This window comes from Chaetodon trifascialis, chromosome 5 (assembly GCF_039877785.1).
Source record: "Chaetodon trifascialis isolate fChaTrf1 chromosome 5, fChaTrf1.hap1, whole genome shotgun sequence".
NCBI classification, from domain to species: domain Eukaryota; kingdom Metazoa; phylum Chordata; class Actinopteri; order Chaetodontiformes; family Chaetodontidae; genus Chaetodon; species Chaetodon trifascialis.
In genome coordinates this window covers 9,413,068-9,553,117 of record NC_092060.1, presented here as the reverse complement: position 1 = coordinate 9,553,117, position 140,050 = coordinate 9,413,068, and the positions used below count along the sequence as shown (strand labels likewise).

Below are 140,050 nucleotides of genomic sequence, written 5' to 3'. Positions count from 1 at the left end.
GACTGGCATGATACCAGCTAATATAGTGAGGAAAAAGCCTGAAGTTGTGGTCGCTGTGACAGAATTCATTTTTAAAGTCTCTTCCTCTGTTTTTAAATATCCTGATTCAGGCGTCACCTTTTGAATTTGACTTAATCTAACAGGACCATGAGGACGCTGACCTCATGTCCTCTGTATTATTGATGGGATTTCCAGGGTTTTAGTACTCTTGGGGGGTTTATAGCCCACAATTAAAAACAAATGTTGGTCATGTTATAGTCTTATTCCATTGTGTTTAGATATACTCACTTCAGCCTTCTTGACTTTTAGACCAACAAAAAATAAATGTCTGAAGAGCTGGACCTGAGTGTCAATGTCATTGCTTATACCATATTTATCACCATGTCTGCTAATAATAATTTGACAAACGATGTACCAGCCTAAAACATAATGTCAGAAAAGGTTCCTAATTCAAATCAAGGTATATCCAATGAAAGAAAATAGTAATTTTGCAGTGCACTGGGGGACTTGGCCCCATGACCTCAGTATTTATTTTACATTTACTCTTTAGCACACAGTATGACAGCAGCTCATATTTCTGTTTAATCACAGAGGTGAACTGTACATTTCCAGTTGTTGCTGTTGAGTCCAAACAGCCACTAGATGGCACAGAACATTTAACTCCCATTCATTATGTTCTGTGCACTGCTACATCCCTGAGCACAGTGAATGCCTGGAATGAAACATCTTCACATCAATGAATTAAATGTTCTTTTTCCAGTGACAGAGCAGTGACTAAACTTTTGACATAACACATGGACATGTGACACATTTCTGTTTTGGGTTTTTTTTTTTTATCTCTTAGCAGCTTTTCACATTGTTCTCTGCCAGCTGTATAATTGTTTTTTCTTTCTCTAAATCAATGAAAAGTCGAGTGCAAATTGCAGCATTACAGGGAATATACAGGAACACTGTTTTAAAATTACACTTTCTCTCACTCAATCATACTTTAAGTCGTTTGATTACTAGTCATCATCAGATCTTGATTACTGCTCTTATTGGGCCACTTCTCAACCACAAAACACATTTGTATCTGCATGAAGACATTCTGCTGTTGTTTGGTGAACAGTATGAAAGTCGATCAGTCAGACAGTTTGGTTTGATGAGTTTACCTGTTACGTTTCTACACCTGTGCTGGAGGAGAGGCCAGCTGCAGATGCATCTTCTTATGTGTATGAGCTCTTGTGAGGATCACTTGACTTTTGTGCTTGAAAATACAAATGTACACCATGTGAGTCATACTCAGTCGTAACTACAAGGGAAAAAGTCAATTAATTATGCTAAAACTAAGAGCTGATTTGTTCTACTTGGTTTTCTCTTTGACAGAACATCTGGAACTGCATCAGTTCTAGAACAAATGTTTCCAAACTCACTGACCTGCTGGCATTTGGATAAAAAAAGCACATTAAAGATGAAATGAGAAACATTTTAGCATAATGTTTCCTGGATGTATATAGATTTATATATCTATATTTTGGGGGCAGCAGAACAAGATGTAAACACAAAACTGACATATTCTGACTTTGTAAAGTAATTGTTGTGGTTAATACGTTAGCAATAGTTGCCTGTTGGCACATTCAGCACACACAGGGAAACGCTGGCATTCTTTTGGAACTGTGTGTTTGTCCACCTGATGAATTTAACTCCAATATTTCTCTGCTTTTAGCTCTGTTTTGATCTCCACCAGCTCCTGAGGGAAACATCTGTCTCCTTACATGCCAAATGCCAAATTCTCTGTGGGTTCGTCACTAAGAGTGACTCCTTCACATTACATGCAGTCACTTGATCCAGTGCTGTCAGCACTATATTGATAACAGCAGCTTTAATGATCTGTATCAAACACAGAAGGGACTGAACAGTGCATCCTCTCCTTAGGTCCAACATTTACTGCCCCTTTAAATGGGTCTATAATTAACTTGTCCAGAGAAACATATCAAAGCTTGGTAGAGTCCTCATTATGCAGTTTATTTCTTAGTCTGCAATGGCAGGAAGCCAGCACTGGTCTTCAGCCTTACATGTGATGAGCTGTGACACAGAACTGGTGAGCTAACTTACCAGCTGTTGTTTTCCGTGGACCCAGGGAAGGGAAGGGAAGGGAAGGGGGGAGGGGAGGCTTTCAGCTTTGTATCATCTACAAGTCTTTTTCTGCTAAAGAAAGCTGTTTTTTGTTTTTGAGTGCACTGATATTAAGCCGCAATGCTGGGCAAGAAGCAAATGACCTATAAACTGTAAGTGGCATTATTAGGTGCGTGTTCATACTGTAAAGTGACGTTTTACATTCGCATCCTCTGAATTTTAGGATGCATCTTGTTCACGGGCTTCAAATCTGGTGCTGCCTTTCATGGTAATGCCCAGACCACCTGAGATTGGCAGTTTCTGAAACTGTATTTCCTGCTAATTCAGTCAGCATCTGCACTTGTTCTTCCCTATGCAAGCTTATCAGATTAGCCCTCTATCTAGCCTGCATGCTTTTAGCTAAATGCAGCAAGCAGCTTATCTGACGGTTGTTCTTGGCCAGCAAATAGTATAATTTAATCACTATATCATGACACAGAGCTTCCAGAAGTCTCAGCAACATTGCATTACAGCTTTTCTGCTGAGATGCTTTTGAATGCAGCAGGCTGGAGACTTATATGACACAAAAGAAGGCCATGCACACGTATGGTCTGTCTGCTGCTTGTGCCATACAGTCTTTAGCTGAGTACATCGGAGGCCAGTTCATGGAATGAACTTACACCACGAAGCAGGGATTTGTGTAACATGTTTAATTGTGTTTCTTCAAAACAGTGCATTGGATAAGTACTAATAAATGAAACATTAGTTCAAAAAATATCTTTATCAGCATGTTGACTGGAACAACTTGAGAGGATGACAAACAGTTCAAGTTGAAATAATGTTCAGTTTGTACCATATTTTCAGATGACTTCAACGTGGCATCGACACTAAGTACACAATACGCAACACTCATTTCCACAAGTCTGTTTCATTCAGGCAATACTGCAGAAAAACACCTGCAGACCAGTGCATTCAAAGTTCTGCACTTTTGTTAAAATATTAGTACAAGTCGAGGGTCTGTTAGTGTTTGATTATGAGATGGATTAATTAAAGTGTTTATCTTAAATTCTTACATCATGGGAGAGCATTGGAATGAGTCCTTTGGTGCAGCTTTAGTTTATGTAAAGAAGCCATTTAAGGTTGTGTACATACTGTATGTTGTGGTCTATATGCATCTGTTTAAATTATTGCTGTCTTTGTGTGGCTTATCTAGTACACTAATATTGCTTTAATTGGTGCTCCTATTATTGAATATTATTATTGAGGGTTTCATCAAGATCAGACTCTAGAAATCATTGCTCCACATCACCAGTGCAAAGACACACCAGCAGGAAACAGGAGAACTTCCAGGCTCTTACATTTATGTGTGCAAATGTTACAACACAACAAATGACGGGAATCATGCTCATCCTTCTTCGCTGGGAAGATCAGTAACCCCAACAACGGCTTGCATTTGTGCTAGAAACTACAATACAAATTAGAATGTTTTATCCTATGAACTACCAGGGGCCTACATGTTAATCATCTTGGCCCATGGCATTTCAAAACTGGGTTATGACACCATTCAGATACACACACGCATGGGAAGTGTGCCAAAAAGAATACATAAAAAAGATCATGGTAAACTAAAAACGTGCCCCCAGGTGTTTTTATGTGTGACACATGCAGTATCAGACACAAATGTGACTTTAGTGTAGCTGTAATAAAACAATGGGATGAATCTTTAATTGCACAATGCGTCTCTTAAAGCTGGATTGGAGTTATCCCTGACAGGTTACAGGATACTGGTGGTGAGTTCAGGGTTAGCTCAGGAGGTGCCTTCAAGCTCTTCCAAAGCACAATAATACAGTACATTTGAAGACATGATCAGATGTGGGAATGAAGTCCAGTTCTGTTGTGTTTTCATCAATAAAATCCAGATACTGACGCTCACTCAGTGACTCCCCCTAAACAGGCAACATTTAGCCCGAAGGATCCTCATCTATGAGGACAGATGAGTGATGACAAAAAATAACATGGAGGGTAGACCTACATTTGTCTCTTGAGAGCGGCTCATGAAATGAAACTATTACTCATTTTGCTCTGAATCTCAGAGCACGAGAACTCTGGAACACAAAACAAGGCCGTCCATTGATCTTTCACTGTAAAATCAATCAAATCAGACCCTAAAGTAAGTGCACATCTGCCCTTTGGGGCATGTTGTTCAGAAACCCATCTGAGTCTAATCATGTGAAGTCACAGCATGTTGCTCCCTCTAGTGGTTCCTGTCCTTCAAAATGTTAGATGTAAAATGTTTGTACAGGGTGAAGCCATGGACAGGACATAACAACATACACATAAGTCTGCTCTGATATCATTCTTCACAAACACCACCAGACATCTGCCATGTTGTTAAGAGCAATCACAAGATGTCCTCAATCTCTTACTTGTCTTTTTTATGACTAAATTTCATTCCTCATTTCCTTTACTGACTCATTAGAATTGCTCTTGCCACCAAGTGTGTGAGCAGATGATCATCCATGGCCTGAAACATACTTGAATGACTTTGTCACTCAGTGAATAATAGTTCAGGTTGGTACATTCTTCTGTGGTCCTGCTTGACTGAAATGAAAATTTATAAGGAGAAACTTAAGTAAAGACTTCCACAAAGGTTGCAAAACACATGATGTCTTCGCAATTAATTAGATTTAACTTTTCGGACATTATTGGATTAGTGCTGACTGGAAAGGGACGTGTATAGCATGTAGGCATATATTATATCATTGTCTAAAGTCACTTACGATGCTGGATTTCAGGATATTTAAAATGCTCTCTTGCCACTATATATATAAAATAGACAGGTTTCAAAGTCACACTGTTATGAGGATGATGACTTGCTGTATGTTTCCTAAAAACAAGGTTACATCCAGTGCACTTTGTGTCTTTAAATCCCATATGGTGATTGTATAAAGGAGGCTTTGCTTTGTCAGCAGGAAACACAGAATTAAAACGGCTCTATAGTGAAGCAGAATTTGAACGTTGAGTTTAAAAAAAAAGCAAAGGGGAGAAAACTGAAAATGTCATCTCAATTGTCCGTTTTGCAATTTTGGACATTTTTGCCAGCATGATTATTCAGTTCATATGAAGTAAATCTAGTCAGTGGTTGATGACAGTTGGACGCCTCCGGTTCATTCTCCGGTTCATTTCTGTCTCACTGTTATAATCCGGTGGCTTTTCAGACTCAATCATGTGTAGTGCTATGCAAAATGGAAAAAGTGTCCTGAGCCCTGAGTCCTTTTTTCAGTACCTTAGAGCCTATTGAAAATCAACAACTCGAGCAGCCAGTCAGCCATACCAGAGACACAGCTGACGAATTAAACCCTCATCATTATGTTAATTCATATACCTGAATGTTAAAAAGCAGGACAGCTTTCTCTGCTGTAACATCCAGCTGTCCTCACATGGACCGTTCAAAATAAAAGGGGTCAGGCGAGCCACTAGAGGGAGCGTTATGCCATGATTTACTTCAAGAAGTGCTGTAAAACTGCAATGAATGCCCCATTTTACCCAACCATCTGCACTATCTGGCTTTTGAGAAAAGCTGTTGTGATGATGTTGATCTATTTAAACCCAGCTGAAATGACATTGATGAATTGAGAGCTCGATCTGAGGGTGCGGCTGAACTTTCACAAACCTGCACTATGTCAGCTTTCAGAATGGCAGAGTGAGCCTGCAGAGCATCTTTAACCAGCTGTCTGTCATCCACAACAGCATGTTTGTTTAAAAAAAATAAAATCCCACAGAAAACCCACAACCTGGTGCTGGCAGCTCCATCAATCATCCTCACATTTAGAGCAGCAGAGTTGTACCAGACACACTCTGATCATCAATCTGCTGTTGGCAGGGTCCTCATTAGTACACGGATGTTCTGTGTTTTTATGATGAGGTATGTCTCGTACACTGTTGTGAGAGACGGAGAGAGGGAGCGAGGGAGAGTGAGGCCAACAGGGAGGCAATAACGGCAAAATCAATTTCACACATGACTGCGTTTAGGAGAGGTGAGTGGCAGCGGGCATCTTGATCTGTCCATCAGCCTGGCTGTTTCACGCCGATGTGGCAGCATCATGTTAGACTAACCGATCGACGTGGGCCAGCAACCATGGCTACATGGATGATATGACTATTAGAGCAAGAAACTAGGCACCCACTCCATACTGAATCCCAACACGCCCCATATCCATCAGACAGATATCTGTGTCTGCAGAGGTGTTCAGTGGAGCTGCGCTCATCCACTGACTGTTTCAACTCCTTTGTACTGGAGAAGAAAATTAGGCCATGAGCAAATATATTAGTCAAGCATGACTTTGTGATTCCTTTCTCAAAATATTCTAAGGATAATATCTTGCAAACACACTACGGAAGATTTGTAAACTACATCTGTTGAGGTGTCGCAGGGGCCAGTTATTTACCTAAACTGTAATTTTCTAATGGCCTCTACTCAGAAGTCCTTTGCACTAGTAAGTCATGTGAAATGTCACTTTGTCCCAAGAAAGGACTCAATGACAGTAAATCCCCTGCTCCATCTCTACCGGTCAGTACCGAACAGTAACAGGAGACAGCAGAGAGGGCAATTTTCTGACGTCATGCTGGGTGATATTTAGGTAATGACGTCCTTCACACATTCAGAGATTCAGTTATCAGCAGTATCTTTCATTACCTCTGAGGGTCACCAGGGTGCAAACCTACACAGGGTCCTGATCACAGCGGGCTATTTTTACGATACCAGGAGAGAACTGAATGCAGTGGGTGGAAAAAAGTTTGATTCACAGCAGAAATGTGTCTGTGTCACAGGATACAGTCAGGTAAATGCCTGTTGGCTTTTTGCCAATAGTTACATGAGAACATCAACACCTCTACCATGCTTGTACGCTAAATATGACACTAGAGCCAGCAGCCAGCAGCCAGTTAGCTTAGCTTAGCGTAAAGACTGAAAACATGGGGAAACAGCCAGTCTGCTAGCTGACTTCCTGGAGTTAGTGAAGTTAATTAGTGAAATTTAAAGGTGCAGGTGAGTGAATTTTGTTAGCTTTGAAAAGAGCCAGGCTATCTTTAGCCGTTATGCTAAGCTAACGTCTGACTGCAGCCTGATATTTTGTGCTCTCATCATGAATGCAAAAACAATGTGTCGCAGAAAGAGCAGAGCAGCTCTGTGTCTGTGCTACAGACTTTTACAAGGATTTTTTTCTTGCTGGTAATATAGTGCAGCTACAGGAAATCCCATTACCCTAACTCTAGCTGGCACAATTATAAGCAGCTGAATGAAAGACTGACAGCTGCACATCAAATTACTCTGGGGCTGCAGGAGACATGAAACGCTTTCTTTTGTTCAACCTTCACATGTTTCCAGTGTAATACAAGACAATACCCTGGTTTAACATCATGAAATGCAGTGAAATAATGTCATATGCGTTAAAAGTGAAAGGGTATTGAAACTAAAGCAGGCTCATTCTCAATCACATCTGTCTGAAAGAATTTAAGGAGGTGAATGACAGCAGTCAGATCCAGAGTCTCTCCCCTGGAGCAGTTGTTGAACAATTGAGTCACATTCCTTTATTACACACACCAAAATATCCCTAAACTTACAACCACCTCACTATTTTATTGTTGCAGTGATCTATGAATGAATGGCTTTACTTTCTGTCCACCCTATTTGTTCATGCAACGACTGTATTTTAATCACTTGCAGAATCTTTGTCTACTACTTGGCAACCCATTATGGCAGGAAAGAAGCTTAAATCCTACTGTTACATGAATTAATAACTTGTCTTTATTACTTTCTGCCCGACTGATCCCTAAATTTCATCTTCAGTATTTCCAGATTAGTTAATCCATCTTGTATAAGGAAGATGCTTTGCAAGTTGGTACTGTACAAGAGAGGATTTCAGGGCTGATCAGTTCGTGGCCAAAGCTCCACTCAGCCTGGTTTGAGGACTGTCATTCTGACCAAAACCTATCTATTTCATTTCAGTCTGAGCATTATTTGGCCAGGATTCAGGAACAATAGGTTTTCAGGCTAAAGTGGATGTCCCTGAAAACCACTACCAGAGTCCCTTTGTTCTCTCAAATAATTAAACTTTGCATTATCTAGCCTGCTGGCACCAAAGCAACAAGTCTTAATATTCAAACGGAAGTACACTGTAATCATTAAATATAAATCCATTTATCCTAATAAATGTATATATTTACACAGCATCGGTGCAGTTCATTTCAGGACGGTGGGATGCGCATCCGAACATTTTGCCAGGTGCAGGGTACAAAAATAGGAAAATGAAAAAATCCCATGCTTTATCCTGACTGCAGGCCAAAAGAGATCATGAGGCAGTTGAAGCCAATGAAGACCTTTACAGTCAGACGCAGCACGATATAAAGAGGACAGTAGCATATTCCAGTGTGCAGGTGTTCTTTCTTCTGTTGAGTCAGATATTTCTAATTTGGTTGATTTGTTCCCATGCTTGCTGCTCGAGGACCTTAGGAGGAAAAAATAAATGTATTCTGAGTGTGTTCTCCAGGATATGGAAGTGCTTGGCGAGCACTTTTTGTTTATCTGTTTGGCAAGAACAATAGTTTCCTCTTATTCTTTGCAAACTCCCATAATTCCATATTTGCTTCCCATCTGTTAGAAGAAACACATGTGTTGCCAGAGCAAAGTCTAGCCACCTTTAGCCACCATTGTGTCCTTCGATAAGTAAACCACCCAGTAGACCATGTTAAAAGCCCCAAAGGACACCGGGAACAGGATCCGTGCATACTTGTCAATTTTGCTGGTTCCACCCATACCAGCGGTGGTGGGTTGAGAGCACGGCGTCTGCTTTAGCTCCAGTTTGTTCCCCATCATCTGGATGCGCTCCAGCTTGGGCCCCAGCAGTTGCTGCAGAGACGATGAGTTGGTGTTCTGCTTGCACGGCGTTCCCGCCATCACGTCTGGAGTGGAAGCTGCAGCCTGAGGCGTACTCTTCACCAGCTGGGCAGAGGAGGAGGCCACGCTGAGCAGGCTCTCAGATTTGGGGCTAGAGCGGGAGAGGGTGGAGGAGCTGCCGTTGGCTCCGCTGGCTAAAGGTCGCAGGGGTCTCGCTCTACCCACTCCCGAAATGTTGGTGGTGGACTGGGCTCTCTGGTGACTCCGGGAATCTTGGTGGGAGATATAATTCATCCGCTTTCGCAGGTTACCGTTGGTGTCAGGATTCTGATGAGACACAGAAATAAAACAATGAGGGCTTTGTAAAGCTGCACTGATATGGAAGTTAACAATCATGTTCAGGAATGAGGTGATGCTTTCAAATTTTATTCATGTTGCACGTAGTCACGTTCTTCGAGTTCTTTCCTCACTCTGTGACATATCAGCATGTTTACCACACCGCCATTGCAGGCAACCAAATGAAACGCATTGTTACCTTGAAGAAAGTTATAGAGTTTGAACATTGTGGGTACATTTGGGTCCATGTAAGTCAACTCAACAAAATATAGAACATAGGTCTAGTGGCTTTTAGATATTTTAATTTTAAATGTTACACATTGGGAGTTTCTCTATGTGTAGTACTTAACCAAGAAAGTGACCAGTCAGTCAGTGTTAGCTAGTATTGGTTTGTTGCCTAATAATTAGGAAACTGACTGCTCACTAAACCCTCCCCTGAACAGTGATGATCCAATCAGCAGCTGTGATTTGGCGTGGCAGACTTTGAAGTTTACAGTGGTCTTGCTTTTTTATCCTTTCCTCAACCAAACATGCGATGGTTTCTCTGCTACAGCTACAAACGTTAGCATGTTGGGTTTTAATGGATCCATCAAGGGCCCACGGGACTTAGCAAACAGTCAGCTACACTGCAGATACTGTATACTATCTGTATGTTTGAGGTCACTAGAAACAATGTCTATGTTGTCCATCAAAGGACACTGGCAAGTGCAAGTATATATATATATTTGTTAAAATGTGGAGCCACATTTGAGAGAAAACAACATGAGGATCTCTAGTGTGAATAATGCTCACCTTCCTCCTGTCTGCTCCACATTGAAGGGGTTAGTGGGTAGGGTAACACTCACTTGCTTTTCTCTCTGAGAAGCGGACTGGCCATCATAAACCTTGTCATACTGATCTGATTACAGTCCCCTGGCACAGATGGCCTTCATCTGGGAGCAGACGATACAGTGTGTGCAATACAGATGTCACTTACCAAGGATTTCACTCATTTCACACAAGCTTAAGACAGAAAGTAGGTAGCACTTCATCGGGGCGGTAATGCAGTGTAGCGTCAAAGGAGCTTATCCTTTGAGAGTTGATGTTTTCAAGCAGGGAGAGTGTGATGCTGGTACTAAGGCATTTGCGGGAATAATCCACCCCCCCCCCACCCCCCCAAAAAACTCAAGGATCCAGTGTTATTGTATCCCATGTGCAGTAGAGGAAGTGTGTGTGGAAAGCGGATGTTTGCTTTTCATCTTGGATGAGGTGAAAGGCGAAGAAGCCGGAGCCATCAACACACCCTGACCCTCTTCCCAAGCCCTTTGGTAGCGCCAGCAGGGCCCGCTCTCGAGGAAAAGAGTATTAATTTTTCCCCACAGCGCCAGAGCCCTTCTGAAACCTATACAGATGTACCAGGGCTGCGTTGCCATGGCAACCCGCTAATCCACTGAAGTGTCGTTGTCACTATACTGCATTCAAGCATGATTACGCCACACTGGGATTTGGACTGGAGGGGCCAACTTAAAGTAGTTAGTGTAAAACTGACATATGCATTGCTGGGTTATGTCAGCTTCAATGATAAGTTAACAGTAGACCGATATATTTCATTTTATCTCTTTAGAAGAACATAAAGTGGAAGACTTATACACTTCTCCCTTCTTTTCAAAGCCATCCCATCTATGAAACAGTGTTTATACAGCACCATAAATGCATTACTACAGTTACATGAACCACCATTTGTCATATATGACAGAGAGCTCGAAAATAGCGTCATGGCATATTCATGAATTCTGATCCAATCCATATGTCAGCTGCCATGGTGTCAATGTAATTTGTTTCAACTGGTGATACAGAAATGGGAGATTATGCCGATTTATTCATGTAGCATTTCATAATAAAGGTTCCACACCACATGGAGAAACACCTTGTGATTTACCATAAAAATCTGTGTTGTGAAACTGTCCGCAGCTGCTGTTTTTTTCTCACTTTTACAGATTTTCCGTCATGTCTAAACCAGAGTCAACACATTTGATGCTAAATTGCAATCGGGGGTAACACATATGGAATATTTGACGTGTGAAATTTTATTGTCCGCTTTCTTTACCACATTTGAGAGCCAGTTATTTCAATATCAAGCTGTGACTGACATAGCATTTATCTGTGTGATCAGGTGGAAGACACAGGGAGAATTCATGTTTGTGGAGAAATTGTTTGCTACATAAACATCAGTTGTGGGTGATAAAAGAAAGCTAAAACATTGAGAAAACATCAGTTTATCAAAGTCTAGCGCCCTGTTTGTTGTCTGTTAAACTAAGCTATATTTTCAATTATAGAACAAAAGACTTCTTTTGAGTCTTGTATGTTCATATTTGTGGTAAAACTTTCATAATCTCTTGTATCAGTTCAACAGCTACATACAAGCAGGATTTGGTGGTATATGGAAGTCTAAACTCACATCCTGGGATCAGATTTCTGCTGTTTTCCCCTCATTTTGCATTGTCACAGCTCTTATGAGCAGGAGCACAGCTGGCAATCCTCAGGCAGGCCCACTCCTGGCCATTCAAAAGTTTGGGCTAAAGGCCAGATACAGTAAGCACATAATAGGGGACATGCTGTGTAAGTGCTCCTTGAAGTTAAGGGCTATCAGACTATTTGCTACAGCCTCTCTGAGGGAAACAAAAATCACCTGCAGCACTTCTTCTGTGTCCTTGACCTTGACAGGCGTGGTTTGGGGCACCGGGGGGCATTTGCCTGGCTTCTTTTTGGCCCGCTCAATCTGCGCATTGGTGAAGTAGTTTACGGCGGCGAATTCAATGAGGGCAGAGAAGACGAAGGCGAAGCAGACAGCGATGAACCAGTCCATCGCGGTGGCGTATGAGACCTTGGGAAGGGAGTGGCGAGCGCTGATACTGAGTGTCGTCATGGTCAGGACAGTGGTGATGCCTTCAACAGTATCAAAAACAGAACAATGTCAAACATTTGAGCCCGAACCTTCGAGAGAGAGAGAGTTGAGACAAGCTTTTTCATGTCTGTGATGGAGGTCACTGCGGTGCCATTAATTAAAAAAACAAAAAAAAAAGAAAGAAAGAAGAAGAAGAAGAAGGAACATATTTAATTAAATTTCAATGTTATCATTACTGAACTTTTCATTACCATCAGCTGGGTTTTAAGATGAATGACATTTATTCTGCCAAAACCAAACACCCTCTCTAGCAATATTAATAAAAGTGAAGTATACTTTGTGTATCTGCTTGGGATTTGGATGCAAAAGTATTTTGGTTCTTCCTTGGCCCATATTTCACCCGTCCATTAAGTTTCATGCAAAGTGGGCCAGCAGTTTTTTTCACAATCCTCCTGACAAACAGACAAACCAACCACCTGAACCAAAACATGACCTCCTTGACGTAATTAAGACCAGTTTTCCCCACAGGTAAGCATGTATTTCATCAAACACCATCTCATCGCTGATCAGGATGAAACACTCTGCAAGAAATATTCTTTATGTCATTGCCGAATAAATGGTAATAAAGATAATTTGCACAGTGCTCAATAGCCCATGTGCATGATGCTGCTCCTCATCAGCATATTTCATTAACTGAATGCAGAGACATAATGAACCAAATACACTTGGCTCTCTGAAAATAGAGACACGTACAAAAAGAACTAAGTTATTTAAAGCTGCATTTATTGATTTTCTGGCCACTTGGGGGCAGCATATGCTAGGAGGCAGGTGCTCCACTATGTGGCTAGCTTTGTCTGTCTGCTGTTCGATGCTGGGCATGTCGGTGAAACAGCTGTCTGCTCAGCACCACCAACACACAGACAACGTTAGCAACTAGTTAGTGAAAAAGTGCATTTTCAGCCACTAAATAGATGTTTCACTCAGAAATTAAAATGGGAGTGAACAGTGGACTAAAAGTAAACTAAAACCTCACTGTTCGCACAAAGTGAGGTTGATGAGAGTTGTGAGGGTGAACCAAAGCAGTGACACTGTAGGCCTTGAAATCAAAACACCACAAGCAACCCCTTTAACATTAGTAATTAATAATAATAATAATAATAATAATAATAATAATAATAATAATAATAATAATAATAATAATAATGATAATAATAATAATAGCTACTGCATTTTACAGTTGAAAGGTTAGTCAGGGCTAACTAACAAACTGACCTGTACAAATTCCAGTGGGACCCGTTCCTTCAGTTCACATTCACTTGCATTCAGTCAAATGTACTTATAGGAGAGAAAACTGCTCCACAAGTTCAGGTTTAGCTCAACCAGCAGGATTATTTCTGCCTGCAGATAAGCTCTACTTCCATATAATGTTTATATAGCTACAAATCAGATGTGCATCAAAAGATATGACACCACCACAAGCTTACAGTTGCCTAAAGTATATTTCCCACTCCACAGCAGCATCTGTGAGCTCTCCAAATGTGGGAACAATATAAATAAAGGGAGTTTACACAACACCAGGGCAAAGGTTGAACCGAGACCTCGCTGCACTGAGGGAAATGCCATAAAAATAGAAAGAGACACCGATCTGACCAGTACGCAAGGCCACGTGTGGCTCCTGCAGTAACAGAAGGTTACAGTATAAGCTCATCACTCGTCCTTCATATTATTAACCAATAGCAATAATGTGATTTGGAGAAAATCCCCTTCACGATAGAGACCTGGAACAATCTGTGCTGCAGAGTCCTTGCCCAACATAAATTCATCCTCCATGCCCGGACGTGACCGCCATATAATTACCTGTCAATCAAAACCAGCTGGGTGACATTGATAGGTGAACTGCAGCTTGAGGGCACAGACGGCGGATATTAACCTCTCATATAAACTGTTCTCAACATAAGCAAAAGCTGAGACAGTCATACTGCAACTCTGCGTATGTAAAAGCTTCCACATTTTTTTTTTCTTGTTCTCAACTGTCTCAATAAAAGCAATTGCTGAGAAATGCCACTTACTGTGAAAATAATGGTGAAGCCTGTTTGTGTAAACAGTGCAGCACTGCACTGTATGTGCGTGATATTTGCATCTGAGTATTTGCATTTTTGTGGAGATTTTCATAGACAGTAATTTCATATTAACTGAGGCACCTTTTTTTCCTGAAACACTACAGATGAACTACCCTTCACTCAAATAGATCTTTACACCAGCTGTTTCATTTTCACCTCCAGTGACAGGATTGCAGCCTGCAGGAGATATTTTGATACTATAGCTGCACCAGAAAATAGAAAAATGCAGAATGCCAGTTACACTTTAACGGATGCACACAGATCAGAATTCTCCAAAGTCTCAGTTTCAGGAAATACACGTGATATTTCTTAGAGAGTTAGACAAGACGATTGATATGAATCTCATGTCTGTACATAAAGACTGAGAGCAGCGAGAAACAGCTGAATCCAAAGTACAGAAATACATTAAGCAGCACCTCTGAATCAGACCAGTACTTCTGAGTGAAATAGTTTGCCCACGTGCACATAACCTCCTCTACCATTAATGGCTACACCTGCACACACAGTCACATGACATGCCAAAACCCACAGGAACCAATGGCTTGATGGTTGGAATGAGCTTGTTGAAAGGTCTGTTTTACTCTGTCTCCTCTATCTGAAGTCAAGAAGCTTTATCTCTAATGGTCCTTACGCTGTTTGTCTCCCTGACAAACTGCTTCTGTCACGCTCATAGCGGGACACCGTGGCTCAGTCACTGAGCCAGGAAGTCAAGACAGAGTGTGGCTGCAAGGAGGAAGAGGAGAAACCCAAACACAGACCACCCTCCCCCCTTTACCACCCCAGCCCCACCCACCTCTGACACACACACACATTAAAACACAGCGGACAGCAGCAGAAATCCGCCGCCTCAGAAGTTCAACTGATCCAACAATAGCTGTGCCGCTGTGACGCCTCTGTCATGATGGAGAGTTTGGAGGGAGGAGGGGGCAGTGCAGCTGGACTGTCAGATCCATTGGTCACTGCAGGAGCAGCATTGATCCCCCAGTGCTTTAATACACTGCACAACACCAAGAGACATTTCCACTGACGGCCACACAGTGTTTTTCTGCTCAGCAAGAAGTCCAAACGCAAACTGTACACCCAACAGCAGGAACACACTGTCAAAGGCACACTGAGTGGAGACAGCTAACACTGCAGTGTGTGTGTGTGTGTGTGTGTGTGTGTGTGTGTGTGTGTGTGTGTGTGTGTGTGTGTGTGTGTGTGATGCTGGCAGCAAAACTATTAGGGAGGTTGGTTGTTTGGTCACCATTAGCGATACAATATGCTGTCAGAGTTTGCCTGAAGGCTGCGACCAGTCAACAACTAGAATTATAATTAAAGGCGAAGTGCGTTAATGTTAGACATCAAAGTAGTTTACAGGTCTTGGGGAGTACTACTGTATGTGTGAAAAAAAAGTTGCATAGATACTTTTGTGGCTTTTGTGATTACTTGAAGTTGGAAAATGCAAAACATCTGAGAGTGTGGAGTTAGAAAGAGGTGAGTTTACCAAACCTCTGCAGCCAGCTCCTCATCTGCTTGAGGCTACATCAGAATGACCAGAATCTCCTACCAAACTGTCAAGTTGCATGTTGGCAGCAGAAGATTAGCACCGCAATGGAGCTAAATAAACTTTTTTTTCTTTCCTATTACCTACATTAGGGATTAGAAATCATGCACCACTTATTAATTGTAACTAATGCTCAATGCTTTACAGATCAGTTATCAGTCATCAATAAAAGCAACTTCTGGGTATATGTGTTGTGAAAAAAAAACAAACCCTTTGACTGTTTTCATCCTTTCTACTCTGTAATAATGTAGTTCTTAATGTTAGGAAGCCATGAAAAACTGCTTAATGGTTGTTAATAAATAGATTTTAGCCCAGGTCCTCTACAGCCCTTTTTCAGTGTGTAAGAGCTCAAACAGTCAAAGGGATTTTTCATAACCTAACAACCCAAAGTTGCCCTTATTAATTGCTTATAGCTGATCTATGAAGCATTAGTTAATGACACATTGAACCATTAGTGAAACCTTATAATTGCTTCTAATCATTAAATCCCCTTTAAAAGGTTCCCTTAGTAGAAAGTGTGGTGCATTTTCACTTTACAGACACCACAGGCAAAACCAACAATATTCAGTATTTGATGGTCATATTTCACCAACAGAGCCCTGTCATTCTGTAACTCCACAGACTTCTGGCATCATGAACAGTCGATATGTCACACAGCTGTCCCAAGAATCATTAATCACCACCAACACTCGTGTTTCTCTGTCTCTCTCATTAGTCATGGTGATGAGTTAAAATTACTTCTTGAAAATGAGGCTCCAAAACATAATCTATCAGAACTACTTACAAAAGGGAGGACGCGTGTCAGCGCCATTATCATTGAATGACTTTCCATCAACATAAGAGGAGGATCGAGGTCGACAAACTACCACACTGAGACCTCCCTTAATAATAAAACAACACCTCGCAGCGCTGCTCTGTGGTTTCAGCAGCTGTCTGTCGCCCTGCCTCTCTGTGGACACACGCTAATCAATCTCTTCTAGGACAGACACCCAGACGTTTTACCAGGGGAGCCACAGAGAGCGCTACTGGGTCACCAAAAACTGACTGTGAGTGATAACGTAGAAATGATGAATAATGCAACAACCTTTGAAATTTGTGCTAAAATATCAGATCATGTCATCACGTCACAATCTTCATCAGTTGTACCTGATTTTAACTGTAACAGTAGTATTGAACAACAACTCTACAATAAAGAATGACTGATTAAGTCTTTATATTATTAGTTGTAAACTGGAAATCCCTGGTTTGAAGCAAAACATCTCCAAAGTAATGTAACAACAATGCAGTGCAGGAAGATGGAGGAAGACATCTCATCATGTCTGTGAGCTGCCTACATGCACGCTTTCTTTTGTCAATGTCCATTTTACTTGCTTTTGTTTTGGAACTCTCCACAACAACAGATTTTGAGGTCATTGGAGAATTTTTTTTCCAAAGGGTAAACAACAATCCCTCTGGTTGATCCAGCGAGGAGGTATGTGAGTAAATCATTCATTAGTTTGGAACAGAAGGTCCAATTGAATTTTCTGATTTGAGCAAAAAATGAAAAAACAAAACAAAAACACAAGTGCGATTACACAGAGAAACAAGCACTTCCTCCTGACTGTCTTCGAACATTGCATACCTTGAAGTATCGCAAGATGTACACTGAGGCCTTCAAGGTACCTTTTCAGTAGGGAATTCCATTCATTACACTAACCACTGTTGGACAACTTACTTGAAACCTGCAATAAATGATAGCTCAAAATTAAGAAAGTAATTAAAGTACTTTATTATTTACTCAGGAGCCAAACTAATGCATTATGTTACTTGTTGATTCACTTTAGTCTTACAGCACAGCTCCATCAAAGGCTCTTTTAACTAACCCTCTGCAGAAGAAGCCATTGTGGTTGAACAAGCAGGCAGCGCTACATACAATTTACTGAACATCAGCTCGCTTAGCTGCGGCGATGGCGCAGAAATCCCAAGCTCAGCTACACAGTTCAACACCGTCCAACTCTGAACAACACCAGCTTGGTGACTCCTGAAAGAATAACGTTAGCAAGCCAGCTAAGATGTCACAACAAGTGATTAAGACAACTTTCAAATTATATTGCATTTGTCATTTGGCAGAGGCTAGCCGCCTCCACACACCTCGAGCCCCTCAGCCAAGCCAACACATCCAGGACCAATGAGCATAGAACCCAAGCTGATCAACACTCCACCAAACTCTGTCAAAGTAATTGAGCATTACCATGATTCTCCACTGTACTGTACAATAATCACTGAATTTCAATTTAGACAAAAAGTAGATTAGTGACGAATAAACCGTACTTTTGTTATATCCTCCTGATTACCAGTATTTCAAATTTGTCCAAGCGCATTTTAACGAAGAGAAAAAGTAAGAGCATAATACTTTTTATTGAGCAAATTTTGGCTTGACATATATAAGTCTCTTAACAACACATTAAAACATTGTCTGAATTATTTTAACTGTATTTTAGCATCGTATTTAAGTGTTAAAAAATGTCCTAGAAAAAATATTTAAACTTAAAAAAAACCTTTAAAAAAATGTGATTGGGCAATTTTTTTCCCTGGTTGTCAGGAGGATACACCGATTTTTAAATTGTACAAATGATGATAAATGTAAAATTTCGTAAAACTAAACCTGATTTTAGTAGCATATAGACTTTTGAAAATATCTTCATTTACTGTGTCAATGAGGAATCAGGTTTACAAAATGCTCTTGGTTAGATGGTATTCTTTATGGAAAATTAAAAATCTGTAGATACCTAAAATCAAAGCTTGCACAACTACTTTTAACAGCCTCGCAGGCAGCTTTTCCACAGCAAGCTTTTATAGCTGTTTCAACCCATTTAGAGAGCTATTTATAATACATCCTGAGAAGATTTCATATCATCCACTATCTGATGAGCCAAACCAATTTTTCTAGACCCAAATTTCTGCTGTATGCTTGAGGCATCTTTACTTAGTAGATGCCTCAAAATGATTTTTCCTCATGCCGCCAGCTGTTCATTCTCGTATTTTAAACCAGTTTTAAAACTAATACCAGTGAATTTGCATTGCATGTTGCAATCTTAAGGTGAAAATTGTCTGTATTTCTCATACTCACCTCACACTGTGGCATCACCTTGTTATGCAGAGTGGAGAGAGACTCCAGCTCTGATTGCTCTGTTGGCATGCAGGCATCAAATAAATAAACAGAAAGCAGAGAGTCTGTGCAGGATGAGGGATGTGTGAGGTCTACATACCGAAGACTGTGCGCGCCGGGACTGATTCTTTATTTATCCAGAAGGACACTTGGGAGAGGATTACTGTCATTATGCAGGGGATATACGTCTGAATCATGAAGTAGCCCATTTTACGTTTCAAGTGGAAGTAGACCGTCATCACCACATATTCACCTGGAGAATCAACGGAAATGAATTAGTTTGATTAACAAAGAATTTCAAGTTGCAGGCTGACAGATTTCAGTTAATGCAGCGTTAGACAGATGTCACATTGGATTCTGTTTGATCATTTTTTCGTACTCTATATTTTAGTAGCTCCATCCATTCTCACCAGAATGGACACAAGCCACCTGTTGCAACTTTGTGCTGCTAAAATCTTTTTTGGATGCTTCAGTATTTATGTGAGCCCTGTGAAATGCCTCAGCTCATGATGTTTACAGTGTTTGATTTCACGAAGCTTGAGTCAAAGCTCCAAATCCTTCCAATATCTACCACCAGTGGCTGTATTTTTATCCTGTCTTTCATGTGGACAATACACTATAGACCTGGCTTATCTTCCAGCTTTGACATAGTACAATGCACCTTGACAGCTGAACATCTTTTCTTTCAGTAAAAAAAGAACAGATTTTTGTACTCTTTTGTAAAAGAAACAAGTTTGTTCACATCTGTCCCTGCAAACATTTTTCTGAGAAGCATTCAATAAAAAACAGGGGACAGATCAAAACGCTGAAAGGCTGAGTGAGTCTCACCTGTGATGGATTTAATCGTCTCAGTGGAGACCGTCTGGCCAATAAGATCATACTGAACAAGGCTGGAGGACTCTGGAGGGACCTCGACCGAATGCTGAGGCCCTTTGGTCCAAGTATAGATCATCTCTGTTTTAGGGTAGGCATCTGTAGACAGACAGCAAAGCCACCTCAATATCAGTCACTTACTGAGCCTTATGAACAGCAAAGAAGATTATTAGCTCTGAAGTGTGTGTGTGTGTGTGTGTGTGTGTGTGTGTGTGTGTGTGTGTGTGTGTGTGTGTGTGTGTGTGTGTGTGTGTGTGTGTGCATATACACATGTTGTCCATACAGACAGAAATACAAAAAAAAAAATCCCTAGACATCGATAGAAAATAGCACAAAATAGTAGACTAACACACCTTTCCAGGTCATCGCTGAACGCAACGCGCATGTTGGAATAATTCATAGAGATGAAGAGAAAACCTGACGTAGAAACTCAGTGACAGCAAGCGTCTGTGTGTTTTGGCCTTGATGGTGGACGTTACCAAGAACCTCTCAGAGCTGAACCTCAAGCTCCAGCAGCTTCTCAGCTCTCTGCCTTCAAATGTGAAATTAAAGCTGTGGCAAGTGCAACTGGAAAGAGGAAACACTGCATTTTCCTGCTCTGCAAGAACAAAAGCTGCTACGACATCTGAATATGCTGCTGCGTGTGAAAACTCCTTCAGGCATTTGGTGAGAGGTTTCAGGACCTGAAAAGTAAACGAACTGAACATATTTGCTGGCTGGAACCAGCTGATGTGTCTGACAACCAGCAACATGAAACCATTGAGCTGCAGCAACGACGAGCTCAAAGGTACAACGACCTCCCTCTGGTCCAGTTCTATAAGCTGTATGTTTGTCCAGAGGACTTTCCCATTCTGAGACATGCAGTGAAGTTTGCGTCTCTGCCTCTGAAAACCTACGACTGTGAGCAGCTCTTTTCAAAACCGAGCCTTCAAAAGATGGTTCCACTCAAGACTGACGGACCTAGAAACCAGCTGTAATCATCATCTTGATCACTAACATCTGAAATCAGACGCCTCGCCACAGAGAAGCAGTTCGAGCCATGGCATTGAGGTTAGCATGATATAAGTGCTCAGTAATTTAGCATGGCCCTCATAGGATGTTTGGAAAGGAGAAAGGTTCCTCACCCCAGCTCTAGAATGGCATCATGTTTAAGTTGTGCTGATGATAGTTCAGAGTTTTTATACATTACAACTGTTCAACCTGGCTATTCACACCTGACACCACCTCTTTTCTATGTCTTAACTAAAATGCAAGAGCAATAAGCGTAATAAAGCAGGTACTATAGGGGGTGAAAAGACATTTGTCATTCTTTCTATTGTCAATCTAACTTCTCACATATTTACATTTTCACTTAAATCTGCGCCAGTTGATTCTTTGGCTAAATTTGAATATTATTCTTTACTCATTACTCTTCATTGTTTCTCTGAGAATTGTATTCCTGGCAAGGAGAAAAGTCTCTGAAGCAGCATCACAGGGTATTAAAACTCTCCACTGACTAATTAATTTTTTAGGACTACCAGCCCTGAGAGGCAGCTAGACCCCTCGCTTCCATTCAAAAGGCAGGAAACTCCAGAGTAATTAATCGACTCTTCTGCAAGAAACATGAGGAGAATCTTTCATCATATGTCAGTGAAGTGATTAGCTCTGATATTTGCTAATAAAAATACAACAACATACTATCCACTCTTTCAGATCTACTGCGTTTTTAGATCCGCCAAAACTAATGTGGTGGGATTCAAAGTTCATAGAGGTCCAGTCTGTCAAATTTCACTCACTGATGCATCATGTTGACATCAGGTCTCCTTCAGAAGTTGTAGAGTTCAAATAATTCCTCCACTGCATCTGACTACGGGATACTTTAAATCATAAGAGGTCCTTTAATTTCCCAATATTGCTTCTGCAGAGTGTTTTGCTGTATGTGTCCTGGCAAGATTGGCCACAACAAAATGCCAGTTGTCTGTGCCTGCCACTCCCTATGGGACTCCACATCGGCAGGATACCAACTGCGCTGCCAAAATGAGATGACTCTGGTGTGTCATGGAGTGGAACGCAATGCCTGTGCACACAAGTCCAGATGGAGAAACAGAAAAGAGAGAGACGGAGAGAGAAAGAGAGATGGAGAAAAAATGAAGGCAGGGCAGACAGAGAGAAAATGAGCACGCAGCACGCGCACACACACACACACACACACACACACACACACACACACACACACACACACACACACACACACACACACACACACACACCAGCTATGGAAAATAGCTGCATAGGTCTGTGCTATCCTGAGGCAGAGGAAAGGATTCTGACCTTTCCTTCGCTTCAGGCCACATCAGATCCATGGTCGCTTCCTCCTGACTGGAGGCTAGCCGCAGCAGAGCAGGATGGTGAAAGGAGGAGGATGAGGAGGGGGAGACAGATGACAATAACTGAGAAATGGGAATTTGTCCTCTGCAATGTCACCACACTGAGTAATTGACGGCGGATCGGGCGAGTGCAAAGTCAAACTCGCTGTCTTTTCCTTTCTTTTCTCTTGCAGATGTAATCTTCAAATTGCTGCTCTCCTCCGATAAGACAGAGCTGCTCTATTTGAGAAACTCCTTTATTTGAGATAAGTCATTTCTGCTGACCAGTAGGCCCAATATAAACACTGATGCTGAGCCAGGGTTTCATTGTTCACAATGAAGAATGAAATACTTCATTATTTAGTCTTGGCATTCAGTCGCTTTGTGTCTCACAAAGTGCTCGGCTCCTCGGCACTCTTTTCAGCACAGAATCCATTTCAGCGCCAAGCAGAGAGCAGTCATGTGATCAAGCTTTTTTTTTGTTACTCTTTAGACAAAGCTGAGGCACAAAAAGATGTGTGACAGTCTTCCTTACCTTCCCAAACTCCTAAAAACTTAATTTAAAAGACACTACATGTAGCATCTGTAAATATTAAACACATCTTCAAATCAAATCATGAAACTCTGGCTGCTAAAAACAAGCTGAGGTCCAGAGGCGTTAAAGGAATAGTTCAACATTTGCTTTCATGCTGAGAATTGGATGAGAAAATTGATACCACTCTTGTGTCATTAAATAGGAAGCCACTGCCTGAGCTGGTTAGCTTAGCTTAGCACAAACAAGGTGGAAACAGTGAGACTCTTGTTGATTTACATGTCAATTAGTGAGTTTTAGAGGTGGTGGGAGGGCTGATTTTGTTACCTTTCAGCAGAGCCAGGTTAGCTGTTTCGCCTGTCTCCAGGCTTTATGCTAAAATAAACTAAGCTGCTGCCTGTGCTGACATGAGTGTAGTCGTCTCCTGAAACTCTCAGCAAGAAGACAAAGAACTACTCCTTTAAGAATTCTGCGTTCCCTCTCACTGAAGTCCCTCCATTTGAATTAGAACAACAGTGAAAGCTGAAATTCTGTTAAACTGAAATAAAATTACATTTCTGCCGAAACAACCTGCTGTGTTTTACTTGCAAACAGCAATGCCTTCTGTTTAGTGATGTAAAGTGATCCAGTGGGTCTCCTGTGAAATGACAGCGAGGGGGGGCACAAAATGCAAAATAAAGTGTGGAGGCCGGTAGAGCCTGCCAGTCTTCTCAGCAATGGGTCTATTTGTTTACAGCTACTCTAATCGTGATTCACTCACAAAGGGGTAACAGTGATTCTTTGATGAAATATTACACGACCAACACGATTAGCTGTCGTTTTACACTGTAAATTGTCTCTTTTGCATGTCTTTTGCGAGGTAATGTGATAGTATTTGGGGCAACATATGTATTACTGGCCTGTCAGAGCAAATCAATCGACATCTGGTAGTTGGTTACCTTCTTCACCTGCTCTGTTAAAAGCGAGCGAACAATTAAAGAGACTAGATTTAGACCTTAGTCTTACTGGTTGCTTAGATTAGATTAGGTTAAATTTCACATTCTGTAAAGGCCACATTGTTCTCCATCTCTGTTTCTATCTCTATCTATCTATCTATCTTATTCACACACACACACACACACACACACACACACACACACACACACACACACACACACACACACACACACACACACAGGACTTACAGCTTCCAAACTTGAGAGGACACGCGTGTCCATCCATGGGGAAGTCGACAAGCTTCATGGGACACTCGGCACTGATAGTCAACCTGTTGCAGTCCAGAGAAGAGATGCTCAGCGAAGGAACGAATACACACACAACACACAAACAACAAGTGTGAGAATGAGGGAGAGGAACAGCAGAGTTGAGCATAGGAAGGTAAGTGGGTTTCACTTCACAGCATTCCTGATGAAGAAGAAGCCAACTGGTGATAGCTGTTAACATTTCGTGGAGTGCTAATTGTTAGCATGCACTGCTGTAAACTAGCAGTTGTGAAATAACAAAGCTGATACGTCTGACATGAATACATATCAGTGATGTGATGGAAGTTTAACACTTGGACTTAAGCCAACCTGCGGTCGCTAAAAAGACAATTGAGCAGTTATTATTGAATTTAAGATGTGAAAGTTTGGCAGCCTCTGCACTGCCTCCACACAGCTCTGCACTGTTGACACTGTGAGCCGCTGGGTTTGATTTCACAGCAAATATGCTTGATTGCTTTAAATCAAACAAAGTCTGTCTTCTCTCCTCTCCAAGTGTTTTTTAATTAGCACAAACAGCGAAATATTGAATGTGAATTTTGTGAAGACTCCATCCCCCATAACAAATTAGCATGTGAAAATAATAGGAAGCAGTTAATAACCCTCTTTGGTCAAGGTTAGGCTGAAAGGTTAGCTTTGAGTATAATTCATCAGGTGTGTAATGTTGATGGCTTGTGTGTGGTGATGGAGTATACCACAGTACCTCATGGTGTAAAGAATGGTGCCATTCTTCATGATGCGGAAAAGCTTGTTGGGCGCCGTCATGTTGTGAGCGACTGACTTCTTGCCATTCCTGAAGAAGGTGTCTGGTGTCCACACTTTAGTCACCATCAGGTTGTTCAGCCTCAAAATCTCTATCGGGCCCTCATACATCAACCTCCGATCCACCCACGTCTGCCGAAAGAACACGTCCATTGTGTACTCCTTAGAAAGAAAGAAAACATATAAGGCTGGTAGGTTGGTAGGTGGGATGATATTACATCATGATTATCTGCATTCATCTGAAGCAAAGTTGTTTTCCACCCAGATATAAAGTAGCAGGGCTCAGCTTGAACGGATCTTCCCCTGGCTAGAGCATGACATCTGCAAATGGGTCTCGTCTACATCTTGATCTAAGCTGTGTGAACTTCAGGTGCATGTAAGTATTAGGAGTTTTAACACAACAAACCCATATGTTTAACTTCATTTAAAGTGTGAGTACATACCATTTCAACATCTGAGACAGGCCCAAAACTTGTCACATAAATATCAGTCTTGACCTCAGTCACAGGACCTGTAGAGCCAGTGAAACAGACGGCAAATGTCACATTTAGGCTTTCCGGTTTAAAATCCTTCCATGTCACAGCCCATCCTTACACAGACACCAGTCTTATTCACACTTGTGAATAAACTCTTTATAGGCCTTGAGCCCATCAAACCCTGAACACATGCAATAGTTTATCTCAGCCAGAGCCTTTGATAAGTGAAAAAAGCTGAAAAGATGTAAAAACATAATCTTTTTTTTTCTCTCTCTCTCTCTCTCTCTCTCTCTCGGTGGATGAATGTGGAAGCAGCCCCGTTTTTAAGTGCAGGGATAAGCAAAGCTGCAGTGTGCATGGCTATCTGTTGACAGGCTGCCTTTGCACGGTGAACCAATGAGCTGTCTCCGTCAGAAGGACGCTCGTTCTTAACGTGTTGTGGTTTTCAGACTTGGTGCACAGATGCACAGAAAACCAAATCCGTACTTTTAACACTTGAACTCTGCATTAAGCGTTTGTCCCGCAACATACACACCATTATATAACTGCATTCGCCTAAACATGCGAGCTTAGAGGCCCCTCTCCACACTGCACAGCTCCAGCTCCAGGCTTACAGGATAAAGGCTGAAACTCGATGTCACATCGCGTGTGTTGGGAAACACTTGACCATGAAGCAGCATGTTTCACACACTACGAGTCTGTCACACACACAGAGGGAAAGAAAACACCTGATGTGATGTTGCCATTGTGACTTGTGCACATCTACTGTTTGTCCTGGAGGTAGCATCATCATCATCATCATCATCATCACCATCATCATCGTCGTCATCCCTCCTGTGCTGCTTCTCCATGAGCTTTCTCTCTTTTTTGTCCTGTTAAAGGATTTTTGGGGGGGAGTTTTGAGGGCTTAAACATCGCAAAGCTCAGCTTTTAAAACCAGTCTGACTTATAGGATGTCATTGGCGCGTAATAGTGAGTTTGCAGTTATGATATTGCGCTTTATGGTGTGTTTCAACCTAAAAAAAAAAAAAAAAAAAAAGTTTTAAAAACTAAAGTTCCATCTTCTCTTCTTTGTTAGTGTTTCAGGGGTGATATAATTAGTATGACTAAAACTGACTTGACTTATATGGCGGATTTGATGCTTAATAGTGACTTTACAGCTACCTTAATGCGCTTATTGGTGTGTTTTAACCTCCTATGGCAGAAAAAAAAGTACAATAAAAACGAAAAGTCCCTCTTTTAATTGTAAGACTTTCAACGTTTCGGGGGTGTCGTGTGATTATTATTGCTAGTTTTCACGTGGGAAAATGCTCGACAGTGCACAAGAATCGCATTTATTTCCTACATACCCCCGAATCCAGGTCGCAGCCTGTTGTCATAGCCGTCCAGAAGTCGGTCTAAAATGCGCGTAAAATTCTCCGGATAGATCCTTTCATCCTTCTTTGTCTGTCCAGAGATTTTCTTTACACTGGAAAGCAGAAACAAAAAGAATCAGGATACCACAACTTCAGGCGAGCGGCAGCTTTCAGCACCGCGGACAGAGACACTGTGGAACTCACCAAGTCGCCAAACAGAAAAAGTAGAAGAGGGTCCGAATAAACGCGGGGCGCATCGCTGTCACCGTCTCCTTCTTCTTGGCAGAAACCATCTTTGCATGCCATACTTCAAGCCTCTTCACATGTCACCACGCCAGATGTCTGTGTCCCGGGGAAAGGAAGGAGGGAGACGCGGCGGCACAGAAGGCAGAGCGGCGCAGAGAGGGACCAAGTTGAGCCTCTCTGCCGCTCCTGCAGTCTCTCCGCCAGACGCACCACATACACACACACATACACACACACACTCCTTCACCCTGAGCCCCGGTCACCTCTCGTCCAGATCCGAGCTGCTGCTGCTGCTCCTGCTAATGCTGCTGCTGGTGGTGGTGGTGCGGGCATCCAGAGAGAGAAACAGTCCTCCCTCTCTCTCCTTCACCCTCTGCTTCACTGTCTCAGCGTCTTTCTGTCCCTCCCTCTCCTGCTCTTTCCCTCTCTCCTCTCTGTCTCCGTTTGCTTTCTCCTTCTCTCCTCTCGCACACACCTGCTTTGGTCAGGACACAGATTAGACGTGCACTGCTTTGAAATGACTTCAACAGAGTCACATCTCTGACTTCCTCTTCCATCAAAACTGGGGAGAGGAGGACGCACAACGGGCAGGCCTGTTCGTCCCATCTGAACATTTGGTGTTTCCTGACAGCTTGACCTCACTCTGCCTTTTAAAATCACACATGAGGAAACACTTTGCGACAGTCACATTTTTGGCTTTAAAGACTTATTTTAAGACTTGTTTTCCTATATGAGCTCCTGCATGCCCTTTGACCCCAGCATCCATCAGTGTCCATCACTCCCGCTGCTTTGTGATACACGCAGCCTAGCCTACATGTTGAACTAGTTTCAGGAATGCATTGGTGGGCGCCCGTATTAAGATTCAAATGGGTCAGTCTTGTCGCAATACGCAATCACACACACGCACACACACACACACACACACACACACACACACACACACACACACACACACACACACACACACACACACACACACACACACACAAAGGCACACAGGTACTGTAGAGGAACTGGGACAAGCCACATGCTGCTTCACAGATTTCTCTGCACCTGGGACAAGCACAAGACCTTCACTCTGTGTGTGTGTGTGTGTGTGTGTGTGTGTGTGTGTGTGTGTGTGTGTGTGTGTGTGTGTGTGTGTGGCTCTGAAGGTGAAGTGCGGGTAAATCTCGCAGGATAAACAAGATGTCTGGGTTCCACCACACTGGCTTTCCTGATTAGTTTTGAAGTGCATACAGTATACACACACACGCACACACACACACACACACACACACACACACACACACACACACACACACCGGGCTGAAGCAGAAACCACTTAGTGTGAGGGGAAGGTGAGGAAACATTACGCTGATACGTTACATGTGAGCTGAAGTCATGTAGTGTAGTCTTATTACGCAGCTCCCAATCCCCTGCACAGCCGCCCACCCCAGTCCTCCCACAATACACTAGAGCAAGGCGGCTCTGTGGGGGATGAGTAATGTGCGTGCTCTTTGTGGGGGCAGGCTTGTATCCAAGTGATTTTTTTTTTCCTTGTGTCTTTTCTTTTTTAGACATTTGATCGCAATTTGCTCTTTTAATGGAAGCACTTTCGGCATACTGTAGAAAAATGTTGTAATGATATTCATTCAACGGCAGTGTAATGCCTGGAAATGTCAGAAGTACAGTTTTAGGAAAAGTCACGTCTGCTTTATTATGCCACATTGACCTTTCCCTGTAAGTGTGTCCTGTGTTTGAATTACAGTACATGATGTATCATTGTGTTAACATTTGTGGCCTGAAGACACACTGAGCATGGAGCACTAAAGAATAATCGAGGTTTCTAATTAAATTTCTCTTATGGTATTCTTTTGTGGCTTTAGTATGAGTTTGAGTTTGTGTGTGTGTGTGTGTGTGTGTGTGTGTGTGTGTGTGTGTGTGTGTGTTTGTCTCTGATACAGTTTGTCCTGAAATGCCTTGAACAGGTTCTTCTGCTTTGTAAGCTAGATGCCCTGCAGTAGAAATAACTGCTATGATAACCTAGTTTTTTATCAGTGTGAGCGCATGAGTGTGTGTTGTGTTAGTGTGTGTTTGTTGGTGCGTGTGTGTGTGTGTGAAGGAGAAGTAGAAGAGGTGAGGCATTGCTCTGCGATGGCTGGTGTAAATGTGTGTGTGTTGTTAAGGGGTTGAAGGGCATAGCAGTCGAGGGCCATTACATTACCTCCTGTAGGATCTGCCTGATGACAGCCTTCAGAGAGTCCCAAACTGACGACACACACACACACACACACACACACACACACACACACACACACACACACACACACACACACACCTACAGCTGTTGCAGCAGAGCTTGTTAGCTGGAGCTCAACGCACATGAAAGACTGCTGCTGTTACTGTGTGACAGTTATAGCGAGACCTCATTAACTTTGCACAGCAGTTAAATAAGCCTTGTTATCAATCTTTTGTTCATCAGTAAAGTGGAAAGCAACATTTACTCAAGTACAATTAATAGGTGTTCTTACTTTGTTTGAATATTTAATGTCCATAAGATAGTTACATCAAAAGTATCCCTTTCTTTCACAGCATGTGTACAGCTGTGTTACTATTTACATTAAGATTTTGCATAAAGACATGTCGTGACATAAAATATGATCTGTTCTCTGATCTGAACTCTGTCACTAAAGCACTAAGTACAACAATATGAATGTCATCCAGGAGAGACTGTCTGGAAATGGCATTATTATCCCATATTTAAATCACATACAGCCGTCCCTCCACACATGTTCATATTTCTATTTTAAACCATTATAAAAACTCCTGCTTTCTATTGTGGTCTGTGCTGAACCACAGCAAAGTTTTTCTTTCCATTATAACCCAGTCCTAACACCTCCAAAGCAATTTTTCTGCACACCAATAATTGGAAAAGGAGTTGCTATAAAATGATGAATAATTTTTTATTAGCATCACAAGCCCCCTGAAATTATTTTTATTATCGCTATAAATCATCATATTATCATTATTGTCAGTTTGGTGCGCTCTCAACCAGCTCTGCTAGAGAAGGACCACAGTGTGCATGTTCTATATGCCCAAAAACATGGAGGCACAAGGAAGCCCAAAGGGGTTTTATGGCCTATATGCCCAGGTTCATAAGAATGGGGCACCATCTTTGAAAGTGGTATCTAGCCCTCTTTAATACCTCCATGGTTCACACAGCCTGTGCGGCTTGAGCAGCATGTTCGCAGAGCAGCAGCAGGTTCGGTCCTCCGTCTGTTGGATGCAGGATCATGCACAGCATTTTGTGTAGGTCAGCACAGTTTTGGCAGTGCCCACAGCCCAACACACAATCTGTAGGAGCATATCTGTTCCATCAGATGCACACGGCCGGATGACTGAAAAACACTGCTGAAAAACCTCCTGTGGAAACATGCCGTAACTGAACTTCTCTGGACTTCAGCTTGATGCTCCTCTGTGTTCACAAGCTACTCACTAACACCATCTATCTGTTTCTTAGTGCTGGACAGGTAACGTACCTTTTTTTTTTTTTGCTGAAACAACTGCCTGTAGCTCCTGGAAACAAGGATGATGAGAGTGTAGACAGCCAAAGAGAAAGTTGTGGGCCCTAAAAACAAAACAAGAGCCGAGGGGAACTTGGTGATAGTTCTCTGTGGGTTTGTTGATGTATGTTAATCTAAATGTATTGAATAGTGCAGTTTTAAGTTCCATTCAGTTCAGCAAAGTTTAGTTAAACTGTGTTAAGATAAGTTAGCTTAAGTTCTGACAGGTGGCTTTTAGACGCTTAAAGAAAACCACACAGCTCAAATCTGCAGCTCATATTGTCTCTGCACATCCATTGTTTCCCTGTCTGACATCGCCTGAATAGCACTAACAGGAGAATCACTGTCAAAAGACTCTCACTTCTGACAGCATTTATAAAAATGTTGGTGTTATTTGTTTTCTCTGCAACAAGCACAGCCTCACTGTTTCCAGGCTGTGCTACCGTGCAAAGAGAGCCATAATGTCCAGGTAGGGAGAAAGCAGCTCTTTTGCGCTGAGGGTTACGATTGATGAGGCTCATTGTAGAAGTGCAGGAAGCTAATGAGTCAGAACCACGAGTCAAGCTGTCTGGAAATCACACTCCCCAAAAAAAGCCCAACGCGACAGCTTCAACACCAAACAAATGCAGAGGAAGAGAGGCACAGACTGAAAATGAGACACCTGAGAGAAGAGCTTATGCCTCTGCTTTACCTCAGCAGTCACTCATTTATTTCCTTAACATGCGTTTCAGAGTAACCATGCACAAATTACAAACTGAAAGTGAATGTCAGCAAACATAGAGAATAGGAATGTGTGGGTTTTAAAACAGAACTGTGGCACCAGGAAAGAGCATGAGAAGTGAATGTTTCTCTTCCTTCATTGATGAACTCCTACTTACTTATTATACCATTAAGGGCATACTAAGCCCTAAATCCCCTCAATCATCACTGATGACATATTGGAAGTGAATGGTGGTATATTTATCTGCAGAGACCCTGCCCTCTGCCTCTATTATTATCTTCTTATTTTGATGTGTTCAAGACATTTCAGGGCTGCAACCTTTGGGCAGTGGGTGTGTGGCTCCCAGCTAATAACAGCTGGACAGGTGAGGTTGGGACTATAAAAAAGGTAGTGACTCAGCACCAAACACCAAACAGTTACTGACAGTTAATGGATAGAATAACTTAAAGGTGGAAAGAAATCACTTCCTCTTCAATCCTCCTTAAACGGCAAACAGTTCTTACCACTTCAGGGACCAGACTAATGAACTAATGAACCCTTTTCAATACCACACGAGACCACGTTTGATCCTGATAACAGCTACCACTAAACATGGCTCTGGGTCAGAAAGGTAGACCTGTAGGATCCCGCTGTTCATGCTGACATCAGTGTTTTGTGCAGCTTCCTTGATGTTTAAAGCAGCATTCATTGATTTTTTTGGCCACTGGGTGCAGCAGAACAAGCTGTAAACACGCTATTGACATGTTTTATTATTCATGCAGAACGTGTTCGTTAACAATCTCGTAACTCCTGAGGGCAGTGTGTGGCTCTCTAACAGCTAAATGCTCCATATGTTCACCAGCTAATTGCTAACTTTGTCTGTCTGCTGTTTACAGCTGAGCAGGTAGCTTACAGTGGGTTTATCAGAGCATCTTTACCGAAAACAAGAGCTGGTGAAATGAAATCAGTGAGAGTTGCAGGTTGTAACACCAAAACAATGAGCTTTGAGCGACACCTATCCCATTACACGTCAATAGATGCATTGTTACTAGAAAGTATAGCACAGCTTCAACACAAATATCCTCAGTTGTATGATGTCATCTGAAGGTTCCTTGAATGATTCCAGGGTGATTTATGTGACAGGAAGCGTGATCTTCTTATAAGTACTGATTCCCCTGGGAAAAAATGATCAACCTGAATGGATGAACCTGATCTGCTTTGGCATCAAAGCATCTATCCAATGTACGCCACAGATGCCCTTGAAGATAAATTCTAATAATTCTAATGATTCCCAGACTTTACATCTAGCACCATCACCAGGTCTTGAATTCAGTTTGTCCAATACTTCAATTTCTAACTGAGACTGAGATTTCCACCTACTCTTGTGGACGAAGAGCTGCTGATGCATTCAACTCTTTATGGAGCAGCATCCATATATGCAAATAAATGAGGATCTTCTTCTTCAAGGGCATGTTTTCTATTTTTCCACAACTTACAGTGCATATTCCGACTGCTTTTGAACAACAACAACAACAACAACAATAATAATAATAATATTTTACTCTGCCTACTGTAGTTTCACTCTTTTGATAAAGTAATTTCCACCTTCAGAGCAGCTCTGCCCATGAACCTCCAAACTACTAGTTAATCCACTGCCCTCACGTTAAACTCACATTCATCAAGGGCGCATTTATCTGCCGAGGCTGAAAGCTCAGGAAAACCCAGCTCGACTGGATACATGCTCAGGCAAACATGAGACTGTCCATCAGCGGGAAGACAAGGATGTTGTTTTGTAACTAACCATGACCTCTGACCTTCCTCAAGAGGCGTAGGTGGAGCCAAAAAGAGAATCTCCCCTCAGGGTTCAAACAGCATTAAAAAAAGACACCTTCACTGACATACAAGTCTATAAAAATAACATCAAATTCCACTCATCCACATTCAGAGGAAAAAATATTGACATGTATTCTTTCCTTCGGGGTTCTGGTTACCACCTCATAGTCCACATCGCTGCTGGCCAGTTCCTACTTCTGTTAAGATTTTTTGGAAACAAAGGGAAGGTGTGACACGACAGCAGATGAAAAGTCTTGACATAGACGCTGCAGTCAGACTGATGTATGAACATTTGTCCTCTGAAGCTCTCCACTTGCCGAGAGGATTAGAAATGCTATTTTAAGGCGCTGAAGAGTTCTTCAAGAACAGGATATCTTTAGAGAAGTGTTCAGAAAACAATGGCTTAATATCTTAAGTTTTATGAAGCACTTTTTCTTCAGTGCTATTACTGCCCACAGCCATGGAAAATGAAGCCGTTCTATCCAAAGGCAAAGGAGGCATCATCATGAACCATTATCCACTTATGAATCTGATTTGGAGGCATTTATGCTCTGCAGTGCCCTAGTGGCCTCTCATCTACTTTGGTAAGCCTGCCCACCCATTATATGTAAGTACTTGACAACACTTGAGTGCCTTGTAATGTACAGATGGTAAATTTCCATCTTTCTAGACAATTCTGTCACTCTTACATCAAGTTTAGGTCTGAGCTATTGAGCAACTGGAAACGAACCAAAGAGGTGAGCGCTGAGCTCATCTTCATTTTGAAGTGCACCTCAGAACTGCTTCCTGCAGGGCAGGATTTTATCTTTAATTTATTTTTCTCCCCGTCCGTCTTCAGTCAAATCAATAAAGTGTCCACAATAAGAGCCGTCCACTAGATTACCTTAATGTCCCACAGCCCTCTTTTGTCTGATGTCCTGGCTTCTAAGTATAGGCACTTGCCCTAATTTAAAGGGATAGTTTGGTTTTGGGGGAATTGTGCTATTTTTCCATCTGGAGTGAAACTCATGCATGCCTCTTTTGTGTTTCTGCATGAGGGTACAGTATGCTGAACAGTTAGATCAGCCTGTCTCAGTGTAAATACTCTGCAATGCATAGGGTTTAATGCTTTTCTCTTACTAGTGTAGAATAACTGCTATGGCAGCAGGGTTGTAGTATGTAAACACCATGCTTAAAAAAAAATATTTTTTTCTTTTACCACATATAAGTTGAACCCGCCACCCCTTTCTGGAGGAGAATAAAAGCCTACTCTCATGAGTGAAGCTGCTACTGATGCTACAGGAGACGTCTTGTGTTTACTGAGTAATAATTAGAGTGTAGCCCATCTTGGGAACATTTTGGGAAGCACAGTAATTGGCTTTGTTTCTGAGAGTGAGAGAAGACTGATGACATCATGTCTGTGAGTTTAGTACAAAGCTGGAAGGCTATCTTAGCCTAGCATGATGACTGGAAGCAGGGCGAAACAGCTGGCCTGTTATTCTCTGAAGTTCAAACATCTGCCCACCAACGACACAACCTGTGTGTTCAGACAGAACCTGGGGGGGATTTTAAAGGAAATGTGATTCCAAACAAATGAGTTACAATTTATGCTTCTTCTGTGGCTTAATGAGTCTTTTGGTGGAGGATTGGAGGATTTTTTGGTGAGATCAGTCAGAGGACATACACCTATACACACAGTTGGTGTGTCCATTCCTAGCTAGCTTTGAGCTATAGAGTGAGAGCAGCTGTCTGAACACACCCTAAAACTCACTGAAGTGCTGTAGTTTGACTTTTCAGTGGGAGTTATATCAACAACAGCATACTGTACCCATTTCCCCATTTCTTCTGACCAGCATCTCTGGCCAGCGTGTGTTGCTGGATATGGTCCTCGAACACAAGTTTTGCTTTTGGTCCTTGTATAATTATAAGGTTACAAACCTGGCAACCTCACTGTGAAATCAAGTCACAGCACCTGGCTGTTGTTCAGCAATAGTGACTGCATGTAACTCCCATCCATCCATCCATTTTCTATACCCAACTATCCCTTTTCGGGGTTGCAGGGGGGCTGGAGCCTATCGCAGCTGTCAGCGGGTGAGAGGCAGGGTACACCCTGAACTGGTCGCCAGTCGATCGCAGGGCAACATATATAGATAGACAACCATTCACACTCTCACACCTAAGGACAATTTAGGGTCACCAATTCACCTAATGACCATGTTTTTGGTCTGTGGGAGGAGGCCGGAGTACCCGGAGAGAACCCATGCATGCACGGCAAGAACAAACTTCACACAGAAAGGCCCCGCCCGACCCGGGGATCGAACCAGCGACTGGTGTAACTCCCTCCTACACCAAAGATTGTCTGTTTGTGTGTGGATTAAACGAACAAGATAGAACTTGTTATTTAATTAGTGATCTTTAGAGGTGTTGGTAAGTGTATTTTTTTTTACCAGGAACCAGGCTAGCTGCGTCCCCTTGCTTCAGGCTCATTGCCACCTGGCTGTAGCTCTCTACTGAACACACAGACATGAGAGCCGTATTGATCTTCTCATCTCACTCTTGGAAAAAAAAAAAAAAAAAAGAAGCAAATAAGCATGTTTGCCAATGCAGAACTAATCCTTGTAATTAAATTGATAAATCCTTTGGGAAGCTAACAAATATCCAATGATTCAAACTGCAAGATAAAACCAAAACTAAATATTTAATATGGCAAAGTAACATCAACAGCAGCAACAGTCAGCTTGAAAAAGGAATAAGGCTGCATTCACCACTTCATCTGAACATGTTTAAGAATGTCTCCTTCTGAGCTGCAGCTTTCAATATCTTTTGCCCAGTTATGTTTTTGACCAAGGGGCCCCCAGTAAGAAAATATGACTGGATCATTGCTCATAGATTATTGATCTGGGTGAGAGACTCTATGAATCTGAATATAAACCTTAAAGAGATCTAGTTTCTCTAAACCTCATGCATTTAGATGGACATGCAGTAAAATTGTTCCCAAAAAATGGCTAAAACCGTTTTTAATGTGTAACATGCTTAAACTAACTTTTCTGAAAATAACTTTGAAAAAGTTATTGGATATATTTAATCTTATCACCAAGACAGACACGTGAACATCCAGCATCGAGTGTGCAGGAGCACAGCTGTTGTAGGCGGTGGGCTTTTTTTTTTTTTTCTTAACACAGGCAGAAATGAGGCGTTCACACATTTATAGATCATTTCTGGTGATGATTTTGAATCCGTCTGTAGGGGACGTGACCAGTGGGAAATGCAAGAAGAGGCGTAAATGTTGGTGGGAGAATATTTGCCCTGCAGCAAATGGTGCGTACGTGCTTGTGTGATTGTGTGACTTTTTGTGCACATGTGCATATGCAAGTATGGATTTCATGAATAAATTACTGCTCTGCAAATAGTCTTTGCATTAAAAATTATAAAAGTAAAGAAACAACAATTGGACCCAGATGCAAAGAGGAAAATAACTTGAAAGACACCTAAAATGGATATTAATAAGCTATTTACCAATGAAGATTATAGTGAAACAAGTCAGAACTGGATAATGAAACAAAAACAAGCTTATCTGTCAATGTTCTTCTACTTTTTTGTTGACGTGAAACTTAAACAGCTAATTGTTGTTTTGAATTCCTTTAATGACATTTAAATCTCTATGCAGCCAGAAATGGCCTCGGGCTGAGGCTCACAGCGTTGCCTGGTGGAAGACATGTTGAAAACATGGCCCCAGTTTGCTTCTGCTCCGCTTCCTCAGTCTTCTTCACAGCAGCCTGGGCCCCCCACCAGCAGCAGCAGATGCAGCCACAACACTTTACTGAGCCATTTTGCTGAGCCATTGCAAATGCGACAGAAAGAGGGTGACACCAGATAACCTTGGCATCTTTGACACACAACACGCAACCACACAAGGACAAACTTGGCATGTCACAACTGTGTCATCATTTTAATCTCTTCAGGCAGAAGAAGACCTGGGGTGGAGTGTGGATGCCAATTTTGTTGTGTGTTTCGTTAGTCACATTAAGGGCACACCTAAAAGTTAAAAAACACAAGCAAATATAGCAAGTGCTACCAAGAGGAATCAGTAACATTGTCACACTGTGCACAATATACTAGATCATTACATAATTTACCATGTCCTTGCAGAACGTCCCTTTATAAAAGGACATTTATACCTTAGCAGATCTTGTGATTAGAAACACAAAGCAGACTGTTCCAGTGCCCTCCAGGCATTTCAGCAACAGTGGCCTGGAGCAGACATATTATCCAGCCGTTAGAGACTTCATCAGGGGGAAAAAGAGTGCTCCCAACCCAGAGGATTAGGCTAATGAATGCAGTTTCTGTAAAAGAAAGTTTCCACTTTAAGCCAGCACCTGTTTCAATGTTTTTCTTATTAAGAGGAGGAGAACAACTTGACATTGTTATTGTTGTAAACCAGATTTACATGACAGACGGCAACATGATTCAGCATCTTCATGATACAAAAACTGCTCTGAATGTGAGATTTTTTGGTGAGCAATTTAAATTCACTTGCATACCTGGCTCTGAAGGAGACAGTCATGAATAAATATGCATGTGTATTTGCATGCACAGGGATGCCCTTTTGACTCTGTTACAAAAGGAAAATAGCTAATTATACATTACATGTGTTATATTTACAATCACACAAGATATGGAAAAATTCAGTCATCACCTTGCTATTAGTCTAGACATAAACAGCACATCATTAAAAAAAAAGATATGAAGTCAGTGTTTATTTAATATTTGTGTTTTTAAGCTGCACTAATCAATATTTTTATATTAACAATGGATCAAATGACTATTCCTAATATGAAAGGAGCCACTTGTGGTGACAAGCCCACCAACTACCACCTACTACCACACAAATGTAATGTTGCATTGATTTTATTGATTTTGGGAACTGTTGCAATGGTGGAATATGTTCACGTTTCACAGCGAAAATGGGATTTTGATCCATTGGAGCCCTCAGTTTCCTGGCCTGATTGCTGGGAAGATCTTGCTTCATTTCACCTCTCTATTGAGGCAGGCACTGTATAAATAGGCACACTGGAAATAGACCTTCACTCTCAGAGGAGCCTCTCAGGAGAGGGCCTGGACCAATAGCCAGATTTCCAACACTGAGATATAGGCCAGGACATTACAGACATCTGGACTGTAATAATGTTCTGTGGAATCCCTTTAACATTTTGAGAGGAAGTAGTTGTAAACAGTTGTTCTAAGTCTTTTGAGTTGGTATATCTGACACATTAAAGTTTGATGAACTGAAAGGATGTCAAAAATAATGTTTCCTCCTGCAGCCAAAACATTTATTCATTTACTATCCATTTACTCTCCTATGCCTCATTTACCGTGTGCCATGACGTCCGTAGCAGCTATCGTCAACAGTGTGCGCTGGTCTTTTTTGACTTGTTCTTCTCAACTCCTGTTCTCAATAATGTTGTCGCAATTATGTTGTACATGAATGGACATGTTTTCCCCAAAGACTTTCCCGTTACTCACAAGATGTTAATTGAAGATGATCTCACCATGTCTTTCCTGTCTAATATCTGATGACTGTGCAGCTTCTGGGAATAAGTTGTGAAAAAGGAAGCTTGCCATTTATTTTTGATCTGATTGTCTTATTATCAGCGTCTACTTTTTTTTTCTATCTAATCTGCTTTATCTATTATCTACAATATGATCTTCGTTTCAGAGTTATTATTGAATGTATACTGAATTAGCAAATAATTCCTGACTTGTTCCTTGTTTACTGCTCAAAATTTTGTATATCATGTTACTGAATTTTACTTTTGTTTTGCAGCATTTTTAGTATAGAAATTCAAAATTGAACCATATTGGGCAAGCAGACCAGATATTGTTCAATACTTGCCTCTTTATGATCATCAATGAGAGATTTTCTGGGCTACTTGTGTTGAGCAGAACAAGCTGTAAATGTCAACATATTATCATTTTATATTAAGAGGCAAATGGCAAACGTGCACACAGTTTCAGATTCAGTAGACAGAGCAAAATTCATTTGGACTCAGGCAGGGCGATATTCTCCTTTTAGCTCTACTTTTGGTCTCCACCAACTCTTGAGGGAAATATTTTGCTATCACCAGCTAACATAACATCCACACTGTTCATCTGCTCACTAGCTGCTAGCTTTGTGTGTGTCACTGGTGCTGGGGTAGCGTGCCGTGGTTTTTTGACAGCAGCTGAGTGTTGCTGCTGGAAACAGTGCTACTGAGAGCCACGAGAGACAATGAAAACATTAAAGTCGTGGGTCGTGTCACTAAAACGATGAGCTGAAAGATGCTAAATCACTCTGTAGAGCAGAAGTGGACTGCAGAGTGGGATGAAAACTCTCTGTGGTTTCATATTACACATAGTCATCTGGTCTATTGCCAATGTAAAATATTGATGATTGCAGCTTTAAAAAAAATGCTAGGTCAACCCAGTCAAGACGTAAAGATATCTAGCATAATGAAGCACATTGGCTACATCAGACTTTTTATCAATGAAGGAGAATAAAGATCAACTAAATTATATCCCCAACAGTCATAGCAAGATATTTCACTCTGTGCCAGGTATCAGTTTTGATTAATCGTGGTCCACTCAGAGCGTATGGATATTTTGACTGCTAAAATGCACTGGTAGATAGGCTTGGAATTAGCTAAATGCACTCATATGTCCAGTATTTAACAACAAATGTCCCTGGATGTCAAATACTTGATGAGTCCAATAGTCCAGAAACTTGATGAGACACTGACCACATCTGCTGTGAGTCATTATGTCAAATTTGCACCTGTATTTTTGCCACTGTTAGATCATGGCATGTGGACTGATCATCATGTCAGATTCATTTACAACGGTCCAGTAACACTGTGCACGCACACACACACACACACACACACACACACACACACACACACACACACACACACACACACACAAACACAGAAGGTGCACCTTTCAAAGTGCTGATTCTGTTTGTGATACTGGCAAAGCAAATGCACAGCCTCTGCCAAATAATAAAATTGATTTGACAATGAATGAGGTTTTGCAGTGAATGGTGGATCTATTGTGTCATGCTGGCAGAAAGAGAGAGAGAGAGACAGAGAGAAAAAAAACACAGGGAAGTCTCAGAGGAGGGAAATGGCTGCCGAAAGGAATCTAACCCAAATATCCTTCATTTTCCGTCCCTTGAGTGGCACAGCACTTCAAGGGAAACTGATTTGCATGCAATTGTCTTCTGATTAAAACCTAATCTATTTTACACCTCAGTGATGAGACAGTTTTTGTTTTAAGGCCTCTTTTAGCCTGAGGACTTTCAGCACCAGTCCATACATTCGAGGGATGACAGCCAGTAGCGCTCCACCTGATATAGCCAGAGATGCTCATGAACCGTTCAGCCAAGCGTACGCTCTGAAACTGGGGGTGGCTATAGCTCAGGTGTATAGAGTGGTCTGTTAGTCTTTTCAGGCTCAGTGGTTTGATATCCAGCTCTGCATGTCAAACTGTCTTTCTGCAACACACTGAACCCCAAATTACTTCTTAAATATAAATCATGGGACCTTTATTTATATATATATATATATACACACACACAGAACTTAACTCTGGACACATGAGCGATGCAGCTAAATTAAGCTAAATATCCAGAGGACTGCTAATTACAACACCACATTATCAAAGTCAATCACATTATCTCTTTCATCCCATTGGAAGAAAAACAAAAAGCAAAGTGTCAATGAGAGCATTAAAGACTATTATTATCCTCCCAGAGTAAATGATTCCTGATTTGGGGCGATTACTGGGTTTAAATGAAGTAAATTTGTGGGCCAAGGTGAAAGAGCTCATTATCCCTCGTCATTAGTGGTTTAGTCCAAGAGGTGGATCCCATAATTCTCAGCAGTCACAATGGCAATTAACTTTCCTGGGGTACAATTCATGTGCTCATGTAAAACATTTGGAGTTGAAATACTTTCCTAAGTCAAGATGCTAATTGGAGGGAACAGTTTGGCAGGGACATCAACTAAGAGTATATTCTCGCAGCATATTGTAGGTCACAGAATGAAATACCTTCACGAGGAAGAGTGGTTCAAGTCTATTTAATTTCACCAGTTAAAGCTTTAAGATGTCCTGTTGCTGCCAAACTGTCAGCAGAGTTGGACAGCATTTTCTCCAGACAAGAGCAGGCGTCTGTCTGCAAACGAGTTTTTAATTATATGAGGATTAATTCTGCTGGGATAAAAGCCGACAGGCGCGGACCTATCCCCCAATTATTCAGTTGTACATTCCCACAGACACAATGTTTACAAGTACCTAAATTTGCAAATGGAAATGTAAACAAGAAAGTATTAATTCATTAGGGCTTATGGGACTAACAGAAATACAATATTCATAGATAGATTGAAATAAGCTGAATGTGGAATATTTGGATGTCAGGTTTCTTCAGCAGCATGTTAAACAGATAAATTGTGACTTTTCTCTGAGTAATATGATTCAGTAGTGATTCAACTCAAAGCCAGTTGAAACACAACTGGAAAGATGTCCAAGCACACAGAAAATGAGGTGTTTTTGTTTTTGGTTTGATTTTCAAAGATGCAGACATTGATTTATTTAGCCACTAGGGGCCAGAAAAACTCCAAAACAAGCTCACACACACACACACACACACACACACACACACACACACACACACACACACACTCACACAGCCCTCGTGTTATCAGCTTAGCATTAGCCACGGTGACTGCACTCAGTACTCCAGAAGTCCTGCCGCCAGTGTGAAGCCACAGGTTCACACACCCTCCAACTCTGAGAGCAGAATCCACGTGATTCTTGAGCTAATTACTAGTAGCTAATGTCAGCAAGCCAGATAAGGAGACACAATGTAGATAAGACAACAACAACTGGCTCTCTAGCTTATTAGTTGATAACCGCTAACTTTGTCATGTGATGTTAGGAAGGTTAGTGCACAGTTGGTGCAGTATATGAGGGTTTTTTTATTTATTTATTTTTTTTACTGATAACAGCTGTTGGTACTAGGAATATGGTTGATGAGAGGGCTGAGACTGAATCAAAGCAATGAGCTGAAAGAAGATTAAGTGCTACATAGACGTGCAGATATAGTTGATAATTCACAGACACCTTGATTTGACGTGATCACTGCTGATGAACATGCAGGTCATAGGTGGTCAGAATCATGTGTGTGGATGCTTTTCTGTTCATTTTGTATGTCCCTTGGAAATTTAACATGTGTTGTCTTTGTTGTCTGTAGGCAGATGCCTCCTTTCTAAACACTGATATCAGGATGACCAGGTCTGAACCTCCAGATGATTAAACTCTCACTGTCTGGTCTGGTAGCTCTAATTATTGAGCTTTCAGTTCATTTTAGGCAGTGGTGTCACCTCCTCCATAAATTCAGAGCAAATCTATGAGAATCATCTGGAAATGATCTTACATTTCACTTCATTACTGTCTGAATAGTGACAGTCACCACAAGGCTTTCAGGCTATTTGTGAAACCACACATTTGCTGTACATGCCATTAAAAACATTTTTAACTGTTGTTCCTTGCTCCACTAAGTCCTCTCCCTTCTCTTCATTTCTACCTCAGCTGTCTCATTTCCACCAATCACCAGTACAACAAGCAATAATGGGGTTTAATTTCAAATGCTGCCCAATGGCCTGCCTGGAGAGGAGCTCTCGTCTTGGCAAGATTTCAATTTAATCTTCCCATCCAGGTTTACTGCATTGAGCGTGTCTATAAAAATAGATTTTGTTCATATAAACTTAACTTTAGACTATGTCCTCTTTAAAGACTATTTTTATGAGCAGAGGAAAATGAAAATGTTAATGCTATTAGACCTTTCATAGGACCGTCTTTTCATGAAAAACGAGTATGAACTAAACTGGCTCTGCTGATAGACAGACATTTGGGGGATTTGAATAATGTCTCAATTTCTGTGCTTTATGTCAAGCTGCAGATTCACTCATTCCCCAGTAAATAATTATTCAGTGTAAACTGACATTAGACATGCTTCTGAGTGTCCTATATTTAGAAAATGTCTTTCCAAATTCCCAATTGGCAGTGCAATAATTCATTCAATTAAATAGATTGTCTTTCAGAACAGGAAAGGATCATCATAATACCAAATATAATCAATTGAGCATATTCATTATATTTTGAGGCTTTGCCACAGCACTGCAATATTTTTCAGTTTTCAGTATTGACATGATTATTATTTGAAATGCTTGACAAAAATATATGTACAAGTCCAAAAGTGAAGACAAAGACTTTTCTTTGGACTTCTGAGCTTCAGTTCTTTGGTACCAGGCCAAAGTTAGTGACAGCGCAATTCCCACTACAGCGCTGGTGAGGAACTGTACTGTAAGAGGATGTTGTATGCTATTAGAGTTGATGCATTGCTAATAAAATCAAATGAGAGCACTTAAACAGATGTGCCTCTGCCATGGACACATGACAGGTTGTCACAAGTCACACCAGGATAATGCACTTCTCATAATACTTCAGAAATCAAATGTTATTGCTTTGGTGCCATGTTGGTATTCACAGCAGGACAGTGACAGCATGGCAGTGGTTCAGATTTACATTTTAATGACAGAGCTTGTGACTGAGAGCTCTGCAGTTTGATCTTAAATATTACAACTGAGCCTTTAACTAATCAATGCACTCCAACCAGTGTGCACTCCAGTGACTTACTAGCAATGTCAATAATCCGTATATGCACAATGCAAATATATTTGCATTTGCAGGTATTACCCTGTAATACTGTCTTGTCTTGAATTTATTAAGCTAGGAACGAAGTATCCAGTAACATCACTTGAAGTTCGAAAACATGATCAATATTTAATCAGGATATATTATTTATGCTTTTTTTAATCTGTGCAGTGCATCTACTGTATTAATAAACTTTGGTTCATCATTTGGAAATTATGTCTATTGATTCTGGGAAGAAAGCAATATAATTTAGTGAGCAAGGTTGCACAGACACGTACAACAGCCTCACTTTCTAAAATGCTGTCTCAGTTTGCAGCCCGGCAGCACAGTCATATGGACCTGAGCTCAGCCTGCATCTCACAGCTGCCTGACAGAGTAACAGCTCCAACTTTGCTCTAATATTTGTTTCATGACAGCAGGTCAGTGCTGCTTTTTGGACTCAGCGACCCAAACTCACTGCAAGACATGAGGAAGAGAATCAGCTTTTGAGAACCTGTCCACCTCACATTTATCATTAGACTCCACATTAATATGCTCAAGAAGGCTTTCTTTTCAGACTTTTTTCTCTGTCTGGTAATTATGAGTGTGCATCTTTTTTCAGATGTTTGTGTTCATTGAAGTGGCAGGGTTAATTATGTTTAAAGAAACACTGCTGATATCATTATGCATAGAGGGCTGTTCACCTCTTACATAATACCAAATATCCACTGTCTTTGGGCTACAACGTGGAGGAGGCGGAGGCAATCTGTAATGCTCAAACAACCCATGCAACGCTGCAAGAAACCAGCTGCACAGCATCTTCATAATGCAGCACGCAATCTTATCTGCATTGTGAGACCTTGATACAGTATGCAGATCAACTTTCTGTGCAACTGCACCAAAGGATTGGCTTCAGTAACATTGCTTTAAAGAAACCTGTGAATAGTCACATCATGAATTTTGTGAAGACATGACAAGAATTTAAGGAAAGCTGGAAAAGTTCAACAAATCTTTGTGCTAGGACTTGCTTTAGGTTCACTGTTCCACCCCTGACAAGCATCATACTGTTCCTTCAAATCTGAATAAAACACCATTCCCCTTTCCCTACACAAAGTGCCCTTTTCTGCTGGGAGAGCCAACACTCGCCCATGTGTTTGCATTGCTTTAACCTGACAATCTGACACTGGGATTTCCTACAAGCAAGTGTAGTGTGTGGGCTGCTTTGTTGAGCTGAGATGTGCAGGGTCATGTGTGGATGCGTGGGAGGAAATATACAGTACTGAGTTCTAAGTATATTCACTGGTACACACAATGAACTAAAAGCAGTGCTGGCAGCCAAGTCGACTCAACTCAGGAAGAAATTATCACTGATGTATACATGCACTGTTCACTACAAATACAAATATGCCTATATATCTTTCAGCAAGATCTCATAGAGTCCTGAAATCTGGGTTTCTCTACTTGAGGTGGCAATCCAACACAGTTAGGAAACACTGAGCTCTGCCTAAGACACACTGTGTGTGATCTGTCTGTGCCATCTAGTGGAGAATGACTATGACTGGCCCACTGAAAGATGCCTTCCTGTGAATGCCAAATGTAATGTCAAACCAAAGCAGAATAACAAAGTCACTCATTGTTTCTAGTCAAGACTAGATCTCTTCTACTCTCTATTCATCTACTGAACTCTGCTTTTATCATACAGAAAAGGGCCTAAATAGAACATGAACAAGGAGACAGTGAATGCAACTGTTACCATGACAACAGTACGCAAACGGAACAGCCCAGGTTAAAGAGCAAGAAAATTACGAGAATAACGATAGTTGTTGAATGCGTGAGCAGCATTATCTGACGGTATGTTGATTTCATTTCTACACAGAATTGAACAAACGTGTAGTTTTGCTTTATGCTAACCTGTACAGGAGCTAGACCCAGTTTGTTTATCATGAGAGACACAAACTGTGGTTATCCTATGAGGTAATGTACTTTGACAAGCTAACAGTTAGCTTAGCGTTACTGTCAGAATAAAGTGTAAATTTGTTAGCTATGTTAGTTAGCATGTCTGTGCTCATTCAACGCGTGAGATGATGCTAAACTGACGTTACACGGAAGCTCATTTGTGGAAAGACAAATATTCAGTAAAAACTGTTTTTACATCTTGTCATAACCAGCTATCTTTCGTCGACAACTAGAAATTACTTTTCAAAACAGAATTAGCTGGCATGCAAAGTAGTTAGTTAGTAAAAGAGTAAATACGGTCATCTGAACCGCCCTGCTAGAAAAACCAGCATAGACCAGCAAAGCTATCCACCAGCAAAACCAGCATGGGGTATGCTGGTTAAATGACAGATAACCAATTTACAGAGTAACGTTAAAATGACGAGATTCAAAATTGACGGATTGTTTGGCGAGGGTTTTGGGGGATATAAAAGAGAAGAGTGACAAGACAGCTAAGAGGGTCCAAGCATTATATAGAATAAAATAATTAAAATAATTGCCTAAATCAAAATCTCGGCAACCTGTAAACTGCACCTAAATTGAACACTGAGCCAGAGTGGCGCCACATGCCGGAAGTAACCTCAGAGATGTCGTCACCACAGCCCAGTAAATATTTGTTACAATGCCATGCCTCACACATAAGACACGATGCAAATAGTTAGTGATTGATGATGAGTTTGTACCATTATTAACAATGTTTTCAACAGAAGAACCAGAGATTTCTTCAGGCAACAGTATTGTTTCAGAGATGGATGTTGCTGCAAAATCACACAAACCAGGTACAGTGTGCAGAGAGACAGACCTGTGAAATAGAAAGTGCAAACAATGGAACTGTAGAAAACTATATGAACAGTTGTTTACAACATTACATTGTGTGTAGACATGAAGAGGAGGGAGACTCGACAGAGCCCGTTCAAAGTGCCAGAGGGTAACAGCATTTTTCAACTGAGCATCAATGAAAAGGAGCAACGAAAACAGGTTGGTGTGTGTGTTTGTGCACAGACATGCATGATACTTGTGTGGCACAGTGTGAAAGACCCAAAAAATCAACTGCCATGTTAAAGTCTTGGCTGCTGTTCTCCTTCTTGCACAGGAGATGCGTGAATTCTTGGCATTGTCAATTGACAAGAAGACATCCCACACTTCAAGAATGATGGCCAAGCTGAAGAAAGAGCTAGCAGAACAAGTAGAGGAGGTGGACATGGAGGAGGAAGAAAAGGAGAAGATGAAGAATGTAAAACAAATCAAGAGTCGGACAGTTCTTCAAACCCCTGGCAGACATGAGCTGAAGATTGCCATGATGAAACGAGGTGAGTGGAGAGAGTAGAGTCAAAGCCTGTCAAATTTTGTAAAGGTGTTACTTTTTTGCACTCCATGGCTGACCTGCTAATGTAAATGTTAAGTATTGTCTGTCCTGTGTCCCCAGAAAATATTACAAAGGACAGCAAACATGACTTAATCTCCATGGAGCGGCAGAAGGCAGTGTTGGAGGTGAAGTAAACAAGTTCAGGAGTCAGTTTCGCAGTCCACTGTGATGCTTTTTGAATGTTTGTTAGACTAGCATAATAGATTGGACCAGATCTGTCCCTTGTCATACCAGCTGAATTACTCCACTGTTTAGGGATTGCACTGGTCTTGCCCTCTTGCTTCATTTGCTCTTACTCTCCCTCACTCAGTTATCTCTGATGACAAAGAGGTCCGAGATTTTGAGGATGGACAAGGCCATTTCAAAAGAGGAGGAACAGCTGAAACAGCTCGAAAAGGTCATTGAGAGAGACAACCTCAACTTTGAAGAGTTCCTCAGGGAGAATGAGAAGAAGTCTGTGGAGGCCAGATCATGGTCAGTGTCACGTTGTGACATGTTGCTTACTTTGTCGTGTTGACTAAAAATTAAATTGAGTTTCTTGAATTTGTGTTTTACTTTTAAATTACTTCTAGACACAGACTTGCTTTTGCCCTAACAAGAGGACACACGTGACCTTAAAAAGTTACACTGCGAATGGCTGTCTTGTCTCTCTTGTCAGTTTTGAACGTGAGGCGAAGTCCAAACAGGAGAAGAATGCTGAGGTCAAGAAGCTGACTGCTGAAGTGGGAACCATAAAGAGGTAGCACTCTGATCGTGTTTGAGTGTGCATGTTACCAATGTGTTAGTGCATAAAAGTCTCGTAGCTGTAAATAATGGTAAATACATCTGTCGTGCCATGTGGATTTCAATCTGTCTTTTTCATAGCGAACTTGTTAAGTTTGAAGAAATCCTGATAGACTACAAGAGATACAAGGAGCTCCTGTTCAAGTTGTCTCCTCCAGAGTGGCAGGAAGCCCAGAAGACCAAGGCTTTGAAAACGAAATTCCCATCTGACAAAGAACCTCAGGACAAACAAAAGAAGGAGCGTGAGGAGTCAGGTAGTAGAAATGACAAGTACTTGGTGTCATTTAAAACAATGTGAATCAACATCAGATAGATTATGTGGACCGGGGTGATACTGGTCAGTGTCCTGATGTTGTTGTTTTTCCATCAAACTGAAACATGGTCAAAGGACGTTTGGAGAGCAAGGTTTACAATCCAGGTAGAGAGCTTCCTCCTATCAGAGAGACCAGGCTATCCTCAGCCCACAGCAGTGCTCTGTAAGGAAACACCAAGACACCCACTCCACTCCTATCCTCTATTCACTTCTCACGTTCATACACGCTGATGCAGTTGTAAAATATCATGCAGTGAATTCGTTTGAAATCCTGTTAACATACTGCTCCAAAAACTTTGTCTTTCTTTGGAGTGTTAGGACCGCAAAGAGTGACAGTGACAGCTCAGAATATGAGGTCAGAATCCCCAAATTGAAAATGTAGCTCTCTGACTGTTCTTTTTTGCAGTGCTCACGGTGCTCCTGTCTTGCCCACTTTGTTTGTCACTTCTGCAGGACGAGCCGGAGCTGTACTTCACTGATCCCCAGCAGCTACTGGATCTGGTGACAGAGCTGACAGAGCAGAACTTGTCCCTTATTCAGAACTCTACAAGGGTGGAGGAGACACTGGAAGAGCTCCGACAGTCCATGGAGACAACCAGAAAGAAAATGTAAGCATCATGGGTCAAGGGTCAGCACTCTGTGAGGGAATGAGCAGACTCTCCTGAAATCTGCAGGTTCTTTACTTAAAACATCTTCCTACTCTCTGCTCTGTTATCTGACCTGACCGCGCTGTGATCACAGGAATAAAAGCAGATCAAACTATTGGGTATTTAAGTGTTTTGCATTCATTCTCGGTCGCTCTGGGTTGAAAGCTTGTGCTGAATAATCAATTCATAGAATGAAAACTAAAATATAAAAGCTGCCATCTTTCCTGTGCTCGATAGGCAGGTCCATTAGGTGCTTACTGAAATGTTTTGACTTGGAATTTCAGACCTATTTTTACCCTTGTTTTTTCCTGTACACTACTTACTCCCTTATCCTGTCCTCATCCATCGAATACTGAATCATTTTTTTCTTTTTCAAAGTGAAAAGGATGAAGAGCAGCTAACACTGCAGATACGCGACTTGAACCAGAGAATCGACAGTGAGAAGGCAAGAGCCGCCAAACTCAAACAGATGGTTCAGCTCCACGTCTCATTAAACACAGAAGACCAGGTGAGGAAGCAGAATGTGCCTGACTACGTCCAAGATCTGAGTGGTAACAACACCTAGAAATCATGCCTGATAGCATTCAGTTTTAAGCAGTAGATATCTTGTCTCTACACCTTCCTCCTTTTGCTGGCAGGATGCTATGTTGGACGCTCTAGGCGAGAAGGTGGCAGAGGTCCATCGCTACTGCGTGGATGACAGGATGACCAACCTCAGCACCTTGGAGAAGCTGACCAATATTGAGAATCGTATGTCTTTGCTGCTGCAGGGCCTTGAAAGCATCCCTGAGGAAAGCTTAGAGATGATTAGGAAGATCAAGGACAGTGAGAGGAGAAGCAGGTATGTCTCAGTGACTGTACTTTGCTCACTTTCTCTGGACTGCAAGAAAAAACAGAGTTCTTCTAACCCTCTCTTCCTACATCATGTCACAGACAACGTGAGGAAAAAGTGAGAGAGCAGAGAGAGAAACAGAAGGAAAGGATGAGGAGGTACATGGAGAGATCCCTGGCCGACTCCAAGAAAACAGTAAGTCATTTGCTCATTATTATTTTTTTTACATTCTCTTTTAATGCATGGGAACATCAACAGACACTCACAGTGTAACCTGGTTCAGTCGCACACTTGAAAATGAATACCTGTCTTGCAGAATGAAACTGAATTGTAATTTATTTTTTAAAAAGAGAGAGAGACAAACAAACCAGGCGTGATGCTTCAACTTCTGTCTCTTTCAGAGTGGGAGAAAGCTCATGCCGAGATGCATACCCGTTCCCCAGAAAGTCAGAGTCAGCAAAGTGGACAGCGGCCCTGATGAAGATGAGATCCATGAATACCTCTTCACCTTGGAGGACACAGAGTAAAAAAGAGAGAGAAGAAAAACTAAATGTACAACAGCTGAGGAGTGAAAATATGTTGCACCACATTCAGGACATAAAATGAAATATAGTTAATAAATGAGCATCAGCTGGATGTTAACACAAACATAGCATTATGGTGTGTGTTAAAAGGCCGTGCCAAAGATGTGTGTGTGTGTGTGTGTGTGTGTGTGTGTGTGTGTGTGTGTGTGTGTGTGTGTGTGTGTGTGTGTGTGTGTGTGTGTGTGTGTGAAAGAACTGTGCAAACACAATAAAGTGTGGTTGCATGAAGAGCTGAGTCCCTGGCTGAGTGTTACTGTTCAATATTAGCATAATGTGCATTCATTTATCAAACAAACTGCCGACAAACTTATTCATTACAGTTAATACATGCATCCATATTATCCGGTCTTCCTAATACTGTCCCTACCTTATGTACTGACAAAACCTGGTCACATTTATCCAAAATGACAAGAAAACGACAGTAGGTGGTGGTGTTGAACATTTCCGCGAGCCCTTGTCATCTATCGGACAGGAAGGAGGATGAGGAAGTGGCTGCAGCAGGACATGTAGTCACCTATACTGGAGCACCAGCAGCTGTCAGCAGATTACTAGCTAGGCAGCTAGATAAAAGGAGCATTTGACAATGCGATGGGTAACTGCTGGGCATACTGTGTTGGGCTCTTCAGGAGAGAAGCCAACAGGATCCAGAGAGGAGGCGGGTAAGTGAAACTAAACTAACTAGCATGAGAGCATCATCAGAAGCAGCGCTAATGCTAATGTTAGCTCACAGTAGGTTAGCCGATAAATGGCAGCAGTGTGTGTGTGTGTGTGTGTGTGTGTGTGTGTGTGTGTGTGTGTGTGTGTGTGTGTGTGTGTGTGTGTGTGTGTGTGTGTGTGTGTGTGTGTGTGTGTGTGTGTGTGTGTGTGTGTTTGTTCTGAACTTTTGACAGCTCTTTGTGTTAGCCTGGTATTAATGTTGTAGTCGAGAGATACGGGTCATTGAGTAAGCTTCTGGTTACACTATTGTGGGGTCTAACCTGTAGCCAAACAGACCCCACCCCTATTGTGAGCAGCCTGGACGTGTAGTTGAGCTCGTCTAATTGAATGAGAGAACTCCATTAAACCAGTCTGACTGTGACTGTGGGCTAATGTTCGGACCTTTCCGCTCAGTCCCCCGATACATTATGTTTCAGCTGCCTGTTTCTTGCTTTTTTTGCGGGCCGTTATGTCACCAAATTGAAGGTGAATAATTGATGTTTTTAGTCTGACTGTGCCTTGTGCTCGCTGTCCGCCAGCAGCAAGCTGTCCCACACCCATCCATCACTGGACATTGGAAATTGACAGCCTGCAGTAATAAAAAGTAATAAAATAAAACCATATTTTACTGACTGCGTACACTCTGCTTCTGCTTTTGAATTATGGGATTTAACACTTTGGACTAATAGTCCTCACCATCAGGTGCTACAGACCGTTCTTCATTTTCAGAGTTACTATGATCAGAAACAGGAGGTCCTTTTTAATATGTTACTGACAGGAAAGTACATTGATCATTTTGTCTGTGTAATTGAGCAGCATTTAGCTTCCATGCTAAAGTTTTAGCACATGTCATGTTACTGTGCTTACTGAGGTTGATTTTTGAGACTTTTTTATGAGCAACGTGTTCATTCACTGTGCAGTGATTTTAATCTGGACATAGCAGTTGATGTCTGTGCTCACAGCCACTAGATTTTGACTACAATGCCGATATATGATGAGTGCTATACACTGTGTGTGTGTGTGTGTGTGTGTGTGTGTGTGTGTGTGTGTGTGTGTGTGTGTGTGTGTGTGTGTGTGTGTGTGTGTGTGTCTAACATGATCGGCCTTTAACAGGTTTCACATTATTGCCTGTGTGTTCATGCTCTCTTGATTATTCCCACAGATCAAAATACTTCAGAAGCAGTACCACAGGGGAACATTATACAATAGAGGTAAGAGTCGTACATTTGCTAGTATAGCTTCCTTTGTTTTAATTCTGATGATTCAGTGTAATGTTACATGTCTAATTGTGACTTTTAAATTTGCAGTTTGAGAACCTGGTAGAGAGCGATGAGGTAAGTCTGCTCATCTTTCTGATCTTGTCTTTATGAGCTTTTAGTAAATAAGTTTGAGTTTTCTCTCCGCTCTCATTAATCCTCTACTGCTTCATACCAATCCCACAGGAATGGTTTGATCGTTTTCTAAGACATAGTCTAATTAAAAGCTGCATTATGCTCATTCTCCCAGGATACTTTTTACTGACAGACTCCCATCAGGTTTTCCTCTGATAGCCGTCCTCCACTGATGGATAGAAAATGATGGGTGCACCGCTGTGCACCCATCACTGTGATGCACTGAGTAGTCAGGAAGTAACTAGATTAGTGTCTGCAGTGTCCCAGACTGGTAGCACTTGACTCAAACAGTGCTCATATTGCTCTGTGGTAAACTGTTGTTTGTTACATTGCAGGCTGAGAGTCCACAGCCCTGTCCGAGGTAAGAGACCTGCTGTGAATCTAAAAACACAAGTGTTCTCTTACCAAAAAACCCGTTTGTAACATTTAGTTTTTTAATTAGGCCCATCAGTGAAGATGAGATGAAGCACCTCAGAGAGCACCGCTACACTGCCATCTCAGACAAGCAGCTGCTGATCGACCAGAAGCTCCAAGTGGAGGTGAGAGCCTCTTCACAGGGATCTGTCTTTGGTAGATCAGCAGCCTCCGTTCTCTCATTTTATGTTTGAGACCTAGTTTTGCTTATTTTTCATTTGCTGCATTGTTTTTTCTGTTTTGTAATTTTCTGTTCTGTGTCTTTTGTGTTTGTTTCATTTTGTTATTTCTGCTTCAGTTAGAGGCACAAGAGGAGAAGTTAAGGCTAGAAGAGGAGGCTAGAAATGCCGCCCAGCGTGAGGCCGCCAGGTTGGCACGTGAACGCAAATTGAAGGAGGTGAGGCGGCACTGAGCGCTCCCTTCTGCCAGTTTGACTAAAACAGCTCCTCCTCTAACCTGCTGGACCTGTGCAGAGGCTTCTCAGCATTTCAAGTCCTCAGCCGTCTGCGTCTTTAAGGGCCACAGTGACATTTCCTCTGTTTCCTGTCTCCTTTGTGTCCTCATTGACCTGTCCTTGTTATCCAGCCAGTGAAATTGTTGTCTCTTTCAGTGCTTTATTGACCTGATAAACAGTCTGTTAGCATGTTACCATCCTCAGTCATCATTTAGACACATCATAGCTGCAATGGAACAATGCTAACCAGAACTATTTCAGTTACTTTGTAGTAAAGAGACGAAAGATGGCACATTTATTTGAGTTGGGCACTTCAGGGTGGAATAATATTCAGTAGATGATGCATAAAATATAGCAAATATAAAGTGCAAATAGATATAAAACTGGCAATGAACCTCATTCATAAGTTCAAGCAGTGAAATGAGGGAAAGACAAGGCCTGTGCTGTAAATAATCCCCTTATTTTGCCTGGCTTTTACACTCATTGCATCCCCACATCATGTATAGAAAGATGTGGACTGTTGGAATATAACAGTATGGCATGTTTTGCCTTATCATGGCTTTATACTTCCTGTACAGTTTCAGGGAAAGGCCTACTGCAGGAAAAATGGCTTTTCATGTCAGTTTTATAATGACTCTGCTGGGATTGATATTTCTTTGCTTTTCATTCAACATCCCACTGCTTCTCTGGTGCTGCTTAGTCTGATAACACTTCAGCTGCTAACTGTTCATTTAATTCATGTGTTCTGTATATTAATCATGGCCCTTTTACTTGATCTGTGGTTGTTATTGTCAGCAGCTGTCTGTCCAGAGGAAACGGGGCAAAGCAGATGGCTCCGGAGGTGAAACTCAGCAAAGAAAGTGAGTGACTTCAGTTCATTAGACAACAGCTCTGTTGTTAAGATGAGGACAAGCTGCAGTCATGAGGTTCTGTGCAGGTTTCAGTGGGCGTTCCAAAGCAGACGTACTTTGCAGACAGTCATCCTGGTTGTGTTTAAAGGGATTCTACATATTTCTTTTCTTATGCTCTCAACAGTGGTGAGCACACAGTTTTCCCCTGCAGCCAGGCAGTGTGTAGGCTGCAGAGCAGCTATAATAACACTACAACACATCCAGTCTTAGAAGTCAGTGCGTTACTAAGTCTTACTGTGCTACGAGCACACAAAGCTGAGCACAGTATCAGCGCTGGTCTCATCCAAATGAACAACAGGTATCATTAAAAACCATAGCCATGAAGGATTCAGGCCCCCTGAGTGATGACTGATTGCTCTTACAGTTCTCTTCTTGTTGTGGCCTGTTCCAGACAAACCTCTGGGGAGGATTTTGACATCTACCTCCAGAATGTAAAAGCCCAGTCGGAGGCTTTCAGGAGCAACAGTAAGTGAACCGCCTCGCCTTAGTTATGGGAGCTCTACTGATGGGTGAGGGGAGGGGGGTGTGGCCCTCACATATTATCAAGAGATTTCTGGGTATTTCTGCCATAATGATATTCTTGATGATATGGTGAAATACAGAAAAATATTTTATTATTAATTTTAAGAACATACAACTGCAAGAAAATGAGTGTATGAGTGTGAGTGAGCATAGTTGTGTATGTCATGTTTTCAGTTCTCAGTCTGCTGCATCTCCCTCTTTGTTTCCAGGACTGCCTTCTGACACCAACGTGGTGACTCCCAACACAGAGTGCAGCTGGGACTTCACCACCAAGACCCGCTCCACCAACGATGACGGGACCTCACTGGATCTCGAGTGGGAGGACGAGGAGGGTGAGAGTTAAAACTTTGCTCGAATTGGAAAGCTTTCGATTGCCGAGTAGTTGATTTTACAACTTGTTGCAGATCACTGATCTGCCAAACGTTCTTGTAACGTCCTGACTGAAGTTTGATTGACGTTCGGTCACACAGGGTCAGACCTTGTTCTGCAGAGCACCTGTTATTGCTCAGCCAAGATTGATCCTGTTTTTCAGCGACACTGCAGCAAATAGGTGGAAGACAAGGTGGAGCGTGCAGGATGTCTCATTTGTATCAACCCTCCTCTAAAACCTCATCCAAATATGTAAATAACAGGTGTGAAACAAGTCAGTAGTCATCATTCAGGCATTCATATGTACATCCAGCAGCTTTCACAATTAGGCTGCTTAGTCCTTTTAAAGGAAGCCCCTCATGTATAGTTATGGACCACTGCTGTAGACTCTACCTATATCTTGTTGGGCCTTGTGGACTCCTCTCCAAACACATCGTTTATGGTTGTTACCATAAAGTTCAATTTTTGGTCTCATCACTCCAAATGACTTTGATCCAACTTGACCATGTTGCCCATTTTTGTTCAAGCGCCTCCTTGTTGTGCATCTTGAAACAGCTGCATGGCTTTTTTTGCAGGTCCTTTGGCAATTCTTTCGCTTTCCCCAGAGCTCAGTACCCAGCAAAGTCAGTGCAGCTCTGGATGAAATGTGCAGAGGTCTCTCAAGAGCTGAGAAATTCAGTGACTATTTATACACAGACACAAATTACAATGAGACACATCACAGGTGTGGAAACGTACCCTTGATAGCCATTTAAACCTGTGTTTGTCATCTTGTGTGTATATTATCAGGCCAAGAATTCAAGGGGATGTAGAGCTTTGATCAATGCTGTTGCCGATATGATTTAAAAAGGGAACTCACGATTGTGTGATAATGGATCGCTTCACCTGACCACTATCCCTAAATTAAAAAAAGTCTTCTGCATGATCAGACATATTTTTCAAATAAATGGCCAATGTGTGCATATATACAGTCAGTTCTGCTCTGAACATATATAGCACTGAGGCAAAGTTCCATAAAAGACATAAAAATGCAATATGCTGTGTTTTAAACTTGGTTTGGAGAGTCTTGACAGACACGGGTTACTCGGATGACTGCCTGCAGCAGTTTTTGACTGCACTGACTTCTGCTGTCAGAATGAAAGCTCATGTCCTTGCGTCACAGGAATCAATCGTGCCCTCCCAGCCTGGGAGAGGTCTCGGACGGAGGAGGACATCCTGCGCGCAGCCCTGAGGCCCGGCAGCAAGCAGATGAACAGTGGCCCCCCCTCGGCCTCTGAGGACTCCAATGCGCTGGAGTGGGAGAATGATTTTGTGAGTACCCATCCAGAGGACAATGCAGACACTGAATTCGAAGGCTTTGTCAATCCTGTCCTAGACACCCCTTCTGAGGACGCCTCGGACTGTGGCCTCAGGTTGGACGGCCAGGACAGATAGTGTCCAGCACCAAAGGAGACGTTTGTTGTGTCCTCTTCATATCAAAGCTCACCAGCTTTTTGCCTCATGAAATGGAAATGTACTCACTTATTCTTCATATTCTTCAATATGAGACTGATGCTGCGGGAATATGTTGTGTCTCTACACTAAACCACAGTGTAGTGACCGTTTTATCAAATACTCATTTTTTCAGTGCCTTCATTTGCCAACTTAGCCGACCATTTTCTGCATTGTAACTGAAGTTGATCAGTTCCCATCCGCTGACACGTCGTTCAGTTAGTGCTCACTCTCAGCGCCCAGGTGATGAAACAGAAGCTGCTCTGAACGGAAACTTGATTATCAAAGCAGATGGCTGCTTTAGGAGCCCTGTATCATACTCACTGATGGAAATGTACATATTTCACAGCTTTGGGGAGAACCGGTGCTGGAGTATAACTTATGAAGTCACGCTGTACTTTTTAAATCCCAGTGGGGAAAACTTGCCCTCTGCGTTCGACCCGTCCTCACTGTTTAGCAGCCGTTGACAGCCACGGTGCGATGCCTGGGGACCAGCTGCAGCTCTGAGGCCAGTGCCTTGGTCAGCGGCAACACCAAGAGTGTTCCTGCATGATTTTATTGTGTGGAAAAAACCCACACAAACACACACATACACACAAAAAGGCCAACTTTGTCTCAGCTTCAGTTTTATAAAATTACTGCATGATGGCAGAAAAAGAATTGAGTTCCATATGAAAGTTGCTGAGTCAGTGTAATAATACAGCCACTGATTCCACGTTCGAGCCCAGGCTCAGGATCTGGGGTGGCGATGGGGCGTTATCATCAAAACTTCTTCTGAATCTTGAATTGGCTGCACAACAAACTGTTTGATTGGCAGTCATCTTCGACAATAATGGGGTATGCCTGCGCTCGTTTTGTGATATGCTGCATGCGCCCTCTGACGAGAACGCTGAGCTCAGTTCCACTCCAGTCATGAGTGGAGTGTTTTTTTTACTGAATGGCCAAACACGATGCAGAGTAATGTTGCCGGTACATTCATTTAACTTAAAACAACTTCGTATCTGATGAAGGGTCAACAGCTCTGAGGAAGCCTCAAGCATGGAAACGCTTTCACTGTCATTCTGCAGGAATATGTTCAATCTTAAGTTTCTAAATATACACATTTCCATTGGTGAACATGAGACGTCTTATATAACAACATAATGAAGCACATACAATGAAACTTGGTGGACCGTAGGACACTTGGGTTTGAAACAGGTCTTTTTCTTCTTTTTCTGACACTTCATTGGAAGATGTTTTTATATCAAAAACAATAGCACAGAACAGCAGCATCATTGCCAGGCACCATGACATCCACATTGATCAGCGAAGCATACAGCATAAAGAAGGTGAATGAGCCGGGATGAGCAGAGTCAAACATGCACTGCTTCTTTACCCCAACAAATATATTATCTGAGCAGGCTGCCGGCATCTAACCTGAATATCATTTTCTTCAACTGGTTCTCTGCTTGACTGAAAATACCGAACTATTAAATGAATTAAAAATCTGCACATTTAAGAAGCTGCAACCAGCAATAATTTGGTGACACTAATTCTGCTGATTAAGCTGTGGATATGAATAATTGCTCTGAAATACTTTGGAATAACTGAGAAAACTGAAATATTCAAAGTAGGTGGAGGTTAACGGGAGACAATCACTGAAAACAAAAATTGCTCCATTTAGCAGCTTCAAAAAAAGGCATGGCTGATTTCTGATTGGTTGCTGGCATGTAGTGTTCGGCATGTTTTCAGGAGGCAAATCATTTTTATTTAGTCTGATATGAAACCAAAAACATTCAGAAATCAGAATCTGATCGCTGCTGGTATCTTGTGGCGTCTGGATGAAAAAAGAAAAGTCACCAAAAAATGCAAACATGACTCTGTGGTACAACCTTTGTCATGTTCCTGTGATTGATCCAGCGCTGCTGTGCACATCATCCTGGTTCCATTTTCACATCCATCGGGTACGATTGAGCACGAGTGGAAGACGATAGTGTGTAACACTGATTATTTAATCTGTTTGAATCAGAAGCAGTTCACTGTTTGCACTCCAGCGTGTGGGTCTTTGGTGTTAGCAGCTCGTAGACTTGCGTGAAGAAGAAACTGATCTGACAACTGTGCACTACTGTAGACGTGTGTAGACGAGGCACGGGGTGATTTGCAGAGTGTGTAATTTAAGGAGTTTTGTTTTGAGCACATTTGAATGTTAATGTTTTGCTGTGATTACACAAACTCTCATTCAATCACTGTAACTTTCTGTAAAAAAAAACAAAAAAACAAATTGTACCTTAACATTCCTTGTCACACTGAGCCTAAGAGAAAAAAAATAAAATGTAGAAACATGTATTGGACATCACATACACTCACTGCAGTGACCAATGAACATGGGGTACCACGCACGGCTGGGAGTTTTAAATATCATCTGAATCAGTCTTGTGAGCTGTTGCTGGAAGTGAAATGTGTCTGCAAGCGCTGACATTTTCAAGGCGACATGTCCTGCGGACAGACTGTTTGAGATTTTCTCATGCACACGCCTGAAGTACGAGACTTGAGGGTTACAAACCAAAGCAAGCAGTGGCTTTAGACGACCGCAGGCAGCGCCGCATCCAGGTCAAAGTCGATGTACAGCACGATACAAATCATAAATATACAATCCAGATTCAAAATGCAGATCTGAGCTTTGGATGTTCTACAAAGGTGAAATGTCTCTTTAAAAAAAGAGTGTGTTCATTTTACAGCTCAGTGGGTTCAACATGGCACCACTGTGGTTCAGGGATTTAGTCCTTTTTTAGGAATCCATACTTAATATTGACACGGTTAATAATACGAGCTCATCCACCAAAGCCAGTTTACACTATACAGCCAATCATTTTTGATAAAAGTCTGTGTCTTGTTGTTGATGTTAGTTCATTGATATGACGCCCAAAATCCTGACTTATTTGCAGACAAACAACCAGTAAACCTCCTCACTTTATGTTGAATGTATTTAGCTCCTTAAAGGCATACTGCGCAGTTGAATTTTGGGTTTGGGAAAAGGTGTTCTTTGCTGCTGTCAGGTAAATCAAAGCCGGACTGATGATGCAAAGAATAAATGAGAGTTGCTGAAAAGTAGCCAGCATTTTCAGTATATAGGATACATATACAGTTTATAAAGAGCTCATTTTAAACTAACTGACAACAACATCATGGCTTTCACAACACACGGGTCTCAGCTCATGTCGTACAGACTCGTTTTCAAAGCTTTTTGCTGGAACCAGCAGCACACGACCAGCAGCAGACTGCATTAAAATGATCTTTTCTTCTTCAGTCTTGGTGGAGGACTCTTCAGGTCACTCACAATCTTCCTCTGTCTGACTTTGGAAGCGTCACTGCTTCAAGATGTAGGAATGGGCTGTTGATAATCTAATAAATTTTCCAAAACAAAAAGTCCCCTTTGCTGCTCTGTGTTTAAAATACTACAGTGATTCAACTTCCTGCCAGTTCATGAAAGAGTTGCTCATTAGCTGTTCAGAACACTGTGCATGGTGCAGCTCTGCAGCCAACAGGAAGTGATGCATTCCACATTTCTGGTTTTTGAAGTGAGTAGAGGAAGACTTTTTTGTTTTAGAGAATAAGCTGCGATGGGCACCATCAGAGTCAAAGAAAAGAATGTCACTTAAAACTTAATGCTTTTTATTTAAAATGCATCCTCTGTCACCCACTGACTGTGCAAATCCAGATGATAATTTACCTGTTTGACCACTGGTCAATCAAACCTAGTGATCTCTGGGATGTGCAGTACCACCAGTAAACACCACACTGATGATGGTTTAGCAATAAAAATTCTGAAGTTGAACATAGTCAAACCTACCCAATTTGTTGAATGATGCTCTCTTGTCCTATTGTGAGCATTAACAACTCCCTTTAAGGGTTGTAAAATATGTAGTAATGCCAACTGTGGTAATGTAATAACTCAAGTTACATTACATGTTTGACACACTGGTTACAGATATGGTGAATCGTGCCATTTATGACGTAATAATGACCAGTTGATACAACGGTGTGCTGTTTTTGAAGTGTACACACTGTCCACTGTCGTCACTAATCTGTCCCTTGATGGTGGTCACTGGAAGGGAGGGAGAACTAAATTGTGCACACGTATACTTGAACATAAACTCTATAAGAGTGAAATTTACTGCAGTTGAAATTTTCCTTTACCAGTTTGCACCTACAGAGACTGAATAGCTTCACAAGATGATTTGTGCTTCATTTGATGCTCAGACTTCTCTGGAAATAAAAGCTGTCTTTGCATACTTGCGTTGTCTTGGCATATTTTCCCATTAAATGAGAACTGGTAGTGGAAATGGTCATTTTTCTACATAAATGAGTAAAATATTTCATTGCTTAATACCAGGGTTTGGATTTTTGCATGACAGACTTTGCATCATTTCCAGAATTGGCTCTCCGTCACTACACCACTGTTCACTGTGAATATTTAATTAGATCAGTGTAAACTGTGAGCTGCATTGCGGCAACAATGTAGCATCAGGGTTGTCACAGCCTCTTCTGTGCTTTTGTTGTAAAAATAGCATCTAATCAATTCTTCGACTGGTTATATTTGAACTCAACATTTCTGCCTGTGTTCAGGGGCTACTGTGATGTGTAACAGGGAAAGTAATGGAGAGATATTGTGGAGATGTAAAGGGAGTGTGATCATAGTTTTAGCAGATATCTGTTTCTATGGGCTAATGTATACAGCACATACATCAATGTAGGATTTCTTTTATTGATAGAGTATTTTGCAGATTATTTAAAACAGGATGTAATGTTTCCTGTTTCCTTGCAGCACTGCAGCACTGTGGCTTTTACTTGACCCAGCAAAGGTCAAGTAAATCAATGTTTGCAGTTATGAGCAACTCCATCCATTATCTATACAGCCTATCCCTTTTGGGGTTGCGGGGGGCTACAATGGGCGAGAGGCGGGGTACACCCTGAGCCGGTCGCCAGCCGATTGCATTCACACTCACACTTCACACCTACGGACAATTTAGAGTCATCAATTAACCTAATGAACATGTTTTTGGTTTGTGGGAGGAAGCCGGAGTACCCGGTCACAAACTGACCCGGGGATCGAACCGGCAGCCTTCTTGCTGTGAGGCACGCACACTACCTGCTGCGCCACCGTGCAGCCCCGTTATGAACAACTCCATAAACAGAAACCATTGTTTGTTTGTTTTATTTCCATCAAAGTGCAGCCTGACATGCAGCAAACAGAAAATTCAACACAGGTTTGAAAAGCATGTAGAGTTGTAAATTCCAGTCCTACAAAAGTTTGTAAATTGCATGAGTAGCCATGTAGTAATGTTGCAGTACACATAAATGCATACAGTAAGATTCAATGGGCACCTCACATCTCACAAACTATATTTAAATGAAGCAATGGCTTATGAAAACAGATTAAACTGAAAATCAACCAGAATGTTCACATTTTCAAGACAGGAAATGCATTATCTTGCTTAAAATTTTCTTCATGATGACTTTGTAATCTATAAATGGGGGTTTGGTTTAGGCACTTTACCACTCAGGTTACATCTCTGCCTGCATTATGGGATGGGAGAGGCAAACCCTTCAAGAAGGGAATCAAGAGAATAAAGTTGAATCAATGGTGCCAGTAAATTGGGTGTAGGTTGCCCACTAGTGGTTCAACATGGACACTGCATTACATTTGGTATCTGAAGCCTGAATGAAGAATCCCAGAATTATCCTGCGAAGGACTAGCGGCTCGTGTACGGAAATGGGTGTGGAATAGTAATTATTAGCTTGTTTAATTAAAGTTAAACGGATTAACAACGCGGGGACTGCTGAGGCTTCGAACAAGTGACTACAAAAGACAACAATACACAACAGACCGCAGCGCTCCAGACTGAGTGGAGCCAGAGACTTGAGAGACGTCCCATCCAAAGCCGCAGCGCGACCACCGTAAGAACTCCAACTTCACTCACTGAGGCATCAAAAACGTGTCGGGACGACCAGTAATGATGTTTATTGAGTTGCAGGTTCAGCTGCTGGTGTTATATTTGACGTTTATGATCCTGATGATGTAGCTGTTACTTTCAATGGTGGAAAAAGTTTATTCACTGGGAACATTTTCTTTTATGTGCGCAAGGAAAACGAATAAATGTTTTTGAAAAGTCAGCCAATGAACGCACCGCCTTTACAACAGAATATAAAATAGTTGTTATGGCTTATATTATGGTCGCATGTTTTAGGCGATAAGTGTCCAAATCCTCCTCTGCTATAACGCCAAACCGAGCACTAGTTTGTCAGACAAGCGGAGTGATCTGCACTCCGCCTCTCCAGTCTACTTGTATCCAGGATCTGGAGGACATGGCACGGGGAGACGGAGGGAAGAAGCGGTGGAAAACGACAGAAAATCTTTAACAAAGCAGGAACTGCCTCCTAAACGTTACAAGAAAACTCAGGTCTTCGGCTTGCGTGCATTGTTAGAAGGTATGTGGCCAAACGAGTATCTAATTGTCTAATTTAAAGAGTAGAAGTGAACTCCAGTGAGCTACATCAGCAGGGCACTCCGGGCAGAGGCTCGCCACTTTCCCTCGGAGGGCTGGGCTAACCACTAGCATAGCTTAGCCTCAGTTGTGAGAAGTTCAAAAAGTTTCTGGAATGGAGGAAGAGGAGGAAGGGTGAAGTAGCTTCGGCTAACCGTTAAGAGGTAGAAAACGATCGCATGTGAAGCTGTATTTTGAAGAGAAAGCAAAGGTCTAAAGCGCTAAACTCTCAAACTAGGTAGCGATAGTTGTTATGAGGCTTTTACAGGTTTAAGCTAAAGAAGTAGTGTTGTGTTAAAGTTGGCTAAGCTAGGTAGCAAATTCTCGAGGGTACTTTCATTAGCTTGCTACATACCAGGGTTAGCTAATGCTACTGAAGTAATGTATTGTTTGCTATGACTGTGCGTCTTTTCGTTGTAAAGTGAAATTAGAGCAGCGCTAAAAACAATTTTTACTACTGTTTGGATATTCATGTGATGTCAGATGCGTCTTTCTGAATCCCTTTTCTCTCTTTCTCTTGGTGGGGGGTGCCTAACGTTACTAACTTAGTCACCCAGTCGTTCTTCCATATTGTCTGTTGCCTGTACTTCATACTCATGAAGCATTTCAGACATATGTCACACTATCTAGCTCAGGGTGATTCTTATGTTTTCCGGTTTGTATGGTTGGTTGGTGGTTTGTAGACGTCGTTTAAGCGAGAATGACGGCGTTTATTCATTAATTGAACTCGGAAGAGACCAACTGTGATAAACAGCTACTACTGCAGGACAGTTCAAGTGTGATTTCGGCTGATTTTTGTTGTTTGCCTCCTCCAGTGTGCGTCTTTTCAGATGTGTGTGGAGTGGTTTGGGCTTTTGGAAAGGGCTCCAGAGGAGTATTGATTGTCAGTGAGAGTTTTTTATCCCGTGGTTTCCAAACAGTCTCCTGGCATGTTATCTTCGGTTGGACGTACCCTGTGCCTTGAAATGTAAATTGATTGATTGATTGATTTTTTTTTTTTTTTTTTAATTGCCTCTCGTCTGAACAATAGTCATATATGAATAACTATTGCATTTTTCAGTATACAACATGTATAGGTTGTGCGCTTTGTTGTTAATTTAGATTCTCCATATGATCAGGAATTATGAGAAACCATTGATCATTTTTTTAAGACAGACCACAAACCATCTTTCATTGCCAATAAAGTTGATGATTATTTTCCCAATTAATCAAGTAATTATTTGGTCTAAAGAGACTGATGTAAAATAATAGATGATGTCCTCAGATGTTTTGTTTTGTCCACAACACAAAGATATTCAGTTTATTATCATACCGGAATGATGGATGAGAAAATATTCTCTTTCAACAAGCTGGAATCAGAGAATTTTTACCTTTTTTTTCTGAAAAAATTACTCAAGTCGAATCAATTATCAAAATGTCAGGCTATGTGGAATCAGCTCCTGGAACACAGTCTGCTGAATGTCAGAAAATCTCAGAGTATTTACAGGCTGAATGATTTTTGTGTATGTGTACATGATCTACTTTAGTGGGTTTCCCTCCACCTTCATGTGCATGTAGAACAATGAGCAGTGGAAGTGGGTGCAGTGCTGTTGGACAGCTGTGTGCTGGAAGGGAGGGATCGGGCAGAGATGGGATGAGGGAGGAAGCAGCTCTTTGTGGTCACATCCTTTCTGACTAAAGCCGGTTTCACAAGCCCCCAAACAGCTGCCGCAGGCTCCATGTGTTTGTCTGCTTGCTGGGGCTGCATGATTTGGACAGAAGTGTTACATATCTCAGCATGGTTTGTTTAATTAGTGTATGTATATGTCAGGAAGACTGTTTGAACACTCAGTCTCTCTACATTAGTAGATGGAGTAGTTTGTGGGTTCAACCATTGGAGACATCCTGAACCCACATACATTTTTAAGATGATGATTCAGTGTTGCGTCCTTTGAGACAGATGGTTGTGCAATGCAGAAATGGTGTAGTAAATAAGAGAAGCAGAGTTTCTTAAAGCAATTTTCTTAATGTATTTATATTTTCTTACTAATTTGACTTTGAATTTTATTGACGCTCACATTAGTCACTTTCTGTCTGGTGGAAGACAAACTAGACTTTGATTTAAAATATATCATTTGCTACTCGCATCTCTGCTGGCATCGTCACTTTTTCATTTTTTTTCTTTCTTTTTTCGCGACAGCCATATTCTCAAACAAAGGAAGTGATAATGTTGCTTCAGCACACACCCAAAGCATAATTTTACCCGCTTCTGTCTGGTAGACCAACTTACCAGCTTTACATGTTGGTTTTTTGGCTCCAAGGGTGTCTCTCCTCGTGTGTGTCTTTTAATATGCATGACTGTCTTCAAGTTATAAATACAGCACCCATCAGATAATTGCATCATCCGAATTTCAGCAAGACTGAGTCTCTTCATGGAAATGATGTGTCAGTTCAAAAAGGGGACAAAGGGCTTTTTGATCATCCTGTTGAGTGAGAATAGTGTTTTACATGCTGTTCTGAGATTAAAAACATTTTCATTTTGATAGTATTTACAAATGTTCAGAACACTTGCTTGTTTATCTGTATATGCAATGCCAAACAAATGACTGTGTTGCAGATCTTTACATGTATCTGCTCTCTTCTGTTTTGCTGAAGGCTGCTGGAGCTCAACACTGACCGTGCATTGGTTGGACAACTCAATCCAGAGAGGAGCTGGGAGTTGTTGAGAAGTTGTCTCATCCGTATTTCTTAACCTGTCAGCTTGCACCAGTGAGAACTGCTGCACTGTGTCAATTCGGCAGAGGTCCTGATCTCCTGCAGCCTGCACCCCCCCCCCCCCCCCCCATCAGTGGTGGTGACCCAAGTCCGGACAGCTTGCTGCAGGGTCCTTCCTGAGCAGCAGCAGCTGCGTCCTGCTTGCTGACTCCCCTCCCTCCCCTGCTTCCTGTCCTTGGTCAGACAAGGCTAAACCCTCCTCTCCCCTACCCCACCCCTCATCGCTGCTGGCCTCTCATACTCTCACACACACACACACTCACATTCACACACTCAAGAGGTTTCTCTTGTTGACCACGCGTTCACACACTGTTTCAGACTACTAACGCTGATTGGAGATCATCAGCAGGGGGCTTGTAGTTCCTTTGTCCCCCTGGAGTGACCAGCCGCTGCCACAGAAGTCCTCCCTTTTACCTACACTACAGCCTCCAGCATGACCTCCATGTCCAGTCTCTTCTCTTTCACAAGCCCAGCAGTCAAACGCCTGCTTGGCTGGAAGCAGGGAGACGAGGAGGAGAAATGGGCAGAAAAGGCAGTGGATGCACTGGTGAAAAAGCTGAAGAAGAAGAAGGGTGCCATGGAGGACCTAGAGAAAGCTCTGAGCTGCCCCGGGCAGCCCAGCAAGTGTGTTACCATTCCAAGATCACTGGACGGCCGGCTACAAGTTTCCCACAGGAAAGGTCTGCCTCATGTAATCTACTGCAGAGTGTGGCGCTGGCCAGACCTCCAGTCCCACCATGAGCTCAAGCCCCTGGAGGTATGCGAGTACCCGTTTGGGTCCAAACAGAAGGAGGTCTGCATCAACCCATATCACTACAAGCGAGTGGAGAGTCCTGGTAGGTACTCGTGAATAGGGTTTGGCACATACTCTTGAATAACTGTCTCAATAAATTATGCTTAAATTTACATCTCCAGATATGTAATTATGTTTCCAAATTAGCTTTAAAATTTGGTTTAAAAAAGGTGTTCTGTAAGTCACAATTGTACCAAATCTGTTCATTTGTAACACGCACACAACTGGAAAAACAGCATCAGTGCCCTTTTAGAAAAGAAAAAGAAAAAAGAAAAAAAAAAACTACTGGATAGCAGCAAATATGAGATTAGACCGGAGTGGAGCTGTGCACATCCCTTAGCTAGAGCTCCGAGTAAGAGATGGAGCTGGTAAACAATTCCACAAAGGTCAGGAGGCTGTCATCACACGGGCCTGATCCACCCACCCCCTCCATTTCACAGAAAATCAATATCACTAGCTCTTTTGGAGTCTTATTAGATTATATGCTTCAGGCACTCCAGATGGGGTGTGGCATCAGAGAGTGGCTTACTAAATGCATAAACCACTCAGACTAAACTCCCAGCACATTCTCTCCCCCCCCCCCCCCCCCCGCCTGCCTGCCTGTCTGCCTGTCTGTCTGTCTGTCTGTCTGTCTGTCTGTCTGTCTGTCAGTCAGTCAGTCACACACCACACCACACCACATACACTCAGAGATGACCCTGAGGGGACACCCTTTCTGACATTAGGTTGATTTGGGATTGCCAGCTCTGTATTGACCAGTTCATAGATACAGATCACATGTCTGTCAAGAGAGACTTCACATCATATCATTTAAAGCAAAGCTCACTGGGTAGTTTGAAGGGACAGCCTTGGAGCCATGATGCGTAGAGTCAGTTAGGAAATAAAAATCAAGGCTGGGACCATTACACTATCACACTATTCTATTGACAAAGTTGAAAATGAAAATAGATATGAATGACCTCTGTGGTTATATCTTTACCAAGGTCTAAAGTGTCTTTTGAGGAATGCAAGATTGTTGGTGTTGAGCAGTGTTTCATGTTAAACCTTTTCAAGACATGGGTTGGAATTGTGTTTGTGTTTGTTTTGTTTAACAAAACAACCAACTGCTACTTTGTAAGATATTGGCTGTATATAAAACTTGTTTCAAAATTAGATGAAGTAGAATTATAAGAATAAGTCCCTCATATCAACATGTGTTGGCATTACAATGTTTTGTTTGTGTATATTTGAGCTTGAACAATGAACTGATCAGAAAATTAAATGACAACTTGTTTGATACTTGTTTAATGATTTAAATCATTTATCAAGCAAAAACATCAAACATTGCTGCCAAGAAAATAACTGGTAGTTGCAGAGCTAGTGTTAGACATCTTGGGTGTGTGTGTGTGCGCACCACAGCTACTTTTCTGAGAGCATGCCCATCAGTGTCTTCTCTTTGCATCACTGACTGCATTTCCTTGTTAATAATGGAAAGGATACATTATTAACAAGGAAAAGTGTTTCAGCACAATGAAAGCCGTACTTCAAACAGGTTTTCTGGTGAAAGATGTGTGGTAGACATGAGCTCCTAATGTATAATGATCAGTTAGTTTTCGGAATTTTAAGAAACTAACTTTCTTCCGCTGACTGTGTGTTTCATTAACAGCAAATTCATTTTCTTCCCCTGTTTTCTTTGGTCCACCACCCAGTGCTCCCGCCTGTCCTGGTACCGCGGCACAGCGAGTTCAACCCACAGCACAGCTTGCTGGTACAGTTCCGCAATCTCACCCACAACGAGCCGCACATGCCCCTGAATGCCACCTTTCCAGAGTCCTTCCAGCAGCCACACAGCGGGGGCGGCAGCAGCAGCGGCGGAGGAGGCGGCGGCGGCGGCGGTGGCTCTTTTCCCATCTCCCCCAACTCTCCGTATCCTCCCTCTCCAGCCAGCAGTGGTACTTATCCAAACTCTCCTGCCAGCTCGGGCCCTTCCAGTCCATTCCAGCTCCCAGGTATGCCAAATATACTCATGTACCTGACCCTGGGCAAGATGCCAAACTATTGTTTTTGTGGATTGTTGCTGTCATGTAGCCAGTAACAGGCTATCTGTTAATAAACACCAGTCTCTGGTGATTTTAAGTTGTGTAATGGAAGGAAAAAAATTACTCATAGTATTGTTTACTACTAAGTGACAACATTTACCAAAGATCCAGGTCTATCCATTTTAATATATCATTTATACTCCAAGTCTAGGGACATTTTGGGTGCAACACATGGCATTGACTTGGTGTCAATTAATTAAAATATCTTACAATTCCATCTTTTTAATACCTACGAATAGTTTAAAGCCATGCATGATACATTTCATGACAATGCAATGAAAAACGTTCTTCTTAACAGTGCTCTAACCAGGTTAAGTTATTATATTGATCCAAATCAAGCTACACGCCTACATGAGAACAAAGGAAATGCCAGCTAAGCAGTGTCCACCAGAGCCAGGGCTGCTGGCTGCTGTCAAGGCACCGACTCAGTGGACCAGGCAGCCTTTCTGTCTCATTGTTACTGAGTAGAGGCAGACATATCACTTAACTGAGGCATTCATTTCTGTCCTGTTCAGTAGACTTGGTATATTGTAACTGTGACTATTTGGATTATATTTGTATTTTGGTGGGGTGTGGTTTTTACTGCAGCTGTGTGTGTCTGGTGACTCGTGCCCTGTTCTGCTCCAGTCCAGATCTGCTGACACATGCGGTGGCAGCAGGCAGTCAGGCAGAAAAAGTTTTTAATGACAATTTAGGATTGTAGGATTTGTGCTGAAAAGCCCCGGTCCTCATTGTTTGTACTCGCAAGCATCATTATCGTCAAAATGTACTCGCTGCAATCTAAGTGGAGGTTTTTATGCATTTGTTTTTCCTGTGTGCCTCAATATTGGTTTGCACAGCTCATATTGCATCTCTGTTGGGAATGCGTTAGAATGTTGCTTAGCAAGTGAAGAACGAGGGAAATCTGACACCATTTCCAGGGTATGGATCCTGTGATGATCGTTGGAGTAATCAGATCAGAATCAGAATCAGAATTCCTTTATTGATCCCCAAGGGGAAATTGTTTTTGTTGCAGGTGCTCCTTACAAGAATAGGGAGACTTGGGTGTGGGTGGGATAATTGGGGATGGCTTGTCCAATTAGGAATGATAGCTGTTGGGGCGGTGGTTAGGGCGGGTAAGCTTCCAGGAAATGAGTATAAGTCCATGTAATGCCCCCAAAAGTGACCTAAGTACACGTGTCTCTTTGTGTGTCTGTGTGTGTTTGTCTGTGTGTGTGTCTGTGTGTGTGTCTGTGTGTGTGCTATTTAAATTAAAAAAAAAAAAAAAAGAAAAAAGACAATTTGCCAGCAGCAACAACTGGTCTCATCCTCACTAACTGCTCTCTCATGTCTCAGCTGACACCCCACCCCCAGCCTACATGCCTCCTGATGAGCAGCTGGGCCAGGAGAGTCAGTCCATGGAAACGAGCAGCAGCCTGGTGCCGCCAAACATGGCCAGAGGAGGTGAGAAGTGCACCCAATTACAAGGAATGTCCAACAAAAGTGTGGAATACCAATCAGGAAGTCCAGTTTGAAGGTTTATGAAAATCCAGGATGTTGCACAGCAGTTTACCATAGACTCTGTTGAGGCTACAGTTGGGCGGTATCCAAATTTTGATACCGTCAAACCTTCCCCACATTTTCCCGGGGTATACGGTATTACCGTGACTAATTAATAATCACTTTGCAGGGCAGCATGACATGCGCACAGTTCAGACGGTCAATGCTCACACTACGAAGCACCAAACCTAAGTTGTAGCATACCAGAATAATGGGGAGAAACTCAGCTAAAAGTCTCTACCAAGCACTGCCACCCAAACAAAACATAATTCATACCCCAAGAAATTATATGCGCATGTAACGAAAACACAAAAATAGCGCACGTCAATGGTACTGCATCTGCTGATTTGACCACTTCACACAAAAGCCCGGTATCATATGAAAGCAGCGAGTCTGATGATCAGGAAGATGTCTGCCTCCACACTGTGCAACGAATACTCTGTGAGCTAACAGCCAAAGAGTAGCAGAAAAAAAACTTTACTAAATCATACAGTATGTCTTACCTTCGCTGGTTTGTGGTCAAAAGTTATATTCCAGCTCTGAAAAACACTGCTAATGTCTGCTCCTATGACTCTGTGTTAGTTTGAGACCAATCACGAAGGTCCTGGTTGTTTACATAAACAGGGGGTTTCTAGAGTGGAGGGAGCGCTCTTCGTGCAATAACCTATCTGTGGGGTTACTTCCTTCTGGATCGTCATTGGTGTTTCTATGGTGAATGTGGGCGGGTCGCTGAGCTATTGACCAGCGTATTCATGCAGTTAGTTTCACTGCTCTGTCTCATGAATGAGCAGAGCGCTCACAGAGGACTCTGCTGAGCAGCCCGAAGTCTTATTTTACTGTTTTATTTGCATTTCGTCCTTTTATGAGAGTTAAGAACAATAGCAAGCAGAAAAAAGGCTGAAAAAGTGTTTTCAACAGAGGAATTTGGACGAGATAACGGTACTCTGTTAAAACATCTGTAAAACTGCCCAGGTTCACTTCTTTAGCATGTACTTATGCACAGTCACCTTTTTCTCAAGTAAAAATTCAACCAGATATATTGAACGGAGTGGACTTCATGATGCTACAACGACTTTAGGCCCCTATAGACCTATATGCGTGGCTTTTTTTTTTTTTTAATGACAGTAAAGAAACTGATACCGTTGCTATTTTTAGGTACCGTGGGATACTTTGTTACCGGATTACCGTCCAAACCTAGTTGAGGCACAATTTGACTGCTCCAGAAAATATGCTGTAAAAATGTTTGTGCACTTGAATGCAGAGCCCTACCAGTGTTGATGCAGAGCGACAAAACTAAAGCAAGGACCAGCGTTTCCATTTGACTGCTCTATTTTGGTTTTCTTGAGCTGCAGTCCTCCTGTGGCAGCATCCAGGATGCACCAAGCCATGGTAGAAATGTTCCGACTTGTTGATGTAATTATGTCAAACCTTATGCACAGCAGCAAAAGTAGATCCTGGTAAAGTTAAAGTTCTTCACATATCATCTTGGCCTTTAAGAGAGTTTCTTAAGCAGAGGAGAAAATGGCTGAAAGAGGAAGAGGTAGGAGAAGTATTCTCCAAATGCTGAATGCAGTGGGTTAATGAAACACTACAGATTAGATGACACGGGGATTATATTTGTGGTCGATTTCATTCGAGATGCGCTTGCATCTCCCACCCAATGCTATAATGCTAGAAATGAAAGTGATCACACTAATATATTTTGCTACTGGAAAAATGCAGCAGTGATGACTTGGCTCTGTGCATGTGATCACACAAACAATTGCAGCACTTTCACAGCCTCATTTCAGCTGGATGTCTGCACCTTGCAGGCTCACCAAAGGGCATTCGTGGACATAACAGGCTTCCCCGCATTTGTAGGTGTAATTGTTGGGAGAGTTATGTTTATGGCAGTATGATTGTATTAATAATTACACAATGTCGTAATAGACTAAATTCTATGATTAGGCCTATTGATTTCACGGGCCATTATCACAAAGAAAGTCATGGCTTTGTATCAACCGATCGCACCTTTTAAAAGTATGCATCATACCTGGCAACAGGGGTCAACCACGACTCCTCACTCAGATAAAAGTTTTTGTCACTTCCTTGTTCAGAACTACCATGAGACTTTCCCTGAATCACTCCTAAGCTAAGACACTGTTTCAGAAATGTTTAGGCCATTTCAGCAGCTTGCAATTGCAAATCTTGGACAGTGTAGTTTAGAGATTTATTTATCTTGAATTAATTAATCTTTGCATCATATGCAAGTCCAGTACTACTACTTGTGGCTCTTGTTAACTACACTCATACAGTTTAACCTCAATTAATTAATTAATCCAGTCACAGTGGTCTAACAAGGTTTTAGAACTGTTAATATATTGGAAATGTGCGTGATTTTTATGTTTTGTTTGAACTGTGAAGAATTAGAGTTGTTCTGCACTAGTAATGGCCACATAGTGGTGGACTAACATACAGCAGTGGGACTGCTCACAATCGCACGCTGCCTAAATACATTCTCTAGAACTGAAAACATATGGCTTTGGTAGATGCATCTTAATCATCATCTCAATCATGCCTTTTGGAAGAAAATGTCATCAGCTAAGTTCATGACTCACCTGTTTTTATCCTGTTGTTGTAATTTCCCAGATGTGCAACCAGTAGAGTACGAGGAGCCGAGCCACTGGTGCTCCATTGTCTACTATGAACTCAACAATCGTGTCGGTGAGGCTTACCATGCCTCGTCGACCAGCGTGCTGGTGGATGGCTTCACTGACCCATCAAACAACAAGAACCGCTTCTGCCTCGGACTGCTGTCCAACGTCAACCGCAACTCAACAATCGAGAACACCCGCAGACACATCGGCAAAGGTACGACTGACAGTCACACACAACACAAGAGGCAGGTTGGTGAGGTGTGCTCGGCTGTCCTTACCATGAGTTGTCTGTCTCTGTTCACCAGGAGTGCACCTGTACTATGTGGGAGGGGAGGTGTACGCAGAGTGCCTCAGCGACACCAGCATCTTTGTCCAGAGCCGTAACTGTAATTACCACCACGGCTTCCACCCAACTACTGTCTGCAAGATCCCCAGTGGATGTAGCCTCAAGATTTTCAACAACCAGGAGTTTGCTCAGCTTCTGGCCCAGTCAGTCAACCACGGCTTTGAGGCCGTCTATGAGCTTACAAAGATGTGTACCATTAGGATGAGCTTCGTCAAGGTAAGACCTTCATGGACTAAACAGGAGACAGGGGAGGACACAAAGCAGGCATGGTTATACATCTCTCAGCCTCGCTTTTAACATCATTATCACTGTTGTTTCACTCTCAGGGGTGGGGAGCTGAGTATCACCGACAGGATGTCACCAGCACCCCCTGCTGGATCGAGGTGCACCTGCATGGGCCCCTCCAGTGGCTGGACAAGGTGCTAACACAGATGGGTTCACCTCTCAACCCAATCTCCTCTGTGTCCTAATGATGGACTTGCGGGAGCTTTGGGGAGATCCTTTCGACTTTTTCTTTCTTTATTTCTTTGTTTCTTTTTTTAACGTTTCTCCCCCTCAGTGATTTATAATTTAAGGTGGTCTTAATGGCTGAACTGTTTACACGTAACTTTGGGAAGGGACATTGAACTCTGGCTGGAAATGGAACAGCAGCAGCAGCGGCAGCAGCTGGAATTGGTGAAACAGAGTAATGTTACAAGCAAATACCTGCAGAAAGAGAGTGATGAGGAATTCCCAAATAGCAGTAACGACATGGACACACTACTGCTTGACAATGCTACAACACTTGGATGAATTGAGAGCTCCATTGTCAAGCTTGAATCTGTCAAATGTTAATTTTTGCATCAAGTTTTATTGTTTTCGCAAATGTTTTTATTTCTCTGTATGTGTAGTTTTTAATGAAGCTGAACCGTGTCACTACTCTGCCTTATGTCCAACAGACAAATTGGAATTTTACTGAACACTTTTCTTACATTGTTGTCTCAATGTCAGATATTTACAATAAAATATAGACACAATTATGTTTACCATTAGGCTCAGATATAACAAATGCTTTCTTTTTATAGTCTCTACTGCTAGAAATGAACACTGAGCTACTGCCTTTAAGAGAAGGGTATGTATGCCAACCTGATAGTTTTTGATATGGGAGATCAATCACTGAACATGTTTTAACATGCCATAAGCTAACAACATTGTGAATGTTACATCTATTGCAATAGAAGTAGTCATTTATGATATAATCAGACAATGGACATCATCATTATTGATTCTTGTTGTACTCTTGAGTTCAAGTAAGAGTGACTGTATTCTCCATACTCACCGTATTAACAATATTGTGCACTCATGGATTTTGTGGAGGCATATTAAATTTTGGCGTGGGTACCGAGGCATTATGTTGATAGATAATTGACTTCATTAGCTCAATGAAATAAACAGGTTATTTGGTAACAATGATAATTTTGTCTGTCTGGTCTTTTAGGATTTAGTAATACTTGGCAAGATGCATCTTGATATACAAGAACAGTGCAGAACTGAGTTGAATCAGGATGGTCCAACAGTAAGAACAGTACTTTATTTGTTCCCCTAAGGGAAATCGCAAATATGCATGGCGTACACTAATTTGACATGAGATGGGGAAAAAGAAACTCCAATAAAAATAGATTGAAAATTAAGATAAAACACCTTTTACAGTGCAAATTAAAGTTCAATGTGCGAATTCCCTTAGAAAGTACGTCTCCTCTCCATGCACAGAGGGAAGTCATTTTACAGCATTAGGATTGGTATTTTTTCCCTACTTTCCTCCGTACTACAGCGGAGTTGAAGAGGCCTCCAACTGAAATCTTGACCATCATGTTGAGCACTTTGTGCAACGCCCTTCTCTCAACAATCAACTCCAGGGGCTCCAGAGCAGTCCCCAACACAGAGACAGCCTTCTCAATCAGCTTCTTCGGCTCTCATGCTGCGGCCCCAACAGATGGCTGCAAAGGAAATAGCATTTGAAACAACATACCGGTAAAAGATCTGTAACATCTTGCTGCACACATTATCCTAAGAAATGAAGTCTACTCTGTCTCTTCCTGTAAACAGCCTCAGTGTTACACTTTCAGTCCAGTCTGCTGTCAAGTACTCCCAGGTATTTGTAGCTTTCCACTACCTCCACCTCTGAAATCACCCCTGGTCCCCTAAAGTCCACAACCATCTCCTCACATTCACATTCAGGAGGAGCTGGTTATTCCCATACCATGCCACAAAGCAGCCCAACCAGTTCCCTAAGTCTGCTCTCCACTACTGACACACCCCACAACTGCAGGTCATCAGAGAATTTGCAGATGGCAGAGCTGTGAGTTGTGCCATAATTCTGAGGTGTATAGTGTAACGAGGAAAGGTGAGACTACATACCCCTGAGAAAACTGCATGTTCATGGCTCGAGTGTTGAGTCATGAAGCCCACAGTTTATTTGTCTTTGGAGTAAAGCTTTCAGGGTGTCAATAAATCTACTGTGCCTCAATAACTGTGCATTTTTCTTATATTTAATGCAATGTTTAATTAAAAAGAAAGATCAGAAAGTAACCCATCAGAAAGTACGATTTAAAATCTGTCCAACAGTATAGTGTAGCAGCATCAGAGGCAGTATTTGGATTATCATTAACAACTTCCTATTGGTCCACGTTGGTATTTACCGTAAAACTCCGAAAAGATGGATTACCTATTATTACAAATACATTACAACAAGTTATATTGACAAATACAACTGCTAAAAATGGCCATTAAACGCAAATGTTAAGTCTCCTAAATATTAAGAAGTGAAAGTGTATTTCTAACTTCTTTTACACCAAGTAACTGATAGAAAATAGGTAACATGTCAGTGATGCCTGAAATTGCTTTTGCGTCAAATTACCATAGCAGCCGGATGTGAGGTGGCTCCCAAGGAGCAAGCCAAAGATAAACACGTAGCCAGACAGACAGGGGAGAGTATAACAAATATTAAAGAGAGGCTACGCTGAAACGATCGAAATGGAGTAGGCGTTAAGAATATAGTGAGTTAAGCAGGCAAGGAGACATCCGTCAAGTCAACCAAGGACCAAGTCTTCCGCAGACATCGAGTCGGTGAGTCCCGCAGAGAACTAACAGCTGTAACGTTACCAGCTAGCTAGCTAACATTAGCTAACACAAGCTGACTAACCAAATGAACATAACGCTACCTGCTTTGACAGTTAGGTAGCCTCTCGACAAAAGTAACGTTACTAACACCAACAAATATAAATTCAGCTTTTGGAGAAGTATATAACTAGCTTACTAGCTTAAGTTTCTCTCTGTCTTGGAAAGCTCTGACAAGGTTAGCCGGATTTCTGAGACATAATTCTACCATGTTAGCTTTAACGTTAGCCAGCTAACTTAGCTGAAACAGCTTCCTACTCTGCAGGGAGGTAACGTTAAATGTTGGTGTGTGTGAGAAATGTAGAATAAGGAGTGATGCCGTGCACACAATGCTAACCAAGAGCACTTTACTGCCGAGCATCTACGCAGACGACAGTAAAATCAAGCAGTAGTTTCAGTTTGAACATTTTACCTGCACTGATGAATGAAACACCGGCCAAAAACAGAACCACTGACTATATTCACCAAACACTCCTGCTGTGAGGTATTGTAATTTTATGCTTCATCAGCTGTGACCTTTGTACATCAGTTTTTTAAAAAGTGGTAACGGAATATCGCACAAAGTTATATTTTCCTATGAAGTCCTATTTCTGAATGCTCATTAAAACTGCTCATTTTAAAGGATTTATTTGTAGTAACTTAAGGATTGAGACTGAGGTTTAAGCAGCTCTGTGTTTTCTCACCATTACCTCAACTTAAATAGCTGCAAAGGCTTTCTGTTAGTTAACTGTGTTGAATTAACCCTGGAGAAGTGTGGGTAATGGAGGGTCCTGGAGGAAATCCATACACTGTCGGGTTGAAACACGGGGCACCAGCAAACATGCTGACCCCCACACACATATGCTACCTAATCAGTGACAAACTAACCACCTTGTTTCCACCTGCATTGTTTCCACTGTGAGTGAATCATTAAGTTTTGAAAAGACTCCTTTGCATAAGTGAGATTCCCACAGAAAGCAACAACATGATTTGTAACTTTATCCTTTAAGCTGTGTTTGGATTCTGAACCGATCACACTGAAATGTATTTTTTCAGTGATAGTGTCATCCCCATGACAGCAAACAGAAACAAACATACAAGAATAAACACAAAGCATCAGTGCGGCTGCATCCTTATGTTCTACCTCAGAGGATCCTAATTATATCTTTTTGATTTTTATGTTTTAATCTCCAAAAAGGTGAGACTTGCTGGGTGAGAGGCACCATTTCTGTTTGTAGATGTTTTGCTGCACATATCTGACCGAGTAAAATTAAAACAGATAAGCGGCGACAAAAAATCGTCCCTTTCCAGCAAAGTGCTGAGTGTTATTTGCATGTTGCTCTGCTGCATCACTCAGGTTTCACATGTGTCAGCCTTCTTCTTCTTTTCTCCCTTCACCTGTTTCCCCTTCCACAGTATCTGTAGCTGAGTCCAAAATGGTACGAGCAGCCTTGGTGACTGCCACCAGTCTGGCACTGACTGGGGCTGTGGTGGCACATGCTTACCTCCTCAAACACCAGTTCTACCCAACTGTGGTCTACCTCACCAAGAGCAGCCCCAGCATGGCGGTAAGAGCAGTGCTAAAGTGAAGGAAACTCTTCAGTGTGGTTTGAAAAGTTTGAATTATGTCTTTAAGTTTAACAGTATTTCCTGAACGGTAACAATGTGACAAATCAGCTTTTGGTTTCTGTTTTGTTTCTGGTATCAGGTGTTGTACATTCAGGCCTTTGTGTTGGTGTTTCTGCTGGGAAAGTTCATGAGGAAGGTCTTTTTTGGACAGCTAAGGGCTGCAGAAATGGAGGTAGGGTTCTGTTTATATTTTTAACTGATAGTGACACACATTCAGTTTAATGTTTAATACACTGTGTCAGTACTAAATGACAGCAATGCATCTAATCAGCCTCTTTGCTCATGTGCCGCCATCAGCATCTCATTGAGCGCTCCTGGTACGCAGTGACTGAGACGTGCCTGGCTTTCACTGTGTTCAGGGATGACTTCTCCCCCCGCTTTGTTGCCCTCTTCACCCTCCTGCTCTTCCTTAAGTGCTTCCACTGGCTGGCTGAGGACCGGGTGGACTTTGTGAGTGATGAGGGACAAACCACTTCCTCATCTTACATAGTACAGAGTGTGCTTAATCCACTGTATCCATACACAGGTCATTGTTTAAAGGTAGAGAGGAAACATGGGACAAAGGATTGGACAGATGGTGCGTGACTAAACGTTGCCTACCACAGTTGGACAAACATTGTTATTTGACATTGTGCAACTGATAATTTAGTTACAAATGTAGTGTAAAGGGCCTTCACTGCGAGCTCCAACTAAAACTGTTACAAGTGAAAAGCATTGCTTGGATGGGGAGGCTGTTGTAAGAGTAGAAAGTTTACAACTGTAGTCATTAGCTGACAACCTGAAACATGTGGCAGGTTTCTGTGCTCCTGCTGTGGTGTTGGTAATCATATATACAAAGATCATTCAGAATCACAATCGATGATTGATTGAGTTAATAGACGTGACTGTGCATGCTTTAAGTAACAAGTAAATAATGTTCATGTCTGTTTTTTTAATCCTTTTTCTGTCAGATGGAACGGAGTCCAAACATATCTTGGCTTTTTCACTTGAGGGTATTATGTAAGTACACATTATCAGAATTCATTCTTCCCTCCTTTTTGTCTTGGCTTTTTTAAAATCTTTGGCTTATCTCTCCATCTCTGTTCTATTGCTTCTATTTATGAAACGAGTCTAACTGAAACTGCATGCAAATCATTGCCCCTCGTTTGCACAAGGCCAGGTGCACCACGCCAGAGTGATTGACATTAACAGACAAGAAAATCCACTCCTTCAGTCAACTTGTCAGATTTAATTAGTCAGATTACATATAGCCCACTCTGTTTGAATTCAGGATAGCTGGTAACCATCAGGGAGCCATGGACATTTCTAGTTGGATTTCCAGAATCAGGCCCAGTAGCTATTAAAACAACTGTCCATCAAATACTTAAAAAATCCACTTTGAATACTGAATGTTCTGTTTATTTTGAGCAAAAACTAAGGTATTCTGTGTTTCTGTGGAGCTTCTACATGTAGGTACTGCAGCCCCCTTACAGAAGTGTTATTCACTGTTTTTCTTTATTTCCCACAGCTCTCATGGGACTACTGGGTGTCCTGGACTTCCTGTTTGTCAACCATGCTTGTCACAGCATCATTACCCGAGGAGCCTCAGTGCAACTAGTTTTTGGATTTGAGGTTTGTTATACTTCAGTCCAATCTGAATATTAGCTCTGTGTTTTTAGCTGTGAGAAAAGACCCAACCAAACACAAACTAACCAGTAGTCTGCCCTCGTTTGGGACACACGCTCGTTAGTCATTACACAAAGCAACAACAGACATGATGTCATTATTTCTCAAACGCTCAGTTTTGAAAGGCATTAATCCCCGGTGCAGTGTCACTTTGCAACTTTACTGAGCTCATACACAAGAAAAAGATAACTTCTAAATGTCTGTATCTCCTCTCTCTGTGCCCCCCAGTATGCCATCCTGCTGACCATGGTGCTGACGACCTTCATTAAATACCTTCTGCACACTATTGACCTGCAGAGTGAGAATCCCTGGGACAACAAGGCAGTCTATATGCTCTACACCGAGCTCTTCACAGGTGCTGCATTCAGCTGGAGATCTAATTGTGATGCTCTGTGTAGTTCAAGAAGAAATGTCGGCCATGCTCAAAATGACTTCATTCATTCCAGGTTTCATCAAAGTGCTCCTGTACATTGCCTTCATGACCATCATGATTAAAGTCCACACCTTCCCCCTGTTTGCCATTCGGCCCATGTATCTGGCTATGAGGTGAGCAGTTGTCTGTGTGTGCACTTACGTGCATCTCTGTGTGTGTGGTTTGATCGTTCAAGTTCTCACGTAGGTCTGAATTTTTACATTTCCTGTAATGGGAGTTTGGTCACTGGATGTTTTGAATTCATGTCTAAGGCGTTTTTTCAGTTTGCCGTTGTTCTCCTTTTCCTGCCAGGCAGTTCAAGAAAGCTGTCACAGACGCTATAATGTCTCGGAGAGCCATCCGCAACATGAATACACTGTGAGTAATATTTCCTCATTGCACCATGTTGTATTTGTAAAAATCGTTATTTCACAGTGCATCTTTCTTGTTCGTTTACATATGATTTGACTAGACAAAACACAGTCAAGTTGAGTTGTATGGACAAAAGCCCATATGCAAATTAAAGTCCATTCTCTCTTCAGTGTTAATGTTTTTTTAGAGGAAAGCATACACACTGTCACACAGTAACTTTGGTAAGCTCTTACATGAGTTGTAACAAACCTGTGTAATTTGTCTCATGTACAGACACAGCGTATTTTAGATGTACATTTACTTTGGTTAGTTCATGCTTCTTGTCTGTATATTCTGTGATGCTTGTGATCAATATATGCAGTCAATATATGTACACATGCAGTACAACCCTGAATAAAACCTGAGCTAATAAGTTCTCCAGCCAGAATAGCTTTTCATTTCTCCTCTCATTTCTGCATGTGCTCAGATACCCTGATGCTACCCCTGAAGACCTGCAAGCCTCCGACAACGTCTGTATTATCTGTCGAGAGGAAATGGTCACTGGAGCCAAGAAACTGCCTTGTAATCACATTTTCCACTCCAGGTAAAGACTCTGACTCAGCAGGAGAGATTCTAGACTGCAAACAAAGAAAACAACATAGATGTCAGATGTGGTCAGCATCGACAGTTGCTGAAGTTACACAAACTTCATGTATTTTAACAGTGAACAGGTCGCTGTAGCAAGTAAAACAGATAATAAATCTAAAATAATGTTGTTTTGCCTTCGTCTCCTCCCGACAGCTGCTTACGATCCTGGTTCCAGAGGCAGCAGACCTGTCCTACCTGTCGCATGGACGTCCTCCGCGCATCTAATAACAATCAGACTCCAGCGCCGGCCCAGGCCCCGCCCCCTGCCCCTGCAGCCCCCGCCAACGCCCCCGCAGCCCCACCTGGCAACGGTGAGAGTCAAAACCAGCACACACAACCCCTGTCTTCCTGCTTCAACCAGTGCTACACAAAGCCTACCCACACCCAAATTATTTGCAGAATGATGTCATGTGGGCACCCTCGGCTAGAAAATACACATTTGGATCTTTTTCACGGTTGGTGAGGATCTCTTGTTTTTTCGTTTCCTTACCAGTGGCCCCCGCCATGTTACCTGGCTTTCCTCCTGGCATCTTCCCCTTCTGGGGTCCCTTCCCGGCAGTACCTCCTCCTCCTGCTGCAGCAGCTGCAGCTCCTGGTGCCACAGACGCACCACAAAACAGCACAGAGGCTACACAGGCAGCTGGTGAGGATGCTTCATGCTCTCCTGCAACAAACAACCTCATTTTTCCAAAGTATCCACAACAGTTTGCTAATTCTATGTTTTAAGCTGTGTCTTCACCAATACTAATTTTACTGGTAGTTTCAGTGCACCTGGGATGTTGTTTTGTTATTTTCTGTCTGGTGTAGCTTGACATTGACCCAAAATGTTGTGTGTTTGGTTCATCAGGTACCAGCCAGCCCACCTCATCCTCCGCAGACACGGCGGCAGCTGCTGATGCTCCAGGATCAGCAATGCCAGGCTTCCCCTTCTCCTTCCCCCCTCCTCCCTTCCCCACGGCACCATGGCTGCCCATGCCACCACCTCCTCCCTTCAGTAAGCACAAATGTCTCTGTACTGTCTTGCAGACCACAGTAAGACTGAATATGTCCTTGGTGAGTTGTCAATCTGTTGTGTAAACATGACAGTGGGTGAGCTCATGGTTAACCTCCTCCACCCAGCCGGCTCTGGCAGGACGGTTGTCCTGTCGCTCTTCTGTAAGGATAGAGATGATGAGTTTTCGATGCATCAGTTTTAGATTGCTGTGGAGGAGTCATGTGCGACATAATATTGTCTCACTTATTCTGTCAGCCTTTGTTTGAGGAAGTGCTTGTGATTACCATAGCAACAAACTATCAGGTCACACTGTGAAAGTCCCTCGCTGCAAAAACGTAGCCCTCAAAAACACGAACCAGGGAACCTGGTTATCTGCCAGCTGGAGAGAAAATTTTGACTGACCAAGATTTTTAAAACAAGAGAAATATCTAGTCTTAAAGAATCCACAGGTATCTTAAAAGTAGTGCAGCCAGACTGAAAACAAGCACATTTGTCTGCATACAAAGAAATTCTGACTTCTGCAAAGCAGTTTTGTTCTCATCGGTGTCCATCAAACAGCTTTCTAATTCTGGAAATTCCAGTTTCAAACATTAAGCTCAGAGCCAGTAATAAAACCTCAGCAACAAGTTAGAATATCTCATTGAGATAATGAAGGACGATCATGAATCCACCTCAGCCGTTGAGGTTAGATGCTCTGATGCTGAGCCTCAGCATGGCTTTATTCTGTCACATCACTGTATCCTGTAGTTCAACAGATATAGTGGACACACTCCGCTGCAGCAGCTCGCACTCAGATCAATGATAGTAAAGATTAACTTCATCTGTAGAGCACTCAACCAAATCCAGTTACTGCATGCTTCAGGCGATGTTGTGCCCATTCCTTGTTAACTTACCCAGCAAGCACAAGTGGGATGGCATGGCGAGCTGTTTGTTGAGCCCATGTTAGTCATGCAGTGAAGTAGAAGTTCATCTGTATTAACGCCTCCTCTCTCCTCCAGTGTCGTCGATGCCGCCTCCTCCTCCGTCTCTGTCGCGGCTGTCAGAGGAGGAGCTGAGGGAGCTGGAGGCAGAAGGCCGACGGGGCCTCGAGGCCAGGCTCCAGTGTCTCCAGAACATCCACACCCTGCTGGATGCCGCCATGCTCAACATCCACCACTACCTCAGCACCGTCGCCACACTCACGTAACCGAACCCTCTCTTGCCGAAGTCGCATATTCTCTGTCGTTTGTTTGGAACTTGGCATTAAGTGCAGCCAGGCTGCTCATGCTTTAGCAGTATTTCCTAATCATTAAGCGCGACAAAAAATTGCATTAAGTTGAAGCTAAAGTGATACTGTACAGCTAAAATGCTGTTTGAAGTGGAATGTCTCATTGACCTTCTGCCGCTGTGTTCTCCACAGTCCTCCTCGGGCTGAGGGCAGCTCTGGAGAAGCCAGTGGGACAAACCACGCCGCTTCATCTCCCACAGCCGGCAGCAGCTCAGGCAGTCCCAGCCAGGAGAAGGACTCCACCACCTGTAAGTAAACTGAGCCACGAAGACAAACAAGACGATTAAAACGAAAACCTTTGGCCCTGATTCACTTTTTATTTTATTTTATTTTTTCCGTTTCCAGCTGAGCAGGCGGACGGAGCTGCAGTCTCCTCTCAGCCAGCTGACTCTACTTCTGCTGCCTCGGACACAGAAAGACACGAGTCGATGGACGAAGGAGTGGTGGTGTTGGGGGAGGATGGCGAGCCCAACGCTGCTGAGCTGAGGCGCCGCCGCCTTCGTAAGCTAGAGACGGCAGCAGCAGCAGCATCATCATCATCATCATCATCTCCCCCCCCCCCGCCAGACAACTGATACATGCGTTCTGACTTAGACATCTTGCTCTGGACCAACAGGAACTGTGAGCTGATTGGTCGTTGCTTCGGTCCCTCATTGCCTCTCTTCCTCGTGGCTATCGCCTTCCACAGGCTCAGGTTCCTAACTGTGTCGAGTTGGACTCAGGCTACCAGGGGGCGCAGTGATTTTTACCGCTTATCTGGACTGTTTCTGTCAGAAAGCAATAGCGCGACCTTTTTTTTCTTTCTTTTTTTTGCCACCCCCCACCCTTGCCCGCTCCCAGAATGACTACTGCAATAAGAGTACTGCAGGTGTTTGTAAGTTTAATCAGGTTTTCATTTCAGACCCACTTATTTGATCAGCGTGCAAGAGACGGCGCTTAGATTTGTGTTTGGTAGCTTTACTGTCAGTGAGGTCTTTGCCTGCACTTCAATATTTGTTTCATTCAGCTCTCTTCAGTATAAAGTTGGTCCCATTGGCCACATCACATCAGCACACAGCAGCTGGATTAGTGACAGATTCATTGAATTCAAGTGAATGGAAGTTGATTAACTCCTCCAGCTTTGTTGTGCTTTTCCATTCATCATTCTTCTGTTGCCACTGTAGACGTTGTAACATACTGATTTATTTGAATGTGTACATACTGTATAAAGAGTTTTAATAGGATGATCTGTACATAATGCAGAATAAACTGTCCGACTGGAATGCAGCGGCACAACATGTACGTTGGTTTGTGTCTTCACCAGCTGATGCTGTAGAGATGGGCCTGGGGGACGAGATCCTCCAAAGCGTCCCATTGTGAATGAGTGGTCTCAAGATGATTAAAGGAAAATTTACATGTTACGAAATGCTTTTTTTTCATACTTTTCCCTATTAATTCCTTGCGCAATACTGAAGATTTCACCTATTTATTAAAGCGGAGGAGCTTGGAGTAGAGCGCTGCTCCTCCGTCTCGAGGGGAACCAGTTGAGGTGGTTTAGGCATCTGGAGGGATTATGTCTCTCGGCTGGCCTGATGAACGTCTCGGGATCCCTCAGCAGGAGCTGGTGGATGTGGCTGGGTCTCTACCCAGGGTGTCTGCTGAGCTGAGGCTGCTGCCCCTGCAACCCGGAAGACGACGAAAACGAGTATGAAACAGGGCAGATTATCAAACTCAGTAGTAATTGTGTGCTTTTATTGTAGTGAAAGTCATATTATTACAGCTAAGTAATGCAGAAACGCAGGAAGTTTCCTGCATAGAAGTCTGTGTTGTGGTAGTAATTATAGGGAAGAGAGGAATTTCCTAAAAAAAAATAACATAAGCAAATAACATAAAAGACAAAAATAGAAGTAAATCTGATGTTCACCAATGTGCATGTGTGTGTATGTGTGTATGTATATATGTATGTATGTTTGTATGTATGTATGTGTGTGTGTGTGTGTGTATGTATGTGTATATGTATGTATGTATATATGTGTGTGTGTGTGTGGACATACATACATACATATATACACACACGCACACACACATACATACATACATACATACATACACATACTGTATATATATAATGGGCTAAAACAAGTAAAACAGGTTGTCAAGTACTTGTTTCCCGTGTACATTTTCTGCTTAGCAACAGACTGGACAAGCTCATTTTGATGTTTTTATTGGTTTGTTGATCACACAGAACATGTCAGTCATGTGGTTAAGCCAAAGCCACACATCAACGACTCACTATGAGGAAGCCTCATCCCAGTGATGGGTAACATTTGATTTTTCTTATGTACAATTAAAGGTAGAACCGCAGTCATAAAATAAGTTAAACTTACATCAAAATACAATTACACAGGAAGAGAATAAAAATAAAAATCAACTTTAATTTCAAACTGTGGAAAGTCTTTGCAAATGTGACACAGACACTAAAAGAACAGCAGATGATGACCCAAAAAGTAACAAACGAGCAAAAACAACAACTGAGCATGTGAATACCTGCAGTGGCTGTTCGGTCTGACAATAGAAAAGACAAACTGCTGATGTGGAATAATTTATTAAATTTATCAAAAGAAAATACTGGTCTCAAATAAACAAAAAGAGACCCATGATCATTTGTGTTTTAGTCCATTTCCTTTACACTTGACGTGTAAGAGAAAAGGTACTCTCTTTGCGAAACTGCAAATTTGTATCATCAATAGTTGTTACCAGTGGTTACCGCGTGCTGCAAGCTCATGAGCTACACTGTATAATGTATTCATTTAATGAGGAATGCTAATGAAGCAAAATGTGCCATTTTAGGAATGGTGCAGCTAGTTTACCTCGCATCAACAATAGGACAAATGGACGTATTTACAGAAAGCAACAAGTTCACAAATGTGACCAAATCTCAGCTTAACCTTTATAAGGAGATCACTGAGTGTAATGTCACGTCTGCTGGGCTTTTCCCACCAACTTTGTTCCCTTTGAGCCTAGAAAGAGTTAAATATAGCCTCTGTTCAAAAACTAGAAGGTGCATATCCACTATTTGGCGATGACTTCCTGAGATTTTCAGTGCAAAAACTGCTGGCAGAGGGGTTTGCTACTGGCTGGTAGCTAGCTGTGTGTGGTTTGTCCTTTGAGATGAATGTGATGGAGGACATGACGGCTTTGATAGCGGCGAGGAGTCGGTCAGTTCTGGGGGGTGGAGTAGAATGAATGGTGCTGGTGGCTCTGGCCTGGAGGATTGCTGGTGAACAGCAGAGGAGCGGTCTCTGACCCGTACCAGCTGAAACAGAGTGAGAAGAGCAACAGATGGGAGCTTTGAGGATTCTGCTATGGTAGGATCACGTACTGGTTTGGTCTGTGTGAGTCAAACATGATTTTAATGACAGTACCTTGTGTGTGGATGTGAACCACGTGCCCATGGGACAGGCACATCGTCATCGCTGCCTTGGGGGTCATCAAAGAAATATGGACGAGGTAGGACCCGGCTGTTGACGGCCATGCTGCTGGTCTGTGAAGATCAGAAAAAACACAGGTTCCACTGCTTCAGCAATGCAGACCCTGAGTTTCATTTCTGCATTTCTTTATTAAGTTGACGCTTGGTCCAGTTTGTGTCAGATGTGCAAAGTACCTCTTGAGTAGGCCGGCGCACTCTGAAAATGAGGATGAGTAAACTGGTCGGGAGCAGCTCCCATATGAGGAGGATGGCGCCAAAAGCCAGGTAGCCCCTGTCGCCCAGCTCGCTGCGCAAGTCAGCCTACAAAGAAACACACACAGGGTTGTCATGTACTGTAGCAGCAGTGTTACTGGCCACGACTATCAACCTCATCATAATGTTTGAGACATGAAAATAATGACAACCATTACTGTCAGCTTGAGCCAAGCAGTGTGTTACACTGGTTCAGAGTGCTTCAACTCCAGCATTCGATGATTACCTGGTCAGAGACGTTGTACCAGTCAAAGTTGAATGACTCCACGCGGTGGCTCTGAGACAGAACGAGGACTGTCAGGTTGTAGCAGGCTCGACTGGCAAACAACAAGATCACTGCTGCTCCCAGTGCAGCTGTGCGGCACACTGTGGTCCCCTGGCCAAGTAAAAAAAAAGGCACTATTAGCCTCAGAAGTACAGAGGAGGGTAAGAAGTGCTTATGTTTCAAGGGGTGCTGCAGTCATTTGTACTGAATGCTCACAACAGATGCAGCAGACACAGAAATCCTGACTTTCACTCCCTTGTATTGGTCAAAATTTCTGGATCCTATGATTCCCATAATGCAACTCAATATGACCTTTCATTGGACCCTCCCTTAGGCCTGTTAGACACAAGTCTTTCAAACCGCACACATCCAGTCTGTAAGTTCTGCATTAATGTGTAGTTTCCAAGCACAAGCTCAGATGAGCCCGATGCTGTCATAGTGATGTCATTATGGTAATTTTGTCAGACTCCACAAAGCTTCTGCAGAGCCACAGAAGGCATTATACAACTGTTTCCACAGACTGAGAGGGACTAATCACAAGAAGTAAACTAATCTGGATGTGTAAAATCAGCAGAGAGCCCCTTTAGCTTGTGTTTATTTTGATATTTTATATCGGGTCGTTTCCCAGACTGATGCTAAGCACACCTTGCTGATCAGGTAGGGGCTGGTGGAGTGTGAGTGTCTGGTCAAGAGCAAGAGCAAGGCGGCCAGCAACACCGCAACCAGGATGAAGAGCAAGTCGTTGACAAGAACTCGAACCAAGACCAGATTCCAGGTCAGCTCCCCTGACCCAACGCCAGCACCTCTGTCCCCAAGAGCCGCACAGACCACATTGACACAGAGGAACAAGGCGCTCAGTGTGCCGTACGCGCACCGTGCCAGCCACCTGAGGAGGACATGGAAGCCAGGGCGATGAATGGATTAGAAGTCATACTGTGTATCTGAGGCTTAATCAAGATAATCGGGGTTCAGAACAAAAGCTTGACACAGTATAATGCTAAATGCTAAAGGGGCTTTTTTCTTTACTGTAGATGGAAACTTACAGTCCTCTGCCCACTTCTGAGCTATAAATCTCTCTCACTTTGAGTACCACCTGTGGTATAAGACAGACAAAAGAAGACGAGTCAGCAGAAAAATCAGACATTAAGAATGACACAAAAGAAGCATTTAATAAGGATCTTGTTTTCGGTCTCTATAAAGTGACATATAGCTTCATTTAATAGCTACTGCACCTTACAGCGGCCGTATCCTAGCATCAAGAGAATAAGCCACTTCTCATTAGTCTTACCTGGGTGAAATACAGGTTAATAAGGCTGAGGGTGAAGAACTGCAGACAGACGGGGAAGCAGTAGAGCAGCCAGTACACGGCCACAGGTAGGTGGTTGGCCTCCAGAGCGTTACAGAAGTAAAAGGAGAACAGGGTGGTGCGGAGGGCAGCCCAGAGCAGGCAGAAGAACAGAAAGACACTCTGGTAGCTCCATCTTTTGTGTCTATAGAGGTAGAGAAGCCAGAGCTGGACATACACCACCAGGAACAGTCCGGCGTACAGCGTGGTGTAGAGGATCGTGAAGCCAAGCTGAACTGAGGGGGCGACGGCCGGGCGCAGGGGGATCGGGGGAGACGGGGTGGAGGAGTTGGGAGGAGGTGCAGCTCTGACTGGAGCTTCCATCGGAGAACTGACAGGTCGAACTAACGGTCCATAATCACAGAGAAACTGCTTCTCCTCTCAGCCTGAGGAGGTTACATGGGAGACATGGAGACAGAACCAAAGTGACAACAGGTCGGCGGGTCAAGAACAGAACTCCGAGACAAATGTAGAACGTGTTAACACTGATGTGGCTGGACAATATATGATGTGGAACCATATACATTTGTAAGCAATGTTTACGCTTTCATCTAATCTTCATTCTGACATGATAATGTATGTTTGTATATAAATTATAACCCTCAGAGAATCAGATCTGGCAAACTCCATATGAAGCTGTCTAGTCGTGAATCTTCACTCTGGACTGGACTGGAGAGAAGTCAGACAGTAACTTTCACTTTCACATCAGATCCGTCAGTCGTCTTTAATGACAGTGTAACAACAATCCCACGACATAATTACAATGACTTATGACTTCTACACTGCGTCAACTTTTACCGCTACAATTTATCATACAGCAATACAACAGCAGACCATATACTACACAGGTCTCTCTGCTCCCAGTGTATTTTTCGCAACCTTTGAAAGTCATAAACTCAGCTAAATAACTCGCAGTGTCTTTACCCTCATTTTTGCTTCGGACATAAACAACAGGTCGCCTTACGTTCAGGGCTTCTCTTCAGCGGCTAAAATTACTGAAAATTAACTGATGTGAACGTCAACTAGTTCGTGCTGTCGCTCCGTTGTGCTTTATTTGTCCACAGTATCATCAATTGTTTAAGCTGTCAGTTATCATTTAACGATAATAACAATAACAACAGACCTTATAACAAGTCCACATCGAGCTCCAAGATACGCATCAGACAACGGTAATCCCTCGTTTCCGCATTGTCATCTGCGTAACGTCTGATAGGCGGAGCCACTGTTTTGATTCCAACGGCCAATCAGCGACGACAGGAAATCGCGGTTTCTTCAATTTGCTGTTTACTTATCTTGAGACTGACGGCGCGTTCAAACCAGCGTAAATGTCCTGGTCGTTCTTGGGTCACGGGGAAAGGGATTTTGACAACACTAGCAGCTGTTCAATGCACGTTTCGTTTACCGTAGCTCGGCAATAGCCGTGTGTCAGAGGGGGCTCACACCAGAATAGCAAATAAACGTGCCCGCTCCTCACGCTCCGGTCCGTCCGTTAATCTCGTGTGACGAAGTCTGTTGCATTATTAAAGAGGTACAAGATGCCGATGGTACTGCGATCCAGAAAAAGTATCCACCCCACTCAGGAAAGTGAGGCAGAGTTACAGGACCCAACACCGACTCCACGGAGAAGGTCGACCCGCCCGCACGGGAGGACTACGTACGTGGTGGGTATTTTTATTACTCAGCTTTTCCGCCTCCTCTTCCTCCACTGCTGAAAACTTCGCTGTCGGCCACGTAGCTTGCTCGCCATCGTCTAGGCCAGCGACGTTAGCTGGCTAACCCGAGAAAAATACTCGAGAAATGGTTTTATAGGAAGCAGCCCGCCATGAACTGTCGCTTAGTTACTGCTATTAGCACGTGAACGTTTGTAATACTGACTTAGCTTGTTAGCATAACTGTTCGAGCTAATTACTGCACCGCGAGCGTGAACCGCTGCGACCGGCCGAAACTTAACGTTACCAAGTTGCTGCACCTCCATGGTAAGTTATTGTTTAGTCATATATTTATTTCTTTGTCTCGCAGACGGTGTTTCGGGTGATAAAACGTTTGCTCTGTATATATATTTTTTTGACTTTTGACATTTGCACGGCGCAGAGGAAGATAACAGCCTATGCACACGTCCTTAAGTCCTTGATTGTGGAATTTCTAAATGATACTCTAGTACTGTGTTGTTTCCTCCTTGTTAACTGTTAACCGATTTTGTCCTGTCAGGAGTCAGATGAGTCAGACTCTGAGTCTGTGCAGAGCCAAGTGATGGAGACCGATCAAAGTCCCCCGGCTGAGCTGGAGGAGGAAACTGCTGAGGAGACAGATGCGGCGGTAGGCTATAATTCACCCCACAGAAACCCAAACAGCAAACACCTCTCGCTGTTAGATGTTTTGTTTAGGCCGGAAAAGCACAGCTAGCTGTCTACAGTAGGGTGCCTGGGCGTGGCGCAACTCTTATTTAAACAGCCATGTGGTGAGAGAAACCAGCTTTGTGCCTGTGCAGTGTGTGATCATCACCAGGAAATACTGTCATGCTGTGTTTTAATCTCCTTTAGCCTGCGTGTAGAGAAGTAAAGCCGATTTATGTATTAAGCGTGTGAGTTATTTATTTACATATAAACAGGAGAGCTCAACTAACACCTGAGCTTTGAGACAATGTCAAAATCAATATTTGTGGGTTTATTAAGGAAGGAAGATATTGCTGTACATAAATACCAAAATGACATCCTTTGTTACATGACATAGTTTATTTTTCAACTACAAAACGTCCCACTTAGTATAAATCACATAAAATAAAATGTGACTTATTGTGTCAAAAATGTGGCTAATATACAATGATTGATTTCTAACCACTGTTGATATCACTGTGGAGAATTAAAACATTAAAACACGATGGAGACATTCAGTTGCATTTGCATATGATATGAAGTAAATGAAACACTGCTGGCAAATTGCCTTATATGTCAATATTCATTGTTTAAGGGAGGACTACAATACATCCTGTAGAATCGATGGCGTGCCCTGATGAACCACCCTCAATTCTATTATCCACTACCTATTCTAATCGTATTATCTAGTTGAACACTGACAGATGGTTGCCATGGTCACCATATTCACAAACAGTGTTATTGTGATCTTGAATCTATTATAACACTCGTGTCATGTTCATAAACAAATATTGGCACCCATGACATGTTAAATAGTCTGCGGTGGCCATGCAGGGGAGGATCAGACCGGTGAGGTAGCTCATTTGTATAGGTGTGGCTGTTCTAACTATTGCAGTGCTACAGACGTCTCTCAAGGTAAAGTACAATGTTAAAGTATTGTTGATATTGTTTATTGGTGTTTTTGGTGTTACATGCAACTCAGGATGTTGTCATGAGGCTATTCAGAGTCACTGGGTTAAAACTTATGTGCATATGGTGAGAGAGGCGCTATAGATGAATGATTGATGACGTTCTGTCTTCCTCAGGAACTGAAGCATTGTAGTGTTGTGCTGGATCGTCTCTGGGACGACAGCAAGACTGCAAAAAGAGAGCTTGAGGAGAAAGAAGACATGAACCGCAGAGGTGGGAAACCCGTCTCCCGAATCCCTACTTTCCATAAACGACCCACCGGTGTGAGCCAGAACACAGAGCTGCCTCTTCCCAAAAAAGACACCCCTGTCCACATAGCTCAGCCTCTCGAGAAACCTGGAAGTGGAATCGGGGAGGCTTCGAAATCCAAGACACCCGATGTCAGAGCCCTCCCCCTGCCAACAGTCCGCACCCCCAGAATCGGTTTTGAAGCCCCTTCTCCATTTGCCAGTACAGAACAAGTCTCTGCAGCAGCCCATAGCTCCTTAATTACTACACCCAAGAGCTGGAGTTTGTCTGAGCCTGTGCACTGCCCTCCTATGACTGTAAGCCCCAGGCCTGCCCTCAGACCAGAGCAGGGGTCAGAGCAAGACGAGAGAAAACCATTTGAAATAGAAGCTGAGGCCATACCGGCCCCCATATCGCACCTTCCACATGAAGGCTCCATCAGCCATAAGCCACCGGAAGACACAGAAGAGAAGTCTGATGTTGCGGTTAAAAGCAGACTTGGCGTCACTGCCTCTAGAGATGCTGAAAAGTCTGCAGAGATCCCTCACAAAGCCAAGGCTAGCCAAGAGGAGGCTATTATGGACGAAGAGCCGCCGTGGGAGACGGAGCCAATGAACACACATGAATTAAAGGACAGCAGATCTTCGTCAGATGTTGAATGTGAGGATGACCTGGCAGATGAAATGTATGAAGACTACGATGCAACAGAGGTGAAGGAGCATCATGAACCACCTAAAAGCCAGTCAGAGTCTTCGAACCTTGCAGAGAAAAGAGCCCGCATTGATGAGTCGATATGTCCTGTAGCACCACAGAAGCCTGCTAAAGCCAGCTCAGCCAAGTCAGCTAAGGTGGGTCATGTTGTTCTGCTTGCACTGATCTCAGTTGCACTGTTTCCTCGGTGGCCTCAACAGAGTCAGTCATAGAACGAGGAATTCACCACGCCCTGTAGCCCTGTAACAGCTTAGGCACGCAGCACAATCCTAAACAGACTCAGACTCTTGTCAAAGCAATGATCATCTAACTTTACCCATCTGTTTACAAGTTCAAATTGCACTCGTCCCATTTTGTAGAGCTCTGGATGCTCCAGTTTTGGCCTCTTCTGCTTCCTGCCCACCGTCTTGCTGCTTCTTGGGGGGTTTGGGCAGCATGTTTGGCACTACGGGCTTCCCATGTCTGTGGTTCAGCTCACAGCTCAGCTGGAACTGCACATGCTCGAGGGCTTTGGCTTTGTGCCAGAGCCTTGCAGCACTGATTGTCGGTAAGAAGATGAAGAGAAGCTGATTTATCTGATTAGTTTCGTTCTTTTGAGTTGTTTACTCTTACAAAATAAGACTTTATAAAATCTACCTTATCAGAACTCAGAACTTGAACAGCGCTGACTGGATTCTGTTTGGTGTGTCAGTGGTTGTAGCTGTAGTTTCCCTCTTCCTTTGTCAGAGTGCGTCTGGTGGAGAGCATCCCTGTGGGTCTCTACCAGTCTTCTCCCTCGTCCAGGCAGAGCATCGCAGACAGCTGGCTGCATCTGCTCGACAAGGCCAACAGCTCGGTCCACATCGCTGCTTTCTACTTCACACTGCGAGGCAACGATTTGGAGCTCACTGACTCCACCGACTCTCAGGTTAGTTCAGCATCATGCCTTGGTCTCGTGATGCAGCATATCAAGTGATTACATGAGAATCTTTTGAGCTTCTGAAGTGTGTGATATTATTTCCACATATTTTGCAGGGAAGAATGGTCTTTGAGAAGCTTAATCAGCTTGAATCCAAAGGTGTGAAACTCCAGATTGCTGTCAACAGCCCTCAGACCTCAACCCAGGATACGGCAGAATTGGCAGCAGCAGGTACATCATGGCCTGAGGATGTTGATCACATTGTGTTACCTCTCTGTCGTGTTTTTTTCTTGCCATTTCCCTCACCAGATTTTCATTATCTTGCTGTTTTCTCATTGTTTGTGTGGCTTTTTTCCCCAGGTGCAGAAGTTAGAGAGGTAGACCTCAACGCTGTAACTGGAGGCATTGTCCACACCAAGCTGTGGGTGGTGGATCAAAAGCACTTCTACTTGGGCAGTGCTAACATGGACTGGCGCTCTCTAAGTCAGGTATGGAAAGAAAAAGGGCACTTCCAGATGTAGTTGGGGTTGTGATGGATTTAACATGTCCTGTGTGCTCTGCTGAACCAAGGTCAAGGAGGTCGGCCTGTCGGTGGAGGACTGCAGCTGCCTGGCTCAGGACGCCTTTCGGATCTTTGGGGTGTACTGGAGCCTTGGTGGTACGAACAGCTCCCTGCCACTGTACTGGCCTGCTCGTCTCTCTGCCCTGTCCAGCTCCCAGAATCCCCTGCACCTGAAGTTCAATGGGGTGCCTGCTCAGGTCTACCTGTCTGTAAGTTCAGATCTATTCTGTAAGCAGAGGAAGAGTTTGTTTTTTTGTATTGATTACTGTGCATCTCTAAAGGCTGATACAGACGTGTTTATGTGTACACTCTTCTTCTCTCTCATTTCTCCCATGATTCTTCGCTCCTGTGTGACATCTGTTTTCCTGCAGAGCGCCCCTCGGCAGATCTCAGCCCGCGGCCGCTCAGACGATCTCTCCACCATTTTATCTGTCATCGACGACGCCCAGAAATTCATTTTCATCTCTGTCATGGATTATCTTCCTCTGTCTGAGTTCACGAAGCCACTCAGGTGATGAGCCAGTTCAACTTGCAGAGACCCACCAATGTCTGTTCACATATTCACTGTCAGACACAAATTCCCCATGAAAAAAATGTGTCAAATCGCTGAATCTAATATTATTTAAGTTACTTGATTAGATACAGGTTTTACAGTATCAAATAATGCCCTTCATGATGTCTTGCAAATAGACTAGTTAAAAGGCTATTTATTGAATCACCAGTCACACAGGACCCTTGATTGACTGGCAAAGCTTCTGTGAGATTCACCTGCTGACTGGGCACTTTTTGTTAACATGCTGAGCTGAATGAATGAATGTTGATCAGTCCCCAGCGTTCCCTGCTGAAGAGTTCAACCTGTGTGTCGGTCTCTCTCTCAGGTTCTGGCCCGCCATTGACTCGGCCCTGCGTGCTGCTGCCTGCACCAGAGACGTAGAGGTTCGGCTCCTGGTGAGCTGCTGGAAGCACTCGCCTGCCTCCATGTTCACCTTCCTGCAGTCCCTGCTGGTGCTCAACAGGCCTCCACTGAAATGTGACATTGGCGTGGTATGTTGGGAGATGTTTATTCCCTGACAGTGACTCAGACACAGCAGTCTTAACAGAAGGGAGAGCCATCCTAAATTCTTGTTTTGTTGTTTCTGTGCAGAAAATCTTCACAGTGCCTTCAACAGCGGAGCAGATGAAGATTCCTTTTGCTCGAGTCAATCACGCCAAGTACATGGTGACAGACAGAGTGGTCTATATAGGTATGCTGTTACTGCATTTTTAGAACTCCTCTCACACTTCAAACGAAAGAAATATCCAGTGTGACAGGCTCAGAGGTGGAAAAACTACATTTACTCAAGCACTGTACTTAGGTATAGATTTAGTTTTGCATATTTTGTGGATTATTTCACGCAAAACATATAATTAGCTTCAAATACAGTGCCTTGTTCAGAGAAGGAAACCGTGTCAGCTCAGGGTTTTAGCTGCAGGTCTGCAAAGGTTGGTGTTATTGAATTATAATCCTGTGATTTTATAGACCCATAAAACAATTCCAAACACTGAGAAGGTAAATAATCCTTCTCTGCACATTGTGGGGAAGACCACAATGTGCATGTCCACTGTGACATGCAGCTAACATGACTGCCTTCTAGCTTTTCAGCATTAATAGATATTTCCTTAAGTGGTGGTGAGAGTAGAAATCTCACCAAAATGTCAGATGTCTTACACGTTCGACTGTTTCGGTGTTCATAGGGACGTCCAACTGGTCGGAGAACTACTTCACCCAGACAGCTGGTGTGGGCTTGGTGGTGAACCAGACGGGCTCCGAGGTTAAAAAAGGCCAAGAGACTCTGCAGAGCCAAGCAAAGGAGCTTTTCCTCAGAGACTGGACATCCCAGTATGCCAGCACGCTCCCCGTTGACGATGTGGATGTCTGTCCTCGTGGCCCACACTGAGGGTTTGTGCTCAATAAAGAACTTTGCATCGTAGATGAGCATCTTGCTTTGCTCCCGCCACTTGAATTCTATTTTACTTCTGCAGAATCCGCTTGCTGTACTGTGTGAATGAATATTGTATGTTTCCTGATTGGCTGCCTCTTCATCTGTACATAATTGCGTTTTTATATTAAGTTTCAAAACGTCTTATTTTTATACTCTCTATTGTTCAGACAAAGGTCTTACATGAGTTAAGACGTGAGGGAATTTGCATTGTACAATTTATTTTATGCCTGGTGCATTTTGTATATTTTCCTGGTGCCGAGCTTTAACAAAGTCATGCAGGAAATCAGACATTTCCAAAGAGATGCAAACACCATGGCCATGTTTACACTGCTGAAGCTATCAGCTGCTCATGTTTGTGTGTAATGATCAGTCCAACACTATAAGATTGCTGTAAATAAAGTCAGTTTTCCATTCCTAACTGATTTGAATGTGTAGCACAACAGTCAGAAAACAACTCTTAAATCAAAGAGAGCATGCTTTGTTTTTATGCCTCTGTGCTGGCGACAGCCACGGCTGGAGTCACTGTGCTTTTGGTTTGTCCATCCGTCCAATTCTTGTGACCACGACATCTCAGGAACAGAGAAACAGGAACTTGAGGGAATTTCTTCAAATTTGGCACAAATGTTCAAGGATGAACTGATGAGAATTTGGTGGTCAAAGGTCACTGTGACCACAAAGAAACACGTTTTTCACCATAACTCAAGAACTCACGCACTAATTATGACAGGAAGTCCCGAACTTCACTGCGACATCATGATATTGAGCAAACACACTTTTCTGACTGAAGGGAAGAGAAGGAGAAATGGTGACCATATTTCACATTTGGTCAGATGCTGAATTCCTGACTCTCCACCTTCAAACTGTGCTGATTGTATAGATTTTCTGTGCTGCTGGTTGAAGATATGTGTGAAGCATCCATGTTTTACAGTTTTTAGTTTCTTAGCAGCATCATCCATATTTGAAGCTTTGCAGTCACCACAGGTTCATTGGGTCTGCTGACATTGAGCTTCAGGTGATTGTTGTTGCTCCATGTGATGAAGCTCTCTGTCAGTCCTTTTTCACTCAGTTCTTTTATTAATTTCCTTCAAAGTCAGACTTGGATGTAAGGTGGTAATTCTACTTGATTCATCTTTATGTATTTGGAAAAATCATTTTATTCTCTGGCATCTGTTTTACTGTATTGATAATGAATGAAATGTCTGTATTGTCTCCATTATTTTATGACATTTTTTACTGCATGTTTGTCTGTTCCATGTCTTGTTTCTGTTATCAGTGGACATGTTTCAACAGTTAAAATTCTTCAACTTCTCAATTCAGGATGACACAGGGATCATTTTGGTTGGTCTCTGGCCAACAGAGCAGTTTACTGCTCCATGGTTGATGATCTTTGACAGGCTCTAATATACTACAAAATGAATTGGACATCCCATTGGTGAAGGACTCTTGAGAGAGGTCCAGTGGTGAAAGGGATTTTATTTGTGGTAGCAATGCTAGCAGCTCTGTAAGAATGTACTTGGACATACCGTAGCAGTGCTTTGAGCTACATGCTCATATGATCACAATAAAAATGTAAACGCTAGTATTAAACAGGCATAATGTTCACCATCCTAGTTCAGCATGCTAGCATGCAACATTTGTAATTAGCACTTAACACAAATTACAGCTCAGGCTGAAGGTGATGTTAGTAGTTTTGCAAGTATGAACCAGAGTACTCGACACATTAAAGACCTCCCCCAGAAATGTTTTAGAACAAATAAAAATGCTCTGCTTGGAATAGTAACGTGCCTGAAATGTTTGGGTTTTTTTGCCCACAAAATTCATGCAAATCTGATTCCAATCAAGTTTGGTTGCTGTGTAAAATAAAAATAAAATTATTTGCAAACTGACTTGAAGTGAGCAGAGAAACTTTCTTGAGGTAAAAGCTAGTTGGATGAAAAGGTGATTTTGTTTTTAGTAGTCACATAAAAAAATCAGATGAAGCTCATGTTAACTCAGTTGTGATCATCAAGGCATGCTGACTTGTTTTTGTGTGTGTTTATGTGCTGTTTTAGGTTTATGTGCCTTTATTTTCACATTTTAGACTTTTAATTTTAGTACCCAGCTGACAAAAAACATTTAAAAAACAAGAAAAAACAACAAAAACAAATGAAAACCAAACAGAAACTATGTTAAATCTAAAAGGAGAATATTCTGTTCTATGTGCAAGAAATTCTTCATGGTCGACTTTTGTCTTTTTAAAAAATCTCACACCATACTGACGATGTCTCAGTGACAACTACTGCAGCTAAATATTTATCACTGCTCAACTTAAGAGTCACTGCTGAATGCCATACAGGAAACCTGCGAGATGCCACACTCCCCTTCGCTCTTGACCTCTCCGTCCATCCAGCTGTACCCACTCCATGTGTCGCAGACGAAGAAGAGACAACTGAGGGTGAATTCAGCCAGGATAGGAGTAGCTGCTTTCAAAGCTGGCTGATCATGACAGCCATCTTAGTCCTTTCCTATCCATGTGCAGAGGCCTTGAAGACGCAGGAGTGTTTGCTGACAGAGAGGGATGAGCTCTCTCCTGCTCTCATTCCATGGAGAGCTGCACACTGTCTGTCTGGCCCTGCTGCTGCTCAAACTTCCTGGCTAAAAGATAGGACAGAAGACACAGGTGCCTATTTAGACTGATCACAATCTAGGTCATCAGAAGTGTTTGTCAGTCTTGAAGTGTTCACATGAGCACGCTGCCTGAAGCATAACCAAAACACAACGCGTTGAAAACATTTTGCGGAACCAGTTCCTTCTCTGCTGTCTAGAGTAAGAAAGGATGAAAGACACACTTCAGATTTTAAGACTCAATATGCATGCATGAAGCTAGACTTTATGTTGTGGTAATTTAAAAAAAAAAAAAAGCTTCAAATAGTGAAAACTATACCAAGATCCTACTGTCAACAAATCAGTGGGCACAACTGACCCCAAGTTCATCAAAGTGGAAGTGTCAGTGCACGATCCAAGCTGTATTCGTTCTTGTACCATGCAGAGCTCCACTAATGCTCACCCAGAGAGTACATCTCCAGCTGCTGCCGCAGGCGGACCTTCTGCAGGCTGTCGTAGAAATTGGGCTCCGGGCTGCTGCCGACGGTAGGAGGCAGAGTGAAGATACGCATGATCTTCCTCTTGTTTCTAAATTAGAAGTGGACAGAGACAATAAGAATGGCAGCAATGCGCTTGAGCCACATTGATTTTATATTAATATCATCATTTATTTCTGACAGTAGATGACAGAAATAATTGAAAAACTGGCACAAATAAAAAATACATGTTACTGTTGGACTATAATGAGAACCGAACCAGCCAGGGCGAGCTCTGAGTGAATCACACGCCTGTGCTGCACGTCTACCTACTGTAAGCCTATTGTGAGTGGTAGAGTGAAGGGTTGGCTCAAACTGTCCTTACTTTCTGGCGTACATCAGCAGTCCGAAGCTGACCAGGATAACCAGCAGGTAGACATTGGTGGCTTCATTCCAGGCTTCGTGCACCGAGTAGTCAATAGACTCGGGCTCGTTCCCCAAAACCCCGTGAGCACCCATCGAAATACGGCAACTATGCCGTATATGGTACTATGCCGTACTATGGTAAATATATGAATTCAAAGAAAGGTTCTATTAAATCCACTTTCGAAGCTCCTGTTTATTTGCGTCTAAACAGAACGCTGTAAACACAGTGACGTCACATCCGCCTTCTTCTTCTTCTTCCTCCTCCTCCTCCTCCTCCTCCTCTTCTTCTTCTGGTTTAATGGCGGGTTGCAACCATAGCTTATTAGGTGCATACCGCCACCTACTGTACCGGAGTATGTAGCATGAAGGATTCCACACAAGGATTCCTGTATATCAATTAATTGATATTTAATAAATAGAAGTTTTAAATAAACAAAATAAAACATAACCAAAAAAACCCCCCAACCCTCAGCTAACCTAATTCTGTCCTCTCTCCCCTATATTTCTGACAGTGCATCAATACATGTTCCACATCTTCTGTTATTTTGCACTCCGAACATTCATTTGAACAACTTTTCCCTATCAAGAACATTGTTTTATTAAGACCTGTATGATCAAATCTTAATCTGGTTAATACAGTCTCCTCTCTTCTATTACCTCGATAGACACCCTGTGTTGTAATGGACTTCTGCACATTACAGTATTTCCTTCCACTGCTATCCCTGTCCCATCTGTCCTGCCATTTTGTCATTATTTCTTTTTTGAGTATTGCCTTACTTTCTCCTTTACCAAAGCGTATATCTATAATATTTGGCATTCTGGTTGCTTTTTTTTGGCTGTTTTATCTGCTCCCTCATTGCCTTTTATTCCAACATGGGCAGGTACCCAACAAAATTGTACTTCCACCCCAATCCTTTGAAGTCTGAATAAAGTTTGCTGAATTTCCAGCATTAAAGCTTCTTCTTCTTCTTCTTCTTCTTCTTCTTCTTCTTCATCTTTCCTGTTTCTGAGGAGGCCACACGTTCCGGCTCGTGTTGCTGCCTCCCAAGGTCCTAAAACGGAACTCAAACAACATTTTTAAGAAAAAGATGAAACTATGTGTTGTCAGACATATTTTTGAAAATGCAGTCATCCTTTTGCACATCAGACAAACCATCACTGTTTCAGTTTTATTTCAGTATTTGACAAATGACAAATGTGTGTTTCATGATACTTTGATAAAAGCTGCATAATGCATAATCATATGCACAAACAAACACAATACAAATTAAAAACATCTCATGAATGAAACACAGCACACAACTATATATAGCTCACTAACTATCTTATGGACTATGGACAGAAAGAGGTTCAGCAGCATCAGCCAGTGAACCACAGAGACAGGAGTGACAGAGAGCGTTGCTAGAATAGGTGCCAGTGCCTTTATTAAAGTCAGTGTGGCTCCATCACATAGACAGAAAATGACAGTCATACCTACAGCTACAGACAATTTAGCGTTTCCATTTTACAACCTGCATGTCTTTAGCTGGTATGACGTACTAGAGAAAACCTACACACAGAGGAAACATGCAAATTAGACTGAGAGGGGCTCCAGAGACGGACAGACTTACACCTAAGCCCTCCCTGCCATGAGGTGACCGTTTTAACCACAAGTCACCTGGAGACCAAATCCTTGCATTTGCAGTAATTCCTCATGTCTATACAACATTATCTAGAAGCATCAAGATGACATTAAGCTTGGCAAATAACTCATAAGCGTGCATGTTTAAATGCTGTTAAAGCCCCTGAGTGTAGACTGTATATTTGATAAAAACTGTCTATGAAGTTATTATGATGATGTCAGTTACTGTTTAACAGATGAGACAATCCTGTGGTGTTGTCAAAGATTTTTCAAATCCTACACAAAGGGGCTTTAATGTACCATATAATGAAAACAACAAAGAAGAAGAAAACTCAATGTTCAGATTGGCATCAACCATGAAGCTACTGCCAGATTAGTTCATTGTTTGTGACTGTTTAATCACTCAACCTGAGATCGGTCAGATTGTCCTGTACATGGTGGTAAATAAATGAAGTGGCAGCAAAGTATTGCTGTGTCTGATTTGTGGCGCAGAATAATAATAGTTTTAACAATAAATGTGCAGTTAGTTGCACCAGTTAGTTGTGATAACATCTGACTTTTATTTATCTAGGATCTAGGACTTAATCTAACCTCTGCTCTACCTTCATTCCATGTCTTGCCATTCTAACTCTCTCATCCTCAAGTGAAGGGATAATAGAGGTTAGGATTTTGAACTCATCCAAAACTTTCTGCAGTTCGTCTCCAGCCTGCCTGACAGATTTGACAAATCTCATGATGTCAGAACGTGCTTCAGCATCTGGCCCTTTCTGTCTCATGCGGTGTAGCTCTTTAGCATCCATCGCAACAAAGAAAACGTCTGCTGCCACAAATAAAGCAGAAAGCACGCCGGTTGCTGCTGCTGCCACACGTACTACCTTGGATGCCTGCGCTGCTATTTTGCCAATGCCTACCACTCGAAGCAGCTGACACAGTTCACTGATGCTCTTTCCTGCCCTTGTGCCAAACCTTGCTTTGTTTCCTGTGTTGAAACTGCTGCCCTCGTCAAGTTTATCAGCTGACTGACATGTGCTGATTGCCTCTAAACTGTTGCTAATCTCCTGGAGCCAGAGGACTACAGCATTAATTTTCTCTTCAAACCCTTTAATGATGCTGTGAACAGTTCTGCGATCAGAGGACTGGTTGACAATGTTTGTCATGTTTGAGACACCTGCAGTGACCCCACCAGTCAAACCCACTCCAGCTCCAATGGCAGTGACAACAAGCGAGGTTCCCAAAGTGAAGGGGGCCAGAGCCAATCCCACTATGGATGTGATCCCTCCCACGGCTCCGATCACGCCTCCCGTCAGACTGCCGATGGTGGCGTTCTGGTGCACACGTTCCAAATTATCTGCCACAGCTCTAAGCTTGTCTAGCTGGGTCTGAAGGTGGTCTATGGTTGTTTTGCTCTACCAAAAAAAAAAAAGTCATCGTCAGAGATGGACACAGAGGTCCAGATGATGAGGATTTGTGTCATACTAAGGGAAGATGAGATCTGTGATAGTGAGGTAGTAAATTCACTATTTTTATAAAGTGTCAAACCTTTTTTATGAGACATCTTAAAGTAATTGGACGTGCCAAAATCTCACAGGCTGTAGGTCTTGAGTCAGGGTTTCTATTCAATATGTCACTGAAGAGTTCATGAAACTCTGGTGACCACTGGCCTTGGAGACTTGGGTTGGGACCAGATGTTATCTTGGGGATGAGATCGACTGTGGTCCCTGCAGAAAACTGGAGAAGAAGTATTGTTAAAACTTCATGGGTAGAAATGGTCAGAATCAAGATGTTGGTAAAATGTTGTTTCTTGTCAAAGTTGCATGAGATCAAATTTGATCTTCTGAGTTATGTTAATCATAATAAACAATAATACAAATAATATTTCAGTCCTCAGGATGAAGTGTTATAACTGTTGATCCGCTGACTTTACATCTGATGAAAACTTCAGTTTGTCAGTCTGAGCTGTAGTTTCTCTTTGGTGCTAAGTGGCAGATGTGAGCATGCTAACGTGCTGAACTAATATACTCATCATGAGAAACATTACACCTGCTAAACTTTGGCTTTTAGCATTGTCATGTTAGCATCTTAGCATATTTTTTTTTAAATTTAGATTCCACTCATTTTTGATGACATGCATTCTGGGTAACTTACCGCTAATGTTTGAGTACAGAGCTCATAGAGTATGCATCCCACTGACCAAATTTCACTACAAATGAAGAAAGTATCATTATTATTGTTATTCTTATTATTACAGAAGCAATAAGAAAATGACTACTGAGGTGTCTATGATGGAGCGACAGATGAAGCTGGCTTTGAATGAACAGTTACAAAAAATATAATAACAAAAAATATGATAAACAATAACCTTGTGAAATACTTAAAGCTGCATAAATTGATTTTTAGCCACTGAAGGACAGAAAAGTTTGAAAAGAAGTGGAGAGATACAGAGCAACTCTGTATCACAGACTTAGTATGGCCTTTATTTAGCAATCAGTCGTCCAGCAGACACAGAGCAGCATTAGCGTTCACTTGAAAACGAAACACTGTTCAGAGGGGATGGACGTCTTTCTGCTGTGCTGGACAACAAATCGTCAGTTGAAAAAATAATTTTGAAATATTTTGGCACCTAAATGTAAAGTTGAAGAAGTGAAGACAATGGACAGTGTTACCAGACTTAAATATTGGCTTGACAGAATATGAACACTTTCTGTTCTGGTATGAAAGTCTGTACCTTTTTGAGTCATATGTTGTCTCTTTGAAGACCTCTGGTGCCAGATAATTAATTACTTCATTGCTGTTTGAACTGTGTAAAAAAACGACAACATATATTTATGCATATATTGCAGACCTATAAACACTTTATATGATTATATTTGTAATTAAATTAGGAGTATTCAGTACTTTTTGTCCATTTTCCAAAATCCACCCAAGCACAACTTTCCAAATTCGGTGAGGTATATGTTCTGAAAAAGAACAAAAGGTAAAACTGTGACTTTGCCAACACGGTATTCATTGACTGGAGCGTACATTGAGAATATGGTGGTTGTATTACAGTTCAGGGGTTCACAGATTCCTACTCATAACAGCAGCCCTGCTACCTAACAGCTGCTCTGTTTACTCTGGAAAAGATAGAGGTGATAGACTCCACCTTTGATCACGCCCAAGTAACATTTGAAACAGGCCTGAAGCTTTGAGCCAGAAGAGGACAGTGACGCAGTTTCTTTACTTATTGCCATGAAATATTAGTACAGACATTCATGGTTCCCAGACTGCGTATCAGACGGCGCCACCACGCACATATTTTATGGGCTGGTGAAATATTTTAGATAGTGCTGTCTTTCAGCCATAGCTATGGTGATGATTTGAAGTTCCTCTTTATATTTAGAAGCATTCTCAGGAAGGAAGAAATGAGCTCAGCGTGAGTTGGGTGTGTGTGAGGACAAAAATGGAAATGACTGTTTAGTACTTTTAACATCTGAATCACAGAATATTAAGTGAAAGAGTTAATGTGTAAATTCTGTGAAAACATATTGATCTTTTTACCAGGATGAGTGTGTGCTGTACCTGTGGCGTCATGTCTTTGTGAAGCAAACCTTTTCCATGGATGGTTTTCAGTGCCATACAGATTTCAACAATCCAGCTCAGTACCTAGAAAAGAAATAGAGCAGATATCAAAGCTGGATTCAGATTGTGTGTGTGTGTGTGTGTGTGTGTGTGTGTGTGTGTGTGTGTGTGTGTGTGTGTGTGTGTGTGTACATGCAGTTACTAACATCTATTTTCTTTAAAAAATAATTTCTTTTCTGTTTTTTTTTTTGTTTGTTTCCTTAATGTTTTTGCTATTAAGAAAACCAAAGTATCGCAGCTTGTTGCTTGTTTGCAGTGCTCTCAGTCCTGAAACATCCCTGAAAGCACATGCGAATCTTTGCCCTGTCAAAGAGCTTCTTTAAGAGTTAACTGTGGTGAAATGTAGTAGCAGGGATACCTTTTCATGCTATTGTTATGCCGTTTGTGCTGTCACACATGGTTTTAGTTGTTTGTTTAAGAGAGATGCTCTCATTTTGAGTTGCTAAGGACAAAAGTGTAAAAAAAAAAAAAGTGATACATGTAAATTTGTATCACACGCATGAAAATGTGAAGCAGATATTGCACAGGTACCTCAAACTCCTGCAGAGAGTCACTCCTCGCTCTGATGTTCTCTGCGAGGCTCCCTCCCTGACAGTACTCCATCACTGCATAGTAAGTGTGCTGATCTTCATTTTTAGACCAAAGGAAAAGATAATCCGTCAGCATTTTCAGAGTCATCTTTAAGATATCTGAGATAATTCTCCCAGATCAAATACAAAACACAAGATTTCATGAAACAGTCCCGATCCAAGGCAGTTGCAAACATGATTTCAAATGACTACTTTCCAAACGATCATCAGGTTAATACTTTAGTTATGATACTTTTAGTGTCATAACTTCATATATTTTGCATTAATTCCAGACGACTGTTAGATTTGAAGCAGGTTTCTGGAGACTTACCTTTGAAAGAATCCTTGATGCTCACAACATGAGGATGGCTTGTTGTCTCGAGGGTTTCCATCTTTGAGATTAATTCTGCATTTGTGGAAATCTGTTTAAAAAACAGATTTATTCAAGGATCACAATGTATCTTTTCAATCTGGACAAGACATCAAGTAACAAATAAAGCATAAATTAAAAGATATATCCACAAACAAATTAAGATACAGACAGAAATCTGGGCACTTGAAATGAATTTCATGAGCTTCTTCTCTCAGGATTTCTTTCATCAGTATATTCTTTCATTTTTGTAGTCATTTTCCATTTCCGCATTCTGTTTGTAAGGTAAGAAAAATGAGCTCACTACTTACTTCAACCCTCTTTATAAAAAACTTGTCATTGTCCTTTTTGGCTATAACACCACTTTCTGTTTCTGTTTCAATTGTGTAGCCTTTCTTCTGAACGATGCTTATTTTTTGTCCCATTTTTGCTGCAATCACCTGCTGACACACAAAAAACACTAAGGCACATAAATACACATATATCCATTTCTGAATTATTATTTCAGAAAAACGAACATTTATATTTTCACAACTTTAAAAAAACCTAACTAACTTCAAGAATAGAGTTCTGTGGTTAAAAAAAACCCCTAACCCCGACATTAAAGCAAAGCTCAATGCAAAAACATAACTGTTGTTCATGATTAATTTCACCCAGGCCAAGGGTTACACAACACAACAGCTCAACTGTACTCACAAACGCTGACAATCACACACGTACACCTGCCAGGTTGTTGTTTTCACTTCAGTGAGACTCAGATGCTTTGTTCTATATGATATAATACAGTCTAATATGCATATATATTTTTTTAATGCACCAAAATGTTAAAGCTCATGTGTCACTCACCGCCAATATCTAATCCGCTCTGACAAAAATTTGAACCGAAACCAAATGTTAAGGTTTCTACCTACAGGATTTTGCTGATATTAATCTTTCTCTCCTCCCTTCTTGGGTGTTGCACTATTTTTTTTTTTTTTTTTTTTTTAGGGCCACAGGGCAATCGCACTGAGCCCTGTGCCCCTACAGCTATGAAATAGCTATGAAATAGCTGTAGGGGCACAGGCTTCGCCCGAGCCCTATTGTTATCCTGTGTGTTTTTTCTTTTTATTATTATTAGTGATACAGTGCGGAGCACTGAACACTCTTGTTATTCTGCACGTTTCTTCTTCTTCTTCTTCTTCTTCTTCTTCTTCTTCTTATTATTATTATTATTATTAGTGATACAGTGCTGAGCACTGAACACTCTTGTTATTCTGCACGTTTCTTCTTCTTCTTCTTCTTCTTCTTCTTCTTCTTCTACTTCTTCTTCTTATTATTATTATTATTAGTGATGCAGTGCTGAGCACTGAACACTCTTGTTATTTTGGTTGTTTCTTCTTCTTTTACAACTTATTATTAGGGCCAGGAGGTGAAGCCTCGAGCCCACACTCCTCCCAACCACGTTAGACCAGTGCAGAGGCAGAAAATCGCTTTTTCTCCATCTGAATGTGTGTGCGTCTGTTGTGCTGAGAGCACGCACGTGCGCGCACCTGTGTCTGTGTGTGTGTAATTGTGCTGGGGACCTGTAATCTTGTGTGTGCCTTGTGATTCTACTGAACTACTGAGTTTGAAATGTTAGTAATGTAATGAGTGATGTTGGCCTGTTAACATTAGCCACAATGCTAACAGTGGCTAATGCTAACATGAGGTCCTATAAACTTGTTGGAGCATACAGGTTTGACTTTTGATGTTGGGTTGTTGTGCTAATATGCTAATGATTAGCATGCTAATGCTAACATGCTAACCTATCATAAAAAGATTCTTAAATGCATTCTAATGGTGTTTGAGATCTTTTCAATGTGTTATTTGACATGCTAATGTTAGCTTAGCATTAGCAGCTGTTAGCATTGTGGCTAATGCTAAGATGAGGTCCTATGAACTTTTTGGTGCAAACAGGTTTGACTGTCGGATTGTTGTGCTAATATGCTAATGATTAGCATGCTAATGCTAACATGCTAATTACGGTAAAATGATTCTTAAATGCATTCTTACAAAAGCGCATTGCATTCACTGGATAAATAATTAGACACCTTATCTCGTGATTACAAGAAAAGATCTCATAATTACGAGAAAAGATCTCGTAATTACAAGAAAAGGTGCCACATTGGTATGGAAGTATACGGAAGCATTTCAAATGCATGAATTTGTATCCAGGAAGCATCCCATGTTGGTTCAACTGCTCCTGCAAGAAGAGAGCGACATCCAGCACGTCAGACTGGGCTTTCCGTCTGAACAATCCTAACGACTTGAGATGCCTGCGCAGTGTTGACATACTAATATTAATGCCATCTCCATTTTTAAGAAACATCAGTATTTCCCAGTGTCACAAAGCGAGAAGGTAGTAATAGCAGATTAGCTGCGATAGTGCCATCATTGCCAATGAGAAAGGATTTACAGATGTTTCCTTTTTCTTTATCTTATCTTGTAATTTCGAGATCCTGATATCTTTTGACTCATGAGAGCTACCCTACTAAGTCCTGGTGTGCTCAATAGAGGACATCCTGCCTTTCTGATGATATCTCATGTTCGGGTGGGATGAAGGGAACTTTGTTTTCATGCTGAGACAAAGTGGAGACTGCAGCAAAACTCAAATGTGAGGAAAAGAGAGAGAAAAGAAGAGAGGAAAACGAGTCAAATATTGTTAAGATTTTTTTTTTTAACTATGGTAATCATATATTTTTTGTTTATGAACATGTCAGGAATCATAAATTGGAGTCAGACTTCAGTTAAACCTTTTGTTAGGAAAAATAAGTTTAATAATGTCAATTTTGTTCAGTAGTTTAACAAAAGATATGGGCCAAATTTTCAGTTTTATTTAAAATTTGGATTGACATTTTTGTTTTCTTGTCAGCCTATTATGATTTCATTGTGTTATGGTAAAATTGTTCTTAGTCCACCACAGTGGACATGCCGTAAAATCTAAAAACTAAAAATATTTTTACAAAATTCTAAATTGTGGGTTGTTTTAGCTCCAAAGAGGCAGGAAATCACAAAAAAAATTAAATGGATACTTTTTTTCCTTGGAAAAGTTTGGACACAGACACCTTCTCATTCAGTGGTTAATGGATTATCCTGATCTCTCCCATCAGTTTCTCTCCCAGAGTCCATGCTTCTGCCTACCTGCCGCGTTCAGCCCTTGCTCAGCCACAAGCCACCACATGGAGAAATTGTTTGCTCGCTCGCTTGAGTGCGCCTTCAGTTGCTGTTCCACTCCTTGTGAGTGTGCCTTTTGTTCATTTTTCCTCCGCTCCTTATGAGTGTGTTTTTTGTTTTCTTACCGTAAAGAGAACCAGTTTTTCTTTTACTCTTGTCTCCGGTCTGTCAATTGAGTCCAAGTACAACAAACCATTTAAGGCACTGCCGAACAATTGTAAACAAACCAGAGTATGTTTGAGAGTCAAGATTCTTCAAAGTAGCCACCATTTACTTTGATCACAGCGTTGCACACCTTTTTTTTTCTATGTGTGAACCTTACAGATAGCAAAAAAAAAATAAAAATTGGTCAACAACTCCTCCACACATGGTTCACCAGCTGTGAGTCTGGAGTAGTTTGTGAGTAAACACTGTGGAGCGTTAGTAGAATTAAAATGGTGAACTAAAAATAATAAGAGTGATTTATTATTATTATTATTCAAGAGAAATTCTATGAAATCCATTTCCTAAGCTCCCATTAATTTGCGAATCAATGTAGCGATGTAAACTCAATGACACATCCGCCCTCCTCTTCTTCTCCATCCATCCATTATCTATACCGCCTATCCCTTTCGGGGTTGCGGGGGGCTGGAGCCTATCCCAGCTACAATGGGCGAGAGGCGGGGTACACCCTGAACCGGTCGCCAGCTGATTGCAGGGCCACATGCAAGGACAAACAAACATTCACACTCACACTCATGGACAATTTAGAGTCACCAATTAACCTAATGAGCATGTTTTTGGTCTGTGGGAGGAAGCCGGAGTACCCGGGGAGAGCCCACGCATGCAAGCTTCACACAGAAAGGCCCTGCCTGACCCGGGGATTGAACCGGCAACCTTCTTGCTGTGAGGCACGCACACTACCTGCTGCGCCACCGTGCAGCCCCCCCTCTTCTTCTCCTTTTGTAGAATATTTTTTTCTGATATGATACGTAACGACGAGAGAAAACACTGTAACCAATAGTAGCTGATAAAAATGATTTGCTGAGTGTGATACTGTAGTAGAAATAGAGAAATGGAGGAATCATGAAATCAAAGAGCATCCTTATCAGGGCTTTCTGGGACTTTCCCATGACTCATATGCAGGTGTCTTGGCAGCTGCTTCTCTGTGTGGCCTCACATAACCTTACTGTCTGAAAAAAGGCCTTTAAGCATGTATTCTCTTATAACCCATATTTGTGTGTTTTACTGTAACTACTGATGGATTGAATGTTCTTATAATCTCACTATTTTTTAATATAATCTCAAAGTGCACCTTTAATGAATCAACACAAATCTGGAAAGAAAGGGGAGATCCAAGGCAGAACAGCTGCCAAAAGACTACGCAATGGGGCGTGAGAGCTGAACAGAATATAAGACAGAACGCCGACCACTGTAGGTTGGAATTCTTCAGGCTTGCATGCTGTGCATTTCTGAACATATTCTCCTTTGTTGTCGAGAATTAAGTATTTTGCGCCTTCTTCTTCTTCTGACTCCTGCGGATCTTTATGGAGTACCTTCTAGAGGATTTTTCCTGAACAATTGGGCAGCTGAATTTGAGTTTTTTGTGGTTTGTAAATTTGGTTTCAACATTCCACAACACTTTCCTGTTTCTGAGGAGGCCACACACTCCGGTGGGTGTTACTGTCTTCCAAGGTCCTAAAACTGAACTCAAACAACATTTTTAAGAAAAAGATGAAAATATGTGTTGTTAGACATATTTTTGAAAATGCAGTTATCTTTTTGCACATCAGACAAACCATCACTGTTTCAGTTTTAATTCAGTATTTAAAGTTAGAGCACAATGACCTGAATATCAGCCAAGTCTGGCTCATTCAGTCTGGTGTGCTGAGTCTTAAAACCAGCGACAAATGTGCATTTCATGATACTTTGGTAAAAGCTGCATAATGCATAAACAAATCATATGCACAAACAAACACAATCAAATTTAAAACATCTCATGAATGAAACACAGCACACAACTATATATAGCTCACTAACTATCTTATGGACTATGGACAGAAAGAGGTTCAGCAGCATCAGCCAGTGAACCACAGAGACAGGAGTGACAGAGAGCGTTGCTAGAATAGGTGCCAATGCCTTTATTAAAGTCAGTGTGGCTCCATCACATAGACAGAAAATGACAGTCATATCTACAGCTACAGAGAATTTAGCGTTTCCAGTTCACAGTATAGATCAGTATAGATTTAGACGATATTGACAAGTGTTATAAATGTATTCATATTGTACTTACAAGCTTACAAAGGAGACAGCAGCATTTCCTCATGTCTATACAACATTATCTAGAAGCATCAAGATGACATTAAGCTTGGCAAATAACTCATAAGCGTGCATGTTTAAATGCTGTTAAAGCCCCTCAGTGTAAACTGTATATTTGATAAAAATTGTCTTTAAAGTTATTATAATGACCTAAGTTACTGTTTAACAGATGAGACAATCGTGTGGAAAACTGGTGCATTTCACTGTCCCTGGGTCAGATCTGTGAGTTGCTGTGTGTTTTGTGGTCTGCCACAGTGTCTTTTTAATACAAGTACAAGTTGTCAAAGTAAGATTTTTTCAAATCCTACACAAAGGTCCTTTAATGCACCAAATAATGAAAAGAAAACACCAAACAAGATAAAAAACTCAACATTCAGATTGCCAGCAGTCATGAAGCTACAACCAGATTAAAACAAAGTCATTATCTGTGAGTGTTTAATTTAAAATCATTGAACCTGAGATCCGTCAGATTGTCCTGTACATGGTGAGCAACTGGCAGTTGATTTACAATAAATGAAGTGGCAGCAAAGTATTGCTGTGTCTCATTTGTGGTGCTGAATAATAATAGTTTTAAGAATAAATGTGCAGTTTTTCAGGCATCTAGCTGTGTGAAACCTCATGAATCATCAATACAGTTTTTACCCTTCAACATTTCTTCAAGGAGTACTGTAAAGAAAACAGTTATTACTGACAAACAGTCCAATAAAAGTTAAAAAGTTTTATGATATAGTTCATCATTATACAGCAAGTACCTCCACTGGATCATTTGTTTGATGATTTCTCTATGTCAAAATAGTTAGTTGTGATATCATCTGACTTTTATTTATCTAGGATCTAGGAACTCATGTTGAGGTTAAAACCTCAAGCAGCAGCATCAAGCACACAAACAGGATGCTTAATCTAACCTCTGCTCTACCTTCATTCCATGTCTTGCCATTCCAACTCTCTCTCATCCTCAAGTGAAGGGATAATAGAGGTTAGGATTTTGAACTCATCCAAAACTTTCTGCAGTTCTTCTCCAGCCTGCCTGACAGATTTGACAAATTTCATGATGTCAGAATGTGCTTCAGCATCTGGCCCTTTCTGTCTCATGCGGTGTAGCTCTTTAGCATCCATCGCAACAAAGAAAACGTCTGCTGCCACAAATAAAGCAGAAAGCACGCCGGTTGCAGCTGCTGCCACACGTACTACCTTGGATGCCTGCGCTGCTATTTTGCCAATGCCTACCACTCGAAGCAGCTGACACAGTTCACTGATGCTCTTTCCTGCCCTTGTGCCAAACCTTGCTTTGTTTCCTGTGTTGAAACTGCTGCCCTCGTCAAGTTTATCAGCTGACTGACATGTGCTGATTGCCTCTAAACTGTTGCTAATCTCCTGGAGCCAGAGGACTACAGCATTAATTTTCTCTTCAAACCCTTTAATGATGCTGTGAACAGTTCTGCGATCAGAGGACTGGTTGACAATGTTTGTCATGTTTGAGACACCTGCAGTGACCCCACCAGTCAAACCCACTCCAGCTCCAATGGCAGTGACAACAAGCGAGGTTCCCAAAGTGAAGGGGGCCAGAGCCAATCCCACTATGGATGTGATCCCTCCCACGGCTCCGATCACGCCTCCCGTCAGACTGCCGATGGTGGCGTTCTGGTGCACACGTTCCAAATTATCTGCCACAGCTCTAAGCTTGTCTAGCTGGGTCTGAAGGTGGTCTATGGTTGTTTTGCTCTACCAAAAAAAAAAAAGTCATCGTCAGAGATGGACACAGAGGTCCAGATGATGAGGATTTGTGTCATACTAAGGGAAGATGAGATCTGTGATAGTGAGGTAGTAAATTCACTATTTTTATAAAGTGTCAAACCTTTTTTATGAGACATCTTAAAGTAATTGGACGTGCCAAAATCTCACAGGCTGTAGGTCTTGAGTCAGGGTTTCTATTCAATATGTCACTGAAGAGTTCATGAAACTCTGGTGACCACTGGCCTTGGAGACTTGGGTTGGGACCAGATGTTATCTTGGGGATGAGATCGACTGTGGTCCCTGCAGAAAACTGGAGAAGAAGTATTGTTAAAACTTCATGGGTAGAAATGGTCAGAATCAAGATGTTGGTAAAATGTTGTTTCTTGTCAAAGTTGCATGAGATCAAATTTGATCTTCTGAGTTATGTTAATCATAATAAACAATAATACAAATAATATTTCAGTCCTCAGGATGAAGTGTTATAACTGTTGATCCGCTGACTTTACATCTGATGAAAACTTCAGTTTGTCAGTCTGAGCTGTAGTTTCTCTTTGGTGCTAAGTGGCAGATGTGAGCATGCTAACGTGCTGAACTAAGATGCTCATCATGAGAAACATTACACCTGCTAAACTTTGGCTTTTAGCATTGTCATGTTAGCATCTTAGCATATTTTCTTTTAAATTTAGATTCCACTCATTTTTGATGACATGCATTCTGGGTAACTTACCGCTAATGTTTGAGTACAGAGCTCATAGAGTATGCATCCCACTGACCAAATTTCACTACAAATGAAGAAAGTATCATTATTATTGTTATTCTTATTATTACAGAAGCAATAAGAAAATGACTACTGAGGTGTCTATGATGGAGCGACAGATGAAGCTGGCTTTGAATGAACAGTTACAAAAAATATAATAACAAAAAATATGATAAACAATAACCTTGTGAAATACTTAAAGCTGCATAAATTGATTTTTAGCCACTGAAGGACAGAAAAGTTTGAAAAGAAGTGGAGAGATACAGAGCAACTCTGTATCACAGACTTATTATGGCCTTTATTTAGCAATCAGTCGTCCAGCAGACACAGAGCAGCATTAGCGTTCACTTGAAAACGAAACACTGTTCAAAGGGGATGGACGTCTTTCTGCTGTGCTGGACAACAAATCGTCAGTTGAAAAAATAATTTTGAAATATTTTGGCACCTAAATGTAAAGTTGAAGAAGTGAAGACAATGGACAGTGTTACCAGACTTAAATATTGGCTTGACAGAATATGAACACTTTCTGTTCTGGTATGAAAGTCTGTACCTTTTTGAGTCATATGTTGTCTCTTTGAAGACCTCTGGTGCCAGATAATTAATTACTTCATTGCTGTTTGAACTGTGTAAAAAAACGACAACATATATTTATGCATATATTGCAGACCTATAAACACTTTATATGATTATATTTGTAATTAAATTAGGAGTATTCAGTACTTTTTGTCCATTTTCCAAAATCCACCCAAGCACAACTTTCCAAATTCGGTGAGGTATATGTTCTGAAAAAGAACAAAAGGTAAAACTGTGACTTTGCCAACACGGTTGTATTACAGTTCAGGGGTTCACAGATTCCTACTCATAACAGCAGCCCTGCTACCTAACAGCTGCTCTGTTTACTCTGGAAAAGATAGAGGTGGTGGCAGCAAGTGATTGCTCCAGAAAGCACCTTTGACTGTATGTGTAGTTTAACAGACTCCACCTTCGAACACGCCCAAGTAACATTTGAAACAGGCCTGAAGCTTTGAGCCAGAAGAGGACAGCGATGCAGTTTCTTTACTTATTGCCATGAAATACTGGTACAGACAAGATAAGATAAGACTTTATTGATCCCACACCAGGAAGATTTAGTGGTTACAGATGGCAAGTATGACAAAGAGCAAGCACACTGGCATAAAGAGGTAAAAGTATAGAATAGAATAGAAAAACATCCTTGTATATGTACATTTGTACAGATTATATATATATATAAAAAAAATCCCCTGCAGAGTTATCACCAGGTCAAAATCTTAATCAGTTCAGTGCTTTATTACTGAATAGATTTTAAAATGAATGGCTTTCCCCTCAGCCCAGCTGTACTCTGTTTAGGGTGAATTACTGAGTGTCAGCACGTGAACATGCTGAACTAACCATGGTCACTGTCATTAAGCACGTTAGCAGGCTGAAGACTCTTCAGACTGTATGAATATCTGCACTCTCTGTTTTCTGTCAGCCTGGACGCCACCACACACATCTTCTATGGGCTGGTTTTTCAGCCATAGTTATAGTGATGATTTGAAGTTCCTGTTTATATTTAGAAGCATTCTCAGGCATAAGAAAAAATGAGCTCAAGGTGAGTTGGATGTGTGTGAAGACAAAAATGGAAATCACTGTTTAGTACTTCTAACATCTGAATCACAGAATATTAGACACGTCTTTTGTGCACTTGATGTGAAAGAGTTATTGTGTCAATTCTGTAAAAACACATTGATCTTTTTACCAGGATGAGTGTGTGCTGTACCTGTGGCGTCATGTCTTTGTGAAGCAAACCTTTTTCATGGATGGCTTTCAGTGCCATACAGATTTCAACAATCCAGCTCAGTACCTAGAAAAGAAATAGAGCAGATATCTAAGCTTGATTGTGAGACAAGGCCATGTGAGACAAGGCCCAGGGGCCCACGGAGTTTAGGGGCCTATCATTTTTGGAACAAAAAGGGGGTAAGAGTAGGTTAAGGCGGCCCTGCAGGTACCTCAAACTCCTGCAGAGAGTCACTCCTCTCTCTGATGTTCTCTGCGAGGCTCCCTCCCTGACAGTACTCCATCACTGCATAGTAAGTGTGCTGATCTTCATTTTTAGACCAAAGGAAAAGATAATCCGTCAGCATCTTCAGAGTCATCTTTGAGATATCTGAGATAATTCTCCCAGATCAAATACAAAACAAAAGATTTCATGAAACAGTCCCGATCCAAGGCAGTTGCAAACATGATTTCAAATGACTACTTTCCAAACGATCATCAGGTTAATACTTCACTTATGATACATTTAGCGTCATAGCTTCATACATTTTGCATTAATTCCAGACAACTGTTAGATTTGAAGCAGGTTTCTGGAGACTTACGTTTGAAAGAATTATTGATGCTCACAACATGAGGATGGCTTGTTGCCTTGAGGGTTTCCATCTTTGAGATTAATTCTGCATTTGTGGAAATCTGTTTAAAAAACCACTGTGTCAGTAAGATGCTGTCATTTAAGGAAGCAGCTTCATCCCAGAATCAGTCCTCTGCTGAACTTTATAACGCTTTCTTTTCAGGTGTTTATTCGAGGATCACAATAGCTTTTTCAATCCGAACAAGACATTAGGTAATAAATAAAGCATAAATTAACAGATATATGCACAAATAAATTGAGATACAGACAGAAATCTGGGCATTTGAAATGAATTTCAATTTCATGGGTTTCTACTCTCTCAGGATTTCTTTCATCAGTAGTTTTTTTTTTCTTAAAATTAATTTTCCATTTCAGCCTTCTATTTGTAAAGTAAGGAAAATGAGCTCACTACTTACTTCGCGCTTCTTTATAAAATACTTGTCATCGTCCTTTGTGGCTATAACACCACTTTCTGTTTCTGTTTCAATTGTGTAGCCTTTCTTCTGAACGATGCTTATTTCTTGTCCCATTTTTGCTGTAATCACCTGCTGACACATAAAAAAACAAAGACACACAAACACAAACACACATATATAAATAATCATTTATTACATTTCTGAATTATTATTTCAGAAAAACAAACATTTATTTTTTCACAACTTTGGAAAAATATAACTAACTTCAACAATAGATTTCTGTGGTAAAAAAAAAAAAAATCTTAGCCCCACCCTATTTGCCAGGACGATAGAATTAAGGGAATCTTTATTGGGGAGCATGAACACAAAATTGGCCTTTTTGCTGATGATGTCATGCTGTACCTTGGGCATCTGGACACATCCCTCCCCAGACTGATGGGACTTATAGAAAAATTTGGCTCATATGCTGGGTACAAACTAAACATCCCCAAAACGCAAATTCTCTTGTTTAATTATGTACCCCCCAAAGAAATTAAGAATGAATACAATATAAACTGGAAGGCAAAGGTGATTAAATATCTTTGCATATACATCACAAAGGACCCTCTTTTTTATTCACGTGAACATTAAACAGGACTTGGAAAGATGGTCTACCTACCCACTGAACTTTAGCAGTAAGATAAATGTGGTGGAAATGAATATTTTGCCTCGACTCTTATACCTATTTCAATCCCTTCCAATTGAAGTACCAGCAAGGCAGTTTTCAGCATGGGACAAAATTATATCTCAATTTATTTTGGGTGGTCAAAGACCTAGGATACGTTTCTCTACAATCCAGCTACCAAAAGATAATAATAATAATAATAATAATAATAATAATAATAATAATAATAATAATAATAATAAATTTTATTTAGAAGTACCTTTCAAAACACTTAACAGAGTGGGTAAAAACACAAGCAAAATATACAGAATAAATAAGAGCACAATAATTAAAAACAAATCAAGTTAAAAGCAAGCTAAAAGGAGAAGTGAAATTAAAGAGAGAAAGCAGTCTGGAACAGATGAGTTTTGAATCTGGATTTGAAGATGGGGAAAGAATTGATGTTTCTGATGTCAGGTGGCAGTGAATTCCAAAGTTGGGGAGCAGAGTGACTGAAAGCTCTGCCATGGTTCTGAGACGGGCAGAGGGCACAGAGAGGTGGAGAGAGGAGGAAGATCTGAGGGAGCGAGAGGGGGTGGCAATGGAGATGAGGTCAGATAGATATGGGGGGGAGGTTGTGGATGGCCTTAAATGTATACAGCAGGATTTTGAAAGTGATTCGAAATTTGACTGGGAGCCAGTGAAGCTGTTGCAGGATGGGGGTAATATGGTGCGAGGAGGGGGTTCTGGTAATAATGCGGGCTGCAGAGTTTTGAACCAGTTGAAGTTTATGGAGGGACTTGTGAGGGACACTGAAAAGGAGTGAGTTACAGTAGTCAAGGCGGGAGGTGACAAGGCTGTGAACCAGGATGGCGGTGGTGTGAGGAGTGAGAGAGGGGCGGAGACAATTGATGTTACGTAGATGGAAATAGGCAGACTGGGTAATACTATTAATGTGAGAGTGGAAAGATAGTGAGCTGTCGAGGATGACACCCAGACTCTTAACCTGAGCGGAGGGAGACACTGCGGAGCTGTCAATGTTGAGGGAGAAACTCTCAGTTTTGGATAGGGTTGATTTAGTACCAATGAAAAGAAGTTCTGTCTTGTTACTATTGAGTTTAAGGAAGTTGGAGGTGAACCAGGATTTGATCTCAGAGAGACAGAGGGTGAGGGAAGAGGGTGGGAGAGTGGAGGTTGGTTTACTGGAAAGATAGAGCTGGGTGTCATCTGCGAAGCAGTGGAAATGGATACCAAATTTACAGAAGATATTGCCAAGAGGGAGAAGATAAATGATGAAAAGAAGGGGCCCCAGGACAGAGCCCTGGGGCACACCAGAAGAGACGGGGGAGGGCTGGGAAGTGAAGGATTTGAGTTGGACGAACTGAGTGCGGCCTGTGAGGTAGGAGTGAAACCAGTGCAGGGGGGTGTTGGTGATGCCTATGGAGGAAAGTCTGTTGAGGAGAATGGGTTGAGAAACGGTGTCAAAGGCTGCGCTCAGATTGAGGAGGATGAGGATAGAGATTAAACCAGACTTAGCTGCCATGAGGATGTCGTTGGTGATTTTTATGGAGGCCATTTCTGTGCTGTGAAGGGGACGGAAACCAGACTGGAATTGCTCATAAAGGCTATTGTTGGTGAGATGGGAGTGGAGTGAAGGGAAGGTGAGAAATGGGGCGGAGGTTATTGAAGTCACTGGTGTCTGATCCAGGTTTCTTGAGAATGGGACTCACAGCTGCAGATTTGAAAAGAGTGGGGACAATTCCAGAGGACAGTGAGGAGTGAATAATGACAGAAATGAGGGGGAGTAGAGAGGGGAGACAAGATTTGACAAGAACTGTGGGGATGGGATCAAGCACACATGAAGATGGTTTTGACTTGGTGATGAGGTCGGAGATTTCTGAGGGATGAGGGAGAACAAAGGTGGAAAATGGTTGACGGGATGGGAGAGCTTCAGAGGAAGGGGAGGGTGAGGTGGAGGAGCCTAAATGTTGGTGGATTTTGTTGATCTTTTCATTGAAAAACAGGAGGAGAGAGGAGTAAAAGGGGGGGGGGGTGTCAGGGGGTTGAATGATGTTGTTGAAAACAGAAAAGAGAGTCTTGTGGTTGTCTGCATTAGAGCAAATAAGTCCAAAGTAATACTGAGATTTAGCGCGAGAGATGGAGATGAAGATAACGACGGTATGGCACTTCCAAATTTTAAGATGTATTATTTTGCGGCGCAGCTACGACCCCTGTGTAACTGGTGTGATAACACATATGAAGCAAAATGGAAGGGGATTGAGACCTGCATCCCCGGCTATAGTATCCAGGCATGTATCAGAGAGAGGAGTGTACCATGTTTTATTAAGGATATAATTGATCCTATCACAGCATTTACATTAGAAACATGGTTTACCCTTGTCAAACAAATAAAAATGGGAAATTCTCAGAAATTATTAAGATGGGTAGCTTTAGATAGTGACTTTGAGCCGGGGAGGCAGGACGCAACCTTTAAAGAGTGGATGAACGGGGGCTTGACAGCACTTTGCATGGTTGTAAAAATCAACGAGATGAGGAGCTTTCAGGAGCTGAAGAACATGTTCTCCCTTAGGAACCAAGACTTATTTAGATATCTTCAATTAAGAGATTATTACAACAAAGGTATCAAAGGTAGTGTTGCAGAAAAGATTAACCTAGTGGTGGATGTATTGTGTGGTGCCTACTTCCAAAAGACAACCAGGATTATTTCTAAGATATACCACAGCTTAATGAAGTGCCAGAAATACACATCACTTTATGTAAAAGCAAAATGAGAACATGAACTTAACATTACAATTACAGAAGAGGACTGGCACCATACCTGTCATTCACTCCAAACCTCTACAAACTCTCTAAAGTGGAGAGAATTTAACTGGAAGAATATGATTCGGTCCTTTATCACTCCTCATATAAAAAGTAAACAACTCCTGAGGCCACAGTCCTGCTGGAGGAACTGTGGCAGCACGGAGGCACATCACTCCCACATCTTCTGGAGTTGTCCGGGAAACCAACCATTTCGGGTAACAGTTAGTACTGTGATAAATGTAGTTTTAGGTTACAATGTCCCAAAGGAATGTGCCACACTGTACCTAGGAAATATTGCCACAGCTGTACACAAAGAAGACCTTTACTTGACTAAGATCCTTCTAACAGCGGCAAGGAAGGCCATAACAAAAAACTGGCTCAAGTCTGACCCACCACAACATTCAGACTGGACAGGAATCATCCAGGAGATCTTTCTGATGGAAAAGTTGACATATACCTTAAGACTGAGGAAATTTGCCACCATTTTACACCATTACCATTAGTCTAAAATACAAAGTATCTCCTAATACAAATACATAGTCTATGAGAGTTACATCAAAGCAAAGCTCAATGTAAAAACTACGTAACTGTTGTTAATGATTAATTTCACCCAGGCCAAGGGTTACACAACAGCTCAACTGTACTCACAAACGCTAACAATCATACACGTACACCTGCCAGGTTGTCATTTTCACTTCAGTGAGACTCTCATGGTTTGATCTATATGACATAAAACAGTATAATATATATATATTTTCTAATGCACCAAAATGTAAAAGCCCATGTGTCACTCACCGCAAATATCCAATCCACTCTGACAGAAATTAGAACTGAAACCAAATGTTAAGGTTTCTACCTACAGGACTTTGCTGATCTCAGTCTTTCTCTCCTCCCTTCTTGGGTGTTGCACAATTTTTTTTTTGTGCGCTGCTGTGTCAGGTGTCAGGTAGACTAAATGTACCTGCGTTAACTATTGATCCCTCCCTCTGAAGATGTTGCATCCAGGGTGGGTTTGAGAGCGAGACGGAGCCTTGACACCTGAAGAAAAAGCCTTTGTACTTGCTGACATTCATCTCTATTCGCTTTTCCTATTTTATTTAGTGTATTGTTTTGATGACAAACGGATGCCAGTGGTGCCACTAGTTTTGATGGTCTATGTGAAGGATTTTCAACAGTGAGTCAGTTGCAGGTGTCATAGAATTTGCAGTACCTACAACACAACCAGCAGGGGTGCAGCAAACAGCTGTACAGAAATATCTGGATAACTCACCCAGCAGATCTGATGAACCAGCAAAGATTGGACTAAAAGAATATTCTGGCATAATGTGTGGTTGCAATGGTCAGGACACATCAGAACAAAATGCTTGATGAATGAAAAACTTTGCTTTTCTTCAGTAACACTTTGAGCCTGAGGGTGGCACCACAAGAAGAAGCAGGTGAGGAAGGTCTCCACTCTGCAGGCTGGCACTGCATCTCCTCCTCTGCTTAACTTCTGTCTTAACTTCCACCAGTCTATTTAGCTCTTTAGAGCATTTATAGGCACCATTCTGAAACATTTCAGTGTGCAGGTGAACTGAATGTCCTGAATGAACTCCAGCCACCAGGCCCTTGCAGGCAGACACTTCCCCTCCCCTCCACCTGATTCCAGTCTATCACATGCAGTTTTTGTATTTGATTATTAATATATTACTTATCTCCTCCTTCATTTGTGACTGTTTGTCTCAGTGCTTTTTGTACTCACTGTTCCTGTTGGTGTATTTAGTTTTTCAGATAGTAACAGTGGATACAGTAGTCTCATAATGCATACAGTATTCTAGTTATTTACTTTGCTCAACAAATTTCATTGGAAATAGCTGCACTAAAGCACCTTACTGTACATGTAGATCATATCACATGAATATGTTCATAGCACATGGTATATAATGTGTGTGTGCACATAGACCCACCTCTAGAATTAGAAAATACTAAGAAGTGGATCAGAGCCTCATTGAAATATACAGGATGCAACAGTTTATTTGTCAAGTTTACAGAGCATCAGGTCCAGTGAGTGCACTGCACACAGTCCTTTAGGAACTAATACATGTGAAAACACTGTTGTTACTGTGGCATTGTATCTCAACAGGTGTCTGATGTTAAATAATTGTAACAAAGACACTGAGGGAGTTTACAAAAGGTTTACACAACCTTATTTAATCAGTTCAATATCATTCATTTTCTGCAGTTACATGGTATATACACAAACGACTTTGTTGCATCTCACTGGCCTATTTTTATTTTTTTATTTATTTTTTTCAAAATGATCTTATTTTCCAAAATAGAGTTTTACTAATTCACAGCTACAGAATACATAAAGCTGCATTAAACATAATTGCTGTAATTAATAACTTTACACATGAGACAGAGACAAGTGGCAAAGGGGAGTACACAGAAAATGACAGCAGGCCCTTCAGCCAATGAACTGCAGTGACTCATATTACAGATGAGAAGCTGAGGGAAAGGGTTTTCTTATACAGGGTAGAGGAAAGACAAATCATATCTCAGGTTGCTGCTCCGAGCAAATATGAACATGGCAGGGCAGCCACAACTCCACAGAAGGTCTCGTTGCAGTGCTAGTGCTTTGACAACACAGAGCAAAATGAACAGATCTGAAAACAGAGTTTATGGCTCCACGCTAGTTGCACATTCTTAAGAAACCAGGTCAAGTTTAGTGGCAAAGCTAAACCAGCCGTACAGTTCATGGACAGACACAATGTGAGCCGGAAAAACTTCTACTTGAAACTTATCATGGTGGTAAAATGAGTCAAAAAATGGACACAGATGTAAAGATGGAGGATCTGGGATTACTTAGTCAAAATATATATCAGGAGTGCTGGCAAAGAAACATACAGGACTTGACGAAGTCAGAGTTCAAAAGATGTCTGAGACGACAAACAAACTCAAGTACTTGTGACAAAACATCTAAATGCTTCAAAATAAGACTCGAAATAGAACAAAAACCAGTAGTAACTGACAGCGTTTTTCAGCTCTGATAACCAATTAGTTCACTACCTTGTCATTATATATATATATATATATATATATATATATATATATATATATATATATATATATATATATATATATATATATATATATATATATATATATATATATATATATATATATATATATATATATATATATATATATATGAGGAAAAAAAACTTTATATCAAACCTATATCACCAAGGAAAACCTTAAAGCAAGCAGTGAATATGCTGTTATTTGTCATTTATTTACAACACATAAGCTATTTTTAAACAAGTGTATGCAAATAATGATGCAAGTTGTTAGTTATTGAACCGCACGGGGACTTGGTGTGGGTGACGATTTAAACATGCACCGTTTCAGTGCTCCCTCTAAGCCTTAAGTGTGAAATGGGACCACGGCACTCAGCAGATAGAAAGACAGACCGGCTCGCTTCCTTTCACTTCAGTACCCTTTGAATCTCAGATGGGTTTGTGAATTTTGGAGGATGACTTGTTGTGGGTATCAATTATTTCCACCTGAACTTAATCTTCATCTATCAATTTGGCGTCAATCAATGGGACCCCTTGCACTCAACCCACTGACTGCTGGCCTTTAGATATACACTCATGCTGTAACATTACCTGCAGCAGTTTAAACTAGAGATGCATGAACAGTTTGGCCACTGCAGATTTAGCCCTGTATGGACCTGAAGGTTACTATCAAATTAACTAAATACTGTCAACTTGCATATAATTCCTCCTGTATGTTATGAAGAAATACACTTCCTGCCATCACCTGTTTTTTTTTCTTCTACAGTGCAGCGTCTGCTTAATGTGGCCAAACTCGGCTTCTCTTGCCTGATCTGTCCTTCTGCTGGTGGTGGCTGTATTAGTAGCAGTGGCTATACGTTGTTACAGCATCTATAAGCGAACCTCTTGTTAACTGTATTGAGCCGAAATAACTGATTAATAGTGTATGTTTGTGTGTCTCTGTGAGCCTCAAGTTTCATTAACATTGGCTATAAGCAGGCTAGACTTAGGTCTGCATCTAATTAGCATTAGCAGTATTATTGCTGTAGCTAGCTTAGTATTGATTGCAGCGGTTATCCGTTTTCAGCATTAGCACGCAATATGACAAGCTATGTTTGAGGCTACTACAAGCAAGCAACATTACTGCCTATCAAACAGTACTCTTAAAAAATGCATTATGAGCATATTAGCCTACTTGAAGCTAACGCATGCAGTGATGTGGATTAGCATTGTCTACAAACTTCATGGTAGTGGCTGAGTGGTGAAAGAACAGGCATAGAGGGAGCACTGATTGATTCACTGGTGTCACATCAGTATGTCCAGGTCGTCACCGTGGTCGTCCTCCTCCGTCACACGCAGCGACAGCACCTCCTCATTCAGAAACAGTCCACTCAGACGCTCCTTGCGAGCCTGTCGCTGCTCTTTGAGCTGCCGCTTCCGGAGGGCTTTCTGCTGAAGCTTACGCTGCTTCGAACGTTTCTGGAAGACAGTGTGGTGAGACAGAGAGGTTAGAGATGAGTAGAGGAAGTTTACGGTGTGTAACACATACTTTTATACCCATGCATGCCCAATGTGATTTCTAATCAGCTGGAATTTACAAAGCAAAAATAGAGATTGTTTCTTACTTTAGAGTCTCGTATGCGTTCTGCAGCACTGGAAAGATTGCCATCACTGTGAGCTCTGCTGATGTTAGCAACACTGCTTCCACTGCAGGCTGATGCTGTACCACCTAAAAAGCAAGGAAATATTAACAGTTTTACACCCAGGACATCCTAAAAACAAGTCTAATGGAGACAACTGAGCAGACTATCCCCTGTTACAGGCTCCTCCGGTAGCAGCATTATTACTGCTACTGAACTGTTAACTAACCAGGTAGCATCTTACCTGCTACAGAGTTGGAGGCTGTAGAGCCAGTGGAGGAGCTGGCGGAGCTGACCATGCTGGCATTGCTGCTGCTGGCTCCACTGACTCCACCAGTGCTGGCACTGCTGTGGCTGCTCCTCTTCCAGCTGTCTCTGGTGCTGCTGGCACGCTGTCTTGGGCTGTGTTCTCTGATGTAGTTACGCACCTGATGACATCACACAGGTCAACAAATTTACTTTTGGTTATTATTTTTCTAACCTTGGTTTTCTGACGCATGAGCAAGGACTGCTTCTCTTCAATACACAACAATGACTGACAGTGCAATCAAATGGGCAGCTAAATATATCATTCAAACCCTGCGCTGCCACAGGACCCAGCTGGTTTAGTGGAGTTGCATTGTTAAAGTGGTGTGTTTCAGAGACACCACCCACCTGTTTGAGCTTCTCGTCGGTCAGACAGTTGAGCTCTATGATGAACTCGCTGTCGGTGGGAGAGATTTGAGCGCAGGGATCGATGATCTTGATGATGTCCAGCTGTTCCCTCAGGCCCATCTCTGTGCTGACCTTCCGACTCAGGTACTCGATGTACTCCACCTGGAAGTGGATACACAGACATATAGTTTTGAGTTTTGTTCCTTTTGTCCTGGCATCTCTGCCTACACCAAAGGTAAAGGTGATGTTTAAAGCAGTGTAATGTTTTTGATTGCTGTGGAAATTGAAGCAAACAAGCCAGGGATTGGAAATTGTTGGTGATTTATATTGTGGATACGAATCCACCAAAATATTGCTTGGTTCATCCCAGATCCTGTAGGTCTGCTCAGGACAGCCCTACTTACAATACAGCCAAACACTAACTGAGAAAATACTTTAAATAAACATTTTATGGTGTAGATTTGCAATTAAATCAATTATTGCACAGTTCAATACAAAGGATGAAACTTGCAGGAATTTCAGATAGATGGGAAAATCTACAAGAGTATTTACAATAGTACTGTCACTCAACATCCATGGGCAGGTATTCAGAAAAAAAAATACATTCCTAAGAAGATTTTAGCTTGTGAATGGACTTGCTGGCCCAGTTATTGGAAGCCGATGTCTTTTGATACTGCAAGTCAATAACAACAAGCCTCCTCCACACATGGCTCACCAACTGTGAGTCTGTGAGTAGTTTGTGAGTGAACACCGTGGAGAGTTAAGTAGAATTAAAATGGTGAACTAAAAATAATCTACTTAATAGAGTAATGTATTTCACCTTTTTTTTTTTTTTCAACGGACAACAGACACCACCACAGCAGCACTGTAATTCTAACGGGAAAGCCTGAAAGCCAAACTTGGTCTTGACAGCTCAGCTCCAACAAAATGAAGTGTACGGAACAACCTATATATTTGAAATCTAAACCATGCCACAAAGCTGAGTCAGCGAGCCTGTCAGTTTCACTCCTGCTGATTCTGAAAAGACTGCAAAGCAGAAAGGGCTGGCTTTGCTTACTTGTTCATCGTTGGTCATGGCACTCCATGGTAACTCATCCAAGTTGCGGTGAGGGTGGGGCTTCGGCTTCCTCTTGGAAAACAGACAGGGTGAACTTGGCACGCTCGGGATGATGTCAGACAGAACATCGCTGCCACTGGCAATGTCACTTCCTGGCAACTGGGAAGACAGCAGTCAGACACACAAACAATGAGAAGAAGGGGGACAAATTATTTGGATTGAACAAACTAGTTTGCTTATTACTGTGACATCCACATCCCCTCTGTTTGATGTGAACAATTCATGCATCTAGGCTGTCAAGCCTTCAATCCTAAAGCACCTAAAGCTAGGCAACCGGCCAGCCAACAGCCTACCTGCCACTCAAACTCGCTGTCGGACCAGTCCCAATAGGTGCTGATGGAGGAGGAGACGTCACTGCAAACACTACCCTCTGGAAACAGGTCCAGAGATGTTAGTTCTTGGTCATCGAGGAGGGAGTAACAGTCATCCTGATCCCCCACAGACACAGAGGAGAAAAGTTCCTCGCTGCACTCCGAGCTGGCAACACTGGTCCCACAGGAAGTGAGGTTCCACCTGAGGAGAAGAATGAGTGAACGTCAAACTACATTCTGTGAGTCATTTCTACAAATTGCTAATTTTCCTGACACCAGATGGAGTACAGACAAGATATGGATGCATATTTCAACTATGTAAATGCATAAAAAAAATGTAGATGCAGGAGTCAGTGAGGACAACACTCAGACCTGGGTTTTTCTAAGCCTTCAACTTCAGAAAATAAACAGCTGCTCTTTCGCATTTTCTACAGGCAGATTGGCAAATTTGCAATTTTCAGTGCGAGTGCCCCATGACAATATAATTACCATGCACATTTTCAGGCTGTAATCTGTAACTTTCCAAACACCATTATCATTTTTTCTAGTAAAAAGAGGCATGATGTAGTTTTTGGTTCAAATGGATGCCTGTGGGTTTTTTTTTTATTTGATTTGATCAACAACTGCAAAACCTGTGTTACTACAGGTGTTCTGTGTGGGTATGGATGTGAGACCATGCAAACATGGTCAACACTGTCAATCAATACTAGTTCAACACTTATAAAACAGACCTTGCTGGCGCTGACAACCAGGACATGAACAACTTGACAAGCACATTAACACCTGTCAGTAGCAGTGTGGTGAACGCTGCAATGACAAATCCTCCAACAGTTACAGGTAGGTCCAGCCTCTGTGCCTTAGGATACGCCATAAAAGGTGGTTTATGCTTAAAAATATCTTTATAACCTTTGAAAATACATTCTGAAAGTCAGTTTGACTCACAGACAGGTGACATAACTGTGTGAACACACACGCACGCACGCACACACACACACACACACACACACACACACACACACACACACACACACATTATGTCTCTCTCTCTTTATCTACTTGCCTGTTACTGTGGAAGCGGTGAAGAGGATCTGTTCTGTGACAAGATGAGAGTTGACAGCCAAACTCACTGACGTCCAGGGTTCCCACATCACTGAGGTTGGCTCTTTGGGAAAGGAGAGGGAAAGGCTCCTCCGGGGCCAAAAACTTCTCATACAGAGATTCAGACATGGCCAAATGTACCTGACACAGAAACAGGCAAAGATATGACAACCATCACAGGGCACCTCTCAAAACAGCTACAGTCTCACTAATAACCCCCAAATTGAATGAACACAGCTGATACACTCTAATAAAAGCATTACAAAGGTGTTGTGTATCGATTGCAGGTTGTTTGTATTGGACTGTAATGTGCAGGTAAAGGTGTACATGACTGTGTCCACAGTCAAATGTCAGATGTTTCACACAGCTAATGCACCCATGTCAAACTATATATATATATATATATATATATATATATATATATATATATATATATATATATATATATATCGTTAGCCTAGTAGCATAATTGCCTAAGTCATATTTTAAGGTTTTCGGGCGATAAGGCAGCAGTGTCAGGAGAGTAGAGTTAGGCAGATATCTCAATTTGGCCAAAAAATGACTTAGTCAATTATGCTATGAGGCTAACGATATATTCTTTTTTCTTTTCTTTTTTTCTTTTTTTTTGGGGGGGGGGGGGGGGGGGTGTCAATTCGACAAATTCGGCAGTAAGATATCTAAATACACTGTTTTAATGTGTGGCATAAATGTTTTGTCATTGTACCGGAATCGACAGATACAGTGAACGAAAATCTACGTTGACGTTCAATATTTAAGTCATTAAGTGTACTTAGAACTTTAAAGACTGGCCTTCAGTGGACATATCATGCTTGTTTGTACGTGTTTGCTGTAAATTAAGACAGTTGGGGGAAAGATATACAAAAATGTCACACACCAAAGCAAAACTTTCTTGAATCCAAATACATGCAAGCAGTAGCATTACTCCAGCTGATTTTCATTTGGCTGGTGTGTTGTTTTGGGGCCTTTGCTGGAAACATAAGCGACGCTGGTGGGCAATGCTAACGATATTTAAGCTAGCTACTCATCGGGATTGTTTTGACGTTACCGACTAACGTGAGACAGACTGCTAGTGGTAACTGTTGACACTGAATGTCATCCACGTAAGCATCCCACCACCGTAATTGTTGTTTTCTTGTCAACAGATTGAAATGTTTATAGTAACCACGCCGTCATACGCAAGAAGACAGGGCAAAATGAGAAACCGGCAATACAGAAGGTAGTTACATGAGTTTGACTACACTTGTCTTTAAATGTTATTTTCGGAAAAACAGCCTCTAACTAGAACACAGCACGCGCTAACCTCGTTAACGTTAGCTGGTTGCGAATGCTCCAAATGTCCACGAACCGTTTACGAAGCCACAAAACGACACCTAACTAATCTTTTCCCTACAGGCACAATTCTCAACTATTTATAAACCCGACAAAGTTGTAATTAAGAAGCTATCTCTTCTAAAACACCAACCTTTTGTCGTTCAAAGAATGATCCTTTCTGCCACCTCCATTTGCAAATCCTTTCTTCTCTACCGATAATCTAAGTTGTCACCGCGAGATTTACCGGGAACGAGGCGTACGTCATGTGACATGCAGGCGGAAGCTGCCGCACAAACAGACAGCTAAAACATAGCGCAGACGTGTGTACTTAAATTTATAAGATTGCTATCTGTAATCTGTGCATACAGCATATTAGTGCATTTTGAGGAATGTCGTCAAGCCATGCAAAGGACAGCAGCTTTTTGGGGGGCAGGATACCACCTGAAATCGAGTCAATGTCAAAAAACCTGAAGGATGTGGACCAAGAGATGTTCAGAAAAATACTGAAAGGTAAATACTAGTTAGTCTTAAACTGTCTGTCTAAAACAGCAATCGTGATTTAAATGTTTGTAATTTCACTCATTACAGACTTGTCTAGATGTATGGTATTAAAGGGCATTAAAAATTTAATCTTTATTAGTTGCTCAGTGTTGGTGCACCAACATCCTTGACTGGTGACCTATGTGTACTCTGGACAAGTGAATTTAGTGTGTACAATGAATTATTCTGTGTCCAGCTGTGGTCAGTGCCCTGGAGGGGAAGGACTGCAGAGAAGTGATGAAGTCGATAGCAGAGAGCAGTGCCATCCCCCAGGAAAGGCTCAGTTACATCGTGGCTGGGATGTACAGAGTTCTGTCTGAAGCCATCCGCATCCCCACATCCTCCCTTAAACAAGAGGTAAGCTTGTGTAACACAGGAAATTATACATTGGAACACACTGGCACAAAACACAAAATCAGCCTGTGTCAGTGACTTGGCAGCTAGCTCCATACTAATCCTAAGCAGGGCCTGTCACGCCATTGGCATGTTGCTACACTACACTACAATGCAATGATATGCATTTTCTAGATGTAAAATGTATTGTTGTGCGGCTCAATGCCTGCCATGATAGCTTACACTGTGTACTGTGAAAAAGACCTATTGTGCCACAATGTGTTGCATGGAGGAAATGAATGAATCAGCTCAACACTGTTGAAAAAGTGTAAATAAATAGCAGGTGGTAGTAGAACAGCTACTTGAAGATCTCAGAAAACAAACATAAGTTGATTAAAAAAAAAAATTTGTTTACTCTGTGGTTTGAAAGTTTGGTGTCACATATGTAATATCCTGCTGTATGTTAATTATTTTGTATGCTAACTGTAAAGTATATAGTATATAATATGTACTGTTAGTATAATAGTAAGTTTCTGCTGTAAAAAAGGTTTCTGAAAGTCCTCACATGGTCAGTCATTGTCTGTCCCCACCAGTGTTTACATGTAATTTGCCTAACTAGATTCCTCTCAGATACTCGCACCTATGTGTGTAATGAGGGCAACAAGAATTACACAGAATTACACATTTTAAGATGTAACCATTGTCAGTCTCCTGTAGAAAAATACTTTCTTTATTTGTGTCCCTGCATAGGCCTTCAAAGAAGATCTGAGAGACCTGAGGTGAGTCACTGTATCATTATATCACATCCTCTGTGTGTTGATTGTCACTCCTTATGCAGAACACAATTTCAATCTCAAATGCTGAGTTTGTTGCTTCTGTTCTGTTTTGTCAATTAGGATACCTGAAGACTTTATCACAGATTTCTCCAGTGTGGTTTTTGGCAGTCGGTATGTTGAATTTTGATCCACTACATTTAAAACACACACACACACATTTACTCACAAAGGCACAGATCACCATGAATAACCAGTAAAGAAAACATGACTTCTTCCTGTTTGGTCCATGTTGTGGTTGGTCTTCATCAGAACAGGACTGAGGTCGAAATGTGAAGATTTTTGCATTCAGATGCTGTTCATGAAGACATTATTATTGCTGTGTCTCACCTCTCTGTATTTGCAGGCGTGCAGCTCTCGAGGCAGCAGCCTCCCAGAATGATCCTCACCTCCCCACAGTAGAAGACTTTAAATGGAGAGTGGATGTTGCCATTTCTACAAGGTAATGTACTGAGGGTGAGAAGACATGTTTTGGTTTCAGGCACATGAACGGGTATCCTTCTCCTTTTGGACTGGATAGAATTGTAATATTTGAAATGGACTCTGATTTCACTTGTAATTCCTTTTTTCTAGTTAATCTCTTAGTCGTCTGTCTTAAGTTGCATGTGTACGTTTCGAATACAATTTCTTCTTGAAATGAAATTTAATGAAATCTAATTTCCAGCTTGTTGTGGAAGGAGATCCATGTTGTTGTGTGACCCCTCTGTTGTCTCCACAGCTCTTTAGCTCGGGCCTTGCAGCCTTCTGTTCTGATGCAGATGAAACTGTCAGACGGGAGCTTTCACCGCTTTGAGGTACACAAACAATTGACTTGTTCCTCATTGTGCTGTCAGTGTTATTTTCCCCCCGAAATACCCTGTTTTCATTCGGAATATATGTGCTCAAATCTAATCCTTTCTATTCTGACACTAGTGTTGAAGGCATGTAGATTGAGCCATGTGTCTCAATAGTTTATTTAAAAATCAGAGAAAGGACAGTGGCGAGCATTGAGGTTCACATCAGCCTCTCAACATTTTCAGTGAAGCAGCTTTGGGAGTAACCGTCTTGGAGTAACGTGTCTTGTTGACGGAAACATTGATCCCAGTAGCTGTTGGAGGGGTAGAGGGTGGTTTCTTACCCTCTACTTGCCCCTCCCTGGGCAATACTTAAAAGTTGTGCTGTGTATCTAAATATCAGCTACAGTACATTCAGGTTGTGCAAACATTTGGGTTTGGATTGGTCTTACATAGATTTCATGATAAAGGTCTTGGTTTCGGTGTGAAAGGACTGTCCTATGGAAAGTTTCCACTGTAGTGTGCATTCCCAGTTTATCTTCAGCCTGTGGGTAGAAATAAGTTGGTTGTTAGCTCTTAGGCTAACGTAGGTCTGTTTCACTTGTTACGTAATATTATCACAGTGGAATAATTGAAGCAACGCTTATTAACAGGCCAAAGCAGAACCTGAACCAAGTGTTTGTGATTCATTGTTGTGGTTCTACTTGTCAGACATACTGTGCAACAAAACATTTATGACAAAGCCAAAAATAATGGCAAGCAGAATAGATACTCAGAACTGTTTTATCTCTGAGCATGTGTCCTCTGCCCGTTCATGTAAACCTATTAGTTCAGATTACAGGAGAAAAGAGCCAATCCTCAGTTCACAAATAAGCAGAAGAGATACAAAAGTGGCTTTAAATTAAACAAAGGATTGTAGTTATTCTGCCAACAGCAGCCACTCTGCTTGTTTTATGAGCATATAGATGTGCTCATATGAAAAGCATTTAGTGATGAATGATTTAGAAAGCCCATAATACAAATAGTTAGCAAACAAAGTGAGAAACATCAATATGCATCAAATCTTCAGTAAGTTAGTAAGTGGCTTTGCTCACCAGAGGGCGCCATACTCCACTCCTGCCATGTAACTGTAGGATAGATGCTGTTTTTAAAGTATGCGGCTAATGAGGCGAGAAGCAGGAGGGAGGACTTCCACTATGGCTATTGTGTACCTAGTGCAGCAGTTACGCAATCAGATTACAGCAGAATTAGAGGATTAGTAGCGACAACATCCAACGTGCCAATTCTATTGATGGATGTATCTTATCTCCACCTGATATGGTCTTCTTAGGACCTCTTCTGGATTATGACTGAGGAGTATCTGCTGCTGTGCTCACAAAAAAAACCAACCAGAAGAGATGGCTGCACTCCTTTTCACCACTCTCTTTGATTAGCAGATTAATCTTTTTGACTGTAGTGACAAACAGGTGAGATCTCACAGCCAGTCTGAGCCTTCAGCACCGACAAAGAAAGGCCCATACACGAGTTTTACTTTAGGAAACATTGTTTTGGGAGTAGCCCCCTGTCAGGGGTCAAACTCAGGCATGAATCATTGTGAAATCAGTGTGAAATTCAAGGCCTTTCAGACTTTCAAGAACTCTTTTAGTGACCTTTTTTAAACATAAGTGCACACACAGACGACAGATCATGGAAAAGTCAGTTAGATTCCCGCACACACGTTTTAGACCCAACGAAGTGCTGACAGTGTTTGCAGGATCAGGAATTCACAGTTTTGTTTGCACTTTCAACAGTGTCATTTCTCAACTGTTACTTACTTACACATACACACTCAATGATGGCCACAATCATATTGTGTTTTATATCTCATCGCTGGAATATTGTGCCATATCAGCATTTTAGCTCCACCGTGGCTGTTGGCTGACATGTCCGTGCTACATGGTCAGTGAATTGTTGTTTTCTTCTTCAGGTGCCTGTGTCTAAATTCCAGGAGCTCCGGTACAACGTGGCTCTGATCCTCAAAGAGATGAACGATCTGGAGAAGAGGAGCATTCTTCAAATCCAAGATTGATTTACCACGCTGGGCTGTTACCTAATCAAACTGTCCTCTGTTCTTAGGTTTCAAGATTTAGTGGAATGTTGGAAATTGCGCCAGATGCCGCTCATTTAAATAATTTCAAATATGACATTATGAAAGGTGCTGATGATCTTCCTGTCATGGTGTTATGATTTGATGGTGTTGGCATCCAACATACCCGACTGCTGACAGAGCGCAAAATGAGGACAATAGTTAGCCAGCTGGCTGCACCACAGGGGAACTGTACCTACAGACTCTACTGATGACAGAAAGACTCAAGACGGTCTCCTGCATCACAGCCTATATGAAAAAACAAATCTCTAAAGTCAGACTGTAACACCATCTTTCTCTCTGTGTTGTAAACTGTACATATTAGCTTATTCAATTGCTGAGCCTGCTGCAAAGCCTCCACTGTGCCAAGATACAAATGCAGCACTCAGTCTAAGACAGTCTCTTACTAAGTGGCCACTTTAACTGGTGTCATGTGATCTGGTGAGTTTGAGCCTCACGTTGCTAAAATGCTTCTGAAACATGAGGATGTGCAAGTCAAAAAGGTCTACTCATATTTTTATACATGTAATTCAAACCATTGACAGCACAAAAGTTTTACTTTTGGGTTGTAGCACTGATATATAACAAGCAAATGATTTTTCTGTTGTTTTGTATGTTTTTTCCATAATACCATCATGAATTTTTACCTCTTTAATCACACTTCTCTAATAAAATCTGTTGATTCTTGTATGTGCAAAGAGTAGATGATTTGTTCAGATTTTAACACTTTGTCATATGGCATTTTTAATTTCCGCCTCTTCAACACCACCACAAACACATGGAATTTAGTGAAAACATAAACAATCACAGTAGCAGCCTCAACAGAAGTGAGAAATAGCGGACAAAAAAAAGACATGAAGTTGTTTCAAAAGCTCTTAATCAACAAATACAATTTATTGTGGAAGTACTGTCTTGCTAAAAGGGTTACTTTAGCACTGACTTAATTTCTGAGCAGCTGCCCTGGATCAGTTTTATGATTGAACCAACAGATCTTTGATTCTTTCCTCAAACAGTCTGAAAAAAAGAATTGTTCCACATCATCAAATTTCCACATTTAAGATTCACTTAAATCTCAATTCACATAGAAAATAGGGTTTGTCAATTTGTGGGATTACCTTGACATATCCTCCTGAGACCCAGTCTATTCATTTGTGTCCTCTGTAGTGGACATTTGGTTTTGGTCAACATCTTTTGACTCATTTGAGCTGACCTACTAAGTCCTGGTGTGCTCAGTAGAGGACATCCTGGCCTTTCCAATGATATCTCATGTGTTTGGGTGGGATGAGGGAAACTTTGTTTTCATGCTGAGACAAAGTGGAGACTGCAGCAAAATGCATGTGCCAGGAAAAGAGAAAAGGTAAGTCAAATATTGTTAAGATATATATATTTTTTTTAACTATGGTATTCATGTATTTTCTTGTTTATGAACATGTAAGGAATCATAAATTGAGTCAGAGTTCAGTTAAACTTTGTTAGGAAAAATAATAGCAATGTTATGAATGTTTTATAGTGTCAATTTTGTTCAGTAGTTCAACAAAAGATACAGGCCAAATGTTCAGCTTCATTTATAAAATGGACTGACATTCTTGTTTTCTTGTCAGCATATTATGATTTCGTTGTGTTATGGTAAAATCGTTCTGGTCTCCACTGCAGTAGACATGCTGTTAAATCTAAAATAAAAATGTTTTTATAAAATTCTAAATTGTGAGTTGTTGTTTTAGCTCCAAAGAGGCAGGAAATTACACACACACAAACAAATAAATCAATCAAAAAATAAATTGAAAGATACTTCTTTGCCTTGGTTCTCAGGAGGATATAGCTTGAAACAGTATTGACTCTAAGCAACGGCTGCAGGGACGGCAGTCTCAGACTGTGGGTTGATCCACCACTTTGGTCCAGACTCAACAACTTTTGGATGGATTGACATCGACATGAATGCTAATGATTTTGCCGATCCCCTGACAAGCGCCACCATGAGGTTGGCATTTGTGGTTTTGGGTGAAATGCCTCAAAAAAATTTTGGATGGGTTGCCATGATGGTACACGCATTCATAATTCCTTCAGGGTGATGTATATTAATTTTGGCAATTGCTCCAGTAAGCTTTAGGTTAGAGGCTCAACTCATGGAGAAAAATCTCTGAAAGAAAAATGTGAAAAAAATCTACTGAGTTAATGAAAAGAACAATAATCCATCCATTTTCTATGCCGCTTATCCCTTTCGGGGTCGCGGGGGGAAGAACAATAATATTTTACTTATTTATTTATTTTGCAGTAGCATTTAAAATCTTTTAAATACCTGAAAATGCATTATTTTGTGGGGGTGTGCAAGACATTAAGGATGAATTAGCAGGATGCACAACCAAAAAAGGAAGGCTCAGTAACTATTTTATTAGCGCTGTTAAAAATGTTAGAGAACACACAAGCATTGTCTTTGCAAAGAATTTTGATGTGAAAGCTGCAAACTCTTAAAAGATAGCATCATCCATCACTGTAATAAGGCAGTAAGTCTCTACCTCCACCCCTGCATGATTACCATCTGATGGGATTCCAGTACAAATAAAAGGCTGTATTTTACGCAAAACATCTGTTCTTTATTTTAATAAGTAACAGACCTAATCCTGTCATGCTCGACCAAATAGAGACCAACATAAATCTGATTTTGACAACCATAAAAGAAAACAAAAAAGAAACCCCTCATCTGTTCCATGAAGGGTCAGAATGTAACTTTCATAGTCATATAAGACTTGGGCACACACAGTAACTCAAACTGAGACTTCCACAAGTTCAGATCTGATTGAAGACCTTTATCACATGTAACCATGACTCCTTTACGCCTTTCAGTCTTGTCTATTTATGCATTATTTCCTAAATGAACGAAATATGAGGTCTTCACTGTGAAATTAGATACCTCTGGCATTTTACACAAGCACAAGCGCAGGCTTGTTATCCATTACATGAATATCCATCTTCTTTCCGGCCAAATAAGATCTTGTATAATAGTCTGTGAGATGACTTTGAGGTTAATTGCTAGTTCCAACCTAATATACAATGTCCTGACAATCTGTGCTAGGAGATCTGGCTAGACTACAATGGTGGCCTATTTAGGAACATGCATAACAAAATTTCAAGGTGTAAAGGGACACAAAGGATCTCTGATTATTTTGTGTGTGTGTGTGTGTGTGTGTGTGTGTGTGTGTGTGTGTGTGTGTGTGTGTGTGTGTGCACGCACGAGCGACTGGGCGTGTTTGTGGTCAGTGTGTGCATGCTTGCATAATACTCTGCGAGTGTCCTCATTTGCATATATGTCAGTCTGTCTGTTTCTACATGTGTGTCAGTCTGTCTCTGTCTGCTGCAGTGTATATGACACTGAGTGTGTCTCTTTGTGGGATTGAGTTCACAGGCTAGACCGGCCGACCTATATTAGCACCGGCACCACTACTACTGACATGGACACTAATCAACTGACTAGCCTATAATCCGCACTCACTCACACAGCAAACCCCTTTAGCAAACAGGTTTTATTTTGAAGCTGCAGGATATACTACTTCAGATAATGCTAATAATACCATGTAGTCTAGTATCAGAATTATGTTATCCAATCCCTTACCTAGAGTCATTAAACTCTGACCTTAACCTACTTCTACATCTAGCCTTACAGCCAGTCTATATAACTTCTGCTGAATGCAAGCCACTGTGCCTAAAAGTCACAATTACAGGAAAAATCACATGCTAAAATGCAGCATAACAGGCCTACAGGTAGAGAAGAGATATGACACCTAAAAGCTGAATCAGTAATCCCAGGTACTTAGCAATGTCTGTTTAAAGTTTGCTAACATCAGCTACCATAAACAACTGGCCAAACCAGACCAAGCAAGGCTGTAGCGGCGAAACACCTGAGTGTATTTTATTGAGAAAGGATGAATTTTATGCATATCAATTTAGCTTTCATTCGCAAGACAGAGAATGTATTATTCATCCTTTAATAGTTGCATAGTCTGCTTAAATAACACCACAAGCACCATGAACATGTCTCTGCAGTCACCTCATGAACTATTTACAGCCCACTCATAGGATGCATACAGTATAATATAACATCACAACCACCAATCGTTACTTAAAGAAAATCATTACTGGGAATTTTGTGTTATTATTATGAGCAGTACTAACATTGTAGGTCAAATTTTCACTGTGTTTTGTAAGATGTTACATCACGCTGTCCGCTGTCTTTATGACACAATGACTGGCTAAACTTCAAAGTTCTGATGAGTGACTGTTGTCTGTCACTCTTATCACACACATTGTGCTCCATGTCAGTGTCACAGTTTGGTAAGTCCTCCACTGTTCCTGTATGGGAGTTTGCCTGTGCTGCATCTTCCTCAGGTAACACGGTGGAGTGAGTGAGTGAGTGATTGAGTGAGTGAGTGGTGAGATGTTGCTTTAGTTCCCTGCAAGGTTCATCCATATATGATGTAATGACTTCATCCTGATGCAAACAAACAAACAAACAAACAAACAAACAAACAAACAAACAACCAACCAACCAACCAACCAACCAACCAAACAAACAAACAAACAAACAAACAAACAAACCTTATGTAAAGGAGTTTTGGGACTATCACATGAGTGTTTCAGTTGTCACAGAACAGGTAACTCCAGCACTTCATAACATGTCACATACTTGCTATTATTCTTGAATGGCTCCTTGAATGGAAACAGAGGGGACGCACCCATCGGTTAATTATTGTGCCATAAATTTTCCCAACAGCTGCCCCAGATTAGTTTTACATCTGAACCAACCACCTAAATTCTGACTGACAAGATATGGCACTGAAAACATAACACTTGATCGCAGGCTCTGCAGCTGCCTCATTTCTCAAAGAAGATGATAGAAAATTGATTTCACTCAGTGAACATAGTTTGATCCTGCCTTAAAATATTTTGCTGGATGAAATCCTTATAGGGTCAAAATATTGCTTCAATTCATTTTAGGGAACTTGCTGATTTCACTATGTGGACAACATCTCTTTTTCTTTTGGGGTTGGATGCCTTCATTACTGCCTTAAAATACAGCTGAAAACAGTCTGCACAGTTTTAATCTCACTGATGTTGATGGTGTCATGGGTTATGTATCTATGGTACAGTGTTTTTACCAGTTTACTGATAGATGACAGATTTTTTGGAATGATTCGGTTCAGACTGCGTAGGTCTTGTCAGTACACTGTAAAGACACTGAAAACTCATGAAAAACATCAATAAATGTAATTTACTGCTTGGAATAAAGTGTGACTAGTCAAAACTGACTATTTTGTGGAGGGCACCTCCAGCTCTACCAGCAGTGACCCCTGATGGTGCCCCCACCTGGACTCCCACACTGACCCGTCACTGCTTACTGGAGTCCAGGCTCAGACAGTCTCCAGGCTCCTGACCCCTGCCCTGACACTGAAACTGTTACATGGCACATTGTTTTGTAACTGTTTTTCCTACACTCGTCCAATGAGAACAGCTGGCCGGCGTCACGTGACACAACTTTTTACATAACAGTTTTTTTTCCTCCGCTGGTCCATTGAGAATAATATCGGTGCTTCCTGAACTGGAGCATGAACGTGCAGTGTGGTCAGAGCTTCCCGGCGGCGGACGCAAACGTGAATGGCAGCGGAGGTGTTGACCAGATATGCATCTCATAGGTGAGGGGACAGACTTCACACAACCTGGAGGACATGGGGACAGAGAGTGAGAGTATGCTGCAGCTTGCAGCGGAGGCTTTCCAGTCAAGGAACTTCGACCTGGCTGCGGACATCTATGAGTGCCAGCTAGCGGGGCTCGAAGATGCAGGGAGCAGGCAGGAGCTGATGGTGAGGCGGGCGGACGCGCTCGCCTTCGGAGGCAAATTCACCGAAGCTTTCGATGTGTACCGACAAGCCTCGGAGATTGAGAGACTGAAGCCAGTTCACCTGGTCAACCTCGTAGAGTACCTGTCTACTAGTATCAAGAGGCAGGACGGGAGTGACAGTGAAAACAGGAGCCCGAGGAGAGGAGAGGAGGCTGCGGCGACGGCTGGATGCGGGTACGAAG

General features: G+C 41.8%; 13 protein-coding genes across 20 annotated transcripts in view; 7 read left to right on the top strand and 6 right to left on the bottom strand.

The window, feature by feature from the left end:
- Positions 1-7,274: 7,274 nt before the first annotated feature.
- gabra4 (gamma-aminobutyric acid type A receptor subunit alpha4) lies at positions 7,275-27,216 on the bottom strand. Its single transcript, XM_070962754.1, has 9 exons — positions 26,830-27,216; positions 26,620-26,738; positions 25,238-25,305; positions 24,736-24,956; positions 23,958-24,040; positions 19,852-19,995; positions 19,124-19,276; positions 11,994-12,250; positions 7,275-9,316 (listed from the first exon to the last, which is right to left on the bottom strand). The coding sequence occupies exons 1-9, from the start codon at positions 26,916-26,918 to the stop codon at positions 8,783-8,785; spliced, it is 1,668 nt and encodes a 555-aa protein (XP_070818855.1). The 5' UTR covers positions 26,919-27,216; the 3' UTR covers positions 7,275-8,782.
- Positions 27,217-45,419: 18,203 nt separating this feature from the next.
- Positions 45,420-50,258, top strand: LOC139331465 (cilia- and flagella-associated protein 100-like). Of its 2 annotated transcripts, XM_070962933.1 has the most exons (15): positions 45,420-45,510; positions 46,362-46,433; positions 46,535-46,632; positions 46,748-46,964; positions 47,081-47,145; positions 47,331-47,494; positions 47,679-47,759; positions 47,885-48,057; positions 48,192-48,279; positions 48,435-48,471; positions 48,570-48,724; positions 49,142-49,271; positions 49,402-49,604; positions 49,697-49,790; positions 49,997-50,258. In XM_070962933.1, exons 2-15 carry the CDS (start codon positions 46,403-46,405, stop codon positions 50,120-50,122), a joined length of 1,662 nt encoding a protein of 553 aa, XP_070819034.1. In that variant the 5' UTR covers positions 45,420-45,510; positions 46,362-46,402; the 3' UTR covers positions 50,123-50,258. The 2 variants fall into 2 exon arrangements, with proteins under 2 accessions (XP_070819034.1, XP_070819035.1); XM_070962934.1 differs by lacking the exon at positions 46,362-46,433 and having other exon boundaries at positions 45,440-45,510.
- Positions 50,259-50,627: 369 nt separating this feature from the next.
- Positions 50,628-58,077, top strand: ap1ar (adaptor related protein complex 1 associated regulatory protein). Of its 3 annotated transcripts, none has more exons than XM_070962444.1 (10): positions 50,628-50,838; positions 52,038-52,086; positions 52,183-52,209; positions 52,602-52,627; positions 52,709-52,805; positions 52,979-53,077; positions 53,933-53,994; positions 54,437-54,510; positions 54,777-54,899; positions 56,099-58,077. In XM_070962444.1, the coding sequence occupies exons 1-10, from the start codon at positions 50,768-50,770 to the stop codon at positions 56,368-56,370; spliced, it is 900 nt and encodes a 299-aa protein (XP_070818545.1). In that variant the 5' UTR covers positions 50,628-50,767; the 3' UTR covers positions 56,371-58,077. The 3 variants fall into 3 exon arrangements, with proteins under 3 accessions (XP_070818545.1, XP_070818544.1, XP_070818546.1); XM_070962443.1 differs by having other exon boundaries at positions 53,930-53,994; XM_070962445.1 differs by lacking the exon at positions 52,979-53,077.
- Positions 58,078-62,244: 4,167 nt separating this feature from the next.
- On the top strand, positions 62,245-74,549 carry smad5 (SMAD family member 5). Of its 3 annotated transcripts, none has more exons than XM_070962241.1 (7): positions 62,245-62,364; positions 65,586-66,541; positions 68,187-68,486; positions 69,912-70,019; positions 72,744-72,965; positions 73,057-73,313; positions 73,424-74,549. In XM_070962241.1, the coding sequence occupies exons 2-7, from the start codon at positions 66,139-66,141 to the stop codon at positions 73,565-73,567; spliced, it is 1,434 nt and encodes a 477-aa protein (XP_070818342.1). In that variant the 5' UTR covers positions 62,245-62,364; positions 65,586-66,138; the 3' UTR covers positions 73,568-74,549. The 3 variants fall into 3 exon arrangements, with proteins under 3 accessions (XP_070818342.1, XP_070818340.1, XP_070818341.1); XM_070962239.1 differs by lacking the exon at positions 62,245-62,364 and adding an exon at positions 62,750-62,895; XM_070962240.1 differs by lacking the exon at positions 62,245-62,364 and adding an exon at positions 63,056-63,115.
- Positions 71,062-134,672, top strand: commd5 (COMM domain containing 5). Of its 2 annotated transcripts, XM_070962243.1 has the most exons (8): positions 71,062-71,073; positions 129,688-129,884; positions 130,111-130,271; positions 130,998-131,026; positions 131,144-131,194; positions 131,427-131,522; positions 131,799-131,874; positions 133,820-134,672. In XM_070962243.1, exons 2-8 carry the CDS (start codon positions 129,764-129,766, stop codon positions 133,919-133,921), a joined length of 636 nt encoding a protein of 211 aa, XP_070818344.1. In that variant the 5' UTR covers positions 71,062-71,073; positions 129,688-129,763; the 3' UTR covers positions 133,922-134,672. The 2 variants fall into 2 exon arrangements, with proteins under 2 accessions (XP_070818344.1, XP_070818343.1); XM_070962242.1 differs by lacking the exon at positions 71,062-71,073 and having other exon boundaries at positions 129,642-129,884.
- Positions 76,016-84,477, top strand: syvn1 (synovial apoptosis inhibitor 1, synoviolin). The gene is made up of 16 exons (XM_070963396.1): positions 76,016-76,202; positions 77,649-77,800; positions 77,941-78,033; positions 78,159-78,311; positions 78,812-78,860; positions 79,369-79,472; positions 79,755-79,881; positions 79,973-80,072; positions 80,251-80,316; positions 80,777-80,893; positions 81,091-81,248; positions 81,431-81,580; positions 81,785-81,931; positions 82,930-83,113; positions 83,331-83,446; positions 83,544-84,477. Exons 2-16 carry the CDS (start codon positions 77,669-77,671, stop codon positions 83,771-83,773), a joined length of 1,926 nt encoding a protein of 641 aa, XP_070819497.1. The 5' UTR covers positions 76,016-76,202; positions 77,649-77,668; the 3' UTR covers positions 83,774-84,477.
- Positions 85,405-89,719, bottom strand: gpr137 (G protein-coupled receptor 137). 2 transcript variants are annotated; one of them, XM_070963482.1, is made up of 8 exons: positions 89,653-89,719; positions 88,473-88,915; positions 88,228-88,277; positions 87,830-88,070; positions 87,146-87,295; positions 86,842-86,967; positions 86,603-86,721; positions 85,405-86,493 (listed from the first exon to the last, which is right to left on the bottom strand). In XM_070963482.1, the coding sequence occupies exons 2-8, from the start codon at positions 88,851-88,853 to the stop codon at positions 86,397-86,399; spliced, it is 1,164 nt and encodes a 387-aa protein (XP_070819583.1). In that variant the 5' UTR covers positions 88,854-88,915; positions 89,653-89,719; the 3' UTR covers positions 85,405-86,396. The 2 variants fall into 2 exon arrangements, with proteins under 2 accessions (XP_070819583.1, XP_070819584.1); XM_070963483.1 differs by lacking the exon at positions 89,653-89,719 and adding an exon at positions 89,454-89,586.
- pld7 (phospholipase D family, member 7) lies at positions 89,888-98,105 on the top strand. The gene is made up of 12 exons (XM_070963046.1): positions 89,888-90,190; positions 90,738-90,845; positions 91,987-92,946; positions 93,169-93,356; positions 93,536-93,716; positions 93,824-93,938; positions 94,068-94,195; positions 94,278-94,478; positions 94,641-94,780; positions 95,148-95,313; positions 95,414-95,513; positions 96,004-98,105. Exons 1-12 carry the CDS (start codon positions 90,065-90,067, stop codon positions 96,204-96,206), a joined length of 2,616 nt encoding a protein of 871 aa, XP_070819147.1. The 5' UTR covers positions 89,888-90,064; the 3' UTR covers positions 96,207-98,105.
- smim19 (small integral membrane protein 19) lies at positions 97,705-99,994 on the bottom strand. The gene is made up of 3 exons (XM_070963047.1): positions 99,696-99,994; positions 99,298-99,422; positions 97,705-98,885 (listed from the first exon to the last, which is right to left on the bottom strand). Exons 1-3 carry the CDS (start codon positions 99,827-99,829, stop codon positions 98,827-98,829), a joined length of 318 nt encoding a protein of 105 aa, XP_070819148.1. The 5' UTR covers positions 99,830-99,994; the 3' UTR covers positions 97,705-98,826.
- Positions 100,687-106,339, bottom strand: LOC139330933 (uncharacterized). The gene is made up of 10 exons (XM_070962167.1): positions 106,226-106,339; positions 105,876-105,966; positions 105,507-105,601; positions 104,916-104,999; positions 104,253-104,314; positions 104,083-104,145; positions 103,503-103,557; positions 102,897-103,085; positions 101,987-102,763; positions 100,687-100,788 (listed from the first exon to the last, which is right to left on the bottom strand). The coding sequence occupies exons 1-10, from the start codon at positions 106,337-106,339 to the stop codon at positions 100,687-100,689; spliced, it is 1,632 nt and encodes a 543-aa protein (XP_070818268.1).
- LOC139331481 (uncharacterized) lies at positions 111,844-116,357 on the bottom strand. Its single transcript, XM_070962955.1, has 8 exons — positions 116,274-116,357; positions 115,905-115,999; positions 115,676-115,759; positions 114,616-114,677; positions 114,446-114,517; positions 113,866-113,920; positions 113,260-113,448; positions 111,844-113,126 (listed from the first exon to the last, which is right to left on the bottom strand). The coding sequence occupies exons 1-8, from the start codon at positions 116,332-116,334 to the stop codon at positions 112,323-112,325; spliced, it is 1,422 nt and encodes a 473-aa protein (XP_070819056.1). The 5' UTR covers positions 116,335-116,357; the 3' UTR covers positions 111,844-112,322.
- On the bottom strand, positions 123,439-129,604 carry fam199x (family with sequence similarity 199, X-linked). Its single transcript, XM_070963441.1, has 8 exons — positions 129,526-129,604; positions 128,005-128,183; positions 126,927-127,146; positions 126,574-126,732; positions 125,517-125,678; positions 125,107-125,290; positions 124,848-124,951; positions 123,439-124,701 (listed from the first exon to the last, which is right to left on the bottom strand). The coding sequence occupies exons 2-8, from the start codon at positions 128,169-128,171 to the stop codon at positions 124,528-124,530; spliced, it is 1,170 nt and encodes a 389-aa protein (XP_070819542.1). The 5' UTR covers positions 128,172-128,183; positions 129,526-129,604; the 3' UTR covers positions 123,439-124,527.
- A 4,893-nt stretch (positions 134,673-139,565) lies between the features above and the next one.
- Positions 139,566-140,050, top strand: part of LOC139330837 (LON peptidase N-terminal domain and RING finger protein 3-like) — an 8,254-nt gene continuing 7,769 nt past the window's right edge. Inside the window, exon 1 of the mRNA XM_070961959.1 lies at positions 139,566-140,050. This exon is cut by the window's right edge and continues 315 nt beyond it. Within this exon, the coding sequence (XP_070818060.1) occupies positions 139,696-140,050 (355 nt within the window). The 5' untranslated portion in view covers positions 139,566-139,695.

Coding starts and splice junctions, on each gene's coding strand:
- smim19 (XM_070963047.1), bottom strand. CDS start 99,829: ATGGGTGCTCACGGGGTTTTGGGGAACGAGCCCGAGTCTATTGACTAC. Junction 99,423..99,695: donor CTGCTGATGTACGCCAGAAA/GTAAGGACAGTT, acceptor CTTCTAATTTAG/AAACAAGAGGAAGATCATGC. Junction 98,886..99,297: donor GCTGGAGATGTACTCTCTGG/GTGAGCATTAGT, acceptor CCTATCTTTTAG/CCAGGAAGTTTGAGCAGCAG.
- smad5 (XM_070962241.1), top strand. CDS start 66,139: ATGACCTCCATGTCCAGTCTCTTCTCTTTCACAAGCCCAGCAGTCAAA. Junction 66,542..68,186: donor CAAGCGAGTGGAGAGTCCTG/GTAGGTACTCGT, acceptor TCCACCACCCAG/TGCTCCCGCCTGTCCTGGTA. Junction 72,966..73,056: donor CCGCAGACACATCGGCAAAG/GTACGACTGACA, acceptor TCTGTTCACCAG/GAGTGCACCTGTACTATGTG.
- commd5 (XM_070962243.1), top strand. CDS start 129,764: ATGTCGTCAAGCCATGCAAAGGACAGCAGCTTTTTGGGGGGCAGGATA. Junction 131,027..131,143: donor GAAGATCTGAGAGACCTGAG/GTGAGTCACTGT, acceptor TTTGTCAATTAG/GATACCTGAAGACTTTATCA. Junction 131,523..131,798: donor GATGTTGCCATTTCTACAAG/GTAATGTACTGA, acceptor TTGTCTCCACAG/CTCTTTAGCTCGGGCCTTGC.
- pld7 (XM_070963046.1), top strand. CDS start 90,065: ATGCCGATGGTACTGCGATCCAGAAAAAGTATCCACCCCACTCAGGAA. Junction 93,717..93,823: donor CTGACTCCACCGACTCTCAG/GTTAGTTCAGCA, acceptor CATATTTTGCAG/GGAAGAATGGTCTTTGAGAA. Junction 93,939..94,067: donor GGCAGAATTGGCAGCAGCAG/GTACATCATGGC, acceptor TTTTTTCCCCAG/GTGCAGAAGTTAGAGAGGTA.
- syvn1 (XM_070963396.1), top strand. CDS start 77,669: ATGGTACGAGCAGCCTTGGTGACTGCCACCAGTCTGGCACTGACTGGG. Junction 78,034..78,158: donor TAAGGGCTGCAGAAATGGAG/GTAGGGTTCTGT, acceptor TGCCGCCATCAG/CATCTCATTGAGCGCTCCTG. Junction 79,882..79,972: donor CTACACCGAGCTCTTCACAG/GTGCTGCATTCA, acceptor CATTCATTCCAG/GTTTCATCAAAGTGCTCCTG.
- gpr137 (XM_070963482.1), bottom strand. CDS start 88,853: ATGGAAGCTCCAGTCAGAGCTGCACCTCCTCCCAACTCCTCCACCCCG. Junction 88,278..88,472: donor TTAACCTGTATTTCACCCAG/GTAAGACTAATG, acceptor CTTATACCACAG/GTGGTACTCAAAGTGAGAGA. Junction 86,494..86,602: donor GGTTCACATCCACACACAAG/GTACTGTCATTA, acceptor ACTCTGTTTCAG/CTGGTACGGGTCAGAGACCG.
- ap1ar (XM_070962443.1), top strand. CDS start 50,768: ATGGGTAACTGCTGGGCATACTGTGTTGGGCTCTTCAGGAGAGAAGCC. Junction 53,078..53,929: donor GTGAACGCAAATTGAAGGAG/GTGAGGCGGCAC, acceptor TGTTATTGTCAG/CAGCTGTCTGTCCAGAGGAA. Junction 53,995..54,436: donor GGTGAAACTCAGCAAAGAAA/GTGAGTGACTTC, acceptor GGCCTGTTCCAG/ACAAACCTCTGGGGAGGATT.
- gabra4 (XM_070962754.1), bottom strand. CDS start 26,918: ATGGTTTCTGCCAAGAAGAAGGAGACGGTGACAGCGATGCGCCCCGCG. Junction 24,041..24,735: donor ACCATTCTTTACACCATGAG/GTACTGTGGTAT, acceptor GGACTGCAACAG/GTTGACTATCAGTGCCGAGT. Junction 19,277..19,851: donor GACGATTAAATCCATCACAG/GTGAGACTCACT, acceptor TTGATTCTCCAG/GTGAATATGTGGTGATGACG.
- LOC139331465 (XM_070962933.1), top strand. CDS start 46,403: ATGGATGTTGCTGCAAAATCACACAAACCAG. Junction 47,495..47,678: donor TCTGTGGAGGCCAGATCATG/GTCAGTGTCACG, acceptor CTCTCTTGTCAG/TTTTGAACGTGAGGCGAAGT. Junction 47,760..47,884: donor GAAGTGGGAACCATAAAGAG/GTAGCACTCTGA, acceptor TCTTTTTCATAG/CGAACTTGTTAAGTTTGAAG.
- LOC139330933 (XM_070962167.1), bottom strand. CDS start 106,339: ATGGGACAAAAAATAAGCATCGTTCAGAAGAAAGGCTACACAATTGAA. Junction 104,315..104,915: donor ACAAAGACATGACGCCACAG/GTACAGCACACA, acceptor GTTCTTTTTCAG/AACATATACCTCACCGAATT. Junction 104,146..104,252: donor TTTTGGAAAATGGACAAAAA/GTACTGAATACT, acceptor CAGTTCAAACAG/CAATGAAGTAATTAATTATC.
- fam199x (XM_070963441.1), bottom strand. CDS start 128,171: ATGTCTGAATCTCTGTATGAGAAGTTTTTGGCCCCGGAGGAGCCTTTC. Junction 125,291..125,516: donor CCGACGAGAAGCTCAAACAG/GTGGGTGGTGTC, acceptor TGATGTCATCAG/GTGCGTAACTACATCAGAGA. Junction 124,702..124,847: donor AACGCATACGAGACTCTAAA/GTAAGAAACAAT, acceptor ACTGTCTTCCAG/AAACGTTCGAAGCAGCGTAA.
- LOC139331481 (XM_070962955.1), bottom strand. CDS start 116,334: ATGGAAACCCTCAAGGCAACAAGCCATCCTCATGTTGTGAGCATCAAT. Junction 113,449..113,865: donor TCTGTACTCAAACATTAGCG/GTAAGTTACCCA, acceptor CTTCTTCTCCAG/TTTTCTGCAGGGACCACAGT. Junction 113,127..113,259: donor TAAGATGTCTCATAAAAAAG/GTTTGACACTTT, acceptor TTTTTTTGGTAG/AGCAAAACAACCATAGACCA.